Below are 119,090 nucleotides of genomic sequence, written 5' to 3'. Positions count from 1 at the left end.
AAAAAAAACAACCAAATGATGACCCATCCTTATTTGAAGTCGGTTAATTTTTTTTATGATACTAAACGATAAAATTTCTCTTTAAGGATTTAAGGTAGTTTCCCCCCAGGGCCCGACTTATTTTTCCACACTGTATATTTAACTTTTGAGCGTACCTACTATATCCACGTAGGAGCTACATTAAAGCTCTGCCATTCTGAGAAGAAGCCAGTGCCCTACAGGACGTATAGGATGTATAGGTTAGAGATGAGAGATGCATTAAAGGCAACTTGCATAGACCGTTGGGTAAAAAATTAAATCGTCAAACCTGGGTTATGACAGGTCACAGGAATCTATTACGACACTACTTAACCTTGGGTTAGTAGGGGAGACCAAAGAGAGTTTGGACAGAGGAGAGTAGTGACAACGTTGATTTTTCGGAGCTTATTAATTGCTAGCGAGCTCGAAATAGCGCGCGTTTTTACCCGACTGCCCGAAGGAGGGTTATGTATTTCGAGCGTATGTATGTATGTATGTGGGTATGCATGTCCATTTCTTTGGTCCTCGCTGCAGCCTAAACGGCTAGACAGATTTTAACATATGAGGTATCATTGGATTTGTCATAACTGTTGGAGTGACATAGGCTATATAATATTTCAATATGGCGTCTGCGAACAAAAATATGGCGGAGGAATAAAAAAATATATTTTGTATTGTAACAATAGGGGTATCAAATGAAAGCTAATTAATTAGCCTATTCTAAATATATATGGGTTATAATGCTTTTAATCTACCGTTTTCACATAAATATCAAAAAAATGTAAATAAAACATTAAATTTAAAAAAAAAGAAACAAAAAAACCCGATTGTATTGTATTGAATTGTAAAACTCTTTATTGTACATAACACATAAAATAAATAACACGGTAATAAGATGTACAAAGGCGAACTTATCCCTTAAAGGAATCTCTTCCAGTTAACCTTTGAACGATTGCCAAAACTAAAAGGAAGAAAATAAGCCTAGTGGTCTAGAACTCTGTTAAGCAGCTAATTTAAAGTTCAACAGTCGGGACCCGTTTAAATTGACGCTCAAAAACTCTTAGTAATGGGTCCCGACTGTTGAATTTTAAATTAGCTGCTTAACAGAGTTCTAGACCACTATGCTTATTTTCTTCCTTTTAGTTTTGGCAGTCAGGTTTTTTTTTATTTTTTGATTTAGTTCAAGTCTCGAACGCGTGCTGTTGCGAGATCGCTAGCAGTTAATATACTCGTAAGTTTCCAAATATCGACGTTGTCACTACTCTCCTCGGTCTCCCCTACTTAACTCGGGGTCGCATAGTGCAAAAGATGAAAAAATAATGAAATATAGAAGTCGCGTATACAAAGAGATTTCACCCAGATACCCCATTATTCAAGGCATCTGTCTGGTCTTGTATTATTCTTATTAGACTATTCATTATGGTGGCATTTAGAAAATATTTACGGCGTCGTGTCGGCATGACGGGAATGTAGTCGAGATAGGCGTTCGCGGCTGGAAGCATTTTGCATTAACTAGAAACTTATACGCAAATTGTTTAAAAATGCCTTTGTTATATTGTCACAATTTTTTACCAGATGTAATACTTAACACCTTGAAGAGAGTCGCCGTATTGTTATTTTAGATGTTTTTTCATCATATATATTATTTATTCAGTAAACAATTTGTTCTATAACAAGAAGGTAGATTCGGTAGTTATTCTTACTGTTAATTTGTTCTTTATCATAACTTTATAACGTGAGAATTTAGGAAGACAAAGCGCAATCTTATAAAAAAAATCAGAGGAAGTGCCAGAATAGCTAACTGCCGCAATTAGGGACGTCTTTTAATATATTAATATAATAAATAATACGCAAATAAGCGAATACGCTTCTTTAAAAGTTTAAGAATGGAATTTGTAAGATATTCATTGTCGTTACTTGACTTATCTGAGTACGGCAGATCGTGGTTTTATGTAAACACCAACCTTAAAATATAATTTGCAACAATAAATCGCCACCTTCCAATATTATTGGTCGAGGGGGGAGGAACTACACAATGATTATTTATAAGTGGTACAATACTCGTACCCAGTCATATTCTAAAGTCATTCTGTGGTTAATGCTTACCTGGTCCCAGCAACAGGTTGCCACACAGCGTCTAAGGCAGAGTGCGCGGGCGGCGGTGGGTCCACGCCGTCTGCGCCGGTCTCTGTCCTGCCTTCCCAGCCCTGCAGTAAAAAAAAAAGAAATCATGTTTTGTTTTCAAAGTTGCATCCTTGTAAAGGGAACAGCCGTGTGAAGGGAGGTTGACTGTAACATTCGTTTATTAGGTAACTAAGCAATTCATATCCAAATTATATTTTAACTGATTGTCACACATTACTGATGAAATTAAGTACCTAATTACATATTACCTGTCAGCACCACCGTCTTAATTTCCTTCATATAAAATTAATATGTAAGTATTTTGTACTATGCACAGAAAAACCAGAAACAGAGACCAGCACTAGGAATCGAACCCAGGTCCTCAGCACTCCGTGCTGCGTGCTATAACCCCTACACCACTGCTGGACAGGAATCTAGACACGATTTTTCCTATGCATACATATCTCAGGTTGCTTATTTCTACTTTGCTACTTGAGCAGCAGCACTAGCGACATCTATGTTGCGTCGACAGACGTCACACTCCCATCCCAGTCCCAGTGGGTTCGATTCCCAGTGCTGGTCTCTTTTTCTGGTTTTTCTGTGCATCCATGTCTCAGTTTGTATTTTCGATATGGTTTCACGGGATACCCGTAAAAGTAACAAATTTGGAGTTGAAATAAAAAATACAAAAAGACTCCAAAAAATCAATTATAATTTGATTGCTTAGTAGCGACATTTCTTGTCTGGGTGAGCGGTTGGTTCCGAAAGAGTGTGACGTCTGTCGACGCAACATAAATGTCGCTAGTGCTGCTGCAGAAATAAGCAACCTGAGATATGTATGCATAGGAAAAAATTGTGTCTAGATTCCTGTCCAGCAGTGGTGTAGGGGTTATAGCACGCAGCATGGAATGCTGAGGACCTGGGTTCGATTCTCTGTGCTGATCTCTTTTTCTGGTTTTTCTATGCATCCATGTCTCAGTTTGTATTTTCGATAGTATTTTGTACCAGATCCATGATTCAGTAAAGCTCAGTCTATACCAGTATTAAAGATTATTATCGTTGTATTCTGATTCCGATAGCAGTGATTGCCGACCTTGTGGCAGTGATATGAGTTCCAATATTGACTCAGTAGGTTGATTAATGTGTACCTAGTACGGTTTATTATGTTTAGTTTACATTTTTGTCCCTCTATTACATTAATGTCACTAATAGCTTTCTGTTTCAATGCAATCATGCCCTATAGAAATTTTTCATCTTAAGTTGCAATCTTATAGCGAATGTCGGCCATCATTAGGGCATTTATAGTCTTACCGAAAACTTTTACAATCTTAGATTTCAGCGGTAGCAGAATAACTAAGTATATATTTTAAAGCACAACGTCTACTAGGGTCATCTACTTACTTCTATTAATATAAAGTTAACACTTCATTTTGAAAGGCAAGGTATTTCAACGGTCTTGGACAGTGTCCTCTATTTTTCTTTAAAGTTAAAATATTTTAGAGTTATAACCGTTACAATAATGACTGCTACATTAACAAAATTAAAGTCTCACGGGACATCTAGATACCATAACTAGTTATACAACGATTATCAGGGCGTGGCAAACATATTAAGTTAGTAAGTACCGAGTATAGTGCATTAAAAGAAACAAGCCATTGTGAATCAACGGTCCCACATGATATATACCTAAATATGGCTTTATAACAATAAATAAATAAATAAATAATAAATATCATGGGACACTTGACACCAATTGACCTAGTCCCAAACTTAGCAAAGCTTGTACTATGGATACTAGGCAACGGATAAACATACTTATACAGATAAAGACATAAATAGATTCACACAAATATCTGCCCCGGCCGGGAATCGAACCCGGGACCTCAAGCTTGGTAGCCAGGTTCTCCAACCACTTGGCCATCCGGTCGTCAATATATTATATACAATATTTATTGTAGCCAAGGTTGAAAGCATAAACTTAATGGAAACAGAGTCTAGTTTCATCCCTTTTGATAGAAAGGATGAACGCGAGGAATTTTTATTTGTTCCCGAGGCTTAGGGGCATGGCACTGGAATCCGCTCGCTTATTCGCGCCCCTGTCAGCTCCACGGCTTACGGCCAACTCGCCTATATTTTATTCCCGGGCAGGCCAACTGAATAACATCCCCTATTAAAACTAACATGCCCAATCGCACACAAATTGGGTTATTCCGTTTTAAACGAGTTTCTCAGGGTCTGGGGCTCTGATTTATACAAGTGCAACAGTGCCCGCTAACATTCCTGTGAAGTGTGCGTTTCATTATGCGATATAAAAATTACAAAACACAAGTTCAAAATATACTGAGCGGCCAAAAAATTTGGCCCTCAAATGTATGCAGAATCAGTAATTTTGTATAAAGAGTGGGCCAAATGTGCCGCTGAGTAATGTATAAAAGGTTTGATTCAACACAACATAGAATCATTTAGTTAAAAGCATACGAGTAGATATAGTATAGAAAGAACTATCTTAAGACTAAGCCGGTCTTGAAGTTAGCGTTACCTGTTACACGGTATCTTACTTTGTATAGGTATTTTAGATAAACGGTTAAAAATTATAAATCAAAAACTTACTATGTAAATACGATAATAAATGCTCCAAGGCATGGTTTATCTATTATTTTGTACGTTGGCAGTAAGTAATAGTATTAAGGCTATGGCGTGAGTGATAAACGATCAGGCAGGAAATATCTTCTAGAACGGACAAAAAGTCCTTAATGTTTTACTACCGACAATGACATTTATTGATACTTGCCTCTGCGCTGTTCTGTTTGGGGCGAAAATAAACTTGATAACGATTATGCGGAGAGTTATTAATGTTATTTTATTACAGTAGTTTAGCGATCTATAACACAATCCCCGCCTTTTATATTTAGCCCTGGTAACAACAATATAAGTCTATGAACTATACTTGAATTAAGTTACAGAGTTAAAACCAGCAAAATTTCCGTCACTCCGTAAGCTAGGTAGCCAATTTATTATTTTGGCTACGGCCAGCTCCCGCAAGATAAACAAATTGAGAAAAAAAGTACCTAATGCAATAATATATCATATAAGTAAGACCTAACGAACAAATTTTCTGAATATCTGCTAGAGTAGCAGCAAGTAGTTGTTAATAATAATTTCCATACCATTTGCTGAATGCTAACTATTACTAAGGTTCAATTAATCCCAAACTGTAACATGGCCGTTGACAGGTTTCGAGATGGTACTTACTGGCAATATCTTTGGAGTGTTGCCCTAAATTCCTTGACCCGGACAGCCTCAATTTGCATGCTTACAAACTTAACCTCTTGAAATACATTGAAGTACTTACTCGGAATCAGAAAGGTATTTTAAGTTTTTCACTGTTAGAAATTATTATAGCTGATAACTAAATTATTTAAAAATATTGGAGACCCTAATAATATTAGATTGTTATAATGGTAAATAAGAGTGAGTGAGAAATATTTGACTTAAGGTAAAGGTACACTATAACGGGATAGCACGTGAAACCAGGGTTTTTGATTTAAACTTCAAAATAAGAAAACCTTAAAATGTTGTATTTTTATACCATACTATTGTAGACTACATCTACTCTGAACTCTAATATAATATTCTCAACTCTTCTAAGGCCGTTTTTGACCTTTCCAAAGTTAGGGTGTCGTCGCTTGTGCTCTTGTTCGTAACGTGATGTCGACGAGGAGCGCCACTTGCTTGGAATAAATTAAGTACTTTAATAATACTAAAATTTATAAAATTGTTGATAGATAAGAGTATGTTTTAAAGCCAAAATTTAGAAAAATAAGAAAATTACATAGATAATTTCATTTAATAATTAACAAGCTATGAAATATTAATCTTAACAAAACTTGATTTAATAATAGTAAAATCATAAGTGTGTAGCAGGTAGACAGCAGTAAATAAAATAATTTACATGTGAAATGTATGCAAAAATCAAATGAAATAATGTCATAATTCAAGCACAATGACAATGATCAAACCAAAATATTATACGAGGTATACATTAAGTATAAATAATGTTTTTTTTTCTATTTTTACATGCTCCTGATTTTTGGTATGAAAATGATGTTTTAATCCACTATAATAATTATAACAAATAAACATTTACGAACAAAAGATATAAGTACCTACAAAAATGAAATCATTTTTTTTCTTATGTATTGCATAAGAACGCGGAATGGAGTGCACTAGTTCATTCCCGGAACCATAGAGCGACCGAATTTTTACTACGGATTGATGGATAAACGGATCTTTCGGAAATAGTGGGGCACCATAAAAATCTAACCAAAGCGGCGAAAAACAGTGTATTATAGTCAGAAATGGACAAAATGCAATTAACGATTAAAATGACGATAGATTAATCTCAGTCGTAAGACTTACGATTAATTTTAGTCAGGATTAAATTGATTGTCAATTATTACCGGCGACTACATTTTTAAGCAATTAATTAATTAGATTAATTTTCTCTCGATTAATAAGTATTAGAAATAAATATTTTTTTGTACTAAATATCACACAGTATTCATACTAGAATGATTTTCCAAGTGCACAACACATGACAAGACATATTTAATTTTTGTAACGTGCGTATTTCTTAATCGAGATTTTAATCGTGAAATTTAATCGATTAAAATAATGATTGATCAATCGTTATTCGAATACTCCGTTCATTGATTTAATCGCGACTAAATTAATCGCGATTAATTTTGTGACGATTGATTGTTCAGTCGATTGATTAGTTCATAAAAAAATTAATAGATTAATGCCCATCTCTGAATATATTTAGTAAGTGGAGGTTTTCATTTGTGGGAAATATTAGCTTTTATGATAATAAATATGCCCTCCAAATGAAATATTGCGTCATATATCGGAACAGTGTACGTTTACCTTATCTATAAACATTTTAAATCATCGACGGCGATTAACGGAAGTACATTTAAACTTATTTAATAGGCAGCAATTAACTACCTGTAGTTAAAGGTTATACAGCCACGATTGTAATGTAAACATTGAACACTTTTTAGCGATTTAATGACAAGATAAAACATTTCATATAGTTGAACCATTATAATGAATCAATTTGAGTTATTAAAAGCTTTTACATTTAACTTGTTAAAACTATCTTTAGCATTGGCAAACAACGTTTAACTGCTGGCATGCGCGTTACTTCGAAAATAAAATAATAATGTGCGTGAATTTCTTTCTTAACCTACTGGAAGGCAAAATAGAAGGAAAACGAGATAGAGGAAGACCAAGATTGACCTATTTTAGCCAGGTAAAGGGCAGGGTGGGTGTCGTGTCGTATCAGGAAGACAAACAGCTGGCCAAAGACCGTGCGGAGTGGGACTACTCTACCGACAAGAGCATAATAGATTTTAAATTTAAGAAGAAGGAGATGATAAAAGCAACTTCTTAAGAGAAGATTTCTTAACAGTGACGTAGATGTGGAATTGGAATTGCATACACTATTTTGTTCAATTATATTAACATCCTTAGTAAATGATCTCTAGACAAGTTTCTTAACTTGTTTTCCTTAATTCCAGCCGACAGCTGTAGGTAGGGGAAACCAAAAATATCCTAAATATTTATCATAGTGATCCGTACTCATTTACGAGACCAAGTCTTTCGTCTGTTTTCCTAAATAAAGTTATCGTAAAAGCTCTCGAACGCCAGCCAGAAGGAAATGCTCAAAGTTTGTTGCCCTTGAGAAATATTAGATTTGGTTTTATCCCCAACAGTCACGGTTAGTTTCTCATTTCTCTTAAAGCAAATTTATTGCTTTGATATCTTATTTAAGGATACCGTGTGCCGTGTAGTAGGTACTTACTCGTATGCTGGATGGCGGCCGGAGAGATTACCAATGTTTCATTTGCCTTGAATGATGTAGCTAAACTGGTGTTAAACTGCTTTTGTTAGGGTTTCGTACCCAGAATGGCAAGAATTGTGTCTGTCCGTCCGCGGCTTTGCTCAGAGACTATCAGTGCTAGAAAGCTGTAATTTTGCACGGATGTACTCGTATGTAGCAACCAAGCAACCATATCGACAAAATGGTACAAAAAATTGAAAAAGCAATTTTTGAAAGTATCTCCCATTGACGTAAAGTGGGGGTATTTTTTTCCCATCCAATCCTATAGTGTGGGGTATCGTTGAATATAGATCTTTTAAATTCATTGAGGGTTGTCAATACGATCCGATTCAGTGATCTGTTTGCGAAATATTCAAATCGTGCGTCCCCCCAAGGTCACCCCCCTCCCCTCCTGAAAAATGTGAAAAAAATCATGATGGTATGGTAGTAAAATATATCATTATTTACAAGAAAAACTATAAAAGCTAAGTTTGCTTGAAAATATAAATTTGACCATTACCGACGCGTAGTGGCGCTCTCTCGTTTACCTACCTATTCAAAACAAGCTAACTTTTTTACCTATTTAGAGACAAGATGTGAAAATGTGACGATATCGAAAAAGACGTAAAATGAAAATGTAAACAAAATTCCGAGACATTTCATACCTACATCAGACATAAGCACATGCATGTATCTCACAGGTGAATGACCTCAGCTAGTGTTGTTGCTAAATGTTTAATTTTCAGACCACAACTAAGTATTATGTATACTTACAATAAAATTAAGGTACTAAAATTGAGCAACGTGAAAACATACATTACTTTACTGTGTTCATGTTAATATCCATCCATTACTTTGCCTATGACGAAAATAAAAAGTTAGTGTCAAATCAAAACAAAGATATTGTGCAGGCACCTACCTATTTTTAAAAATCAATAGTAAGTCTTCTTCGCTGCCTGCCGCGCCACAATAATTTGAATAAACGAAGACCCACTGTCTCGACAGCATAACTATTTCCTTGGTGAGAGTTGATAGGTGGAATACTTATTATGTCGCTAGATAGCAGTGGCGAAGCGTCCATAGAACTCTATTCCCACCGGCTTGCCCAATATTTACAAAATAGCACAACAAGACTTACAGAATTTATGAAAGATGTAAGCGATCTTTGCTACGGCTTTACCACGAATATATCTGACGCCACGCCACTGCTAGATAGCGTAAGTATCGTGAGATCTGGTTGACATTACTTACAGCTTTGCTTGCGATGGGCTCATTTAGTTATAAACTACTTGGGAACGGCAACTAGCCTGTCAAACCCACAATAAAGTACTGTGATCTCAATAAAGTATTGTGTATCTGTGAGTCAAAACTCAATTTATCTAATGTTTGTTACCTACATCGTAGATCTTCTCCTAATCGTATCTGAAGATTTCCGACACCACACAACAGACCCTATACTACGAGTAAGAAGTGCGAAATTCGAACTTTCGTATCTGCGGGCTACTACGAAACTCGAAACTCGATCTATTGATCTCCATAGTCTAAGGCGATAGCCCTCATTTATATGTTGTTAGTCTGTGCCTTTGGTCTGTGCCATGTCTGTGCCAGTTTAAAAAAATATATATTTTTCATTCATTCCATTCAGTAGTCAGCAATGCTACTACGAAACTCGAAGTTCGTGTCGTGCGGTCCCTCTGACACTTATACTATACGCGAGCGAGAGGGACGGTACGATACGAATTTCGAGTTTCGAGTTTCGTAGTAGCCCTGCTGCTGGCCGTCCCGCTTATATTATTTTATACGGTACGATACGAACTTCGATTTCCGAATTTTGTAGTCCCAGTTTGTGTCCCAGTCTTTATTGTATCGCTCCACGTTATTGATTTAGGAGTATAGGAAAGTTTTTTAAAAATTATTTTCGTTTGACATGAAATTGATCAAAAAGCGGGAAATAAATGTATACAAAATAAATTTGGTTAATTAAGATCATTAATTTCATGTTGATAATTGTGATACAACTATACATAAAATCTAAATTTAATCTGTTTCGTCTCTTTTCCACCCACTCGGTATAGGTGGTGTTATTATTATTTGTAATATTATAATGGTAGAATTACTTCTCTTAATTTACTAAAATCAATGTTCACCTTCGATCAAGGCTTGTCCTCGACCTGATTACCTACTTTCCACAAACAAAACTTTAATTTGATTCAGAGATATTCTACGCACGTGCCCCTTCATTCCCGGCCATTGAAAAGATTAATCAGTTTCGAAAACTTTGATATTCAACCACACGTAAATGAGAGTGAATGTTTGTTTTCAACCCCATTAGACTTCTAAAGCGATTATATTTTAAAATTAATTAACTTTTATAACAGAGAAAATATAACAAATTTTACATGTAATTAAATTAAATGAAATGCAAGTAAAACACTGACGGGTCTTGACAGATGGACAACGATGTGATCCTATATTCTATTCTATGAGGGTACCGTTTAAAGGTCTCTCTACCCACTACACCATATCATGCTATAAGTAACTAACCGTAATAGGAACGTGTCAGGAACGGAATCACAAGCACATAGGTACATACACGCGACGGCGACGGTTGGTTAGGAAACGTAGTAGTGGGCATAGTCTCATAGTTTTGAATACAAAAAATATATATTTCTCTGACAACCTTAAAAAAAGAGGAAGCTACTCAATTAAGGTGTACGTGTGATCAACGCTGCCCATTGATACCCGCAACATAAGATTCTTAATTCTGCATACATTCAGAGCCCTCAGTGTGCGAATCCAACAAAAATGTGTCCGGTTAGATATTCCTCTTGATTGTAAAATATCATTTTTTTACTTTTCGGTTTAAAAAAACGTTTTCGGTTGTATTCCATCGTTCAGTTCATCATCATCATCATCAGCCGGAAGACGTCCACTGCTGGACAAAGGCCTCCCCCTTAGAATGCCACAATGAACGTCAGCTCGCCACTTGCATCCACCGGTTTCCCGCAACTCCCACGATGTCATCAGTCCACCTGGTGGGAGGCCTGCCAACGCTTCGTCTTCCGGTCCGTGGTCGCCACTCGAGGACTTTTCTCCACGGTTATCTGTTCTTCGAGCGATGTGGCCTGCCCATTGCCACTTCAATTTGCATATCGTTCAGTTGCTAGCACTAATATCTGACACTACAACGCGTGCATAAATATCTGATAATGACTCTATTAAATTATATTGTAACGGATAACTCACGTCTTAAACCGAGTTTACGACGTGAGTCGACCTACGAAATAGCCCGAAACATGTCGAGCTAAAGCGTTACAATATCATTTAATATGAGTGAGTCTCACAGTAGTTTCATGTTCAAAATGACTATTTCTAGAACCGATAGGACGTGCCAGATATTTTTGCACACTCTACTAGAGTGTAGAGTGACTGTACTAGAAAATAAAATAGGTAAATACCTATACACGGTACTTGACGCCGAGACCGTAACGTCAACATTGTTCAAACGTGTTAGCCCAGTTAACCATGAACACCGACTTAAGTGCTTCTGTTTTGAGCGAATTTTCTCCTGTAACTTAATTTACATACAGATAACTGCACCGTCGTATAGATGCTGAATCGATAAAATTCATCATCTAATTCAGTAGCCGAAACTAAATTCGTGATTAATATTGAAAAGTTCTAGTCGTAGTGGACCTTCAGTCCATTCAAAATAATTTCATCAAGGGGATATCACTTTAGTTAGCGCGTCGTATCTCACTCAAGTGGCATTAGCACCAACAATTATAATAATCAGTACTTGGGCGACCGAGCTTAGCTCCGAGTTCTTTTTAGGTTTTCGCACCTCAGTTAGCAAAACGGAACCCGAACGGAGGACCACTTTGTTGCTCGTCTGTCTATCTGTCTGTCTGTCTGTCCGGCCGTCATCCAAGACCTCTTTCTCAGAAACGCGAGGAGGTATCAATTTAAAATGAATAACAAATACTTAGGTCTACTCCACGTGGAGCAGTGAAAAACCTCAAACTCCTAAGTCAACGTAATCAATAGATGGTCATCATCATTTAACACGCTTAAAAATATGATTATAAGCGTTCGAACTAACGATCATGATGCTCGGTGCTACGCGACGAAGATACGGGATAAAACCCAACTACTTAAGTGTCGGATATTAAAACAAAATGTAGTTTCAACGGTAACTTTGTAACATAAGAAGCTATTCCAATTGCTTATTTTTATTTAAGAAAGCGCCGATGACAAATAAAAACGACATACTAATCAACGGATCCGGAATTTTTGCGGTATTTTTCATCTGTTATCATAGTGACTTCTCACTTATCGACTCTACCTAAAGATATCGATAGTGATAATAATATTCACAAACCCATCTATCATCAAACCAGTGGCTAGGAGGTACTGTGCACCAGGGCCCCGGACCCAGGGGGCCCTCTAACCTAAGCTTTGAAAAGAGAGAAGCATAAAAGAAAAGAGAAAAAAAATGTTGTGAGCAGGCTCTAGCCATTTTTTTAGGTACTTAAATGTTTTTGAAGGCCAATAAAAGTTCAAGCTACATGGAAAGAAGGATGATGGCCCGATTCTTTCTCTATGCACCGGGGCCCTTATCCACCTAGTTACGCCACTGCATCAAACTTGCATAAACGTAGCTATCATAAGGTCGCGGGTGAGCAGTCATTATTTTAGTTAATTTGACACTAAGTATTAAAGTTCCATATATAATTTATGATTGAGATCCGACATTTCCCGGTGCACGGTGGAAATACATTATTCACTATATCTGTGGCAATTAATAGGTGTTAACTTCTTTTTAGTCTGTCTCAAACATAGAGCTTTTGTTACCAGAATTTTTCGATGTGCAAATAGAAAACGTGCCAGACAAAGACAAACCATTCAAGTGGAAACCTTTCGTTTAAGCTTTCAGGATATATTGGTGGTTGTTGTTTGTTCAAAGCTCATATTTACACACTACGTACTCGTACAAGGGCTGCTACTTATGAATCTGGAATCGGAAAAATTAACTCATTTATAAGCTGTATGTAACCCTGAATGTAAATTTACGCATGGTAAATACGAAGAGATATCCAGAAACGAAGAATCTTTCATCATGACATGACAATGCCAGCTCTCATACATCAGGCGAAACAAGTTGGTTTTTGGAACCTCAGAAGATCGAATTAAGGGCCCTGATCCCAGCCCTGATCTGGCACCCTAAGTCATGACGTGACACGCACACGCACCGTTGTAATTTATGAAACTTTATAGAAAGATGCCAGACCAGATGCGTGGCGTGCGTACTAGCATCTTTCTATACAATTTCGTATATTACAACTGATTACTGGTGCGTGTGCGTGACACGCACACGCATCTGGTGTGCAGCGGCCATTTTTTATTTCCAAGCGTGAAGAATAAATTACGTTGTCAATGATTTCGATACGAGAAGAAGCAGTCGCTGCGTTCAAACAGCACGTTTTGGAAATATCTCAGTCGGACTGGAAAAAGTGCTACAAAAGTTGGTTTTAACGCGTGAAAAAGTATATCGAACATCACAGAGAGTATTTTGAAAATCAATGAAACCATTATTTTATTCTAATATATAAAATTTTCGTGTCAGTGCTTGTGACCAAGCTCCTCCGAAACGACTTGTTATGGTTCCGGAGCCAAAATGGCAAAAACGGAACCCTTATAGTTTCGCCATGCCTGTCTGTCTGTCTGTCTATCCGTCCGTCCGGGTTTTTGGGCGTGTCCGACACGCTCTTGGCCGGTTTTTCGGTTGTATTCGGTAGGTCTGAGAATAGGACGTAAACTATTTTTCATACTTCTACGCGGACGGAGTCGCGGTCAACAGCTAGTTTATTTACATAAGTATAGTATAAGTAGTATTCCGGATTGATAAGTAGCAGCCCTCGTACCATTTACTAAGATGAGAACCAACGGAGAATAACGATCCTTGTCTGGAAAGTTATTTTATTAAAGTTTGGTATTGGAACCTGGACAATTCTCCCTTTAAAAGTTGAAGTATCTTTGCTTAGTATTCCTAGGCTAGATACTATTATTTAGTATAAATGCGAAAGTTTGTATGTGTGTGTGTGTGTGTGTGTGTGTGTGTGTGTGTGTGTGTGTGTGTGTGTGTATGTGTTTGGTGCTCTTTCACGCTAAAACGGTTGGACCGATTTCTATGGAATTTAGTATGTAGATAACTGGAGACCTGGAAAAACGGGATTTCCACGGGACATGGATAAAATCTCGAATTAACAACCACTGGGCTTAGAGTCATTTAATTTGACATGGTTATTTTTAATCCAACGGCAATGAAAATCACGATGTAACTTTCGGGAATCCTCATGGGAAGTTTCGTTTTTCGAAAATACAAACTGAGACATGGATGCACAGAAAAACCAGAAAAATAGACCAGCGCTGGGAATCAAACCTAGGTCCTCAGCAATCCGTGCTGCGTGCTATAACCCCTACACGACCGCTGGACAGGAATCTAGACACGAATTTTTCTTATGCACACATATCTCAGGTTGCTTATTTCTATTACGCTACTTATGCAGCAGCACTAGCGACATCTATGTACCGCTCTCATCGAGAGACGTCACACTTTTTCGGAACCAACACACTCTTTCTTTCTTTTTCTATTTTCGATATGGTTTCACGGGATACCTGTAAAAGTAACAAATTTGGAGTTGAAAATAAAAAATACAAAAAGACTCCAAAAAACCAATCATAGTTTTGTTTTTACTTCTACACCCGGCTGAACGGATTTGGTATCTAGCTGACAGCTAAAAATATCGAAAATAACGCATAGGCTACTTTTTATCCCGATATTCCCACGCGATACATACGCGGGTCATGTCATGAAATTCGGCATGGTTATTTTGACATTGGAAATGTCTTTTCGTTCGCTCCAGTGTAGGCTCCGATTACACAAAAAAGTGAGATCCCCTTATATATCGGAGAGTTGTGAAGATATGATATTCAAAAAAGACTCAAAAGACGCGTACTCACGAGAGCTGTAAGGTGCAAAAAGAATTATTCGAGAAAGTCTAAAAGGAAAAGAGTAATGGCCGAAATAGTGTAAAAAAAACCCCGAATTTTTGATTTTGGCACTCGATATTTTGGAAACGAAGAATGATTTCAAAAATTTGAGAAAAATCTCTGAACAGTTTAGTCAGCTACAATTTGAGCCTAAAAAAAACGATCGGGCCTAACCTGTTTGAAAAAAGTCAGAACGACAATAAAATACTTAATTATCATTCAATGCTGTAGTTTTATTTTGTAATCTTTTCCTTATTCCGACTTTCACGTCGCTCAGCGATAATATTTTTTCGAATTCCGTAGATTGCGACCGTGCAGCACGAAATCTGTGAATTTTTCAAATACGTTGCTACGAAAAATCATTTATATTGTAATATAAATGGAGTAATAGATACAAAAGTTCTCATTATCGTATCTTAATGTAGGTACTTATTCCATTAAATAATATAGAACGTCTCTGAGAGTGTCAGTAAAAATTTGTTCTTATCATAAATCCGTTGACAAAATAAATGCCGCATTTCTCTACGTAGCATTTGAATAATAATACCTATTTTTATCTTAGCTCTATTGATCTTAGTAATCTAGCCAGAGAGTACCTACCTATTCCTTAACAAAGCAAAGCTCTTTTGTGTTTAAGATATGCTTAGTTTCCTGTTTACCTTACGAAATATTAATTCATAATCCCTGGGTAATACCAAATTAATGACTGATTGAGATGTAACAAACGGCTAAATTAACTGCTCTTTTTAAATCAAAAGAGTCTTCAATTAATAAGAGATTTAGTAGTGTATTGATCGTGTTTAAATAACACAAGATTTTTTTAAACAACTTCCAAACGAAAGGAGTGTATTTTTTGCTGTAGAGATATTATGAAAACAGTAAGCAACAAAGCTTTTTCTATTGCTTACAATTTGTTTACATATTTTCCAGAAGTAGAGTCGTCGCTGGAAGATAGTGCGTCACGTTTGTTCGTTTTTTCATTAGCTTTGTTGCAAAGAGAGCTTTGTTTGATTGGCGCAGCGCGCTCTTGCCGCGCAGTAGGTGGGTATACCGGAACGAGATAAGAATAAATTTATTTACAGAACACATATCACCCAAACAATGGTTCGAGTGAAGTGGATTGTCGGTACATTACACAGGCTTCATCATAATTAAACATCAAAGCTCTTTGCTCAAAATATCTAACACGCAAAAACGTTATACAATAGGTAGGTGTACAGATGTCGTGAATAATGTTTTGTCATCGTATTTTCTCGCAAAAGTTCGTATATATCTTGCTTTCTCAACTAGCTTACTAAAGTTTACTAAAGCAAATTGAGAAAGCAATATAAATTCGAAGTTATCTGAAAAAATACGACGACAAAACATTATTCAATAGATCGACCATGTTCAGATCTATTTGAGTACCTAGACAGCTACAATTATTACGAAAGCGACTACATGGAATGTTATCGAATATTCTAAAGTAAACATGGATCAAATATGTAAGATCTAGACGAATGACTAGAAATTTACATAGATTATAAAAGTTTTAATTAAGAAAGCTTAAATTTATTTTTTTATTCAATAAAAGTGTTTATTTATTAAGAATTGAAGTAAGAACTTTTATTGTCCTGAGCCCAGATTCCTCGTAATTCATTCAAACACAAGTATCAAACTTTGTATCACCATTGACATTCTCAAAATCCTATATTGACTAAAGTGTTAGGTATGTACAAAGTCACAAATGTTATTTATGTAGGAATAGCAGGTAAATAATAACAGACTCAAAATTTAACAAACGAGTATAAACATTTCCAAACAAACTCCGTGATTACAGTAATCGTCATAAAAAACTCACATCCGATTTACGGGAAAACCGCGCGTATCAAAATTTGTAAACATCTGTGATCCGTAAATTTGATTGCTAACCTGCAGGGCATCACTGTAGCGGGACCTTGCGGAGTTGACAGGAGGCCTCTCCAGAAGCAGGAGCTCAGTGAGAATGATCACTCCGAAGACAGCGAAGAACATGATGAAGATAAAGAAGCTGATGTTGGCGCGCTCTTTGGCGCGGGTGGGCGCCGCGCGGGGACGCCAGCGCATCCTGATGGCAGGATGTTTTGGGTACTCTCATGGGGTGGTTGGTCGGCGTACGTTCCCGGCAATCACTATCATCGCCGTACAATCGCGTCACGTTGGCCACGTGCGACTCTCCGCACTGGCGCGCAGTGAATGACAGGACTTTGTTGGTGCCGCGGGTTGCAAGCGATAACTCCAATTTTGGGAAAACTAGCACATGTAAATACTAATTCTAGCATGTAAGTGTACTGTAATACTAACAAATTATGGGTTTTTATGCCTGAAATAAATGACTTGAATTAACGGTATCTCGTATTGATGTCTCCTAAGAGATAAAACAATATGAAGACCTACCTACCTGTCGCCCGTGACTTCGCCTGCGAATAATTCGTTTATAAGTTTTCCAGAAAAAGTGTTCTTAGTATTAATCGATATCATTAACTATGTGCTAAATTTCATTTAAATTCATTCAGCTCTTTAAACGCGAAAGACACACATGTCTTATACATAATAGTATAGCTTCACGAACTTTCGCATTTAAGTGTATAATATAATTAAGAAGAAAGATTTTTGTGGCAAAACATAGGTACATACCTACCTAATTTTCGGTCTCTTTTAGAATTGGTCTGGTCATTTCATTTTAACATGGTTAGCTGATAGAGTATACCCACGTTCTATCGGCTGGAGACACTTTTTTTCTCTTACTTTAAAATCCTATTCACCTAAAGCTTCTTTTTAGGGTTCCGTAGCCAAAATGGCAAAAACGGAACCCTTATAGTTTCGCCATGTCTGTCTGTCTGTCTGTCTGTCCGTCCGCGGCTTTGCTCAGGGACTATCAATGCTAGAGAGCTGTAATTTTGCACGAATATATGTAAACTATGCCGATAAAACGTTACAATAAAAATTCAGAAAAAATATATTTTTAGAGTACCTACCTACCTCCCACTCACTCATCCAATCTTGTAGTGTGAGGTATCGTTGGATAGGTCTTTTAAAACCATTAGGGGGTTGCTAAAACGATTTTTCGATTTAGTGATTTGTTTGCACTAAACTATAAGGGTTAAGTTTTCTTGAGAATTATTACTTAGTAGTTTAAGAGTAAATAGCAGCTTAAAGTATAAAATATACCTAAACTTGGAATATTTTGTACAAAATACGAAATCCTTAGAAAAATATTACCTACTTATTTTTTTCTTAATGGCTACGGAACCCTATTTCGGGCGTGTCTGACACTTCTTCAGCTTTCTTCTTAGGAGAAGAAAATAAAATAATCGAAATATTCTTCTAAGCTGCATTCCAAAACCGAAATGTTTCCCGTTTCATTGAACTCCAGCAACCCCATAGAGTGACGCCGCCGCGCACGCATGCGCCGCCCGTCCCCGCTCAATGCCTCGCCGCCGAGCTTTCCGCGTGAACTTCACGGCTACAATATGCGGAATGCCATTATTATTATGACTAGGTAATGCGGTCAGAACAAACGTAAGTAGCTACTCAAAGCAAGTGAAGATCTTACGACATCAATAAGCCCTTATGGGTATTTAGTACATACCTAACTATTTTATTTTATTATATTATTATCTATCACACAGGTAGCATAGATAAGATGCCAAAGGGTAAGTTACCGTGCATAACCTTTGAGCAGATAAGGATGCAAAGTGGTTATAAACGTTATCGCTGGAAGCGTAATTAGTCTAAGAATTTATTCGCATCGGCGCACGAATCTATATTATAATAGGACCGGTAATGATATTAGAGATGTGACAAATTAGCTCACGTTCTGTTTGATTGTGGTCGCGATAAGTGGATTTTTTTTATTTAAACGAGTAATCAGGTACTTCAAGGAATGATGTAAACAACATAAAGTTGATTTATGATTTTGATGAAATTAAAGCTTTTGGTCGGGGCGTTTAGGATAATGTAGCATCCATTGATAGATATAATGTCTTACACAAGAACCTTTATTATAACGGAGGAAATAAATGAGACGAGCATAGATTTTAGGAGTTATGGTTTTAAAAGGAGCCTGTCAGATTTTTGAATACATTGTCTGCACATTTTTTTTTAAATATATATAATTACGTCAGCCGAATTACTCATATTGTTCACTAAATATTTTCTCTTCTGGTTATCTGACCAGTTAAGGCAAATGCAACTTTGATAATAAGTCTGAGTTCGAACGTAATGTTTATAATACTTACACAATTAAATACAGCTGAGGCCTTACATGAATGTTTCGATGTTCTTAAAACGATAAAAATAAGTAGATACGTATATAAACAGCTAAGTAGGTGATTGTTTGATCTCTTAAGCATGTCAGAAGAATGAATAGATAAAATCCTTTATTGAAGAATTTTTGTAAACTCTCATAATCCAAAAGTAAGAGGAAAACTGGCGGCATTCAGGAATGCTCCTGGGAACAGGCAAGAGTATTAGCCAGTGATTGAAGTACGCCCTTAGGGCCACGCCGCTGAGGAAAAATATAATTACTTTATTGTAGACATAAATAACAAATGTTTTCTTAAACTATTGTGTGTGTTGTTACCTAAATCTTTGTCTGGTAGAGACAGCTTTTTTCAAGCTTTTGTTTAATTTAATTTATTTATTAATTAGTAAGACGTGGCCACAAAATTTACAAACCATTTTTGACCACTTCCAGATATCCGACTTAGCAGAAATTCTGTAAATTCTGTGACACACCACCAGGATCATCTCCGTAGGACGAAATTCTTCAACGGTTAATATCATCGACTTGAAACATGGTGCGAATATTAGTTTGGAACGCCAATGCAAGTAGGTACAGTCAGGCCTCTCAGAATGAAAAGGCTTGGGTGTAACGGCGTGCATTGACGGTAGGCAGCCCTAATGCTACCTAACCTGCTGTTCGAGATATTGTGCAACTGCGCATGCTACTGAAGCGCTGGTTAGCAACTGCCTGCCCCGGAGTTGATACACTGCACGCTTACTACCCACAATAAATTCCCCGACGAGCCCAGTACAGACAGATTGGGAAAATCACAAGCAACAACACCGTAAAGCCCTGCCTTTCTATTAGATAGGTATGATTAATTTATCTAGTGCCCTATAGTGACTTTATATCATATAGGTAGCATGAGGGCACCAGTCGTGGACAGGAACCAATAATAGAATATTTTTTTCGCTAACCCAATATTAAGAAACGTACCTACGCTACTTTTTCTAAAACTAATAACACTTATGTGCAGATAACTGATGATCATAACTGGTAAAGTTCATGAATGGTGAGCTATAAAACATTGAATCCTTGCTGTCCATTACTGGATACTACTGTGCTTAACATGTCCATGATTGGTGCCGTCACCTTACCATTTTATATTTACCTAGTTCAAATATTTATGGAGCTAAAGGTAACTATTTAATCTTGTGGATGGTTATTGCACAGTAAAAAGTTAGCTATAATTGTTAGCTGGAGAACTTGGATGATTTTAATTTTAAGTATTAAAATAATAGTAGGTAGGTACATTAAATAATAGATAATTGTTTTTTTTTACTCACCGTAACCACTTGTACTATTATTTAAACTCGTCAAAGCTTATTCATTTGTGCGAATAAATATTCTTGTTATTCTTGAACTTTATTGTAGTGGTGAGGTAACGACCACATCAACTGGCAAATTATGAAATTAACATACCTACTTGGACAGACAATTACTTGAGCTAGCCTAAATTAGTTAATTTGTTAAACAAAATACAGCTCTGTCCATTGAGGATCAATTTTTATCCTGTGCTTAAATTATCGAAAAATTTGTAAATATCATGATGATGGGTGTAAACTGTCTGTCAGACAAATATAGCGTATCATCGGCGTATGAACCAATGAAATTTCAATATTAAAAGAGGTTGATAATATCAAGTAGGTTTTTTCAAGGCGGCACCCGTCACCCGTTCACGATAACGATCGAATTTCTAACTCTTTCCAGCCAAGAGGATAAAAAGCGACTTTCCATTCAGATTTCAAGGGATAAAGAAAGCTTTTTCGAGCTAGTGAGGTGAAAATGACAGTTTGTGTATGCGAAAATGCGACATTTGTAATTTCGACGACCGCCGCGAACAAACGTGCAATGGCTTTTACACACTTTTTTATTTTTTACATTTACTAGTTAATTCACAAAATTAAAATTTAATTCCAAGCATATAATTGTTGGGTTATTCATGTTCTTTATTTCCTTTACACATTGTTTCAAACTTAATCCATCAAATGAAGAACTATTACAGTTTTCCGTTTTTTATTTTTCCTGTAAAGTTGATGTTTTGATATTACACGGTTATTTGCGGGGACCGTCGATTTGATTGCGATCGCGAGCGCCGAAACGTTATATTTTCACAACGGGAGCAAAAAAGGGCATAAAGGTCATTTGGCGCTATCATCGTTCATTCACCATTAGGCTCTCTCTCATATTTCATTTTCTAGTTTTTTTTTTACCGTGCGACGGCAAAACCTACTAGACACTGGCAAAATTTGTCCCGCATTGGACGGAGACATATTTAAAAAAAAACAACATCAACAAAGGCATAAGGCGTGGAAAATGTTCGGATGTTTTGTAAGCTTAAGTGGTAGTGGTATCTAGCTATCCATCCATCCCAGCCTATATACGTCTCACTGCTGGGCACGGGCCTCCTCTCATAACGAGGGCTTGGGCCGAAGTTCCCAAGCGGTCCCAGTGCGGATTGGGAACTTCATAGGCACCATTGAATTGCTTGGCAGGTTTGTGCAGGTTTCCTCACGATGTTTTCCTTCACCGTAAAGCTCGTGGTAAATTTAAAATGTACTTAATTCCACACATGAATTTCGAAAAACTCAGAGGTGCGAGCCGGGGTTTGAACCCACGATCCCCTGCTTGAGAGGCGATAGGTCAAACCACTAGGCCATCACGGTATGTATACTTTATCTTTACTTATATTATAAACTCATTGGGTGAGAACGATGAAAGTGGACAGTAGGATGCGTACCTAACCTCCTCATGTGACCAAGACCGGACCAAGAGTGCTGGTTCCCTTTTGAATCCGTAGGGGAGAAAGAGCCTGACCCGGTGCAACCGGGCATCGGTTTATGATTTCCTGACCAATTTTTTTTAAGTAGCCTGTATAGTGTCCCGCTGCTGGGCAAAGGTCTCCCGTCTTGATCTCCTGACCAATTATAGAATAAATATTCATTGGCTGACGGTTAATAACACGATATGAATGGGAGGTAGAATTATACTGAACAACGTCAGACAAAATTTACTCGTAAAACTGGCTTTCAAGTGACATTAGCAAAATCGTCCTCCGGTCGAAAGAAATAGTAGTCGGATAGGTAAAGTAGTCTATATCTTGTCCATCAGTGGGTGGAACCTTTGTAGAGGCACAATTGTAAAGGAAAATAATAGACGTATTACTTACTGTAGTGTAGGGTTGACTTGATTGTGTCGGGGAAACCTTGCATCTGTTATTACTTGTATCGATTGATTAGCGGTTCATTTAATTCAAGCCGTCAGCCAAGAGCTGATCATACTCGCAAAAGAAGGGCTCCGTTCGTATTATAAAGTTGCCGTTATTACTGACCTTAAACTTTAGTGAAGGTAAAGATTAAATAGTAGGGCAGTAGGTACTCGTATATACATATTACTCTATTCTTGACCTGTGTCGGTCAAGAACTGAGTTTTCTGTGTTTTTAGGGTTTCGGAGCCGAAATGGCAAAAACGGAACCCTTATAGTTTCGCCATGTCTGTCTGTCCGTCTGTTCGCGGCTTTGCTCAGGGACTATCAATGCTAGAAAGCTGTAATTTTGCACGAATTTATATGTAAACTATGCCGACAAAAAGGTACAAAAAACTAAAAAAAAAATTTTTTTTAGGGTACCTTCCATAGACGTAAAGTGGAGGTGATTTTTTTTCTCATCCAATCCTATAGTGTGGGGTATCGTTGGATAGGTATTTTCAAACCATCAGGGATTTGCTAAGATGATTTTTCTATTCATTGATTTTTTTGCGAAACATTCAACTTCAAAGTGCAAATGTTCATTAAAATCGAGCGCGGGGGGGCGCTCCCTCTAAAATCTAAACCGGTGGAAAAAATTAGAAAAAATTCAGGATGGTAGTAAGTATATCAAACTTACATGAAAAACTATAACGGCTAAGTTTGCTTGAGAATTATAGTAGTTTTACTCTTAAATAGCAGCCTAAGGTATAAAATATACCTTAACTTGAAAGAAAATTTTGATTTTAAATCACATAGATGTGAGTTTAGGTATGTTATTCCAGCATTTAGTTGCGCGGTAGGTACCTAAAACTACCCCTAAATGCAGCAGATATGCGGGGAGGCATTGCTAATAAAATGGCACGAAAGGTCCTAAGCCCATGAAGTCTATTTGAACCTGACCATGTTTACTTTTAGAAAAGATGCAACTTGCACGATTTTTCTTGCTTGTCTAAACTCGGCTTAAGAATAGGCTTTTTCGTCGCCCAAAGACTGAGCCTCGCAGTGCAGCTTCTTGGGTTGGGTACAATGCCCCGCGCTGCGCTACCTTTGGAAGAGGAAGCCCGTTTTAGTTAACTTTATGTGTAATTGTTTTTTTTTATGTAAATACGCCAATTAGAAGAAATTAAGCAGTGCAAATAATTAATTGTTTAATCACTACCTATTATTTCTCATGCACTGCTTTTTCTATATAACTTTTTAAAACTGTTTCGATACCTATTCAAATTATAATAGAAGTATGAAAACTATGAAAATGGCAATGTGCTGTAATATATCGAAACACGTTCTAACGCTCTTGACAATAGCGACGTGTTACTTAGTAGTTTTCTAGGTGCTCATAAATATCTGAATACGACCATTTGTCTATCACTGAAGACTACATCTCCGATATATTTATGATAGTGAAATCGTAGGTAGGTACTATTACAAAATGACTAACAAAAACTTATTCTTAACTTTCTTTTATTTGTTGTTTACATAAAAGAAACCGAGACACGAAGTGCTTGACTGACACTCAAACTAACTAAGCTTAAAGTTTAAGCCTTAAACTATCTTTAAATGAAGGGCATATTCTACGGACCAAACGATTTAACGCGAGCCAGGTGATGTCTCAGTTTTACATCAGCTTCAGAAGCAGGACAACTCTTGGCGACTTGTTGTTTCTCCGCTGTGACGCGCGGCACGAGCTCCTTGGTCCAACGGTGTGCTGTGCGGTCAACCGTCGACTGCACAGACTCTAGGTAAAGCGCCTGAAATACAAGAATCAAACAGAGTATTGGAGCCCACACGTGGTGTTTTTTGCGAATTGTTATATTATACCAATGATGCGTAGGTTTCGCTTTATAACAACGTAGGTATAGTATAGGCGGGTTAGTATCATTTCGTCTAAGGAAGCAACTGGTCTAAAAAGTAACTGGTCCTAACCTGTTTTTGTCGAAAACTTGAAAAAACATAGGTAGGTTAGGTTACGTTAGAGTGAGCGAAGTGCCTCAGCCACATGGAATAGGAGATCCGTGAAGCCGAGCTCCGTCGACTTTGAGTCAAAGAATTTTAGACCACTTGATACTTAGACAAGTTGCTACTTAGACCAGTTGCTTCTTAGACCACTTGCTACTAAGATCAGCTGCTTTTTTAGACGAAATGATACTAACCCCCTAGGTACCTACACACTAATAGGTACATAACAACCTACCTACCTACTGTCTACATTATAGTCCAAGTTGAGAACCTAAAAACTATCCATTGGTCAGTTTAATCGGAATTGCCTGGCTTTTACCCGGTAGTGATGCAGCAACGCGCGATCGATGGGTACGGCGGCTTCAATGGCGCCCGGCGTGAACTCCCACACGAAATGGTTGCCCAGCTCAACGACATCTGTCGGCCGCAGCGCGTACTTCGTGCGGTTCTTGTTCGGGTGCGGTACGGTCCAGCGACGCGTCTTGCGCGCTGTCAACAGCGGCGCCGGCGCTTCCGCGTCGTCCTGAATCACAAGATAATTATTATGTACTACCTACTTTCAATTTTTTTATACAATATTATACATATATCCCGCCGCTGGGCAATGACGTCATGCCACGACGTTACGAATAATGGGATAGCTAAGTTCAAAAAATAAAATCTACTTAGGTATGCCCACCGTAATTCACAGCTTCGTCTTGTTTCACTCATGTCATTGAGGTTCTATAAAATTAAGAATTGAAATAAAAATAATGGTGATTCAGTAAACCAACTCACCTCCCATTTTAAATAGAAATAAGCATTTCTGAACAAAAACGCTGAAGGAGGCACGTAGGAAGACTCTCTGAGCGCGGATAGCAGAGCAGGCAGTGTGCGCTCTCGCTGAGGGATAACCACTTCGTCCACGTCAATGATAAGAAGCCAACCAGCTGACGGCATAGATCGGTACAGGCAGTCACTGAACGCTGCATATTGGCCTCCTGTCCTAGATGTTCAAAACTGCTCATATCACATTGTAGGGTGTTGATTATTATTACAATTCACATGCCTGTCTCACTTCAGAAGTCTAGTATGTAGATAAAGATTCTGTACTTAATGTACTCTGATCGATCAGTCAAAGGCCTAGCCTAATTTTGCAAAATTGACATGTTGAATAAATGAAAGCAAAGTTGAAGTAGATATGGAAAATTTAATCATTATTATCATTAAGTTTATTCTCATCTCGAATACTGGTGTCCGGATTCGGAACAGGAATTAAATTGAACCACTTTATGAATTTTTTTTTAAACCATGAGGTCACCTTTTCCTAGTCTATTTTCTCATTTTAATTTTGTTGCTAGTAGCTAAATGTACCTATGTCTCAAAAGTATAAATCCCTACTGGAGCCTACCTTATCTCTAGCCTGGAGATAAATGGCAGGTTCCACGGCAGCAGCGTGACGAGTCCCTCCCGGCGGTAGCGCTCCAGCACGCAGGCCACTGGCGCTCTGAGCGACTCGTTGTACATATAGAAATGGCTCACGCCCAACAGCCGATTCAACTCAAACCATTCGACCAGCCAGTCCTCGCTGGAGTTTCCGTTGTAAAATGGCTTCACGCACACGTGAAGAGTGTCCTGAAAACTCGAAGTTTGATGTTTTTTCTCATTAAATAAGTACCTACTCTACTGTGTAATAATATTTTTGACGTCAACATGGTTATTAAAGGTTGTAATTATTAATTATTATGACAAACTATTTACCTATTTGGGAAATGTAGCCTGACCAGTTGGTCAGCGACGTTCATTCAATTTTGGTAGTTTACTATAATAACTACTCGTACATACTATGTCTTATTGACCCGCTACTTAACTAAGAGACATAATCTGAGAGCTGAGAGTAAGAACCACCTCTATCTCGGGCTTAGGCCGCGTATCGAGCACTGGCAGCAGATTGGTGGGGGCGAGGTGAGCAACGGCCTCGGCCAGCACGGCCACGACGGCACCTGCTGTCTCCAGCGCGCGCACGCCCGTGTTGCGCAGATTGCATAGCACGTACGATGCGCTGTATTGCAGGTGCCAGTGCTCATTAATAGGCTGAAGAAGATTGAAAGACAACAAAAGAAATAAAAATTAACAACACTGATCAGCTTTTTTTTCATTGTAAGATTAGTAAAAAAATTGTGTGTCTGCCTTCTAACCATAATGGTACCAAAAGCAAAATTAGCGCTGCGTTAGTATCAACAAATGTAGAAAAATCGCATCTATTCCTAAGCGGCGTTGGACTTAAGTTTGGTGTGGGCAAGATGATTTTTTTGAGGCCATGTTATGATGGAATGGCACACCACACAATAAATGACGGATTTCTAAATTAGCAAAAAAACGAGAAACATTCGTGGCGCGAGGCCCCTTAGGCCGCGAGGCTGTGGTTTGTGGCCAACGTCGGCCATGCCTATCGCCGCCTCTGCCTTACACTCTTCAAAACATTAGACCATGTTTGAATTCATCAGACTGTAAAGAATCCATCAACTTTCACCAATTGTAAGTTGTGAAACCCACCGTGACTCTAGCTTTAACAGTAATGATTCGTTTGTTTGGCAACCACAGCCGACAGACGACGGCGTCTGCGCCGTGCGTCTTCGCCGCCGCAATCACGCGTACAGCATCGATAGTACGACTCTCCACGTACGCCGAGTATACGAAGAATTTAGATCTGAAAGTAGAAGTATAATAATATATAAATATATGCATATCTAAATATATGCATCCTACTAATATTATAAATGTGAAATTTTCTAAAGATGTTTGGATGTTTGTAACTCAATCCCGCAATAACGGCTGAACGGATTTACATGAAATTTGATATACAGAGAGTTTGTGCCCCGGGGAAGGGCATAGAATAGTTTTTATCCCGCAAAATTGCATAGTTCTCGCGGGATAGCGATAAACGAATTTTACGCGGACGGAGTCGCGGGCAACAGTTAGTATTTACATACTAACCTAGCTAGCTGTTGCCCGCGACTCGGCAATTTTCACGCCAGGTTTGTAGTGTGTGTGTTATAAAGTGACAAGTCAATTTATTTAACTATTTTAGTTAAGTTTGAGGAAGGAAAGATACGAAAAGAAAGAAAAGGAAAGGCAAGATAGGTACGTCCAGTATGCCTGGATTAAAAAAAAAGCGCCAGTGGAGTAAAGCTATACCCTGCAAAGTAGAAATCAATTTTAAGAATAAGTAACTGCGGAATGTAATACGTGACTGAGAACAAATTTTTCAATGAAATGAGGACTTTAATTTTATAATTTCCAAAATCATAAAACTTAGAACTCTCGGCTCGGTCTGTAGAACTGTGTATGGCAAAAAATCGTGACTTACGAAGCTAAAAGGTGCTCTATAATATTTTTAAGGTATTAAGAAACCTGATTAAGGCTATAGGTTACCTGGTCCCAGCAACAGGTTGCCAGAGAGCGTCGATTGCTCCGTGCACGGGCGGCGGCGTCTTTATCCCTTCCTGTCGTAAATGTTAATATACTACTAAGCGTACTGAGCAGGCAGGTATCTATATTATTTACATTATCATGAAATAAAGCCCGGTTTAACTGACCTGACGAAAGATGTTCGTCACTGATCAATACGATAGTAATAGGATAATATAATCAAGTCAATAATTATGAACATGCAACAGCTGATTTCGGCTAAAAGATAAATAAGTGGTCATTGCGACATGTTGACCTTGTTCACTGAAGATAACGTTCACTAAATTTAATTTCTCTTCATACCGGGTGGGCTCTGTAACAGGAGCAAAATATTAAAACCCAGGTTCTGCTACTCAAATGGAACTACTTTAGTTCTGCAACTTTCAAAAATTAAGTAATTTTATCATTAATTCATTATGTTTATTCCGAACAAATTAAATGGTATTTTTTTTTTTTGTTTTTTTTTTTTTTTTTTTTGGCGACAGCGCGTCCACATTACAGTTGTCGCTCGATTTGACAAATTCGATATCAAAATCGTAAGCGGCTAATTTGGTAGCATATCGCTGTAGTCGACTAGCGGCAGTTTGTGGTAAACCCGTTTTAGGTCCGAATATGAATGTGAGAGGTTTATGATCGGTCTTAATGATAAAATGCCGCCCGTAAAGGTACTGGTGATGTTTGGTTACCCCTGCAATGATCGCTAAAGCTTCCTTGTCAAGTTGACTGTAAGCGCGCTCGGCTGCTGTTAGGGTTCGCGACGCAAAACAAATAGGGCGTTCCTCGCCGCTCGGGTAACGGTGCGACAGTACACTACCCAAACCGTAACTACTGCTGTCGACTGCTAACACTAACGGAAGCTCAGGATCATAATGCACTAGTACTTTTTTACTAGCCACAGTTTTCTTGACACTATCAAAGGCTCTTTCACAGTCCGGGGACCACACCCAAGTGACCTCTTTTCGTAATAAACGGTGCAAACAGTAAATTACTGAGCTCAGATTTGGTATAAATTTTGCATAATAGTTTATTAAACCCAGAAACGATCGCAACTGTGTAACGTCCTTGGGGGCGGGCGCCTCCAAAATAGCTTTGATTTTATCGGGATCGGGTGTAACCCCTGTCTGTCGATAATAAAACCCACGTAATTGATGCTATCCTGCATAAAAGAACATTTCTGTAGTTTGACTCTAAGGCCCGAGTCGCGCAGCCGCGCGCATACGGCGCGGAGATTGGCCTCATGCTCGCGACGGTCGCGGCCCGTCACGGCGATATCGTCCAGGAATACCGCCACGCCGCGCAGCCCCCGGAGCGTCTCCTCCATAAACCTCTGAAATTTTTCGGGGATACAGCTCAATCCGAACGGAGTGCGTCTATAAACAAATGTACCTATATGTGTGCTAATGGCTGTACACGCTTGTGATTGTTCTTCTAATAACAACTGTTGGTATGCGTTAGTCAAGTCAATTTTACTATACTGCTCCCCCCCACTCAGTGCAGCAAATAACTCCTCGATTCGTGGCAGAGGATACGGCTCTTGGACTAGTTTGGGGTTAATGGTGACTTTATAATCTCCACAAATTCGCAAGTCACCTGATTTTTTAACCACCGGTACAATAGGTGTACCATACTTTGAATGTTCCACCTTATAGATGGTACCCTCCGCCACGAGTCGTTCGAGTTCCCGCTCGACAGGCTTACGTAATGCTAAAGGCAACGGCCTCGCTTTTATAAACACTGGATCTGAATCTTTCAAAATAAGTGAAATTTTTTCTGTACATGTACCGAGCCCAGACATGAATACGGATGGAAACTCTTCTGTAAATTTTCAACAATATTTTTTCGGTCATGTGCAAAAATAAATCGCTTATTTGCACACTGTTAATTTTTAGCTTTCGTAACCACGATCTACCTAATAAAGGAGGCCCACCCTTCTTAATAATAAACAACTTTAAGTCTGTCGCACTGTGTTCGCCTAAGGTAGCATTCACAGTTATATAACCAACGGGTTCAATTATTGTTCCCGTGTAAGAACGTAAACAAACATCATTTGACTGCAGTGTAATGTTTTTGAAAAATCTGACATAACAATCATAATTAATAGTAGATAACTTACTTCCAGTGTCCAGTTCGAAGGTTAATATCTCACCGTTTACCGACACTTTCACTGAATATGGCTTGTCATCTTTACCGCATACATTAAGATTGTAAAGTTCACACTCTGACTCGTCCTCGCTATCCAGGTAGTTATGGCCCCGGGCTCGCGCTCCTCGTTCCGCCGCTCTGCCACTCGTGGCCAGGTTGCTCTGCTTACAGACCAATTTGAGATGGCCCTTTTGGCCACATTCATCGCAAGTATAATTTTTAAAACGACACAAATCCGGTCGATGAGTGCGCCCGCATCGCCAACAAGCGCGACCCGCGTTCGAGGCTGCCGGCGCGCCGCCGCCGCCGCTACCGCCGCCGCCGCGGCCGCCGGTCGGCGCGCGCCGGCCGCGAGCCTCGACGCGGTGCACGGCTCGCCCGCGGCGCCGGCGCCCGGCGCGCAGCCCGAGCCGCTCGCCTGCGCGCTCCGCTCCGCCGCCTCCAGCGACAGCGCCAACTCCACCGCATTACTATACGTGACCGTTTTCTTCGCAAACAATCGCGATCGCATTTCGTCACTAATCAGGCCGGACACAAATTGATCACGGAGATTCTCTTCAAGATTGCTCTTAAAATTGCAGGTGCTTGCGAGGTGTTTTAAGGCTTGCAAGTATTCGTTAAGAGATTCGCCTGTTTCTGTCGCCGCTGACGAAACAAATGTCGCTCCGCAATTTCGGAACGCTTCGGTTCGAGATGGTCGTTGACCGTCTTGACGAGATCCTCAAATGATTTTGTCTCTGGATCATTCGGCGCACATAAGTCACACATCAAATTGTATGTCGCCTCGCCCACTACGGTCACCAAAGTTGCCACTTGTAACTCCGTTTTGATTTCATTTAAGGTTATGAATTGTTTCACGCGTCTAATATATGCCGACCACTTTTACTTGCCAAATCGAACGGTTCAATTTTTCCGATCGGCATTTTATTGATTAGGTACCTAACCACTGTAACTTTACGATTTTAATATTAAAAATAGGATTAACTCGTCGCCAGTAATATATTTTGGTTTTTGGAGTGGGAAGATTAAAGCAAACTCCCAGGTCAACGACACAACTGGTTTATTGAGAAACTACCCGACACATAAGAAATAACAGATATACCCACAATTGATGCTATAGGTATAACACACAATGTACGGCATCCAATAGCCTAAATCGACGGTTAAGAACCAATACCGTCTATCTACCATCTTTTAGCATGATAGTTAGGTGTTATTGATTCTTAACTTAACCTTCGAAATGACATCGCCTGTCACGTAACAAAATGACGGATTTCGCAAGACATTGCTTTTCCAATTAAACTTTAAACTATAATAAAAATCATAATACAAGTTATTTTCAAAAGTTGTAGAACTAAATTAGCTCAAGATGAAGAGTGGAAGCTGTGGTTAAATTTTTTGCTTCTACAAGACTCACCTTGTATTTATACGAAGAACAACTCAAGCTTTTATTTATCTTGCAACGTTCGTACAGGTCGATTCACAAGAGCGCACGAATTTTGTGAATAGACCTGTATGTAGGTAAGGTTTATTTTTAAATTGTGGCTTCAAAATTTGATAACCATTTTCGACCACTTCTTGGTATCCGCATAGAGCTGAAAATTGGCGTACATAATAATATCACAGGATGTAACATTGATATTGGTCAGTATGGGAAAGTCTGAAACTATAAGACATACGAAGATCTGTTCTTAGGAACCATGTCATCGATTTTAATAAGAAGAAAAACTGCATTCATACATTTACAAAAAAAAACTTACTCAGTTCGGAAATCGAACCCGGTCGTTTTGAAAAATAAAACATTATTTCTATTTCGATAGTGACGGTCATAAGCAATAAATGTTACTATGAACCACGATATCTAGAGTGAATAACATGCATTGTATTTCATATTCTTTAATAATGTAAGTTTTATCTTCAAAACATCCGGGTTCGATTCCCGAGCTGGGTACAAGTTTTTAAAAATGTATGGTTGCAGTTTTTCTTGTTATTAAAATCAATGATATGGTTCCTAAGAACGGATGTATGTATTATAGTTTCGTTCAGACTTTCCCATTCTGAACAATATTAATGTTACATCCTGTACTTATAGGTATAATACAATATAAGTCCGGTGCCAATACAATAATTTTGTAGTGAAATTCTGTTCGTCTGTCCAGGTTCATCTCTCTCTGCAGAGCGGAACTCTTAAACGGTTAATGGCATCAACTTGAAAATTAGTACGGATATATATTATACAGTTTGAATGACAATGAAAGTACAGTTAACAAAAAGTGCAGTCAGCAAATTACCTCGTAGGTACCTATTGAAAATATATTTTTTACAGATATATATTAGGTAGGTAGGTATTTTAATGTATGACAAAATACAGCTTTAGTGTGGCAGTTATATTTTATAGTGAAACTGACTACCTGCAACACTTCACTGAAGCGGGACCTTGTGGTGGTGACCAAAGATGTTTGCAACAGCAGGTTAGAGAGAAAAATTACTCCGAATACAACGAAGAATACGATGATGGTGAAGAAGTTGACGTGGAAGCGCTCTCTAACGTGGGAGAGCGCCACAAGGGGTTGCCAGCGCATCTTGAGGGCACGGCAGGTTACGACTTGCAGAAGGTTAAACTGAATAAAAAAAATGATACCACCGTGAGCAAAAATAGCTAAACTGATGAACAAATCGAAAACGTGGGTAAGGCTGGGTTCACACGGCGCAGTCCTGCATGATTTTTTATCGTACAGTTTTATAAACGACCTACACAAAGTTATAGGTATGCCACTACTTATTCGATAAAACGTGTACGATAAAAAATCGGCGCTAGTATTATTTCACGAACGACTTTATCACGAAAAACTTACACATATTTCGGGGATCTCGGAAACGGCTCCAATATGATTTCGATAAAATTTGTTATTTGGGATTTTCGGAGATGAAAAATCGATCTAGCTTGGACTTATCTCTGGGAAAACGCTGGTTACCGAGTTTTAGCCCGAGTGGAGCTCGGTTGCCCAGGTAGGTACTATAGTAATAGTAATATGTATTAAGTATATCTAAATTATTTTTAAAGCAAAAATAATGCCCTTTAAGTAAATAATTAAATATCTTCGTAAAGAAAGGTTCAGAAACGTAATACTTAGGCAAGATGAGCGAGGAATTTCCACGAATACCTACCTACCTGTCCACGTTTCATCAATGAGTGAAAAATCGCTTTTCATTACTTACTTATTATTTTAATAGGTAGGTATGCGTAGTAGGCTAAAACACAAAATACCTACAGTGAATATGTAGCTTTTAGCTACTTTTGTGTAACTAGCAGCTAATTGTACCTACCTACTAGTGTGTTGTAGCCTTGGAGCAACGTAGGCCTAGGAAGCCCGCGTTGCTCTAAGGTAGTACCTAGCAGTTGTTGATATTGAAGAATTCAAACCAAATTTGTTATGAATAAACCCAAATAATGTATAGTATTTAACTAAGTAGGTACAAATAAGTAGAGAAGCACCAGCGTGGGGCATAATTCCTAGGACGTTCGCCGCATTACCTCTCTGCACAGCTTGCACCGCTTGCACAGCGAAACTCTGCCCTTAAATGACTTAAGAATCGCCAGACGCTTCCCTGACACTTCTTTATTTATTTTATTAGTGTTGAATGACTACGGCTCATAGGTAATATTTTCACCACATCAATTCAAAACATAATGTGGTTACGTACTATTTATAGGTATGGTATGGTATGGGCCATAAATAATTGTATGTGTCCTAATAATGTTTTTATATGTGTAGCGCTACATAAATTCGTTTTTTTGTTTGTAAACTGTACCTGCTTTACTGTATGAACCAGTCCAGTAATAATAATAAAATACTCGTAAAGTAAATTATTTTGGCTTGGCTTGACACTATACGGTTTTTTTGTTGATATGGCGATATGGCGTTTGCTGCGAAACACTACGGTTAAGACCTAAGCTTCAGACGTTCAGACCTTTGCAAAGAGTATTAGTACCTATAGAGAAATCAAAGATCTTTGGTCTATATGTACTAATACTCTTTGATCCATCTTTGATCTTTGGCAAATCTTTTGATTGTTATGATTATTCTCTATAGGTCTTTTATAGGTACTCTTTGGATCAAATACTATAGGTAAGTACTCTTTACATTGAGCAGTCAACATAAATAAGAAATAAATACTCAACAGAAAACGCTCCTTACATAGGCAAACTATCTTTAAAAAATTTCACATAATTAAGGTGTAAAAAAGCCTTAAATGTTGCCGTATGGGTAAACGTACCTTTGCTTTTTTTCAGAAAAAAAAATAATGTCAATGAAAGAAATGTCAACAACGTCAAAGTAAAGTAGTCCGATTCTCAATCATTCGATCGTACTTTGTAGAATTGGATTCATTTAGTTTGATTTTATAAAAATAAACTGAAAATGGGTGCCGGTGACCCACCAGTTCCAGGCCAGGATAATGTGTTCAAAGCGTTTATAAGCGCCCTTTACAGAACGGTGGATAGACCTGTAACGTGGTTCAGAGGTAATTTTGAATGATACGCAGACGCGTTAGTTATGTAAGTTTCGGGATGATGATTCTGTTATTGTTTAGAGTCGGTGGTGGAGCCCAACCAGAAGCAGTATCCTTGGTACCACCAGACCTTCCGCCGCGTACCAACGATCGACCAGTGCTACGAAGACGACGTAGTTTGTGACTTTGAGGCAAACTCGCAGTTCAAACGCGATAGGTTAGTTTTAGAATATATAGAAATATTAGTATTCGATGTTTTTTTTATTGCAACTATTAACTACCATGTTGAACCATCAATTGATTAACAATCCAGGTTTTCTCGGATCTGGACTCAAATGCCTGAACAGAACAACAATAACTGTATTTCTATACTGTCACAGTATTACTGTTTTGTAACAAAATAAGGCACTCATTTTATTTTATGTGACAAGTAATTTAATTTTCTCCAATTTTTTTTTCTTCAGAACACATGAATGAATGGAGTAATGTTTTACATACTCAATATATTTTCCAATCGGAACTTTCCTGTGAAGTTTTTGAATGTTTCTTTTACTGTAAACAGGTGTGGTGTTTATGTTATATAATACATCTACTAGTCTGTACTAAATATCAATTGGTTCATTCATTAATTTCATTATCATCAAAACATTAATTATGAGTTCATATAGCTCATTTTTACTTACCTACATGCAAAAAAGTTTACCTCTATATTATATTAGAGTAGAATTGATGTAGATTCATTTCCTAATGCAATCAAATTCAAAGATGTTTATATTTTCCCAATGTTACACTTTGTCTTAACTTTATGAACACAACACTTTTATCCTAGATGAATACTTTAAAAAAAAATACCGCATAATGACATATGTATTCCAAATAAATTATTAATAGCTTTGACAATAAAATTACTTATGTGTCTGTTTAATTCTGTAATTTTATAAATCATGTCTCACAAGAATTTAACCTCTTCACTGCCACAAAACAAATGAAGTAGTGTTCTGTATGCCACAAAAAACCAGCAACAAATCAATTTGATTCTTAATTCCATTGCAGAAAGATTAATTTCGAGTTGAATTTTGGTCATTGTCTAGATGACCGTGGCGTGTGAGGCATTCCATTGGCTATCACTAGTTGACTGGGGCGGTGAAGAGGTTAAATAGCAATGAAAATGTCTTACAGGGCTGTAGACTCTGAAATCCTGACGATCCTGCGTCAGCGCTTTGAGGACTGCATGTTGTATGAAGCGCCAGACCACCTAACTGTTTGCAAACCTCTCTGGGAAAAGTACAAGGATGCTGAGGAAGCTTGGTTCATCAAATGTAAGTATGATTGAAGCCATCAGTGAACTTGACTGGCCTACATTGCTAGATTTTGTTGTTGACATAAAGCATATATCCCCAGGATTGAACCCAAGGTATAATGAGAGGAGCAAAAGCTATAGGCGTGAGTTTTCAAAGGGAGTAAAAAGCAAATTTTGTTTACAATTTTGCTTGCTCTTCCTACTTAAAGGTTTAGTTAGGGCCAGTGCTGCAGCAATATCCTGTACTAACTTGTAGGCGTATCTTTGTGCGTTTTTATGGGTCATGTGCATGTATGTATATGTGTGGATAGGCAGCCCTACAGCATTGTACCCATCAATCCGAAGAGTGACAAATGGAACCTTATTAATGTTGCTTTACACACTATCCCACTATCCATCTGTCTGTGTGTCGCAGGGCTACTAATAATAGCCCATAATAGATAAACAGCTGAAATTTGTACATAATGTGTATTTCTATTGCCACTAGGACAATAAATAATTTAAATTCAAGGGGAATCCCAACCAACCACTATAAAATCATCCCATTTTGTCTAAGTGTAGGATGCTACTAACACTGGTTTCTAATGTTTCGGCAAATGATGTTTGACTACCTGTTTAATTTCACAACTTTTCATTTCTCAACTGTTGAATAATTCTGAAATTGTAAATATTTCAGGATTTTTATATAGCTAACCTAACCTAATCTACATGATGACCCTGAAAAATAAATCCTGAAGTATTAGTTTTAGAGTTTGCGAAATGAGACATGTTGCTAAACGGTATGTTACGAAAAGGCAGTATCTGCCTAACACTGGATTGTTATAGAACAAATTACAAACGTACACCTGTTATTGATGCAATTACTTCTTGTGATTACAGATGGTGATCTCGGCGCGTACGGCGATGCTAGGAAAGCTTACATGAAACAGAAACACCGCATGCTTTGGGAGAGACGTCACGGCCCTCTGTCTAACCAGACTAAAGAGTAACCGAGCTTCCCGCTGCTGGATAGGTCCCTGTACACGTTATTATAATATAGGCATTGTTTGCGATTGAAATAAATCAATTTTAGTATTTACCAACAGGGTTATTATTTTAGGTTTTTTTTAGTTTACTTACCAAGGCCTTACTTAATTCATTGATTGACCCAACTTAATTATTCGATTGCCGTAATTAATTTCTTCTCTGTCATACATAAACCATGACTACTAAGGATTGTTTTAAATAAATCCTAACCAAATGGCTTCATACAAAATTAAGTGCTCAAATATTGCACTAGGCGAAACGATATGCTAACAGATAGTTTTATACAATGATGTTGGAGATTTCTACCACTCTACCCGTGACTTTTTTTTTATTTGACTGGATGGCAAACAAGCAAGTGGGTCTCCTGATGGTAAGAGATTACCGCCGCCTATTGGATATTGCAGATGCGTTGCCAACCTAGAGGCCTAAGATGGGATACCTCAAGTGCCAGTAATTTCACCAGCTGTCTTACTCTCCACGCCGAAACACAACAGTGCAAGCACTGCTGCTTCACGGCAGGATTAGCGAGCAAGATGGTGGTAGCAATCCGGGCGGACCTTGCACAAGGTCCTACGACCTGATACTTCATCACTTAGAAGACAGACATTTTTAGAAGTATTTGGCAAAAGTTTTTGAACCTTGATCTATATTACCTTGCTTCTCCACTACAAACTACCACGGCTATGTCCGGTGTATGTGTGTTCGTTTGTTTGGTAACCTAACCACTAACAAATTGTTACGTGATGTAGACCAGATTGATTGGATAACCTCTAATGAGCTCCCAACATTATAATAATGAATATTGAAATATCGGAAGCTCATTAAAAGTAATCATGGTCTTTACCCCGTAACAAATAATAGGTATATCTAGTTTAAATAACCGATAATCATCAGCTAAAACTTTTATATAAATAAAATAATGATAATTTATTTATTTATTTTTGATGTATTGTTTAGGTAAATTTAAATTTTTCGATCCTTTTATCTTTCCATTGTAGTGTCTGCTCTTGTTTCTGTTGTCCTTTCAATCATTCAAAGGTCAACTGGAAGAGATCCCTTTAAGGGATAAACTTTCGCCTTGGTACATCTCTTTGTCTTTCATGTGTTTTATGTACAACAATAAAGAGTTACAATACCAATACCATTAATGATCGGTTACTATGTGGGACATTCACAAAAGGACACAGCCAATAAACACATTGTTCTAGTTATTATAAAAATATCGTTTATTTTCCAACACTACATCCATTTTTTCATGCATTACTAACAACATATACTACTTTCAAACATTGATTTGTCACAGTTTTGTAGTGGCAAATCAATGCAAGGGCAACACAAATTAGTGTTCACTACACAAAGAAAATAAAGATCACAGAATTATGAAGACATAGATAATTATATACCTTATTTATTACCCTCTTACTGTACTTTCAAATACTTAAACCTACTTACTGTTATAATTGTAAAACTTTGATATTGGTCACATAAAGTAAAAACAACATTATCTTAAAAAGTACTTAAAGTATCCGCTACAGTCTTAGTAAATTCAAAATAAAAACATCTATGAAACAATATTTCAAGATTTATAATCATTAATTAATACAGGGACAGGATACAATTTCTCTTAAAATGCTGACTGGCAGTGGTGGAAACAAATATATACCCACAATATTGCAATTCAATTACACATAACATTGCATCGCAAGGCCTGCCTGCCGACACAAGCGCTCAGCCCCGCTGGTTTCCACATTAATACTAAGAGGTACAGGCCACCACAATTACGTTCTAAACAAGTTAATGCTACACTTTGTACCAATTTTTGTGCGCGTGATTAAAATATGTACACTATATACATAAATAAACAGAGTGGACTTAACAATATGCAGCTTGATTCTTAATCAATGATATTTACGTATGTGCTAACCTGACAGGAATAATTTTGATACCAGTTGTGTCCCTAGGCATATCAGTAATGAATATCACAGTAGAAAGTCTTGCACAACTTGTTTATACTATTTACAAAACTAACACTAGGTACATACATACATGATTATATAAACATAACATCGTTTAAGTACTTAAGCAGTTAGATTCGCCCTGCAAACCATTTCAATAAATCATAGTTCATAAAAAAACAATAATAAATGCATCGTGCCTCGGCAAGACCTTTTTAGCAAATACCGGACTGCCGCGGTCATAATCATAAATTAAGTTAGCCCGACGAATCTAATAATGCACGGTACAACTCTGCACTACCTATTATTTACGGACTTAGTATTAATGTGGACCTAAGACTAGCCGATCGGGACATAATAAAATAAATATCTGCATTACAGACACAAGCACCTAAATATTCTACCAAGTCGGAAAAGACGCATAAAACCGTTATTTGAGTAAGTTTCTGATACTGTAAGTAAACTCTTATTTCATTTGTTTGTCTCATTTGTCTCGTTTATTTCATTTGTATATTTGCGGTGTCACAAATTCATCCCAACAAGTCCTTTTAAACTTTATAAACTTTGATTCCAAAGTTGTAATAAGTTCTTGTATATTATTCGTTTCACACAGTAAATAAAATACTCTCCAATAAAATAAAAAAAATTAAGTAGCAATTTCGAGAACCCGATCCAAAACATGCCAGTGGTAAGTCACTCACTTGTTTGATTTATTTTCTAACATTAAAATATAGAAAAATCTTAAAAATTTGAACATCTATAATTGACTCTAAACTTGCGGCTAAAACGACTATAAAGCGGGTAATGGGCCCTCTTAATGTAAACATTGCTGGCATCGTAATAAAAATTTACCCTCCAGAGAATTCAATAAATTCGTTATCTAAAATTACAGGAATTTGAAACAGTGATATTTTCTATAACCGACGAAGTAAAACAATTAAGACTGTACAGTAACAATTATCAAAAACATTTCAACAAAACGAGTAAGGCCTATAATACAGCGATTTGGTGGAGATCATTGATAAAGGATAAAATTCTTACGACGAAACAAATATACATTATGAATATTGTACTTTATTTAAACATTCGGAAAATGTTATTAGTTTTGTATAACATAGTTAAACAACTAATACTTCAATATTACGATAGGTACTAATATTTGAGCTTGAAATCTCTAAGACATCCAATATTGATATTCCAAGAAATTTAATGAATAATTTCTTCATGTTTAATATTAATTTGTAAACTTATTAGTCCCGTTGATTAAGTATAAAAATTAAATGACGTTTCCATAATATTAAAATCCGTGAAATATCAATAAAAAAGTTCATGTTCCAGTCTTCATTGCAAGTACAGTCTGTGAGATCTCAGAAAGTCATTCGTGCTTCATCGGCAACCTTTGGATAATGTGATATAGATATTTTCCGACGAAAAACGAAGGCCTTTGTAAGATGTCAATGCTGTACATACACATATCTATAATAAAAATACAAGTAAATGTCAAATGATAAAAAAGAGGTTAATAATACTTCACATAAAATGACGGTTAACCATGATAAGTATGGGTGTGGCCTGTAATATGAGCAAATAATTAAAACATAGATCATACTCGTCAAAATAAACAACATTAGTTCAGCGACTTTTAAAAATAATTAGTTTTTTATTTTTTATTACACTTTAAAGTTTATTCGAAGAAGCAATGTAAAGCAAAAATGCTGGATGTTTGTAGCGTGACAGGCCACGTCAGTTGTATTTTAGGATGGCATACATTGTATGAAAATTTGTATGAAAAAAGGAAAATCCAAAGACTCCATTATTTTTAAAAGCTACTAATGTTGTTCAGTTTGACGAGTATGATCTATGTTTTAATTATTTGCTCGTATTACAGGCCACACCCGGTATAAGATATAAGTTAACCAAACCTCGTGCATTAACACGGCACTCAGCAGGGAAGAACTAGCCCAATGAATAGAAAAGATTCCCGAAAATTCTTAAAACATAAATGAGAAATACTTTCTGTCAATAAAGTAAAATAAGCGTGTAATTAATATAGACTACACAATTATATATAACATTTTAAACATAGCATTCGAGATAGCGCTCAAACTTCACTATTCACCAGAATCATACTGAATTTACGATCATGTCAATAACATTTTCCGAATGCGCGAGCAATTCTTAATCTAAATAAACACACAAAAATATACAATCTAGAACATTATTGTTATAGACATCACATTTGATAGGACACTTGTATTAGTCTAGCTGATAAAATTCGTTGCGACCCTGGATACAATCCTCGAATACTCCGGTTGCCATTGGAACACGTGCAATTTTTACTTTCAATATAAATAAAAATTGGAAGGAATGTATCGTCTCGATGTAGGTGGGATGCAGTTTACTGTAATGCGTCGAACTGCGCGGCCAGGCGAATGCGGCCTGGGAATAACAGAATCTTCTTAGAACTACGTAACTTGATAAACAGGGATGAAAATACTAACAAATAATACGCTGATTCAAACTTAAACAATTATATTATAAGGTAAAAGTAATGAAAGGTATAGTTATTCGTATACGTACGTTTACTTTCCTGCACGAGCAGAGCCGTGGGCGCGGGGAGGGCGCTCGCCGGAGGAGAACACCAAATACTGGTTTTCGGAGATTCAAATACGCGTGAACCCTGAAAAGATAGTCATAGAATCTTAGCATAAACAGATTTTACAAGCTTTTATTTACGAATGAGTTTCGTGAATGACATTATTTAACTGTATTAAAAATGTTCAAAATTCGATTGTTTTATAAAATTAGAGTTTGTCAAAGGTAACCGGCAGCATGAAAAAATAAATATATATTTGTTTTTGAGACTGAGCAGTTGTTGGCGAAATGGAAATAGGCCTGAAAATTTATAATATTGTGTTGGGACTTTTTTCTTGGTCGTTACATCTGATTTGTCGTTACTGGTGTCTATAAACGATTTTGACTGTAAGATAGGATGACATTGCAAGTAAGACAAAAAGGTTGTCCTAAAAATTTAGAAACTGAATGTTTAAAAATTTCACCATCCCCATACAAAATGATTAGACATAGTAACACGTCCGAGTGTGCTTCCACTTTGGGAACATTTTGAATAAGCACGGACACATTTTGGGGGCACCCGGACGGGGAAGGGGTTAAGTTTTATCGATCAGCTGTACCTTTTGTCCGGGCGGCGTGTCGTGCAGCGAGTAATCCTCGCGCGGCGGCAGGTCGCGGCAGCGCGGCACCGCCACGCCGGGGCCCAGCGCCCAGCGCGCGCCCGCCTCCAGGAACACCTCGCGGTAGTGCCGGAGGAACTCCACCACGCTCTCGAAACCTGAGAAACATCATTATTAACACTTAAGTAGGTCGGACTAAAATTTACACTGTAGAAAGAAATCAGGTGCGTTACTCGCGTAGTTTATTAAACATGAAAAAAAAACCATGGATCTTTAAGGTTTTACTGTAATTTATAGGTGCTGTACTATTTCTGTATTTTTTGTATCGCCTATAATGTGGGTAGTTTAGATTCAAAATAGCAATTGCAGCTGACAGTAAAATGTTTGAGAGGCAAACGATCGTGATATTTATTTCTTATCGGCTGTTTCCCGCGGCTTCACCCCCGTTCGTCTTTTTTTTTAATTTTGTAATGCACAAACCTTGTCCTAACAATAACGAACACAACAAAAATATAATTATCCAATTGTGCCGTCGTTCGGAAGTTATGCGGTTACATACATTTCGGCGATTTAAAAAAAAATAGATATAGATAGATATATAAGATAACATAAGAAAGATAATAATAAGATAAGATAGAATTTTAAAAATAAATTAGCTGTTACTAGATGCGAGCAGAAGGCCAACCATACATTAGTTAATTTAAAAAAATCGGCTGTGTCCAAAAACTTCTTTAGTAAATTTATTCCGTAAAAAAAAGACCATCAAATTAAATCATACGAAAGTCATATGCCGCACAGACGTAATGTCTGGCGCGCGTGTTTCACTTATTTTAAAACATGTAGTAAAGGGTATCTCACCTAAATCCGCGCACGGGAACATGGGCTCGAATCGGTTAGTGTATTCAACAAACACGGCCATAGCAAGCATTGGCTCCGCCTTATCCGCCAGTATCTGCGCCACGCGCCACACGAGCCGCCACGCCGGCGTCAGCTGCAGCCGCCGGTTCGCGCACGTCACCACCCCCGCCGCCATCAAATTGCGCAAATCAGGATCACAGTTGCGAATTTTCCGGAAAGCGCACGAAAAGTACTCTTCGGTGGAACCGCGCGCTACGCTCCGGTCAGCAGATAACACGGCACAAGCGGCGAGGCAAGATATCACCCATTGCGGGGCCTCGCCCGGCGCACGGACGAAGCCAGATTCTATACAACCGCCGGTCGCGTAAACTAATTCTTCCAAGGTCGAGGTATTGAGGACGTCGGGTTGAGGGATCGCTCCGAATTGGGCTGCGTAGGCACTGGGGAGCGTTTCTATGGTAACCGGGCCTAGGGCTTTCAGTCTCTGCGCCATGACGGCACGAGCGGTTCTATAGGCGAGACGGACACCCCGCTCGCCGCTGGCTTCGGTGTAAACGGTGACTGCGTCAGGGATTACTTCCAAGAGATCGACGAGTTTCACGCAGCCATAGTGTGCAACGCGCAGCTGAGAGCCGAAGTGAGCGTGGTATGCGGGCACGAAGCGGGAGAATTCCATCTATGAACAAATAATGCATGTCGTGAGTTGTGAAAGGTGTTCAAATGTAATTCAGTCACAAACAACTTAAGTTCCCGTATCGAAAATACAAACTGAGACATGGATGCACAGAAAAACCAGAAAGAGACCAGCGCTGGGAATCGAACCCAGGGCCTCAGCATTCCGTGTTGCGTGCTATAACCCCTACACCACCGCTGGACACAACCGTAAAAGTAACAAATTTGGAGTTGAAATAAAAAATACAAAAAGACTCCAAAAAACCAATCAACGTATAGTTGTAAAACATCACCACTCGATCTGCTGCTCTATAAATTACAAAACTAACAGCAACAAATATAAATTAGGTGTTGAGATCATCTAAAATAAAAAACTTTGCTTGCTTTTCACCAACCATAACTGTTCAATGTTTGTAATAAAACGTGCATTGACTGTACTCTTTCTCCAGTGTCACTGGACTCACAATTGGTAAAAAACAACTATATAAGAAAGTTGACTTACTCTCAAATTAGGCGTATAGCACAGCAACTCGACAGCTTGCACCGCGAATTGCACCGAACGTCCCTTCTCCTCCGGCGTGGGCGTACGTCGCGGCAGGGCGACCGTACCATCGGGAGACACTACAACAGTCCCTGGCGTCACCCGCTGCATCAGTTCACCTAGCGTGCACACTCCGTAGTCCGCGGGAGAGAACGCTTTGCCAAAAGTCTCTTGGTACAGAGTTGGTATGTCGGTGGGACGGACAGCGCGGCCAGGCACGGCTTTGAGCAGTTTAAGTAGATCTACGGTCCACCGGCGACCCTGGGCCGCTGCTGATATGGTAATAATTCGATATGACCCCGAGCCTAGGACCTGTGGACAAAAATAGGATTATTGTCTACGCGTTCGCCTTGGAAATTTCACTTCTCTCATTTCTCTTCTTTAATTGGTCGTTTGTTAAAGGACCGTCGCATTGATCGAACCGTCGGTTTAGTCGTTACTGTCTTAAAGTATCCAACGTTCCGAAAAAAACATTTTATTCGTTGAAAAACTGGATTTTAAGGCCTGTCCGTGTCGTAAAAGGACCATGACCGCATGGGTTTAATTTACTCATTTTTTACCAGATTGGCTGATAATGATAATAAAAAAGCTAGTTACGTTCTTTTAGCTTATCATTGACCATATGACCATATACAAAAGAGCAGTTGGAATTAGATTACTTTTCATTAATAAATACGCTAGGTAAACATACCACTATGGTGCTGCTAAGAGCGGAGAGCAATTCCGGCAGTTTGGTGAATCCGTAGTCGGCGACGCGGCACTGCCGACCGAAATGATGGTGGAAAGCGGGGATAAGTCTGTGGACAAACATAGTATATTAGGATCATTATTCGTGCGTTCGTTGCTAATCATTTTCGTGAACACTTTTCTGTAAAAATGCAAACATTTGAACGTAGAACCACCTCCTTTTTTGAAGTCGATTAAAATAGTATAATATTCTGATTCAGTTTTTCAGTTATCTACTCTGGGGTAGAGGTACAGGAACTCTTTAACAAATAATCGAAAACGACATCAAATTTACAATTAATTTGTAATAATGTGACCACGAAATTGAGGCGGTTGAAACGCTCATTAATAATAACCTTTTAATGAAATTTAAACATGGTCCATTCTCCATTTTACCAATTAGTAAATAAAATAACTTAAATTAATGAATGAAAAATTCTAAAGTACAGCTTTGCTTTTAATCACATGGAACAAAATGAACTTTCAAATCTACCGATGCATATTGATGCCGAAATTGTTGGCTTTGGAAAGAAAACATTTATTCATGACATGGGAAAAATAAATAAAGTAAACAATGCGCATGTCACGAACCATATCAACGCATATCTTGACCATCAAGTCATCCATCAACATCATACATTAAAAAAAAAACATTAAAATAAGGTACTAATCAGTACCACACCCGCAAAGTTTTTTTTTAGCTTTCACTCTAAAATAACTGTTTTGGTTTATACTTATGGTTAGGTTAAGAAGAAACGACTTCATGTTATTTGCTACTCTAAATTATGTTAAGTACTTTTGAAGTGCCTTTAGAAGATTTGATCTAGTGTTTTTTTTTTACCAAAGCAAATAAATACTAACAATACTAAGCTCGCGTGGGAACTACGGCCGAAGCCCTCTCATTCTGAAAGGTCTGTCCCTAGCGTTGGGACGAATATATGTCGGGATGATGATGACGATGATGATGATGATGATGATGAATACTCACTTGCTGAACGGTATGCAACAACGCGGCGCGGCGCGCAACAAGTCGATCAACTCTCGCTCGAACAGCGCCAGCATCGGCTCTAGAGCGGGCGCGGTGCGCGGCCGCTCGCGCTCGCTCGATCGGGAACTCTCGCCTGAGAACAACGTAGTATTGGTTAAACTTTTCAACGACATACAGATGTAGTGAATAATGTTTTGCCATCGTATTTTGCCGGATAAGTTCGTATTTATATTGCTTTCTCATTGCTTGGAAGTTAAGCCACTAGCGTCTTTGAGAAATTAACTTCATTTGAACTGTCGAATGCTCTCTAAAAGTTACCAGATATCAAAAATAACACAGAGTCAATACAGTCAGTCGTGTTGTTAATACAGATTTGGCCTTCTGGAATATCACATACCTATCACGTGATCGGGATATACACAAGTAAAATCTAGCTGTACTCACTGGGGGGTGCGGGTGCGTCGGGGCGCACGAGGTGGCGCGAGGGGCTGTCGCGCAGCTCCACGCCGGCCGCCGCGTGCAGCAGTAATTCCAGCGGGACGCCGCGCCGCGCGTCGTACGCGAATGCGCTGAACTGCGCCTCATAACACTCCACGAAGCTAAAAGGAACGGTATGTCAGTTGCAAGCCATTAAAAACTACTTAAACAATGCTGGAGACAGAATTTCATTTTATTCATACTAAACTTGTTTATAATTGAGAATAGCCAGATATTAAGCTATCGACGGCGCCAGCTAGATCAAAACGAAAGCCACAAACCTTAACAACGGCAATTTTCCCCCATGGCTATCAAGCAGCGCCAAAGTATTCTTTGCCAGCACCGATATCTCCATAAACACGGGCTGCAGGATACGGCTCCCGTCCTCATGGCCGGTACTCAATCCGCCGTGAATGTGGCACTTCCAAGGCGCTTCCTCCATGTCCAGCTCCGTAACAGGCGTGAGATCAGTCAGCTGAACCAACCTTCCATAACCCTCGTGAATGATCACGGTATCTTTCAGTCGAGCAATATCAGACGTAGTGAGCGCGCAGCAATGGCGACTAGCATATGCGTCTCTCAATCTTAATAAAGGCAGGGCGTGATTGGTTTGATCCAAGAGTATGGCTCTCAGTCTCGCGCGAAGTACCTCCTGATTCGGTGCTGGGGATGGCCTTCCCAAAGCTAACTCTAATCGGCGTCCAGTCCACTGGTTATCTAAGCGCCGTTTGTGCACACGAGCGATGGCAAGCCTGGCGTCCCACTCCGAACGGAGTACAACAGTAGCTATTGGCCCATCATTATAGACCCACACCAGTACTTTGATCACTGGAACGTACTGGCTAAAGAGTTTGGTTAACATGTTTTGTATGACGGCGGGATCGAAAGGCGGGAGGTTGGTGACAGTTAGTTCGGCGGTGGTGTCATCACATTCGCTGTTTTGATCGCTGAAGGAGGCAGAAGAGTTCCACGGCGAGACCGCGCGGCTCTGGCTGTTGTCGCGGTGCCGGCTGTCGTCGCCGCTATTGCTGGACGAACAACCTGAACGGTCCAAGTTCGCGGAGCCTGCCAGAAAAAAGATATCAATTCACGTAGCTATACTTTTTTAAAGTGCAGTTTCAAGGTGATGCAGGCAGCTTCCAATAGAAACAACTGGAGGTCTATGAGAGGTGTTCAACAGTGGACGTCGCTGATGTCATGATGATGATGAGCCCTGTGTATATGTGTACGTACCGTGCATCCCACGGATACGGCGGGGGCGCGGCGCGGGCGGCGGGCAGAAGTCAAGCGGCGGTGGCGTCGGCGCCGGCAGCTGCTGCAGCGCCAGCGCCCACTCCGGCGCCACCGACGGAGGCCGCGGCTGAGCGCCCTCTGCCGCCGTCTAAAGATAAACACTAACATTACGCCTTTTGTCTACACTCACCCACAAAACAAAAAGCACAAAATAACTTCATAACAAACTTGATTTGCTCCTCCCCGCAGTACCTAGTGCGGTCAAGCTTTGAGAATTAACGCGCACACGTTTTTTGACGTGAAAAATCACGGTTGATTCGCCGTCTGTAGTCACGGTCGTCATTGTTATAAAAGATTACTGTAGAAGCTTGTATACAGACGCGGTGGCGCTACGGCACGTTTTATATTTACTGTGTCGTGTACAAGCTCGCAAGCGTATTCTACAGCGTGGTTAACGGCAAGACATGTTTTTTACGCAGAAAACCCCGAAAACAGTGTTGTTAACTGTCCCATTCACTTTGAAATTCAAATGTGATAATTAAAAAGTATATTTTATCCTGGACATTTGTCATCATCACGGTCACAGGTGTGTAGTGATGCTACTTTCACACGACAGCAGGATACTACTACTTTTTGAACGTACACTTCTCTCTTGACACTGATCTATCTATCTCGGCGTCCCACTCACTGCCGAGTGCCAGATTACGTACTTTGCCGCGATGCCGACGCTTCTGTGACATACGCCCATCGGCGTCCGCGGCATCCGAGATGAAATGGAAGTAAAAAAACAGTGTTTGCTATCCTAAAACCGACAACAGCTGGACATTCTAAAAGTTAAATGTAGGCTTATACATTTACCACAGGACTTTCTGCTCCGAATATACCATGAAAAATCTTCATTAGAAATTGGACGCCCATCGGCGTCTGCGGCATTATATTAGTGTCCACTAAGACGCCGATGGGCGTTAATGGCGCTGAATGGGGTAAACATTAGCAGTACTATGCTGTCTATTGTTAGTAGCTTAACTAACCTGTATGACGGGCGGCGGCAGAAAAGGCAGCGACGGCTCGGACGCCGAAGGCAACGAGCCGGTACTGTAGCCCTCGTCGCTCGAGTACGCGTGGAAAGAAGGCGGCAGCCCGCGCGAGTACCGCGTGCTGATCTTGAGACCGAACACGTCCTCGCCGTCCATGCGTTTCAAGGCCCTGAAGAATACAAATAATCCATAGTAATATAATCCATACCAGGGGTTTCCAATCCCTTCCATACTACGTTCCCTTTACAAGTTGTAATTGCTTTGCGACGCCCTTATAAAAGAAAACAGACGTAAACTAGATACGCGTGCCAGGCCCTTATAATAATTAGCTTTTGCCCGCGGCTTCGGCCGCGTGGAATTCGGTTATCGCGCGCTGTTCCCTCGGGAACTGTGCATTTTCCCGGGATAAAAAGTAGCCTATGTCACTCTCTGGCCCATAAACTATCTCTATGACAAAAATTACGTCAATCCGTCGCTCCGTTTCGACGTAAAAGACTGACAAACATACACACAAACACACACACTTTCGCATTTATAATATTAAGTATGGATAAAAGTTGCTCACATTTCAATTTTATATTACATGGTACCAAAGGCCTCTTCATGTTGGCTTCGGCCCCATAAACCCTTTTCCAGGCATAGTGCATACAGCGACCATATAAATGTACACAAATATTGGACCTTGCTAAATTTACAATATGGTACAGTCTAGTTCATAAACTTGTGAACAACATTTTGATCAAAAATATCTGAACACGACTCTATTGTTAACGCCGTAGAAACGTGTTCAGATATTTTTGATCACAGATTTGCTCACAAGTTTGTGAACTCGACTGTACAAAATCTATCGAAGTCATTAAAAATATACAGAGAGAGGAAGAGAGAGGAAGAGAGAGGAAGAGAGAGGGAGGGAGGGAGGGAGGGAGAGAGAGAAAGAGAGAGGGAGAGAGTGAAAGAGAGTGAGAGAGGGGGGGGAGGGAGGGAGAGAGAGAGAAATATAGCCAGCTTATCTAAATTCGCGGGTCCTGGGGGTTAATATCTTTAAAATGACCGGGTCCCCAAGGGCCAAGGGCCCATGATCAGAAATCCGTACCAACAATAATAATAATATTAAGCATTTATTTCAGAAAACATGTTTTCATAAAAATAAGTTTCCTTAAACTTATTACAACTAGTACGAGAACGCCAGACGCCTCGAGGCGTTACGATGCAGTTTGGGAACCTCCGCTTTATACTAGCTGTTGTCCGCGTCCGCGACTTTTGCGATGAATTCATTAATCGCGCAACCTTCAACACCTACAATAATCTGTCCGCGCAATTGCAGACTTTTGTAAGTAAACTCCTGATACAATCTTACGTAAGATTAAACCGTTAAAATCTTGTCGGAAGTACGATCTTTATCTGTTCGGACAACAATGGTTGTTGGGGCCGAAAGGTTCTCGAGAGGAGACCGCGGATCGGCAACCGCAGCGTGGGACGTCTACCAACGAGATGGCCGGATGACCTGGTTAAAGTCGCAGGTTCTCGGTGGATGCAAGCCGCTTCCAACCGAGGCAACTGGAGGTCTATGGGGGAGGCCTATGTCCAGCATTGGACATCATGATGATGATTGATGCTGATGAATGACGACCCTTCTTAGGTTATTAAACTATTTTCATATTCATTTCATTCCGCTCGGTTGAGTACCTACTTTACGTACTTTTGTACGAAAGCGTAACAAACGAACAAACTATTATATTTAATTTACTTAGGTATCTAATTATTTATGTATTAAATAATCGAGTCTTAACCTTTTCACGCTTAAACCGCTGAACAGATTTAGATGAAATTTGGTATCGAGATAGTTTGAAACTCTGGGTAATACTTAGGATAGTTTTTATCTCAGATAAATGCGTTCAGGATAGCGATAAATAAAACCGTCCCAGACAAAGTTGCGGGCAACAGCTAGTCAGTTTTTACGATTCAGGTTAGGCCAGCATCCTAAAAACATTAATTAATGCGCCATGTCAAAAAATATTGGTCTCTGTTTTTTTCTTTTGTCAAAAAACAAAAAAATATACAGAAACCATATAACCAATTAAAGTTCCGTGTGACATAACACCGTGCAACGTCACACTCCCGAACTTTGACGTGCTTCTTTGTTATTTTTTGATGAGTTTATTTAAATATCTAACATTGCCAAAGAAAAACACGATTCAACAAAAAAAAGTAACTCCAAGATTCGCTCGGTCGCCCAAGTAGGTACCTACTGGTAATTAAGAGCGATTAAATCCCTGAGAAACCGCCAACATTGCAACGGTTACAAGGTCAACAACCTTGGATTATTTTAAATTCATTTGGTAAGTCATCTACCCTCAATAACCCCCGATCAGCTGTGCAGGGGCCATCTTGGATTCAGACCGTTATGAATGGATATTTGAAGCAGACATTATTTGTAATTATATATGAAAAAAATATTTCACTTAAAATACAACAATAATTCAATATTTGGTGAGAATATCAGACCTATCGAGACACACTAGTTTATTCTCTATTTTAATAGTAATATCATACTATTATAATCGAAATTGTGAATTTTCATACAGACAACGACACAAATGAGTCTACTTTTCCGTAGAATAAGATAAAAAAATACGTCTTTATAGCTGCTTTTGCCGATAAGTGTACGCATACTTCACGAGACAAAACGAGCACAAAAACTGTTAATATCCGCATTAACAGCGATTCTGTAGGACCGAATAAAACTTAATTCCGATGAAATTAAATACGAAACAAACCTAACATAAAATGTCTCTTAAGCTAAGTTTAGACGAAGCCAGCGCTGGCTTGTTATTGGCCTCGCATAAACAGTATTTCAAGACCGAAAGCGCTAGCTGCCGGCACTGGCAGGAATAGAGGGCCAGCCTATTTTTCGAGCCAGTTACCTCCTCCCGCGTACCCCACAACCCCCATGCACCACACCACAAGAATAATCCAGGAAGCCAGTTGGAGCCATCTAAACAACACGGGTCAGGCCAGCACTGGCTTATCTGAGGACTGGCACCAGCGTTACAGGCGTCGTCTAAACTTTGCTTTATAGCAATTAATCCATGCATGACAAAAACTGTACCTAATTCTTAATCGGTTCTAATCAACAGTTAAGCGATAACAAACAGCTTAAGCTGGATTATACAAGAACTAGCGGAAAAACGGTTATTACAAACCTACAAAAAATACGTGTAAAAAGTGTGTAAATCCTTACCCTGAGACTAGCATAATTCACTTATTTATAATCAATAAATAGTAGGCGTTCAACGCCTATAACATTAAACTATGAATAGACACGATGAATGGTTACTGAAGGCCGTTATTTCTTAAAATTTTCAATGTATAGTAAAAAATCACTGTTTCTGGCTTGTGTCTGACGATGCAATGGCCGTTTAGATGCAGAACTGGCGACTGTGTAACTCTACCCTAAAAATGAGGGTGGATACACATCGCTCCAAGTGAATGACTGCCAACGGCACAGTGCCGATAACCGCATTAGACGGAATAAAAGGATACGATCAGAATTACGAAACTAAGGCCGCCCACTAATGTCATTTTTTTCACTATAACTTATTTACTATTTTTTTAGGGATGATATTCAATATTGCAATGATTTGATAATGCAATGTTTGGCTGAACAAAATCTTGATTTGGTTGTATCAAAGCCTATCGGTCGCGTTGCTTAAACAAGGTATAGGCATGTTTCAAAGAAATATGAATTTACAACTTAGCAACAGGTGTTTTATTGTAGCTCTTAGGTTTTAGTAATCTATCGTTTCCAATAAAAATGGTAGGTATACGCACTAACAGCTCACCGGTAACTGAACGAAAATAAAGCACATTTTAAGAAAACAACAAGTACTTAAACGTTAATCACGTCAATTTAGAGCTTTGAACTTGAAGAGGAAATAAAAAGGAAGACATTTTTATAATTTACGACATTCATTCATTATTTAGATATTGACTGTCTTTTTTTTTTATTCGACTGGATGGCAAACGAGCAGGTGAGTCTCCTGATGGTAAGAGATCTCCACCGCCCATAGACACCTGCAACACCAGGGGGATTGCAGATGCGTTGCCAGCCTAGAGGCCTAAGATGGGATACCTCAAGTGCCAGTAATTTCACCGGCTGTCTTGCTCTCCACGCCGAAACACACCAGTGCAAGCACTTCTGCTTCACGGCAGGCACAAAGATGAAGCGTGTCAAAGTTCGGGAGTGGGGAACTGTGACGTCACTCTTTAGTAAAAAGTATGCGTATGGGTGACGGACGTCCAACTAAACTTTAACCGGCTATAATATGTCCATAATTTTTTGTTTAATTTACAAAAGAAAAAACAAGTCTGATATTTTTGAAAATATAACTAACTGACCTAAGTCCTAAGTATATATTTTTGGGAATCTAACCTAATCAATGGTGTCTTAAATCCTCTAGCCGGTTTAGGCACGCGTGGGAAGCATTATGGTGATGTTAAAAACATACCTAGCAGCATGGTCCGGTGTAGGGAACCGTAGCATGGCCGTTGAAGCCATGACTCGTAGTACTTTCCCGCCGCAATTATCCGCGAGGCGACGCAGCCGCCTGGACACCCTATCCGGCGTCTGATCCACGGGCAGATTCACTACTTCGATCTCGCATATCGGGGCTTCCTCGTCTTCGGTTTGGCTAAGGGTCTGTGGGATAAAGGCACTCCATCATCACGTTTTCGGTATGATTTTTCATATGACCATGAGACCGCGCTGAAGCTACGTGGGAAACGGTGCAAAAAATAAATACTGCATTTCATGTACGCACTTAATACAGGGTGACTCCTTACTTATAACAAAAACTTAATATTTTTTTACATACAAGTTTTTACCTAATCTAAATGAACAGAGTAATAATAAAATATTTCTGTTCTCCACTTAAAGAGTCAGTCACCCGTATTTGACCACCAATCAAGCGACTCCCCCTATATTATTTCGTATGGCAATACCGAGCTGTAACGTCATGTTTGCCGATCCGAACTATTCATATATTTATTTATTTGAAAAGCAACTAAATATAAAAATTTACAGTTAATTGAACATGAATCTGGTATTCAGAGCTAAAATAAAGTTTTTTATTATTATTAAAGTTATATACTCACAAATCAAATCCTGGAATTTGACTATTTACCTTTGGATTTCTAGGCAGATGCGCAGTCAAGTCATTATAAGAGTAATGGGACGAAGCACAAGTTATAAGGGCGGAGGACGTGTTTTGCTTATGCACCAGTATCACTTCCATATTTTTCCTGGCGGAAAAACATACCAATTAACATTACACTTAATTATACAAAATCTAAGCTAAAAACTTAAATCATTCTAATATCTTACTGATCTATACAAGGTTTTATGAAACTAACTACAGACCCCCCCCCCCCGGCTTCGCACGCATGAAACATAACGGTTTATAATAAAAGATGATCAAGAATTAATCAAACTTGCGCAACAATCTGATGAGATATTAAAAACATCTCTTTAAAAAAGAGGTATAAAAAGTAAAAGCAGTGAACAAGTCGAGTCACAAAAACTTTAACTGTTACTTGTGAAACAACCAAGACCAGGCTCAGGCCTGAAATGTCTGTTTTCCTAAAATGTACAATTCCCAAAACGTTTGCGTTTTCACAATGTTAGCACTTCTATTTTGTCAGCTTTCTCAGAATGTCTGCTATTTAAAATGTGTACAATCTCAGGAAGTCGTCTATTCCTAATGTTTACATTCCTATAATATTAGCATTACTATAATTTCTGCTTTCCCGTTACGTTCACTTTTTTAAATACTAATAAAACTATAGACTTGTAATTCTAAACTGTCATTCTTGGAGACGGGCAATTTTAAATAGCTGACATTTTGAGAAGCTGACATTATGGAAAAGACGTGTTGACATTCTGAAAAGTAGACATTTTGCGAAAAATACATTTTAGGAAAACGGATATTTCAGGCCTGAGCCCAAGACCATTTTACATACATTAATTGAATTCCACAATGTCTAATGTACTTGGCAAATTCAATGAACTATAAACAACTACTTTGCTCACCCGCGACCTAACGATAGCTACGTCTATGTAACATATGTGTTCATGTTCATGTAGTTTCCCCACCTCCACGCTGTAAACACGCGCGTATGACCATCATCAAATTATGCTGACGCGTTTCGAACGCAACCAATCTCTCTGGTGATGAACTCTGGTTGAGTTCGAAACGCGTCAGCATAATGTAATGGTGATGACAGTTGGGTTTGTGCGATTTGTGTGTGTTCTTACAGTGTGGAGGCGGAGGATCTGCATGAACACATTTGTATCATAGACGTAGCTATCGATCGAAAGGTCGCGAGTGAGCAAAATAGTTGTTTATAGTTCATTAAATATGGAACTTCGCAAAGTGATCCCAGATTCAATAAATTATTGTAAATTTTACACGCTTTCTGTACTCATACCTATGTCTAAAATCACTTAAGTCAGCAGCAAAGTTAATGTCTCCTGATATTAGGAGCAATGAGGCAGGGGCAGAATGGAGCTCCCCGAACCGTCTCATACACTGCCTCAACTTCTCGTCGGCCGCATTCTTTTGCGTGCCACATACATGAATTAAGCTTACCTGTGAGAGGATAAATAAATATTAAAATAGTATGCAAGGTTTTTGTTTTCAATTCTCATTATAACTCTTTGAAAGTGAGTAATAGTTATTTGAGTCACAAGAGAGCAAAATGATGTATTTACGGCGAGAGCGGTACATTGAATCCAGAATGCAGCGAAGGATTCTAAAGTAGAATCCTGAGCGTAATGAGGGATTCAAGCGTTAACACCCAAGATGAAAATAATTTTGCTCGTGAGTGACTCATACAACTTTTCACACTGAGTATGACGAAAATTTAAATAAAACAATTCTAAATATAATTAAAGAGCAACCAGCATAGAAAATGGCGTGGTTTTACAATTATCAACTTCAAAAAATTGCATTTGCAAAAAAACACTTAGAAAAGCTTTGAATAGAAAAGTTGCACTTCAATCCCTCTCGTCAGGGAGGAAAAGTTACTTTTCTGAATGAAAGAAGTGAAAAAGTTAAATTTCTTCTATGCTTTTCAAGGAACATTAAGTGGGGTTTACTGACAACTTTACTGACTCACTCAGTCACGCATTTTACCGAAATAAGAACAATATGATAAATTTTGTCTTGAATTTTTTAACAGACATCACAAAAAGTGTCTTTAATCTGGTTATTTTTATTCCAATTCCAAAAATGCATGGCCCACTCATTCTTTTCATTCAATGGATTTCATGCATGAGATATTATTATTACAAAATAATTATTTTGAAATGTTCAATATGTAAAAAAAAAGTTACAAAAATGTTACAAACTGGCAACATTTCTGACTGGTGGCAGGCAAGTGAAGTCAGCAAATTCAATCCTAATATTCAGTGAAACACAAATAGTCCAAAATTAATTGCACATCAAATAAATAATTGCCTATCAATTTATTCTCATCATTTATTTAACTTTGTACATCAATTGATTTATTTAAATACAAATAAACTTAACTGCAGATAATTCGAAAATATACATCTACACTAACTACACAAAAATACTACAATCATATCAAAAATACTGACTCCACAGCAAATTAACTACAGCGTGCGTACTCGTAGATGATACTCATTCTCATAGCAAAATAACTTTTACTGTCAATTTGGCACCGGAAAATTAGGTACGACGACGAGCGGAGCGAAAAGGAGCGTTAGGTATGGTGAGCAAAGCGAGTGCGCCGCGGCAGCGGCCTGCGAAGCGCCAGAACCTTATTTATTTAGGAAATAATTTGGTCCCTACTAGTGCTGGTTATGTAAAAAGTATATACATGCTGAAAATAAATTGATATGTAATTAATAGGGCTCGGAATTTTGCGTGCGACTATTGACAGGTTGTAGGGAGATGTTATCGACAAATCGATATATTTTTTTAAATTAAATAAAACCTCAAACTTTACGATGATACTCGTACGTACGTTTTTCAGCGTTCAATAATGAAAAAACTTCCAAATATTGGAAAGTTTAATCCGTTTAATCCACTCAAATTACTTTATTGGAATCACTATAATTACGAATACCTACCTTTATATTTTATTACTTGAGAAAAGCTCCCTCTGGGACTACTTAACGTTAGGTAGCTTGTTTGCCTACCCTTTGATAAAATAAAAGAGAAATTATTTTTTTGTATTTCTTCAGTTCTTACCATAGCCAATATAAAGTATTTTATAATAATAATATTCCAAGCGAAAATATATTTACAATTATGTATTAAAGTTACAAAAAAACTATCGATTTGTCGATAACATCGATAAAAAGTGGTGCTCTCTCCCTACAATCTGTCAATAGCCGCACGCAAAATTCCGGGCCCTAGTAATTAATTATATATTTGTTGTGCAAAAACAGAAGCTATATTTAAAAAAAAAGAGTTACAAGGTGTGATGTGCGTTAGTCATTATTAGCTGTGCAATAATAAGTGCTTAACTTTAAGATAAATAGCGGTACGACACGAATATAATTTGCAGTTTATTATGTAATATTTTGAGTGGAGTATTTTGCTGTGCAATCAGTAATTTTGATGTGAATTGGGCACAGACCTTATATCGAGATAGACGAAAAGAGCGCTTCAAACTGTATGAGAACTAGCGTGCGTTAGTCAAATTAAGCTGTTAAGTAGGCTCGACTTTTTTAGTAATAAATACCGCGGTACGAAACGAATGTAATTTGCAGTTTTAGGTACTTTATGGATCAAATTTATACACGCAAGTTAAAGACTCGAATTTCAAAGCGCATTAGGTGACAAAACTTTGACCGTGGATCAAACTTTCACCGTAATTTTGCATAGGTGACAAAATTGACCGTGGCGCAGTTAAACTCGATCAAAGCGCATTTTGGTATAGACGTAAAAGAGCGCTTCAAAATAGGTTTTGAGATGTAGCGTGTCGCTTTTAAAAAGAGTTACAAGGTGTGATGTGCGTTAGTCATTATTAGCTGTGCAATAATAAGTGCTTAACTTTAAGATAAATAGCGGTACGAAACGAATATAATTTGCAGTTTATTATGTAATATTTTGAGTGGAGTATTTTGCTGTGCAATCAGTAATTTTGATGTGAATTGGGCACAGACCTTATATCGAGATAGACGAAAAGAGCGCTTCAAACTGTATGAGCTAGCGTGTCGAATTTTTCGTACCTACGATGACGTCACGACCGAGATTTAGTGATGGGAAATCAAGACCGCACGGTACTGATTCAATGGCGCGCGGAACCGCTTCAAAGGCGTGCCGCCGCGACTCGAGCGGCGGCTTTTTCAAAGCGCATCGCGGTTTTAGGTCGGACAAAACTTTGACCGTGGATCAAACTTTCTTTATACACGCAAAGTTGTTAAACCCTTAAGGTCTATCGCGATAATAAGGTCTGTGGAATTCGTTTTTTTTTTGGATAAAAAAAGACGTTTTTTGATGTGCGTTTAAATACTACCCTTTATTGAATGAATGAAAAACTAACTAAGTATGGAAAAAGGAGTATAGTATTTAATTTGAGTAATTTTTTACTTTATACATAATATCTCATGGAATAATACCTGTAATCAATTCATAAATGTTATATTGTTCCAAAATTATTGCAAATTAACACTTTAAATCATACAATAATTTGTGTTTAAACATATTTCCACATTTTTTGCTTGTCTAATTATTCTTTATTGCATTTAATACATATAATAATTAGTCTACAACAAATAGAAGCAATATATTATTATTTGCAATCTTTTGAAAACATCTACTTAGGAGTGGCATAAACACTTGTTGTGGTCTATAAACTATCTTTAAAGTTTATATTATAACCTCTTGGGGTTCAAAATGATAATGATAATACTAGTACATATTATTAGCAATAGATAAATTATATCTTTTGAAAATGGAATAAAGTTAAGATTGGTTTTGGAATCTCTTTGTATTTTTTATTTCAATTCCAAATTTTTGTTAAGTACTTTTTTGTTTTTTTTTTCGATATGGTATAAAGTGTCGTTTTCTCTGTATCATTCAAATTAACAAAAAAAAAACAACTATCTATGAGACATTAAGATTTAAATTTCAATGTCAATTTTTGTTGTATGGTGGGTCGCAGGAGGATAATTATAATTAGCAAGCAATCGGCAGCACATTGAATGCAATTTTCATTTACATAATATCTGTGCAGTAGACTCAACTAAGTTAATTATTTGTCTATTATATTATAGTAAAAGTTCCAAAGTTATTATTTACTAGCTGTTACCCGCGAGTCCGTCCGCATAGAATTTGGTTTTCGCTATCCTGGGGGAACTATGCAATTTACCGGGATAAAAACTATCCTATGTCCTTCCCTGGGACGCAAACTATCTATATACGGAATTTCATCTAACTTGGTTCAGCAGTTTAGATGTGATGAAGTAACAAACAAACAAATAGACTTACAACTTTGTATATATGTTACAACCAATCAACAAGATTTGATGTGTGTATATTGAATGTGCATATGAGCATTTCAAGAGACACTGGTTTTGGTACAAAATAGGACTTATGAATTGTTTTTTTTTTAATTCTATCAATAAAGTAATGTATCTACTCTTACTCCAAAATAGTATAAATAAACATTACACAAAATCCACAGGATGTAGTAGAGAAAAAAATGAATTACAACAAGGGTGAAACTTTTGGGCTACTAATTTCTTGTTGACATCCCATAAGTCTGCCAAGGAAATTATAGCAAAATAAATTATAAAAGGTTCCATCCTTGTGTGTTTCCTCAACTGTACAGTCATGATCTTCAATTTGTGACCCATTTTCAAAACCTTTGAATTGTCATACAAGATGATGGATTTCTTAAGTGAATCACAAAAATTAACATATTCCCTGTCCCATGAGGCAAATATACCTCATGTGTGACTTTTCTGGTACATCCAAGAGACACATGTAGCCAAGTCATTAAGTAATTATGCTTATAAAAAGTATGTCTTTTGAACTGGTAAACTAAGTAAGTACATACAAACATTTTGACTGTATTTAAAATAAGAGTAGCAGAACAATGAAAAAAGAATACTTACTTGAGCATCATTGAGTTCCTGGAGCCTCTGAGGCGATTCCTTTCTCACATCACAGACCACCACAAAGTCTGCTTCTCTTCTTCCCGTTAAAAATTTGGCACGGATTGCTGCTACCACGTCTATGGCAGAGCAACCTCTAGGCACCTGAAGAAAACATAACCTATTTCATCAATTTGTCAATGAAAATTGAAGCCACATGTTCTTGCGCTACATTATTCAAGAAAAATAAGCTTAACAGATTAAATTACTTAACTAAAGGTGATTTATGGCAAGAACAGAAAATTGTACTGACAAGTGTATTGATCATTGCAATGACTTTAAATAAATTATTGCAATCAATGATATATATACACAGTCATATTTTAACCTCGAAAGTCCAGACTTTTTTATCATACCTACATAGTTCTACAGACCGAGCATTATTACCTTATGGAAATTTATATCTTTATACCTTATGGAAAATGCTAGTTACGCTATATTGCAGTATCACTGCTGATTTGGCAGTAATTCTTACAGTTGATTTAGCATTACGTCGGCCTAATTAGGTAACCTTCTAAGTCCATTTGGACTAAATTTACAGGTCATTCAGAAAACTGCATAAAATCTTCAATCGTCACGTAATCAAAATTTTGAAAATCCCGTTTGTAGCTATGACTAAACTTGATATTTTAAAGATATAATAAACAGCATATCTTACACAAATCACAGGAAATGAATAAAAATGGGTATTTTGCAGGTTTTCGAGTTGAATGTTTGTTAACCTTAATTAGGCCAACATTAGCATTAGCATTAGCATTAGTTCAGCAGGTTAAGCATGATGCAAATAGTTAGCAAATTGGGTTCCATTAATTATAGCAAGACTTATGGTATTTACTTTTAATTAAATAAAAGTAACAAATCAGTCACCTGGCAATTTTCAATGTCCCAAAATATTCCCAGAGGCACATTCAAATTAGACCTCTGCTTGTGATGCCGAAACCTGGATCTCACACGGGTTCGATCCACACTGAACACTCCCTCATCTTTCATTACACAACTTTCTTCATCCGAAGACTCGTCATCAGATACATCTACAAATAAAATTAATGCTTGAGTAAATAATCTTAACAGTTTTTCTAGGTGCAGTTTTGAAAAAGTAGGACCGGTCATGTTGGTGATACTGTACTACACTAATAAGTAATATAATAAGAATAGGTGACACTTTATATCTCACTAGAATCTTAAGTATGGTAAACAAGGCTATCTCGTTTCATTATACGGAAGTTGTTGTAAATGACACTAGTTCAAACCACAAAACTGAGACATGCACTTATTTGGACATATTTCTTCAAAGTCGCGGTAAATACAATAATTTGTAACATCCAATTTAAGCAGAATAATCACCATTGTATCCCCACGTAACGTATCGACTGTTACCTAACTAAAAAATACCTTTGTATCGAACGCACCTGTTATCCAAAGACGGGGAGGCAGAGGTATTTTCATGGCTGGACTAGATGTACAATTGCTAGCCAGACCTTGGGCAGAATGACTTCTCGTTCCCTTATTGCTACAACCTTCGTTATTCTTCGTCAAATTCATCATGCGTAATAATTGGCTATACGTGACGAATACAAAACTTATCTCTCACTCAGCATATGCTAAACAAAGCAAAATTAGACCATCAATGTAATACACAAACGATTACAAACATGTCATACATTTAATGTACAAATACATTGCTATCTACGCAAGATTCATTAAATCACGGGCTTTGCGTCTTAACATTTAAAACAAATATATACAAAACGTAAAAATAAGATCGACGATCTCTACGCCATAATCGTTTCGAATCGTATCTCTACCACAGACTTGACAGACTGAACTAACCACAGACAGAGTACATTTTTATATAGGGTAAACTGACAACACTCAACATTCATTGTACCATTTTGTCGGGATAGTTTTCATATATATCCGTGCAAAGTTACAGCTTTCTAGCATTGATAGTCCCTGAGCAAAGCCGCGGACAGACAGACAGACAGACAGACATGGCTAAACTATAAGGGTTCCGTTTTTGCCATTTTGGCTACGGAACCCTAAAAACCGTATTCATGCGCAGTAACTAGTTCATTTTGGCGAGAATAAAATCTAAGTATTTTATTTTTTTAATTAATTGGTACTTACTACAGAAAAATCTGATATTTTTTTCCATTGACTAGTAGGTATAAGAAGGCTTATTCCTGTCGATAAAAAAAAATCAGCCACTTTTAAAAATTTCATCCATCGGCCATCATTACATAAATTGGATTTAATTAAATAAGTAAATAAAGTTTGACCTTGGTTCGCAAGCGCGTTTGTCGTTTTCCACATATATCTCGCGGCACTGTATAATTCTGTGTCGAGTTTACAAAAATGTCGTATCTATTATTGGTTCTAGAACTGTTTAAATTTGTACTCCAAAAGTCGCCAGATAAACCATTTTATTCGTCAAAACTTTTTTGCGGTCGCTAAACGTCGTCACTTCTAGGGACTAAGTCACTAAACTGGCAACATTGATAGCCGCTGCGGGCCCGTCGCGGGTCCGACCCGCTCTCTATGTGAAGAATACAACGAACTTATACCAGGGCTTGTTAACGTTACCAAATTCACACTATAACTACAAATTTACCGGTAAAAAAATATAACGTTAAATGATAACTTAACATTATAGTAACGTTACTTAATTAACGTTATTTTTACCGGTTTTTACTTTACATTGTAGGGCTAGTTAACGTTAACCCAATTCACATTATTATAACGATACCCAAGTAACACTATCGGTAATATTTGCTATGCTACCGAGTGTTGCCAATTTAGCGACTGTCGCTAGAACTAGCGACTTTTGGTCTTATACTCTGCGCGCGGCTCACGCGGCGGACACGACCCGACCCGCGCAGCGCACGCTTTCTGTGTGTGTTGCCCTTTAAAACAGCAGCAGGGCTACTACGAAATTCAAAAACAAAGTTCGCGTCGTGCGGTCCCACTCGCTCTCGTATTAAATAGTGTAAGGGGCTGTTTCACCATCCATTGATTAAGTAGTGTTAACTGACGGTTAAATGTGATGCCGTCTCCATTTCAATTTTTTGTACAATATTGTACTGAGAATGCAATACACCAACGCCAACACACCCATTTGAGGAGACCTTTAAAGCATCTATGTAAATATGATGGACATCCCGAGCTTCTGATCCAATAAAACCCAAAAACTGATGATTATGTTCTACATCATTTTTAGAAATACCTATATTTAGGGCGACAGATGGAATAAGAAATAATGATTCATATTCATGCTGATAAATGGGAAGTGTATAGGAATTAATAGTGGGTGCAGAAATAGATTGATATAAATAAATAAATAATAAATATCATGGGACACTTGACACCAAGTCACCTAGTCCCAAACTAAGCAAAGCTTGTACTTGTATATTTATCAAAGCTTTTGATTAAACAAGAAGGCTTCTTACGTTTCCAATATTTTGAGGAGGCTATTTGCAGATAGACGAGGCAGAATAGACCAGAGCTGATGATTGGATAGCTGAGTACAACGGAAGAGATAGGTATCTATCGCCGAGGAATTGACGCCGTAAATATAGTTGAGGATCAACGCATTCTACTTGAAGTGCATTAATAGGACTAGATTTCATGGCCCCACAGACAATTCTAAGAGCTTTAGACTGGATACCTTTCAATTTCTTGAAGCCAGCAACACTTCCAGGGTCTAGTAAAAAAGTACCATAATCTAAAATGCTTCTTATCAAAGCATTGTACAATAATTTCAAGCATGAAGGATGTGCACCCCACCAAACCCCTGAGACACACCTCAGAATATTAATGCTTTTTTCATATTTTGCAGCTATGTTATCACAATGGGCTAGACCAGTTAATTTGCTATCTAAAATAACACCTAAAAATTTTGTTTGATTTTTCACCAAAATTACTTGACTACTAAATTTAACACTAATAGGGGGAGGGAGTTGCTTTCTGGTAAACAATACCACCACACTTTTGGACACAGAAAGCTCCAAACCATTGGAGTCTAACCATGTCTTTAACAGCCCTAAAGAAGAAGTGAGACTATTGCTAGCCTTTTCAATGGAGCCATTAATTGAGTATATCATCAGCATATTGTAAAACTCTGACAGATCCATTTAAAGATGATTCCAAGTCATATGTATAAATATTATATAGCAATGGGCTTAATACAGAACCCTGTGGAAGTCCTCGCCACACTGTACGCGTGATTCGGTTATTGTCATCTAAGAGTATACTAATTTACTTTGGTTCGCGTGAACCAAAAACAGGTTCAAAGAAGCAAGCAAGCAAGAATGCAAGCAAACATGCAAGTGAGCATGCTTCGCTCGCGTGAACCATAAACATTTCAAATAAGCAAGTAATCAAGCAAGCATGCAAGTGAGCATGTAGGCAAGCATGCATGCAAGCAAGCATCTAAGCAAGCTCGCAAGCAAGCATGCATTCAAGCATGCAAGCAACCATATAGGCAAACATGCATTCAAGCAAGCATATAGGCATACATGCATGCAAGCATGCAAGCCAGAATGCAAGCAAACATGCAAACAACAAATCAAGCATGCATAGTCTCAAAATGTGCAAAAAATAGTGCAAGCATGCATTCAAGCATGCAAGCAAGCATGCAAACCAATCATGCAAACAAAAGATCAAGCAAGTATACTTCCAAAGGTGCAAGCAATAATGCAAGCAAAGCAAGCATGCAAGTCATTTATTTTAATAAATATTGATCACTTCGCTCGTGTAAATCATTAGCTACAGCGGTTTAATTGATTTCTGGGATTTTATTTATTTATTTAGAAAGTACATCCACATCATGTGTATTACAATTTGGGCCATATTATAAACTATTTAAAGGTGCTTTATTCCGATATACCTACATGACAATTACGGAGCACATTTCATTGACCATAAATGCGAGATGTCCATTACAATGTTAAAAATTTGGTAAATAAAATAAAATAGTCACAGATTAAAATAAAATTTGATAAAAAAATAAGAATACATTGGAACACAATTCAATCAAAAATAAAATAAAACAAAAATAACAAAAAAAAGATTATACATATCAAGTCAAAATCGAAATCGCTTATAAATACAGACATAAAAATAACAATGTCACTATTCATTAAAAAAAACCATTCCGAAGCCATGAAGGCACAAAAACTACAAAGCACAAAGACTGACAAAACAACAAAAATTGGATTCAAACTAACTAAAATGCTATTGGTTTACCTAATGCAGGCAATATTTACGATTCAGAGGTTGTATATATTTATATTTATATGGCCTGAAGCTTAATTTTAAATTGCCTCAACTAGTCATGAGAGATATCCAGCTGGTCATTGCCACCCACAGCCGCGTTAAACTCATTACAAATGCGCACCATGGGTGCCTGGAGACCTAGGTTTGTTCTGGTCAGAGGAGTGAAAATATTTTTGAAATTGGTCGTCTCGGATAGTTGTGTGGTACGGAAAAGCGCAAACCCCTCAGAATATCGCCACACAACACCTGCCCATTGACAACCTTATGCAGAAAAGACAAATCTAGTATTCTTCGCCGATCTCATGCATTAATGTAGATACTTAGTCCTGCTTTTTTGACATTCTAATATAAGCGTTCTTCATTCTTGTTTCTATCTCCATAATAATACTCAGTTGACTTGAATACGGGCGTATTGCATAGTTCAATACCGCTGCATACACGAGTCCCGGCACCTGCAATAGCATTTATTTATTAATTAATCATCATCATCTCAGCCGTAGGATTTCCACTGTTGGACATAGGTAGGCCTCCCCCATAGACCTCCAGTTGCTTCGGTTGGAAGCGGCTTGCATCCACCGTGAACCTAACTAACTTTAACTAGGTCATCCGTCCATCTCGTTGGTGGACGTCTTACGCTGCGCTTGCCGATCCGTGGTCTCCATTCCAGCCGATCTTCGTGCTGTGCTCTTGGCCATGTTGCATCATCGCGTAAGTACTTACTCCTTAACTTTATAGGTAGTAAGCTTTCTTCCGGAGTGCACTCGATCTTTATGTATTCTTTAAAAGAGTTGTGTGGCAGTTTCCACGCTTCTACAGAAACTTTATTGTAAAATCTAACTCAGTTTCCCCACAAAAGATTTGCTTACTTTCCGTATTTGATATCATGACGTCTACTGTCAAATTTCATTCCCGGAATTGCCGGGAAACGTAATTCGCTTCATTTATTATTATTTCATTTCATACCGTGTTGAATGTGTCAGATGTGTGAAGAAATGGAAGTCTTTAGCCTGATGAAGAATATTTAAAAGTATTGTATACAAGGTTGCATAAGTTGGTCTTTAAAACGCCTGCACTCATATCGCTACCTACGCCAACTCGCGTTTTAATACCTCACTTATACCTACAACAGTTGCATAAAATACTATAATATTTTCATAAATTAATGATCAACCGTATAACGTTGCTAACCGAAGCAACTGGAGATTTTTGGAGGAGGCCTATGTCCAACAGTGGACGTCCTACGGCTGAGATGATGATGATGACGCATCTTATATAGAAATAGTTAGGTTAGGCCATTACTTTCTTAGATAAATTAACTTCCTTTGACCTGTTGAGTGGCCCATTAAAGTCAACGGAAGTTAAAAATAGCAGTGTGTTAGGAAGTAGGATGATAAAATCGACATGTAGGTAAAACTCAACCTTGTCGCAATTGGCATTGTTCACTTTTTTTTACTACTCTTATTTATCTTATTTTCCTAAAATATAGATAACTAGCTTTTACCCGCGGCTTCGCACGCGTAAACTATTCGGTCTGGTAGTTGCAATTGAAATTTTCGGGATTTTACAAAATTCCCCTGGAAATTTCCAAAATTTATATCGTGGTCTTCATTGAGGTTGTGTTGTGAATGTACGAAATTCAAGACTAAACCCAGTGCTGAAATTTCAAAAATTTTCCCTATCTAAATTCAAATTCAAATAATTTATTCAGTAAATAGGCCGCAATGGGCACTTTTACACGTCATTTTTTAAACTACCAGCGCTTTCGGAAAGACCATCATTGCCAAGAAGAATGCGCCGCAAGAAACTTGGCAGAAAGTCATTTTTTAAAAATAAAATAATTACAAATAAAATACTTTAAAACTACAGTGTACAATTAAAGAAAAAAATTACAAAATAATAATAATAATACAGAAATGTATGGGGTCCCTTAGTTATAAAACTATCCCGTGGGAATATCGGGATAAAAAGTAGCGTACTTATGTGTTATTCCAGATATCCGGCTACCTACATACCAAATTTAATGCCTCTAAGCTCAGCGGTTATTATTTCAAGATTTTATCCCTATCCCGTGGGAATATCGGGGTAAAAAATAGCCTATGTGTTATTCCAGAGGTCCAGCTACCTACATACCAAATTTCATAGCTCTAAGCCCAATGGTTGTTATTTCGAAATTTTATCCCTAGGTATCCTGTAGGAATATCGGGTAAAAAGTCGCTTATGTGTAATTCCAGACGTTCAGCTACATACATACTAAATTTATTGGCTCTAAGCCCAGCGGTTGTTATTTCAAGATTTTATCCCTAGGTATCCCGTGGGAATATCGGGTCAAAAAGTTGCCTATGTGTTATTTCAGACGTCTAACTACCGACATACCAAATTTCATGACTCTAAGCCCAGCGGTTGGTTTTTCGAGATTTTATCCCTATCCCGTGGGAATATCGAGATAAAAAGTAGCCTATGTGTTATTCCAGATGTCCAGCTACCTACATACCAAATTTCATGGCTCTAAGCCCAGCGGTTGTTATTTCAAGATTTTATCCCTATCTCGTGGGAATATCGGGATAAAAAGTATCCCATGTTTTAATCCAGGTTATAAACTAACTTTTCGCCAAATTTCATCCAAATCCGTAAAGCCGTTTCAGCGTGATAAAGTAACAAACATACTCACTCACTCACTCACAAACTTTCACATTTATAATATTAGTAGGATTTCAAGATATTAATTGGAATAACTCCCCATAAAATGGCATAGTTAAATTTAAATTATTTTTTGAATATATCAGATACGACGCCAAGTGAACGGCCAAGTAAAATAATATTTTAAAAAACGAGCTAGTTGTCAATGTCAATAGATGCTAACTATCCGTGTCACAATTAATCGGATATTGATTTGAGAAAGTGTAAAGATTTAATAAACAGATCGGTTAGTCTGAAAAGAATCATATTATTATGCCTATTGAATAACTACCTCTCTGCGAATTGTATTCAAACTATGATACAATTTTATTTTAACTCATGTAGGGGGTATTTCAATAATAATAATAATAAAATCATTGATTGCCACAGAAAATAAGAGAGGACTACATAAATAAAAACTAAAAACTATCTTTACTCAAGACAAACGATAAAAATAACATTAAAAATTACCTGCAGTAAATTTAGTAGTTAACGCGATTTTCAGAATAAACTATTAATATTTTTTCTATATTTGGAACAGTTAAGCTACGGCGTCTTTCTGTAAACATTCAACTAACTGAACGATCTTTCTACGTCGGTAGTTGTAATAGGCGCGAGTAGGGACTTAAATCTCTTACATATATATAATAATATTATGTTTTAATGCTTTTTTTTTTCAATTAATTACTCATTAGGCAGAAACCTGCTAGAGTACATTCTGTTTTTTATGTCAATCTCTTTGGCTAATAATTATGTCAAACATGTATGTGACAACTGGAGGGCTACTACGAAACTCGAAACTCGAAGTTCGTGTCGTGCGGACACTTATACTATTTAATACGAGAGCGAGAGGGACGGTACGATACGAACTTCGAGTTTCGAGTTACGTAGTAGCCCTGCTGACTGACATCAATATCTGCCTGCGACCTGTGGGGGTACCTACTACGAAATTCGAAAGTCGAAGTTCGTGTCGTTCCGTCCCTCTCACTCTCGTATTAAATAATAATATAAGCGGCAAGATAAGAAATTCGAATTTTGCACTTCGTAATAATACGTACGGGCCCTGCTTGACAATACCATAGATTAACCTAGATACTTATGGATTTACTTTTCAGGTAAAGGGAAGATCAGACATATTTTTTGCCAATATATTCGTAACCCTTTTTAAGTATTTTTAAATCAGAATAGGACCAAATTGTTCAAACACCCTATCCTCGAAATGGTTTTCGAATCAGGGTTCATTGGTAAATTACGAGTATGAACAATGCCAATTAGTTAAAAGTTAACACATTCAATAAAACACATTCAATGTACCTACACAAGTTACAATCAATAAAATTAGTTACACTGAGCAGCAACAAATCGGGCCCTAGGTAATTTTGTATGTACAGTGGGCCAAATTTTATGCCGCTCAGTAAGTATTTAATTCGATAAAAATCTATTAGGTAATAACTAAAACCTTTTAATAAAAAAATCATGATTTTGATATCAAACAGTCTTACCAAAAAAACTAAATAAAGTATGTTTGCCTCGAAACGGTACACATAGCTATCATGTGTTGCGCGTATATCCTTTGGTGGCATGTAAATACGTGGGCGATCTCCGTACTCTAGGTAATAAAAATCCTCAAACCAACCTGTACAGAAAAATTAATGTTAAAATGACTTCAAAGGCAAAAATTGGTTAGATAATATAGCGCGACAAAGATGTATTTACGGGGGCGCTTTATATTATTAAATTATTATTTGGTAAGTACAGTTGTTTTATCTCATGAAAGCGTGTGATCTATACTTGTAGTTGTAATGCGTATAAGACACGCGCTAATAACATCATCGTTAATGAACAAAATAATATAAGTTAGTTGTTTTTAAGTCTTTTTCGTAGGCATATAAAATGGCAGCTTTCGTCAACATCAAATCAAAAGAGAGAACCTTCTGTACTTGTACTATTACTTATTCTGTGGTTGTGCTACTAGCTGTAACTACATCTATAACTACCGCTCGGCCCGCGCGCTGTTTTCCAAATTTTTAAAGGAACCCGTACACTTGATACCTATGTAATGGAATTTCATACTTACTTACTGGACAGTACGAGGTTACTTCCCGGACACTAGCCTAGTCTCCAGGATGCGTTACTTTTTGCGACGTTTTTGATGATGTAATGGCAACATTTCATGTATTTTTTGAGAAATAGTACATTACATTACTGTAGAGACCAGTAAGTAAGCCATCCTGGACGAGTAGAGGTTTGATGGCCGAACCGTTAGGTGAGTCATATAGGTAGAGTCATTCACGATGACGCGTGCCGTAGTTCTTATTACAATGTCATTAATGTCTAATTTTGACAAAATCACGCGTCTTCGTGGATGGCACTAGGAATACGATGCGTTGGATTTCGAATTTCAATTACTGTTCCTTACATTACTAAATACTCACTGGGATAATAACATTGTTTTGGTACAAAGTTTTTCTTTTTATAAGCATTAAAAGAATCCCACATGACTACCATACCGTACTTAGTATCGTTCATATATCGGGTGTACATCTAAAACAAAAATAACAACAAAATAATGACGAATTGTCGATACTTAAAGCCAATAAAATAGTGGTACACCCTTCGCTCGAATGCTTCAAGTTTACTCGCAAGAGTCGCAAGCTCGTTAATAGTTTTTTTATGTAGCCTGTATTATGTCCTACTCCCCTTTCCTCCGCCACTCTTTCCTATCCTGGGCATCGTGTGCACCTGCCAATCGAGCTGAAAAGCGCTCAGGTTGTCCCGCCATCCCCTCTTAGGTCTGCCTCCGCTCCTCCCTCGGATCCCATTCGGCAACGAGCGTGCCCATTGGTCTGGTCCAGTCCTACTTCAGCTTGGCGGTCTTGTAACCCACATCTGTAATACGAGTTTTGGAGCGCAGTGCCGCGTGTTTCTGATTCGATCGGTTCTTCGAACATCCAGAATACTGCGCTCCATTGCTCGTTGGTAAACCTTGAGGCTGGACTTTTGAGCTTCAGTCAATGACCAAATCTGTGCGCCATATGTTAAAATAATAGAAGAATACAGATGTCGACGAGTTTGCGTTTCATTAGCGTCTGCATGGACCAGAAGCTCTTCCAGGCATTTTTAATACGTCTATCGATTTCTCTTGACTGCCTGTTCTCGAAGGATGCTATCTGGCCCAAGTAAATATACCTACTCGTCGACGTACTGTATATCTTGCCCATCTTCCGTACCGTAACTCTACGTTACACGCTGTTGTCATTGCCTGTGTCTTCGCTCTGTTCATTGTGAGTCCAACCTCAAAGCTCGCCGTGCTCAGATCTTGGAGCATTTGCTGTAGTTATTGCGGTGTTTGGAAAATTAAAAAAATTTCGTTGAAGAAGCGCAGATTGATAATCTTTTGCCTTCGATATCGTTAATACATGTATACCTACTTAAAATAGAAAAGTGGAACTGAATGAAACGTCTATTAACAGCGTCAAAAATTCATATCTAAGTATCTGCCGATAGAGCTGTCTCGCAGCCTTGCAGGTAGATACGACTTGGGACTCGCATGGTGATAATTAAAGCAGCTTTAATAAAATTACTAATCTAAATAATATATTTTTTTTATTTCAGATAAAAACCCATAGCAGCAGCATTGCAGTGGTAGGGCCTTGTGCAAATTGCTAACCATCTTGCTCGCTAATAAGCAGCAGTGCTTGCATGTTTTTTGAATTTGGCACTTGATATCTTAAAAATCTGCAATAGATCTCAAATTAGCAAATTAAAAAAAAAAACAATCAGAAAAAGTAGGTACAAATAATATAATTACTTACGCACCTTTAAAATAAAACAGATAGGTATAATTCAAAATTTTCTCATTTTAAAATTCCACCAGATTGTGTTTTATTTAAAGTTTATTTTGGAACTGTGATTAATATTTCGAATTGAGAGATATGTACGAGTATACATATATTAGAACATCACTTGAAAGGTGTGTTGCCGCATAATTTGCTTTCACTTTTAGGGTCCGTTTCCATCAGAGATGTGCGATGATAATAATATTATGTTGTGAGGAATGTGGTTATCGTCAACCAATGGGTACGATTAGAAACGCTTCATACCCATCCTCACATAGCATATCTCTGGTGGAAACAGCTGAGCGGAGCGAGGCCAGGTAAATGAAGCGTTCCTATTGGTTCATGACACATTCCTCGCAACGCAACACATCCTCGCATATCTCTGGTTGAAATGTAGCCTAATACACCAGAAACACTTTATGAACACTTTATTATATTTCAGCAGATCTTATGAGACGCTTTATTCGCATTACAATATCAGTCAATCATTGATGTGGTTGACATACCTACTCCATACAAACCCTCCTCTTGCTCTGTGTCTATGTCCCACTTCAGGGCACAGACCCCTACCATCATTGTCACCACTACCATAAATGACTACCTACTTATCATCCTAACCGGATAAATGTAATAGTTATTTAGTCTCAACACATAATAAACAATTTATACTAAGTACTTAGTTAGGTAACTGAATAAACTTACAAGTGTTACGTCAACTAGATGTTGAGAATAGAATAAATAGTGTTTCATACTTCCATGAAACCTTATGTATGTTTTCCTTGTTGCTATTTTTGTAGTTCGTGTCAATGTAAGCGCCTGTAACAGAATAGAAAACATTATTTTTTTTAAGGTGGCATTCCAGTGGCGTAGCTACCGGAGGGCTGGACGGGGCAGTGCCCCGGAGCCCCCAAGCTCAGGGGCCCCTTGGACTCTGACTTACAAACTATAAATGACTAATCTGGAGTACGTCGAATTCGGAACACGACTGATATGGAACTAACGATTTTCAATAGTTTAGTTGGGGCCCTAGTTTATTATTTCCCCAGGGCCTTTGGTTACCTAGCTACGCCAAAATGAATGAAGCTAGTAAGTATACCGAGCGTAGCTGGGAAGGTAGGTATTGTGGAGGGAAATGTAGCGAGTATGCGTAGCGTATCTGCTTTGGCGTATGTATCACCTATCCCTACTATGTCTTTGAAGACAAAGTAAAGGTGAGTAGAGCGAGTATTCGTAACGTCTGCGAAGCTACGTATTTAGTGTCAATGGAGAGAGTAGTTATGTGTAGATCAGCTGGGAAGCTATGTGGTTGTGAGTGGAGTGAGTATGCGTAGCATAGCTAGGAAGCTATATATGCTACCAGGCAGGCCATTATCTACGATCGAGTACGACTGGCACGACACGAAAAGCCACAAGCGGTATTGGAAAGCACCAAATTATCCGATCTTTGATCATAGCACCGTGACTAACGTTAGCGGGGATGGTAAAGAACGCCAAACCCTGGAGGATTGGCGTCCACACGCCAAGACCCGTGCCCAGCAGTAGTGGACGCCGCCGACACTGCACAAACATGCGCGCCTCGTATCTGACAAAAGAAAAAAAATTGCTAATAGCTTTATAGGATACTGAAAACATCATATGTTTAGATTTTAACTCCACATCAATTTTTATGCCACCCAAAAACAACTTGTAAAAAAGAACGTCTCGCAAGTCAGTTCTTCTACCGTAAAAAGTCGTGAGATCCATGTAATACCAAGTCGGTTAATTTATTCAGGTCGAAAATGGCCTGAACTGCTTCGAGAAAAGGATGGCAGGTACGGCCGTACCGCTTTTTTGCTCGACTTGGCGGGGTACTCCCGTGCCCCCTGATACAAATGCCAGATCTAATGGTTATGGCAAGGTTATGGCCAAGAGGAAGTAGTAGTATTCATGCATACCTTATGTCACAGAAGTTGCGGATCAGTATTAACAATGGCGCAAAGGGGAATGCCGCTCCTACTAGCGTCACTAAAGCAAACTGCATCACTGGGATCAAAAGGACAAATTTCGTCAAAATCGTTAGAACCGTTTCCGAGATACTTATGTCTCCTAATTAAGAGCGTTTATACTTGCTGAGCTGGCAACGTTGCATTTTTGTTAGTTTTTAGGGTTCCGGAGCCGACCGTAGTTACTTACATTTGAACGCATCCCGATCATATTCACATCTCAATGAACCCACCACTGTTTTTAACAATCATTGTATCATTAAATAATTCTGTAAATATGTTTATTTTATAAAACTAATTGGAAGACGAAAATTCGTTATATTTGTGAAATTGACATGATCATTTTTTAGGGTTCCGTGGCCAAAGTGGCAAAAACGGAACCCTTATAGTTTCGCCATGTCTGTCTGTCTGTCTGTCCGTTCACGGCTTTGCTCAGGGACTATCAATGCTAGAAAGCTGAAATTTTGCACGAGTATATATATGTAAACTATGCTGATAAAATAGTACAATGAAAAAGTAAAAAAAATTTTTTTTGGGGTACCTCCCGTAGGCGTAATGTGGGGGTGATTTTTTCTTCTCATCAAACCTTGTAGTGTGGGGTGTCCTTAGATACATTTTTTAATTTGTCAGTTACTTTTTTTAATTTGTCAGATACTTTTTTTTAATTTGTTCAATGCCATTTTGCTAAGTTTTGACCACATCCACCGTCTTTTTTGTTGGAGTCACTATATGTGCGTTGTTTATGTGCAGATTTCCTCGTGATTTTTGCCTACACCGAAAAGCTTGTGGTAAAAATTGGTTTAATTATTAATAACAAATAATTTATCTCAGTACATATAATCCTCTTCATCGGTTACGACGACGGCGACCCTAAAATAATTATGACGCCTATCATCTCGATATAACAAGCAACTAACATGTCTCAATTGATTAAGTAAGATTATGATCCAATGTATTACTATAACTCACAACGTAACACACGCAACGCACAGCGTAACACACAACGCACAACATAACACACGTAATGCACAAACCGTAACACACTAAATGAAAAAAATATAAATCCCTCTACAGCCGACATTTTTGAAGCTACTGCCGTGAGTCTTCATAATAAATAAGAAAAATAATCCATACTTCGAATAGAATAACAATTACGCTTAGTTTCAATACATATCTCGCGAAAAAGTTCCACTAAATATTCAATCGTTCCAAATTTCATATTTCATTGTTGCAAAAACCTTGAATTGTGTAGACAAGTGATACGTTACCTGATTCAAAAGCTCTACCAGCATACTAATAGTGTTGCCCGTCTTAAAAAACTTAAAACATTGTTGCTAAAATAAGAAACAACAATTTCCCATGCATATAAAAAGTGTGCGTTACGTTTGGAACCATTTTCGCGAACACGTACTTAAACATGTTTAATATCCAGAAATATTCAGATAATAGATTGTTAGCTTAACTAGTTTAAGGGCGATTTCTTACCAAGTTTGCTGAGCCTGGTTTTATTTGTATACTTATTTCCGTTAAAAAATTGTAGGTGTTCAAGTTCTGCAAGGTGACACTAAAATTCATGTTTTTTGCCAACTTTTTAACGTTTCATCAGGTTTTTGGTGCTTAATCAATACTATTTTGTAATATTTAATTATTTTGTCGTATGGGAAAAACGTTTTAGAACATAATGTCCTAAGTTGTTTGTCATTATACCTTTGTATTATTTTTTTACGAGGTTAAAGTGCGAGCTTCAAACAAAAAGTACAACTTTTCGCGGCCATACCCATTTGTCATTAATCAATAGGTTCATATCATAGCAAATTGGCTTTCTCTATGCGGTGTGGTGTATACCGCATACATCCGCCATCCTGACATTCAGGACGGCTGGTGTACCTCCCCATGTATACTTCATGTACGGTCTGCTACGATTATTTTTAAAGTAGGAACTAAATAGTACATTTTGAGTATTTTTTTCGTAATTTTTTATTTATTTTTATAATGGTACACCCGCCATTCTGACTCTTTGCCCCATTGGACAGAACTCCGAAGCTATTTAAGTATTTAAAAAATGAAATGAAGCGATTATATGTAAATAAACTTGTATGTTCTTTCGCTACTACTTTATCATAAATATAAACATACAAAATAATAAATACTTAAATAATGAAATATGAATAAATTTAAAATAATTATTCACTTCTGACTGAAGTATCTTAAAGTGCATTCACATCACTAGGGCATTCGAAAATAGACACATTAACTTATAATACTCGTATGTATATTAAGAAGTGTTATATCAGACCACATTTTCATTCAATTTTTATGGAATAATCGAGAAAAACTAACAAAAATGCAACGTTGCCAGCTCAGCAGGTATAAACGCTGTTAACCTACAAAAATACTTACAGTCAGTTACTTAGTACTCACTTAGAACGTTTTGTTTTCTGGCCATCATTGCTTCTGTGACCGGCTCTAGCCTGTATTCCCGTTCCCATGATGGTACATTTTTAGTGACACGTGCACCTTGATTGTAGTCAGTCATAGTGTTGTAAATTAATCTATGAAAAAAGTAAGTATGTTATTTACACGACCGTTTACGAGTAAACTAATATCACACCAGAATCAAGGTATAGGTACCTACACAGTGTTTGTTTGTGATTTCCGACAACTTCGACAGACGGTTCAGTTCGTTGATAGAAACCTATCGGGTTATTAACTTTTCCACCAAACCTATTTTTTTTTCTACGTAAAGTATATAGGTGGGTTAATCAACTTTTTAGTGTAGCTTGTAGCCAAAAAACAAATCACGCATCTTCGTGGATGGCACTAGGTATAACGTGTTATTTTTTTTTTATTTGACTGGTTGGCAAACGAGCAAGTGGGTCTCCTGATAGTAAGAGATGATCACCGCCCATAGACACCTGCAATACCAGAGGGATTCCAGACGCGTTGCCAACCTAAAGGCCTAAGATGGGATACCTCAAGTGCCAGTAATTTCACCGGCTGTCTTACTCTCCACACCGAAATACAATAGTGCAAGCACTGCTGCTTCACGGCAGGATTAGCGAGCAAGATGGTGGTAGCAATCCGGGCGGACCATGCACAAGGTCCTACCACCTGCAAAAAAATACTGAATGAAATAAACCCTAAGCTTAGGTATTTGGAGCACTTACCCTTTGAAGAACACTAAAAATGGGATCGCTATATGCCTAATCAATACCGTCGCCAACAGTACAAAAAACACCTCGTCCAAGCAAGTGAAAGGCCCGCAATGTGTAAAGCTGTAACGGCCGCGAAATTGTGCGTATAACCGCAATTTATGCTTGTTCTCTGGTCTCACTGGCGTATAGAATTCTGCGCCCTGAAAAAAAAACATGATTTCGAAATGTCATAAAACTTAGGATTCCATTACAGACCCGAGGCCGTATTGCCTAACGTTTCTGGCACTCGCGATCGCAATCAAATGACAGATTTCCCATACAAAAACTGACATCCATCCTTCCTCCAACTGACTGCCATCTCATAACAGCATTAGTGATCAATGGCTGGCCTTACCACCGTATACACTACAGGGTGTCACTGACCATAATAGGAGCACTCTTTCCCGGCACAGATAACACTGACATGGAAATACCGGCCCTGTTTTTCGTGTACACGCCCATAGAAGCTCCTGTCATTTTCTATGGGCGTGTACACAAAAAACGGGGCCGGTATTTCCATGTCGGTGTTATCCGGGCCGGGAAAGAGCGTCACCCCCTTAAATTCATGGTTGGATTCAAGGATGTATTGCATAAGCAGCTCAGTTATGCGAGTGGAATTAAACCTTGAATTTAAAGCCTTATCCTCAGTGATATCCTGTATTTACGTGGAACGGTCACGTTCTTGTTTTTAAGTTTCCGTAGCAAAAATGGCAAAAACGGAACCCTTATTGTTTCGCCATATCTGTCTGTCTGTCTGTCCGCCCGCGGCTTTGCTCAGGGACTATCAATGCTAGAAAGCTGTAATTTTGCACGAATATATATGTAAACTATGCCGACAAAATGGTAATATAATAAATTAAAATTAATATTTTTTTAGAGTACCTCCCGTAGACGTAAAGTGGGGGTAATTTTTTTTCTAATGAAACCTTGTAGTGAGGGGTATCGTTGGATAGGTTTTTTAAAACTATTAGGGGGTTTTTAACCCAACCCAACCATTAGGGTATAACGATTTTTCGATTCAGTGATTTGTTTGCAAAATATTCATTAAAATCGAGCGGCCCCCCCCCTCTAAAATTCAAACCGGTGGGTGGAAAAATTTGAAAAAATTCAGGATGGTAGAAAGCGGGTAAGTATATCAAACTTACAAGGAAAACTATAACGGTTAAGTTTTCTTGAGAATTAGTAGTTTAAGAGTAAATAGCAGCTTAAGATATAAAATATACCTAAACTTGGAATATTCCGTACAAAATACGAAATCCTTAGAAAAATATTAGGTAGTCAAAATACCATATACGGGACTTATCACGCTATTTTTACACAAGTAATATTTAGTTATATTTATGAGTGAGAATCACGAAAGTTTAAAACGTTATAAATATTAGGTACTTAATTTTTTCGTAATGGCTACGGAACCCTATTCCCGGCGTGTCCGACACGCTCTTGCCCGGTTTTTTTGACGATCGTTAGGTACTGCAGAAGAATAATTACCGGCCCACATCCCACATCTTACACGACGAAAAGAAAAGGTAAGAACACTAATCTAATTACTGCTATGAAACGTTTTCATCTTAGTAAATAGTTTTCGTAACCCTTAAGTATTTTTGGATCAGTATAGGACAAATCCTATACCTCGAAATGGTTTTTGAATCAGGGTACATTGGTAAAATATGAACAATGCCAATTGTTAATTCACGTCTGTAAAAATGCGTTTAGTTAAATGGGAAAAAATATAGCAGTGTTTTTCAATCTGTGGGTCGCGACTTGCATCGATCACATGCGTTACTTTGGAATTTTAACCTTATTGCTTTTACAATACGTCATAATATCCATTTGTAATTGTTGAAAATACGACTAGCTTTAAAAATTTACTACTTTTTTCCAGGTACGTATTCGATTGCTGCTTTTGATTATGATTATGTGGTCAGTATGCTCCAATAAATGGGGCCTTATTAAGGGTTAAAATCTTTCACCGTTATTGTGTATGATTATTCAGTGCTTGTATTATCAACGTAAAATATTCCAACTAACTGTAAGTAGAGGTAATCAGGGGGTCGCCGAATGTTTATCAAGTCGCGACATGAAAGTTTGGATAACTTTTTACCCTTTTAAAGTGTCCCACCGGGAGATTTGCAGAGAGACAGTCTCTTATTCATAAATGGAAATGTACGATTTAAATATTTACCTTTATCCATGCGTAGTAAAACATTGTTGGAAATGTCCACAGAAAGGACGCTGCGAAGGTTTTGAACATCAAGGAGCGTGCCTGGGATTCATAAGTTAAGTGATTTTCCAAATATTTGGTTATATAATAAATTGGTGCTCTGTAAATCTGTGAAAATCGATAAAAAATGCAATTTATTTGATTCTTATTGATATCTTTTTTTCTCGGACTTCAATGCAATTTGGTGAATGGGGAATGGATAAAAATTTTAGAAACGCCTGAAACTTTTTTTATCCACAGGAATAACCTTTTTTATTAACAGAAAAAAATATTACATTTTTAAGTAGCATCAATTAATTTAAAAAAATGAAAGAGCTTTCTTTACCGTCAAATTACGATAGTCCGGTCGGTTACGTGTTGTTCCATAGCCCAGAACAAAAAACTTTAAAAATAATTTATGTGTCTTTAACTCGTTCGTTTTGACAGGTGACACTCTTTACCGGCCCGGATAGTAGCGACATTGAAATACCAACCCTGTTTTTCATGTACACACCCATAAAAGCTCATGTCAGTTTCTATGGGCGTGTACATGAAAAATAGAGTCGGTATTTCCATGTTAGTATTATCCGGACCAGTAAAGAGTGTCACCTGTCAAAACGAACGAGTCAGACACATTTTTAATTTTTTGTGCTGGGCTATGGAACAACCCGTAACCACCCGGACTAACGTAATTTGGTGGTAAAGAAAACTTTTTCATTTCTTAAAATTAATTGATGCTACTTAAAAATCTGATATATTTACTGTTAATTAGTAAGGTCGTTCCTATCGATAAAAAAAGTTTCAAGCGTTTCTAAAATTTTCATCCATTCCCCATTGGTAAAAAGTCGTTGCTTATTCTGACTATGGTAAGCTCAATTTCACACTATGTCCTACAAATTTTTCCATTGAGTTACACAAAATGTATGGAAATTTCGTAACTAAACTAAAAATTTAGAGTAAAATGAGTATGATTGGTCATCCCGTAAAACCTAAAATGAAATGACAATACAAACTGAAATATAGATGCACAGAAAAAACAGAAAAATAAGACCATCACTGGGAATCGAACCCAGGTCCTCGGTAATCCGTACCGCGTGCTATACCGCTACACCACTGATGGTCAAACGGTACCGACACGAATTTCCTATGCACCTCATATCTCAGCTTGTGTTTCTTACTTAGTCACTTAAGCAGCGACGCTAGCGACATCTATGCCGTAGCCCTCATCGAGAAACTTTTTCGGCATTCCATTGGAACTAACCGCTCACCCGGACAAGAGATATCGTTACTATGCAATCAAATTAAGATTGGTTTTTTGAAATCTTTTTTTGTATTTTTTATTTCAATTCCAAATTTTTACTTTTACGGTCATCCCGTAAAACCTACGTAGGTCCTTAGGTTTTACGGGATGACCGTAAAAGTAAAAATTTGGAATTGAAATAAAAAATACAATCTAACATATATACATATATTACTGACCCCCCCGACCCAGTCACATCAAAAGTCAGTCACGTCCAGCGACCACAGCCCTTTTAAAGGCTGCGCCGCCCCAGCATCCTTGGGCTTGCGTCCTCCGCCCGATGAGGCTCACCCTTACTTAATACCCATCATTTAAGACAGGCAAAAGCAACGGCTCGCCTCCGTCTGTAAGGCGTCGGCCCGAATGCCGGACGCCGCCCTCTTATGGGCTCAAAGGCCCGTTGGTTGGTAAGGTTTGCCCGGTGGCCTTCCTGCCTTTGGGCTCGATCCCCTCGCCAAACCAAAACCCCCCCACCCCAATCACGTCGAATAAGTCAGTCGTCACGTCCGGCGACCAACAGCCCTTAAATGGGCTTTACAGGTTACGTTAGAACTGCGACCTCTCCAGAATCAAAAAGCTGTCAGTAATATATGTTAGATTAGGTTTGAAATGTAGGTCTTATGCAAAATTTCCACCTTAGTTATGCAAAACTTCCACCTTAGTTTTGGCGGTAGGTATTGGTGCGAATTGAGCGAAAAATCGGAACTTGAGTGCGAACTACGACTTGCTTACATTTCCCGGACTTGCTTCTGCTTTAACTCGCGACTTTGGCTTTTTATTTTGGTTTTTAGATTTTTCAAATTGATGCAGGATTTGTCGTAATTTTGGCCGAAAATTGAAAATTTGTAACTTGAATAGCAGCTATACCCGTTCTACTACCCCCTCCAAATTTTGATGGTGGGTAGCACTGGGGCAGCCCATTTTTTGTTTACATTTTTCAAATTTTTCGGACGGGGGGTTTTAAAGTGCTTAAACTTTGAAAATTTGTCTGCGCCTGATGAAAAAATAATTCGGTGCCTATAGTGTTTTTAAAAGCAATCTATAAATTGTTCAATAACTCTTTATAGGTTGCTCTAATTATTCAGCCGTCGAAAGCGCCCTATTTCTGACCTAAGTTATAGGGTCGTATCTCCTATAGTTTAGCAGGTACGAATTATTGAAAAAAAGTTGTGTTTTACAGATCGGCGTCATTTCGGAGAGGGTGGGTGTGGGATATCACCTGATAATAATTTTGGTTTTATGGCCGTAAAATATTTGATTTTCGGCCAATAAATCTGAAATTGGGGTCAAAAGATCGGGCTCGCTTAGCTCTTTAATCCTGCCCTGAGTTTTAGGGGACTATCTCTTAAGGTTCTCGAGCCAGGATTTATTGAAGTCTTGGCTTAGAGATTTTTGGGGAAGTTTTGTTAAAAATTTTGGTTTTTTGGCTCTAGAATTTTAAATTTTGGATCTAAAAATCCAGTCCTTGGAAATTATAGTAAGGTAAAAACGCCTCTATCGATGGTCTTAATATTGCGGAGCTATCTCTTTCAGTTCTAGGGATAGAAATTGTTCAAAATCACGTTTTTGTCGGTGTCAAACTTAAACAGGCAAGTAAAGAAAGTAAAGAGGCCCCTAAAGGAGCACAAACTAGGGCAAAGCCGGCTAAGCGCTCCGCAAGCCAGCCGGAAACAGCCCAACGAGGGCAAACAGCGGCCATCTTCAAAATAACCATCTTAAAAATAACCATCTCCACATATCGTCTATGATACTGCAAACTGCAATGCCGCATTACCAACAATTGACATTGTTCATATACAAAGATATTCAAATTAGTGTCCTGAAATTATCTATATTTTAAGAAAATAAGATATGAAGGAGTAGTAAAAAAGTTCAAGAGAGCATTAAAATTAAAATGATTCTTGTCGTATTCTTCTCAACATTCATAGTGCGGTACTTACGAGTTCACCCAGTATTTGCACAAAAACGAGTTTAATAGCAAATATCACAACAAGTGCAATTTCTTCGTTTTGGAGTGATATAACCTTATCCTTAATTAAGTTTATGTCCGTATATTGTTTGTACAAGAACAGGTACACCACCATTATGATTGGCACTGTGAACTGTACAATAAATTATACATTATATAAAAAATATCAAAGAGAGAAAAATTTAAGATTTAAGTAAGTAGTAAAGTTTTTTGTGAATTGTGTCTGTATACATGCGTGCACGCCCGCGCCCGTGTATGTGTGTGCGTGCGTGCGTGCGTGCGTGCGAGTGCGAGTGCGAGTGCGAGTGCGAGTGCGAGTGCGAGTGCGAGTGCGAGTGTGAGTGTGAGAGTGTGAGTGTGAGTGTGAGTGTGTGTGAGTGTGTGTGTGTGTGGATGTGTGTGTGTGTGTGTGTGTGTGTGTGTGTGTGTGTGTGTCATGTTAATTTTAATTAATTTGTTACTTATTAGGTTTTCAGTGTCGGTCTCAGTTTTTGTTTGTAGCCATTTGGTTATATTAGCGTTACACTCATACATACATTATAGAGCCTACAACCGATAACTCAAAACTACCACGTCGTTGAGCCACTCACCAGCACTATCCACAGCACGACTATTAGGAATGTCCGTACTTCCTTCTCAGCACCGTGCACGTAATTCTGTAGTAAACCCGTGAGCTTCGATCGGGGTTTGACTTGGCAATCAAAATCATATTCAGGCCTGACAGAGACAGACAAAATCATATTATAAGTTAGTACAGTCAACCGATTTGATTCCCTACGCCACTAATCTTATCACAATTCCCAATCAAATGTCTGGACGCAGTGATCTTTTTTTTACGTAAAATATACTTCATCTTTGTAGTTTAGGACTTACTTATATGTTTCCTTGGTTCGATCCGTATTTAGTTCCCACAGCCATATCCAAAAATTTTCTTTACGTCTCCAAAATACGTAGAATGCAGGAGCTAAAAATTTAACAAAGTGTCCAAATTATCGAGTTAGATTTTTAGTCCATTTCATTTTAATCACGTGTTTCCACATATCTCCACTATTCGTCCACGCACTGAAAAATTAAATCCCTCTGGGGTCGCGAATTGTCACAGACGAAGTTGGGAAACCGGTTGAGTTGGGAAAATACTAAAATAGACGAGACAAGTAAGTGGACGAATATATACGGTATTTGACAACTATTGAATTTGCCATATCCTGTAACTAGTTAGGTATATTATTTTACTATAAAAATATAAATACAACCTAAATACACAGACAACGTTTAGCGAAGAGAAAAAATAATTCGGTTTAAAATTGGATTTATATGTAGTCTTTTTTTTAATGTTTTAATCTGTCTTTTTCTAAAACGCTTTTCCCTGTGCAGCAATTATATGGCGCGGCGCTACTTGCGTGTGACGTCACATGCAAGTAAGTCTTTCTCTGCTTAATCTTGAATTTCAAACCTTGATTTGGTAACTCGTAATATTTAAAGGTAGCTTAAAAATTGCTTTTCTGTTCGATAACAAAATAAATAAAAAATTGTCAAATAACGTATTGAGAAAGTGGACGATTGAAATCTATAGGAGGTCGGCAGGTGGCTACGTTACAGTTGAAACAGTTCGTCTGTAACGCCCCTAAAACATTATCATGTCAACTTACCCCACACAGTCAAACATATCATATAATACAAAATGGCAGGGCTGTCCAACACTTTGTGAAGCTTGGCTGACTTGCACAGGTCGGTGAGCTTTATAAAGCGGCATGCTTCAAACTGATTGCACCTCGGGCAAATGTACGAGTTATTCTTATTTTTGCAAACGTCGTCCCTGTTGTAAAATCGTCAAAGTTAGAACAGTCCTTTAAGTACTACATTCCATCTGGAAGTGCGTAACTGCGATACTGCCGACTGTCCATACATTTCAAACACAACTAGCGTGCAGTTGTAAAATGATTGGACAGTGCAGTTGGTATACATAAGAAGAAGAGCTACTTAATTAGGTAACAGGTCGTTTCTATCAATGAGTGCTTTCTTTTAAAGTAAACGAAAATCATGAAAAATATTATCTACGAAAAAACTTGGCTTAGGCTCGTAATCCCAATTTCTCGAAATACTTATAATGTGCTTTGTGGGCAAATGTGGGCAAATGCACTTATTGGACAGGTCCTACATACCTACTCGTAGGTTCTGTAAAGCGTAAATTTCGAGAAAGTGGTTTAATTGGGATGCACCAAAAAAAAACCTATAGTTTTTATTTTATTTTTGGAAAGAATAGGATATTTTAATTTTCATTGATTTTGAATTTGGATGAGTATTTGATTTTTTAATTTTTTTTTGCGAAATACGCAGGATGACGTCACAGTGAGACAGCCACGTACCATTGCCTAGAAAAATTCAGGTCGTACATAACATAATCTGTGGCATTACAATTTGACAATACCTAATTCAAGCACAGTGTAGGGTCCTAAACGAACCATGACAAATAGTTTTATTTATTTTTCTTCTTTTAGCTTCGATTATTCCTATGTTCGTTTAATGGTGTGATAGTTAATAGATATTTTTTATTAAAATCTGAAATTTTCATTATTTTGTATTTACTTGTAACAACGTAATTTAATAAATTAATTTTCACCTCAGCACCTCAAACAGGCAGGTTTTGCTATGAGAAATCAGTGAGCAAAATATTTTGCTCACTCCGTGAGACAAAGTAACTTTTTAATTTTTTTTTTTAAATGCTGAGTACAGTGTTGGGTCTTCTCTCTAAATTCCAAATATTTGAACTTTACTTTGATCTGTCATTTCACTTTAACACGAAAAAAGCGAGAGATAGGATCAAATGTGTTGATTACAATCTTAAATTGAATTTTTGGTATTAGAAATATATTGATACCTAATAAATTACATGACAACGAAATATTTCCAAAATGTAAATTTTCCCGATCTTTTAATAAAGTACCTATGCAACCTCGTTGCACGAAAGCCGCTTCTCTTGTTTTTTTTTTATAAAAGAATTCCGTATACCTACTGCCTCTACAGTTGGAATAAATATTTGTTAAATTGTATGAATTTTTAACAAATCTATGTATGTTTATGTAATATAAATCTTAATAAAATTCATATTTAAAGGTTTAATAGCATTTATAATAAATTATACGTTTATTGTCCAACCTTTTTAATGACCCCAAGATGAGGCTTTTTGCAGTATTAAAAAATAAGTGTGACATTAGTACAAGATCAAATTACAATGCATGTTATGAGTATGAGATTTGTATTGTATCTACTGGACACGTTGTTATGGTTTAAAATGTGATTATTCTGTTTGTTTCTATTAAGAAACAAACATAATAATCACATTTTAAAATAGAATCCGATTATTAAATCGGATTCTATTTAAAAAAAAATTTGTTTGTTTTGTAAACAGGTAGGTATATGTGGTTTTATTCTTATGTTACATTTAAATTATGTTCTCGCTGCTGAGGTGAAAAATTGTATGTGTCACACGACACGGGACTAAAGTTTTTTTGCCTCTCGTGTATACTTAATTATGAATCCCTTGCTGTTCTCAGGATTCTAACCTAGAATATGTCAGTACTATTATATATTCTGTGCCTAGAATCACTCGCTGACGCTCGTGATTCAATTATAGAATCCTTCGCTTACTCGGGATTCAAAATCAACACTTGCAACAAAAAACAACTTTGCTCTCTTGTTGCACAAATAACTATTGTAAGTTGGAAATACTCGTACTTATACATTTCAGACTTTATTGACGACGAGATGGCCTAGTGGTTAGAGAACCTTACTACGAAGCTTGAGGTCCCGGGTTCGATTCCCGTGTCGGGGCAGATATTTGTATGAAAAATACGAATGTTTGTTCTCGGGTCTTGGGTGTTTACTATGTATTTAAGTATGTATCTATCTATATAATTATAGGTCAATTGGTGTGAATTGTCCCGTGATATTTATTTATTTTATTTATTTATTGACAACTGTTTAAAGCCGGGTGCGCATCATGTGATTAAAGTTCTATCTTTGTCACTCTTTGTTATTATAAGCAGGACAGCAACATTTTAAACTGTCAATTTGCTTAAGAGTGTACACCTGCTTTATAACTGCTTTTGTGACGAGACACTGCAGGGGTCAAATGAGGGTCATTACTTAAATTTTGTTTATTTAATTAAGTTTATCACATTTTTGGAATCTGATTTCGGGAAACGCTTCATAAAGCCTATTTCTCCAAATGGTTTTCGATTTATTATATGTTGTCAAAAATTGGGACATCCCAATTACAAAATTGTACATTTTGTTAATGTACATTTTATGTAAAAAAAAGAAACACTTACACGATGTATTTGTCTGTAGTATCATTCACGGCTAGATAGTACCAAATTACACCGAATATGGCAGGTATGATCAACGCATGATTAAAAAACTCATAGAACGCGAAAAACATGCCAATCTGAAGTTTAAAAATAATATGTTAGTGAAAAAAAATTAAAAGAAGTCTTAAATTATAGTCTTAAACTCTGTTAAAATTAGATACGTTTTTTTTGTTATATAAAAATGATTTTCGTAAAAAATAAAAAATATTCCTTACTGCCGTCGATATACCAAACGTCTACAATTAACAAAACATTGTACTTCGTTTACATTTTGTTACATAAAATATGAGTAATCATAGCTATTTATTACCCTTTCCCCAAAATATTCACGTATCAGGTTAAGAGGATGCACTTTATACGCATTTATTTTTCCAACCCAGTTGTAGAACAAAAACTGAAAGCGAAAACAATACAATACATGATTTAGAGAAAAAAAAATGTTTGCAATATTAAGTTTTTAACAGGGTGCAGTGGCATGGCAGTGTCTGTATCTGTCCATCGACTCATAATGGTACAAACCTGTCTAGCGCTGATGGTCTTCCAATCTTGATTAGGAAATATATAGTGGGGTCCATCGTGCAGAGCGAACACATCCAAGAATATTCGGCGGGAGAGCAATCTGGAATAGCGCACCGAATCATTTTATTTAATTAATGGTTAAAATTAGGTAAATGAAAAGCAAGTCTCCTAATAATTAGTTTGATAAAAAAAGTTTGTTACTCCTGAAAGAACTTTTGGCAACTGCCAGAATTCCGTCGAATTAAAAATAAGTATAATAACCCTTTATAAGGCCCCATTTATTGGAGCATACTACCACAGAATCAAAAGCAGCTATCGAATACATACCTGACTAAGGATATTTTTAAAGCTAGTAGTATTTTTTTATAATTACAATAAATATTGTAACCTATTACTAAAGCAATAAGGTTTAATTTCAAAGTCAATGCATGGGGTCGCTTAATTGCCTCTGCCCTATTAAGGGATAATATTATGTCTTACCTATCAATTCCGAAAGTGCCGAAACAGTTACCATAAGGCAGTTCAAGCAATATTTTGTACACAATTAGACTTCTTTCTGCGTTTGAAAGGCGCAATGGTTCTTCGTACTGGTCCCTGAAATTATGTAACTTAAGAGCTAGGCTCAGTACCGACCGTTCGACTTGGACTTGTTAAGTTTTTTTTACAGTAGGTATTTCGTTTATTCGTAGGTATTTCGCTACGAACAAATAATAAGTCAGGAAGCGTAACTCAAAACAAACTCCAAACAAAAAGTGGCCGCACCTAAAACCAAAACGACTTATGATTCAACTAGCTTTTGCCCGCGGCTTCGCTCGCGCGCGCTTAATTTGGAGTAACATATACATTTACTTTCTGCGATCCTTTTTTCGTGTCTTGATTCATTTTTCGGAGGATTATATCGAAATACAAATACAGACAGATTTTCTTATAGACAGATGGTGCAAATTTTGTAATACAAAAATCGACCTACATACGTAATTAATTATGATTCTAACCAACTTTGAAACCCTGCTTCGCTGATTCAGGGTTGGAATTTTAGAAAACGTTAAAGTACATGCTACGCGTTTCTTTTGCCCGCGACTTCATACACGATATAGGATTATATTCCGAGAAATTGTAAAGTTCCCGCGGGACATGAATTACTGTTATGATCTATTTTAATATTCTTAATTGTCGATTAGAGACACATTGTAGCTTTCTATTATTGAAATAATTTTGAAAATCTGCCTCAAAATTGAAACTTATTTTTATTCTGCTGAAAGTTTGCAATTTCTTTTTAAAGTAAGTAGTCTAACGCCAATCAGGGATAGTGTATCTTTCTTTTGATAAAAGAATTATTTAAATCAGCTCAATAGTTTCAGAGATGAACAAACAAAGAAACAAACAAAGTTGAGATATTTTCCTATTCTTTCTATTTCTCTAATCTTTGGCCTAGTGCACCTCTGCATTACTTTAGGTCCATCTATGCCAAATTTCACACTGTAGCATGCTGAATAGTTGTGTTGCTCTAGATGAGCTCTGGTTGAGTTCAAAACGCGTCAGTGTAAAGTGGTGTTGGTGATAGATGGATTTGTGTGTTCTTACAGTGTGGAGGTGGAGGAACTGCATGAACAAACATTGCATGGGCACAAAAGTAGCTATCATAAAGGTCGCGGGTGGGCAAAGTAATTGTGTCGGCTCGTTGAACGCACATGTAAAATTTCGTATCTATGCTATCAGCCCTTGAGGAGTTCCGTCATCAGCAGACGACCCTGGCTGCAGCATCAGGCGGTGTATATCATATAAACGCATTGTCATTGAAATTTAACAATCATGTAAAGTCTTTTGCGTGTGCCATCAACTTTTGAGGAGTTCCCTTCTACGGAGACGATCCTCGCCAGGATGAGCAGGATGTCACTGCTAAATAATTGTTATCAGATTTACATCAGTTTGCCAAATCTCCAGTCGCCAGTTTTACTCGTTTTGGTTTAGCTTATGCGTTTTCTGATTCAGTTGGTAAGTATATAAAATCCTCTAATGTATTTGAACATTTTTGAATATAAATCTAATTTTACGACTACTTACTTACTAGTGGAAAGTGATCCCTGGGCATTTTAATTTTGCATTGTTCCTGCAGCTCTTTATAACACACGTTTGCATGATAATTTAGAGCTGTTCACAATCAAAAATGCGAATATTTGACGTGAGCTCACTAAACTTGCAAAATAAATGTCAGTCAAAATTAAATGACGCGCATGCGCACTTTAGCGCAGGACACACTTAGGACACAGTTTCCATTTTTTATAACACAGACGCTTCCTGACCTTATTTATGTGTAGTTATTTTGATATAATTTCGGCTAAAAACTGGACTGTTCTGGGATTTTATATGACTCGATCGTTGTTTATTAAGTACTATAAATTGATCGTTATTTTCCGTTCGTTATCGTTATACCTTGATGCTGCATTTCGACCAGAGATGTGAGAGGATGCGTTGCGAGGAATGTGTTTTTCATGAACCTGCAGGGCTACTACGAAATACGAAAATCGAAGTTCGTGTCGTTCTGTCCCTTCGACACTTAATATGAAAGCGAGAGGGACGGTACGATACGAACTTCGATTTTCAAGCTTCGGAGTAGGCCCTCTAGTTGCAGTCGCCATCGCCAATATCAACATCGGATGTTACCTACCTACACCTACCATTGGTTTCAAGCCCCGTTCGCCCCCTTGGATCACTACAGCCCCAAGGAGGCACCCCTACTAATTGGTAACCTCAACCAACCTGACTAGCGAGATCAGCTCCCGTTCGTGGGTGACTCTGGTGCAGGGTAGCAGTCGAGCATAGTTCGTGAGACTAGGGTTAACGAACCGGAGATGGTCATCTCTGAAATACTTTTTCGTGCCGAACGCGTGATTATATTCGTCCAAAACCGAATTCGGAGCATGTATTTTGATAAAAACCAGATTTCTGTTCATAGACATCTGTAAGGAAAAAAAACGTGGTTAAAATCTACGAATATATCTAACCTAACCAACAAAAAGTTGGAAAACCCCCAACTTTGTAACTTCAAAGCTCAATATCTCAAAAACGGCTAAACCGATTTTTGATGAAACATGTCTGAAGAACCATCGCTAGAAAACCTAATTTCAAATAAAAACCGCATTCAAATCGGTCCACCCGTTTAAGAGTTTTACACACACACACACACACACACACACACACACACAACGCGCGCAAACCAATCCCTGCTTTGTTTCTGAATTTTAACCAATCAGCAAGCACGTCTATTTGCTTGCAGCCTCGAAAATAATTTCGTATTTGAATCATAAGTCGTTTTGGTTTAAAGTATGGCCACTTTTGTGTGGAATTTCTTCTGAGTTACGCTTCCCCTGACTTATTATCTTATGAATAAATTCCTTCCAGATCTTCTATAACAAAACGACTACCTACTGTAACAAAATATCCACTATATTATTATAACGTCCACTATGGGTATCGAAACACCGTGAAACACGTCTATTATCTACCTATGTCAAAACTTCCACCCTAGGTACACAAATGTGTCACTGGCGTTGCAATTGCAACCGATAAAGATTTTCGGTTTTACTATTATCTACTTAATCTGCGTTCTCGGCTAATTGGTTGGATACCCCAGTGATCTAGGTAATAAGACTGGTGCATAAAGCCACAACACAACCCTTTCCACAACCTGACAAATCCCATCCAATGACCTAACTCTTTTTGTTTAAAAAAATCATAGATTTCATTCAGCAAACGTATTAACTAACTAACTAATTTGGCCCAGGGACCCAAAGAGGGTCTTGGCCTCCGAAACGAGAGCATGCCATCTGTCCCGATCGTGCGCAGCCTCTTGCCAGTCGTCGACTTGGAGACTTCGCAGATCCGCCTGGACACTGTCCTCCCAGCGGTACCTGGGTCGGGGTCGCCCAACCGGGCGGCGACCAGCCGGTCCTCCCACGACCGAAAAGAGCGTACGTAGCAAACGTATTAGCAAATAAAAAACAAATGATAGGTAGTACGAGATTAAGCCTCAGAATTTGTATCCTTGTCTCTTGGTAGAACCCACGGAACAGATTTTCTGTTTCTTGGTTTGGTGATAGGTACTCACGACGCCGGGAGAAGTCTCTATCTCCAGACCCGCCTTAAGAACATTAGTCAGGTATCTATTCCTCTCCTCAGTCACAAGGAATTCGCCATCGTCCACTGCCACAAGCACTATGTCGATGCGCCGGACCCCATCCCGGAACTTGTCTTGCGCATACGACTCCGTCATATCCTAAGGATGATAAATTATCATTGAGCTTGGAATTTGCGGACAACTCATTCCCTGTAACGTGTTTAACTTGTCTTTCATACATAAGTTGGATGTGTTGACGACGCAGGAATTTTAATAAATAAAAACCGGTCAAGTGCGAGTCCGGCTCGCGCACCGAGGGTTCCATACAAATTTGTATATAAATAGATTGTTGATGGAGTCTCGAGCGATGCGAAATGCATGAAAAATAAGGCTCAAATGGCCGTAGGTATGTTTTGATTGCGTTAATGTAGAAGCTTTATTTTTTACAAGCAGCTTCAAGGGGCCGCAGGCATAAGTCATCAACATCATAATCATCCCAGCCTATATACGTCCCGCTAATTGGCACAGACCTCCTCTCAGAACTTCACACACACACACACACCATTAAATTACTTCCCCGGGATTGTGCAGGTTTGCTCAAGTTGTTTTCCTTCACCGTAAAGGTCGTGGTAAATTTCAAATGCAATTTCTCACATGAATTTAGAAAAACTCAGAGGTGCTCAGGTGATTGATGGTCGCTTGAACTTCTAGTCTAGATGGAAGAACGGCTAGACGGCCTCTTTGCACCCAATCCCAATCACCAACCCCTTATACTTATAAACGTATGGACATAAAAAATTATATATTTTTTTAAAAAAACCGACTGCGCAAAAAAACTTTTAATAAATAATTACGTTATAGCCCCATAGTTTCAGAATAGTAGTTAAAGAGTGTATGGAAGCCACGTACTTTTTCTCCATCTTCAGGTGTGGTCTCTTGTACCGGTTCTTCGACTGCGGGAACGGGCTCTGGTTTTGGCTCTTCAACTGGAGCAGGGGGCTTGGTGTCTGGGACATCTTCTGCGACCTTCTTTTTTCTTTTTTTTTCCAAGTCTTTTTTGTAATTAAACTGAGTGTCCTTACTCGGCAGGTTCTCGCTGAACACGAGCATTTTGTGATACTCCAACACTCCCTCTTTATCTGGGTCTATGTCCTCAATCTTCGGCTTTCTCTTCTTGCCTTTACGAACTTTGCGCTATAACAAACAATAGATAATATTTTAAAAAAGAATGAATTATAAACATTTTACTTTGTTTAGCCGCGACCTTTTGTCCCTTTGACCCTTTGGTCGCGGGTGAGCACAGTAATTATTTATAGATCACTGATATGGACCTCGCCGCAAAGTAACGCCTGATTCAATAAATTATTAGAAAAACAAATTAAACGTCCCAAGTCACGATTATGAGACCCTGTTGCCTTCGCGTGGGTGTACCGCGACGCGCTTCGTGAGGCAACACGCGGGGTGCTGGTGCTGCCATCGTGAAAGCACTCCCCTTTATAAAGGGGTTCCGAAAATACTAAATGTTTTCTAAAATCTTTTATCTTCTATTTACCAATGGACGTCCAGATGTGACTTTACTGACAATGTTCCATTGTTCCAGTGGCTCGTATCGTGTCTTCGGACTTGTAAACTTTAGGTATTTTAAACTGTCAGCAAAAAATACTTTCGGTATTTTGAACTTTCGCATCATAATACGTAACCGTTTACCTTAGTGGGCTTTTCCTCAGAGAGCTCCTCCTTATTGGGCTCTCCCTTAGAATGCTCTTCCTTAGGGATCTCTCTCTTTGAGGGTTCTCCCTTATAGGGCTTTTCCTTTGAGGGATCTTCCTTTGAGGGCTCTTCCTTTGAGGGCTCTTTCTTTGAGGGCTCTTCCTTTGAGGGTTCTTCCTTTGAGGGCTCTTCCTTAGAGGGCTCTTCCTTTGAGGGCTCTTTCTTAGAGGGCTCTCCCTTAGAGAGCTCTCCCTTTGAGGGCTCTTTCTTAGAGGGCTTCCTCTTAGAGGGCTTTCTCTTAGATGGCTCTCCCTTCGATTTATCCTTCGGTTCTCCATCGTAATCTTCATCTTTCAAGAGTTTGAAAACGTTGCATCCTCTTGAACTGTCAGGGGACTGTGATCCTTTCCGCAAATTACTTAGAGCCTAGAAAACGTTAATTATTATTTTATATAATAGTAAACCAAAAGCAAAATGAATATACCTACTACATGGTCCTACCACAAAAAAAATGAGACACCTAAGTGTTAAATTTGTGTTTAACGTTGTCTTTGTGGTAATATAGAATTGTCATTTTCATCATTCCGGTCTTAAAATTAAATAAGCCAATCCGCCACCAAAAATTATCTTCAAAGACGATCAGGTTAGTTAGTGGCTACCGCCAAGTCGGTTCCCGCGATCTTGTTTGTTTGTTTGTTGGTTTATACTCTTTATTGTACAAAAAGGAAATACAAAAAGGTTACAAAAAAAAGTGTTAAGTACAAAGGCGGACGTATCCCTGAAGGGATCTCTGCCAGTCATAACCTTTGAATGCTAGAGAAGAGTAATCAAAAAACAAGAATCGATCTTCACCCGATTGACAAAATACCTACTACGATAACTTATCCGATATGAATTTGAAATGACTTGTAAAATTCAAAAATGTTACCTCATCGTACTTTTTCAACATATTTAGCTACAATTATACCTATCAAATAGGTGTAGATATTTCTGTTATTATTATACCACTGATGATAATCTTGTGAACACGTCAACAAGACAAAAATGTAGTTTTAGACTACATAACAAGAAAAAAATCAAAATCTGTGAACATGGCATTGACCATAGAGTAGGTACTTTTGACTGGCAGCACTGGCAGTCTAGCGTAAGCGTCAAAGAGAATAGAGCAAACAGTATTAGTACCTATATGGTACCTATAGAGAATAGAAGAAATGCCAGTAGCTTAGCTTCCTCTAAATCGCAGAATTCTCATCCCATGGAAATATCTCAAAATACATCCACGTTCTTGTCTCCATAAAAAAGAGGGAATTTCGAAGTCCAACTATAAGTTCAGCTTTCTAGATCCAAGGTTTGGGTTGGACGTTGATAAGTGAGTTAACCAGTACTTTTTACATTTAACTATGCAAGTAGCTAAACCTACTTCAAGTTAAAATAATTATTACTAGAATTGTTAATATTGACGGCGCTAGTATTATATCACGAAAAACTTTTTCACGAACGACTTTATCACGAAAACTTTTTCACGAACGACTTTATCACGAAAAGACCATATCACGAAAACTATTTCACGAAAACTTTTTCACGAACGACTTTATCACGAAAACTAAATCACGAATAGACTATATCACGAATAGACTTTATCACGAAAAAACTTTATCACGAAAACTATATCACGAATAGACTTTATCACGAATAGACTTTATCACGAAAAATGTTTGAAACTTCTTCACGCTGAAACGGCTAGAGGATTTGGATGAAATTTGGCAAAAAGTTAGTTTATAATCTGGATTAAAACATAGGATACTTTTTATCCCCACATTCCCACGGGATAGGGATAAAATTTTGAAATAACAACCGCTAGGCTTAGATACATGAAATTTGGTATGTAGATAGTTGGACGTCTGGAATAACACGTAGATAACTTTTGACCCGATATTCGTGATATAGTCTGTTCGTGGTAAAGTCTTTTCGTGATATAGTCTGTTCGTGATTAAGTTTTCGTGATAAAGTCTTTAGTGGTAAAGTTTTCGTGAAAAGTCTTTAGTGGTAAAGTCTATTCGTGATAAAGTTTTTCGTGATAAAGTTTTCGTGATAAAGTCGTTCGTGAAAAAGTTTTTCGTGATATAATACTAGCGCCAAATAAATGTTATCTAGTTTTTTTTGGTATTATATGTTAAATAATTTGGTAAGTATTATTATAATAAATAACAACAATAATTACAAGAATGAAAACACTAACGCATTTATATTAATGAAATAATTTATGACAAACCACGTTTCAGAACGTGTAATTTTTTTTTCGGGTGTGCTTCCGAATCTCTTTTCATCATTTGATATCCTATTTTATTTTTGTTTGTTCTGATTTTTTGTAATTATAGGCGCATTGGGAATAATTTCAGAAAAGTCAGAAAACTGAAATGAGCTTTATTAAATATTACCAAATAAATGTTTAATAAAAATAATAAAATAACTAATTAACAGATTTAAATATTACTTCAACAATGTACGACGAACTTTCTTTGTGAACACGCTGAACACGTCAATATTCAACGCTTATATCCTCAACCTAGTATCTACCCGAATTATACAACAAATCAACACTCTATCGTTCTTACCATAAAGATGATTCTAAAGCAATAATTATTATGTGGCCAGATACGATGTTGTGAAAGTACGCGGTCGATATGTATTTTCAAGGGGGCACCCGTTCACGATAACGTTCAAATTTCAAAAACTCTTTCCAGCCAAGAAGATAAAAAGCGACTGTTCACGCAGATTTCGAAGGATAAAGAAAGCTTTTTCGAGCTAGTGAGGTGAAATAGTACATTACTGTAGAGGCCGGGAAGTAGGGGGTTGCCGGCCGAGGCTTGTATAGTGCTTTTCTCAAACATTACATTAAATAAAATGAAAAAAAAAAAAACAAGAAATGAAGCTGGCGGGACGCTAGTCTGTTCGCCTTGTTGTGTACGCGCATGTCGCGGTCCCTGCTGGCGGTGCTGCTGTGCGTGCTGTGGTGTTGCTGAGCGTGCGCCGTGTCGCAGAGCGCGCGTTTAAACAAAAGACGGTCGCATTGCCGGCCAGCGGCCTGAAAGGTTGTATGAAATCTCTTTGCAGGCCGCTAGAGTGACCGCGCGCACGCAGCCACAGCACCTGCAGCGCGATACTTCTCGGCTTATTATTTGTAACACAACGTCAATATTTATGTAATGTTTGAGAAAAGCACTATACAAGCCTCGGCCGGAACCTGGGGTTGCCGGCCTCTACAGTAATGTACTATTTCTTTATTCATCGAAAGAATGCGACCAGCTCGGGCTGATGCCCGTTATTCGGGTCGCATTGGTGTACCTAGTCTAATCGATAGTCTGACCGGTGGAATATCACTAGATGGTGTTAGGCGCTCGGTTCTTTTATGCGATAAACGCCGCGTTTGACTTGACGCATATCAATTTTGCATCAGGTAATCTAATTTAATTATTTTATTACCAAACATTGTCTTACGCGGTGAGGTAGGTAAGTAAGGAGGTATCTGATACAAAATTGATGTGCGTCAAATGCATCAATGCTCGCAGCGTTTATTGCAAAAAACGACCGAGCGCTTTTTAGTGTCGAGGACCGTTTATTGGTGTTCCCTTCTTTCTCAGACAGAAATTTCACGGAATTTCGTTTCGCAGAAAATGTTTCATTAAAATATATTTAGTCCTTGCATTTTTACTTCGAATATTATTGTTTCAATTACTTACTATTTACTTGAATGAAACATATTTAATAGAAAAATAATTCAATGAATTTTATAGTAAAATTGTTTTATTTAACAATTGTGTCAAACCATAGAATTATTTTTTAAAGAATATTTTTTATCTGGTGTATGGTTCTATATTTTGTTTGAAAATGTAAAAATAGACATTATGTTGTCCATAATTTAATAAAAATTAACACATTTTAATACAGTAATTCTAATTTTATGTAGGTTAGATTTGGTTAGATTAGAGCTGTGACTTGTGACCTCACCACAAAACGAATCGCTACCAGAAAAGTAGGTTAGGTAAGAACTGTGACCACACTCCTGAAAGTGAATCGCTACGGCCGTTATGGGAGCGTATGCATTTTGTCGCAGGTATGAATTAAAACGATTAGAAACTACCACCACATGAAATGTTTTTCTTTGTAATAAGTTTTATATCAACTAAATAATCCCTACTAATCCTTCCTACTAATATTATAAATGTGAAAGTTTGTGAGTGAGTGAGTATGTTTGTTACTTTTTCACGCTTAAACGGCTGGACGGATTTGGATGAAATTTGGCGGAAAGTTAGTTTATAACCTGGATTAAAACATAGGATACTTTTTATCCCGATATTCCCACGGGATAGGGATAAAATCTCGAAATAACAACCGCTAGGCTTAGAGTCATGAAATTTGGTATTTAGGTAGTTGGACGTCTGGAATAAAACATAGGTGACTTTTTGACCCGATATTCCCACGGGATACCTAGGGATAAAATCTTAAAATAACAACCGCTGGGCTGTGAGCCATGAAATTTAGTATGTAGGTAGCTGCACCTCTGCAATAACACATAGGCTACTTTTTATTCCGATATTCCCACGGGATAGGGATAAAATCTTGAAATAACAACCGCTGGGTTTAGAGTCATGAAATTTGGTATGTAGGTAGTTGGATGTCTGAAATAACACATAGGCAACTTTTTGACTCGATATTCCTACGGGATACCTAGGGATAAATAACCGCTGGGCTTAGAGTCATGAAATTTGGTATGTAGGTAACTGAACATCTGAAATAACACTTAAGTGACTTTTTGACCCGATATTCCCACGGGATAACTAGGGATAAAATCTCGAAATAACAACCACTGGGCTTAGAGCCATGAAATTTGGTATGTAGGTAGCTGGACCTCTGGAATAACACATAGGCTACTTTTTATTCCGATATTCCCACGGGATAGGGATAAAATCTCGAAATAACAACCGCTGGGCTTAGAGGCATGAAATTTGGTATGTAGGTAGCCGGACGTCTGGAATAACACATACGCTTCTTTTTATCCCGATATTTCCACGGGATAGTTTTGTAACTAAGGGACCCCACACATCCGTGTATTATTGTCATTATTATTTTGTAATTTTTTCTTTAATTGTATACTTACTGTAGTTTTTAAGTATTTTATTTGTACTAGATTATTTTGAAAAAATGACTTTCTGCCAAGCTTCTTGCGGCGCATTCTTCTTGGCTATGATGGTCTTTCCAAAAGTGCTGATATTTAAAAAAATTACGTGTAAAAGTGCCCATTGCGGCCTATTCACTGAATAAATGATATGAATTTGAATTTGTATAGGGAAAATTTTTGAAATTTTAGCACTGGGTTTAGAGTCTTGAATTTTGTACAGTTATTCACAACACAACCTCAATGAAGACCACGATATAAATTTTGGAAATTTCCAGGGGAATTTTGTAAAATCCCGAAAATTTCAATTGCAACTACCAGACCGAATAGTTTACGCGTGCGAAGCCGCGGGTAAAAGCTAGTAATATTATAAATGCGAAAGTAACTCTGTCTGTATGTCTGTCTGTTACGCTTTCACGTCGAAACCACTGAACCGATTTTGATGAAATTTGGTATATAGGTATTTTGAACCCCAAGGATCAACATAGGATACCTTTTATTCCGGTAGAGGGCGCCACCGCGCGATAACCTAGATCCGCGCAGACGAAGTCGCGGGCTTAAGCTAGTATAAGAATAAAGAATATAAATAAATAAAAAATAAATACCTATTTGATTTGTTATTCTATGAAATGAATACCTAAATAATGAATTTTATTTGTAACAAAAATCAATGATACAAATTTCTTCAAAGTAAGTATTTCATGTATTTAAACAATAATATGAAAAAAAAACTGTTAAACGAAATTCTATTAAAATGTGGTCTAAGAAACAACGTAGAACCTCGTTTAATGTGATAACAAATATAATTTATTTACACATATTCTATAAACTATACATAGAAAGATACATTAGAAAGTAATAACAAATAAAAAAGGAAGACTAATAAATTGATTACTTAACTAAGAAAAAAAAATGGTCAAGTCAGTCTGTCAGTCGGAGTGTGGTAGGGCAGCACCATCATCAAAGCCAAACAGCTTCGCTGCTGGCTTCCATTTGTGACGGATGCCTCGAATGCACATGCTAGTCGCTCTAATTATGGAACTTATTATACGAGCTCTCAGCCAGCCCATGACGCAAGACAAAGATCGGTCCCAGCGAGATGAAAGTGCTTCCCCGAGGTGTTTCACAAAGGTGGCCATTTGTGGTGCAAATGGCAACCTCGTTTAATGTTACGGTTTTGCTTGAATTGCTCATTTCACTAATGCTCTTTCTGCTTCTTGCTCAAAATGTGACACAAATGTCAAACGGACCTCATTGTTAAGGACAAGGACCCACGATATTTATTAGGGTAACTGGCCTGTCACAAAAACACTCATTGCATTTAACTTGCATCCTAGATCCCGATCAACCAAGAGATGCGGGGTTCAAATCTCGGTAAACACAATCCATGATTTTTAAGCTTTTGAATATTTTAGATTTCATCAAGTACCTAGGTAAACTTCTTGCTGTTAAAAACAAACAAAATAAATAATAATGTATAAAGATCCGTTCGTAAAATCTTTATTGTGAGCTTTTACATAAAATCATAAAATATCTAATAATTGGTAGTCATACGATAAAAATAATAACTGTAAAAGTCGAGTCAATACTAATTACATTTCATTTACAAATTACAAAAAATACTTTCAACTAAAAACCATTGACTTATTGTAAGTATATAGGTAGGTACCATAAGCTTAAAAGCGCTTCCATACCTAAATCTGAGCTAGCAGAGCGCGACACGTGTAGAATTCGACATTTTCAAATCTCGGCCTATCTTATGTTATGATGTTACCTACATAATACATATATAATGATATCCATCACGACGTATCCGTCGACAACGGATACATAAGTTCGAACCGTGTAAATACCTAATAATAGCAGGAATGCCTCTAAAAGTTAATTTTTGAAAGCTTGTGAAAACACAATTTAAAGATGGAGAAATTACTGCCGAAATATTATTCACAACTAATTCAATCCGAAAGATAGTTTTGTAAGTAGCAATGCACAGATTAGCACCATGTTCCAATTGTATTTTACACATTATTATACTATAGGCACCTATAGGTATATATAGATATAGGTAATAACAAAAATCGACCCCCATAGCCCCAGAGCATAAGCTGTTCTCAAAACTCAGGTGGTAAACTCAAGATGATGTTTAAAGGCAGAGATGCGATTTTTTTTTAATTATGCCACTCAAAAGAAAAACAGAAGCCGTTTGAATGTCATACGTAAAATGATAATATCAGTAAGTGTATGTTTCTAGTTTCTATCATATTTTATTCAAAATAAAGATGGGTAAATGTAGAAACATACACTATCTTTTAAATATCAGGTCGCTTTTTCTTTTGTGTGGTATATACACACAGATGATCATTTCACATGGGCATAGGTACTACGCAAATCGTCAACTAGTCTTAAGTATTCACATTTTAAAAAAATTGGTCGATTTTGCACGGCGCCGCGTCTTCTGTTCTACAGAACCTATACCACTTTCTACGTGTAATTAGTTCCATAATGCTCCTCTTTGATGAAGTCGGCCGCCCTCTCGGCGATCATTACGACAGGCGCGTTCGTGTTTCCTCGGATGATCTTCGGCATGACGCTCGCGTCGGCCACGCGAAGGTGCGCCACGCCGCGCACGCGCAACCGCGCGTCCAGCACCGCGCCCAGCGCCGCCGTGCCCGTCGCGTGCCACGCTGACGTCGCCATCGCCCGAGCATCGCACTTCACCTTTTCTAACTCACTACTATCAGCGCAGACGTCAACCTCAAGCTCAACGACGCGAGCGTTCTTCATTCGGAAGTAAGAAGTGTTTGCCACTGACCAGGCCACATTCAAAGCGTCGGGAAACGCGGTCAAGTCTGACGTATCGTTAAAAGTGCCTGAATATATCAAAGGCGCTGCTGAAGGGTCCTTCGATTGCAATCTCAATCGACCTCTAGATTTTGGTTTCAATAACACGACCGCCAACGGCAATACTTCGTAATTTTCTAACTCCGATTGAAGTTTCGCACAAATTTTTTCTTTGAATCCCAGAAGTTCTACGCATTGTTGGTAAAACTGCGTGTTAACCGGCATGCAGCTGGGATAGATCGCGAACAGCGGTCCGTCGACGCTCGGGTCTTTGATGTAAGCTCCCATACTGTTCGTCATTGACAATGATCCGGTACGATCGTAAAGGTACCTTATCACGTCCATGTGAGATTCTGATTTGGGCGAATAGCATGTACCGTTATCAGCTGCCAAGAAAGTCAGCACCATGATGTGATCGTGAAGATTTTCTCCAACGGGCAAGTCCTTTATGACTGCGATGTCTAAATTTTCTAATTGATCTTTCGGCCCTAGCCCAGAGAGCATCAAGAGCTTCGGAGTGTTAAACGTCCCGGCTGTCACGACCACTTCTTTGTTAGCAAAGAAGGTAAACTGATCTCCGTTCAGAAGCACTTCAACGCCGTAAGCCGTGTTATTCTGAATCAAAATTTTCGTAACAAACGCCTGTTTGACCACCTTCAAATTATTCCTATCGTTTTCGACCTTGTTCAGCATCGCTGTTAGCGTGCTATCTCTGCGGCCGTCTCTAATCGTATGAGAAAATCGACCGGCTCCAATAAGTTTCGGATACGTCATGTCCTTCACCATCGCGAAACCTAGCTCTTTAAATGCTTCAAGGAATCTGTCAGTCACGTTTGTGGACTCACGTAGACCGGTTACCTCAATATCCCCGCTCCGACCATGATATTTCATAAGTTCCGGGTCGTCGATTATCCTTTCGTCCGTGAGGTATTCCGTCTTTTTGAAGTACTCCAGTACTGTCGTCCAGTTCCAAATGTCGCCGACGATGGTGGCCCACTCGTCGTAGTCTGCGGGGTAGCCTCTGGCGTACACCATGTCATTGAGAGAGCCGCTGCCGCCGAGCATGTGGCCGCGGGGCTGCCGCTGCCCACCGCGGAGCGCCTGGCTACTCCACGAGTCGTCTACGCTCGTGAAATTCCAGTCGTACTGACTACCTTTCAACGAGTAACGGAATCCAGGTATCTGAAGGCAGAAAACAAACATATCTATATACCTACCCGTTTTTTATATATTTTTACTTCGATTAAACTCGACATGCTGCTTGAAAAATTGTTTTATTGTAAAAAAAATCAAAATTGTACTTATGCATTACACACTCCTAATTTTGTATACCTACTCTATTCTATTTTCAATTTCATGGCAAGTATTTTTTATGATTACAAAAATAGGTCCCCTGAATTCGAAATACGAAGAAGAGTAAGAGCAGCTGATAAAATACTTGAAAAAAATAATTTGAGCTGTATGTTGTATACAACTGACAACAGAGAAATGAAAAATAAACGTTTTAATAATATTCGTCGATTCGATGTGAATAACAAAACCAGAAGGACTTAACTGATGCCAGAATGAGCGTATAATTGATGTCTATATGTAGCGGGCCCAAAGAAGCCGCGCTCCTGTGCCGCTGCCCACCACCACGGAGTTAACAAATATAAATTAGAACCATCTACTAACAATGGACGCACGCCACGTGGGTCAGAGCCGGCCTCAAGCAGCAGCACGGAGCCTAGGAGCCGCGCCAGCCACGCCGCCAGCGCTGCGCCCGCCGTACCGCCGCCCACCACCGTGGAATTACTACAGAACCATGTACTAACGATGGACTTCACCGGTGGATCGGAGCCGGCCTCGAGCAGCAGCACGGAGCCTAGGAGCCGCGCCAGCCACGCCGCCAGCGCTGCGCCCGCCGTACTGCCGCCCACTACCATGATGCTCGCTAGCCGCACCCTCGTGCCGCCGCCCACCACCATGGAATTACTACAGAACCATGTACTAACGATGGACTTCACCGGTGGATCGGAGCCGGCCTCGAGCAGCAGCACGGAGCCTAGGAGCCGCGCCAGCCGCGCCGCCAGCGCTGCGCCCGCCGTACTGCCGCCCACTACCATGATGCTCGCTAGCCGCACCCTCGTGCCGCCGCCCACCACCATGGAATTACTACAGAACCATGTACTAACGATGGACTTCACCGGTGGATCGGAGCCGGCCTCGAGCAGCAGCACGGAGCCTAGGAGCCGCGCCAGCCACGCCGCCAGCGCTGCGCCCGCCGTACTGCCGCCCACTACCATGATGCTCGCTAGCCGCACCCTCGTGCCGCCGCCCACCACCATGGAATTACTACAGAACCATGTACTAACGATGGACTCCACCGGTGGATCGAGCCGGCCTCGAGCAGCAGCACGGAGCCTAGGAGCCGCGCCAGCCACGCCGCCAGCGCTGCGCCCGCCGTACTGCCGCCCACTACCATGATGCTCGCTAGCCGCACCCTCGTGCCGCCGCCCACCACCATGGAATTACTACAGAACCATGTACTAACGATGGACTCCACCGGTGGATCGGAGCCGGCCTCGAGCAGCAGCACGGAGCCTAGGAGCCGCGCCAGCCACGCCGCCAGCGCTGCGCCCGCCGTACTGCCGCCCACTACCATGATGCTCGCTAGCCGCACCTTGTGCCCCCCCACCACCATGGAATTACTACAGAACCATGTACTAACGATGGACTCCACCGGTGGATCGGAGCCGGCCTCGAGCAGCAGCACGGAGCCTGGGAGCCGCGCCAGCCGCGCCGCCAGCGCTGCACCCGCCGTTCCGCCGCCCACCACCACAAAGTCCCAGCTCGACCTGTCTGAATTCACGCACTAGAGTTAACTAGACTAGACTATTGGTGTTAAGAAAGTTCTATAGGTACGATAATTTAACTCTCATAAGGCTACTGATTACTATACGAGTAGGATACAAGTGGAAAAAATGTGAGTGGAGATAAAGTCATCTTGTGTCTCAACAACCCAATTTTTTTTTCGAATAACATTATTTTTGTAGTGTATTATTTATTATAAATGGTATTAAACCTTTAAATATGATTTTATTAAGATTTAGATTCCTATTATTTAAACATAAATAGATTTGTTACAAATTCATTCAATTTGACAAATATTTATTCCAACTGTAGAGGCAGTCTCCGATCAACGATTAGTACAAAATACGAAATTCTTTTATAAAAAAAAAACAAGAGAAGCGTCTTTCGTGCAACGAGGTTGCATACTTTATAAAAGATCGGGAAAATTTACATTTTGGAAATATTTCGTTGTCATGTATTTTTTAGGTAACGATATATTTTTAATACCATACATTTAATTTAAGATTGTAATCAACACATTTGATCCTATCTCTCGCTTTTTTCGTGTTGAAGTGAAAGTGACAGATCAAAGTAAAGTTCAAATATTTGGAATTCAGTGAGTAGACCCAATCCTGTACTCAGTATTTAAAAAAAAAAACTTATTTTGTCTCACGGAGTGAGCAAAATGCGACTTTGCTCACTGAATTCTCATAGCAAAACCTGCCTGTTTGAGGTGCTGAGGTGAAAATAGCATATATTATATATTTTTGCAACCGTTTAATTGGTATCGCGGGATAAACGGCGTATCCATATTACTCCTTCTACTTGACATCCGAAACTATGGCATCAAAATCCCAGATCACTATACAATACAAGTTGATTATACGTTTATTGTTCATCCTTTTTAATGACCCAAAGATGAGGCTTGTTGCGGTATTAAAAAATAAGTATGACATATTTTACAAGAAGTTCTACAATGCATGTTATGAGTACCTATGAGTATTGCTCTTAACTTTCTGGTGACTTTTAAAGATGTAATCGCAACTGTATACGTATCATTTTTGAGTAAGGGTTTTAAATGTGATTATTATTACTTGTTTCTTAATACTCGGATTGTATTTAAAAAATTGTGTTTGTTTTATTCGTATGTTACATTTAAATTATGTTCTCGCTGCTGAGGTGAAAAATTGTATGTGTCACACGAGACCAAAGTTTTTTTGCATCTCGTGTGTTTGAATCCCTTGCTGCTCTCAGGATTCTAACCTAGAATCACTCCCTAACGCTCGTGATTCAATTGTGGAATCCTTCGCTTACTCGGCATTCAAATTCAACACTCGCATCAAAAAACAAACTTTGCTCTCTTGTTGCACAAAATAACTATTCCGTGTTGGTATTATGTTAATAAAATGCCAATAAAAACAAAATTTGTAAAAAGAACAAGTCTCGTAACTCAGTTCTCCTACCGTAAAAAGTTGTGAGATCCATGTAATACCAAGTCGGTTAATCCTTCCTCCTTCTGTCTTAAGTTATTTATTACGTAATTAGCTAACCTAACAACATCTTATAGTGACCATATAGCACCTTAAATAGCATCATATAGCTTAGCTTATTATATAGCTAGCATCTTATAGTGCGGGGACACACAACATTGTATATATTGTATTTAATGTTTTCATGTGTTTTTCTGTAATTTTTTATTTTATTTGTGTTAATTTTGCTGTATATGTGTGTCTTCTGTGTAAGTGAATATGTCTTCTTTCTTTCTTCGTCTTCTTTCTTATATCAATGTTTAAATATTTTATGTTTTAAATAAATAGATTGACTTGGCCATCGCATGACACGATGTAACTCACAAGTAATACATATTAAATTGGACTGTTTAGTGCGATGGCCAAGACAATCTGGATTTGTTCACAGCTGATTGCTGGCAGATTGATGTTATCAGAGCATACGCCGAACAAATATCTCACGAATCGGCATCAGATGAAATTTCTATGTACAAATTGGCCGCGTTAACGTCTATTGAAGTAGAGAGATCAATTTTGGCTTAAAAATGGGTTTTAGATGTGAAACGCAATAGATTAACACTAGAAAACATTGAAAAAATAATGGATTGTTGTTTTAATTTCATAGTTCCCGCGGGATAGCTATACACGAATTCTGTGCGGACACGAAGTTGCGGGTAACGGCTATATATATAGTTACTTATAATAGTTGAAGTCTCCGTTTCGCTTTGACGGAAACGCGTCTTAGTGTAATATCTCACTCACTGTCCACTGCGGCGTTAATTGGCCAGTCCTCGCGGACCAGGCATTGGGAAGCAGCAAAGAACTGCAAAGCCGCAGCCACCGCCGCACCTGCCGCGCTGGTCGCGCCCGCGCCGCATTCACTGGACAACATGTCTGCACATGCATGAAAATCAAGACTGTAGGTGAGTTAGAACCCATTGAGCGCCGTTCACAAGACCGGCAGACTGCTGATTTGGGACCATTTCGTGCATGGGTGACGTGGGTTCCGTACCCAAAGGGTAAAAAGGAAACCCTATTATTAAACTTCGCTGTCCGTCCGTCTGGCCGTCTGTCAGTCAGTCTGTCACCAGGCTGTATCTCATGGACCGTGATAGCTAAACAGTTGAAATTTTTACAGATTATGTAGGTATTTCTGTTGCCGCTATAACAACAAATACTAAAAACAGAATAAAATAAATATTTAAGGGGGCTCCCATACTACAAACTTGTTTGTTTTTGCTAATGTCTAATATTGTAAGTACTTATAGATAATGGTACGGAATCCTTCGTGTGCGAGTCCAACTCGCACTTGTTTAAAAAATTGCACATTATACAGCTGGCACCTCTAAAAATAACAGGTTGCGAGCAAAGTTGTCAGTCAGCAAATGTAAGAAACCTAATGTTAATGAAAGAGGAACTAACAAACATTTCCATAGGAATTTCCACTATCACCTACTAAATTCAAATCAATAGAAATTATACCGCCAATGTCGAGGTTGAAGAAGACTTTGTCGAGGTTTTAATCAACAGTTTCAATATACTCGTGAGACAAGGTAGGTTAGGTACCTATTATCCGAAATGTATAACCTAACCAACAGAATGTTGGAAAACCACCGAATTTGTCATTTCAAAGTTCAATATCTCAAAAACGGCTGAACCGATTTTGATAAAACATGTCTAAGAACCATCAAATAAAAACCTGCATTCAAATCGGTCCACCCGTTTAAGAGCTACGGTGCCACAGACAGACAGACAGACAGACACACAGGCACACATAGCGGTCAAACTTATAAGTCCCCTCTTGGTGCGTCGGGGGTTAAATAGCGGTAAAACTTATAACACTCCTCTTTTTGCGTCGGGGGTTAACAAAGAGAGTGGTTTGATCTCTTCAGTATGACCTTGGACAAATTAGCAGTGCGTTTGTCGGTGCGTATCGGCATGACGTCTTCGCTAACGTAGGTACTTAAGTATCAATAACTCGGTTGCGGCTATTATGTAGGTACGCCTTTGTTAATTTTACTACGATAGAATGCACACTCTGCTTACCTTGGTCGTGAATCTTCACCGCAGCATTATCAATGTCAATGCTAGCTCAATGTAAACACCACTGATTGTCGAGTGTCTCCTGACGACTGCCTACCGGCTACTCCCGAGTTTCCAAAGTCACATTTCTAACAACCCACTTAACGTAAAAAAAATATACTCCAACTACCTACTCCATCAAACACGGTGCTATTGAAATATCAATCAAAAGTCGTCTGGATATGATAGAAAACGGGGTATCTTAAAGTTTGAGCTTACTTTTTGAAAATTGTGCGTACGTTAAAGCCAGCAATTTTTCAGTCTTGCGAATGACGACCTATTCGATCTTGTTGGTAATAACATAGGGATTTATTGTAAGCATTGCTTTCGTGGCATTTTTTCAACTGTGGGATAGTCACGCAAAAAGTACTTACTTTATGCTCATTTGAAGTGAGAATTAGTCACAAAAACTGCGGGGACATCGAACAATGCAAATTTAAATGATAATGATTCGAATCCGGTTTTGGCAAAAACATAAGTGCCTGTTCGGCTGGAAGTAGATTATAGTCCAAAACGTACCTTGGAAAATAAAGTGTACCTATTATTAGGTTGAGCATCAAGAAATGTGCTAGACCAGTAGCTGCTAGGAGGCAAAGCAATAAACCGCCATTTTTGAAATCACATCACTCGAAAAAAGGCGAAAAATTGTACCTACTGAATTATAATTCAACTGAACGTACCTACCCACATGCAAAGTTTCGAATCAGTGCCATCACCTTTGAGGAGTTCCCTCATTAGTAGACGATCCTGGCTGCGGTATCGGGTTGTGTTTACAATTTTCGTGCTTGAATCATTAACTATCCGACTATCCCCTCGGCGGAGACAATCCTGACTGGACCACCAAGATGTGACTGCTAAATTATTATAATTATCACGAGATTTACATATAAATCCCAAATTTTAAGTCAGTGCGACCAATGGCAGTGGGTTGTAAGACTTGGCCCGAATCCATACCAATATTAGGTATAAATGCGAAAGTGTGTGTGTTTGTATGTTTGCGTGTTTGTCTGTCTTTCACGTCGAAACGGAGCGACGGATCGACGTGATTTTTGGCATAGAGATAGTTGACATAGGCTACTTTTTATCCCGGAAAAAAGCACAGTTCCCGAGGGAACAGCGCGCGATTACCGAATTCCACGCGATCGAAGCCAAAGCTAGGTATTTACATTGTATTTACATATAAGTATTACAAGATTGCAAGTTGTGGTAGGTAACTGACTGTGTATAGGTTTCCCAGAGACCAAGGTGGTCTGGAATGCCATTAGCAATAAGTATCGGCTCATCCGATACCTCGAAGCAGTCTGTAAGCGTTACTGTTTCACTGAATCCTACCCCCTCCACTTGTACGTAATTAAGACTAGTATATAAGCTCTCGATATTAAATACATCAATATTCCATAACCAAGAGCCGTCGTACAGTCATTGCCCACACGGGCGCAGCCCCACACCACATGGCGACCCTGCCAGTCCCGCCGCGCCGCTGCTGAGAAGAAGTACTCCGTCGTGATGAAAATCATGGTCCAGACTACATCAGAAAAATTAGAAGAAGTCGAAGAAAAACTATGTGAGTTCACTAAATATTTTTTTATTTGCCTGATTGTGCTGTTCCTGATTCTATACCCGGCGTGTAAAATCAAAAAAATAATCGAACGAAGAAGGAATTATTAAGTAGTATGGGATCACCTGTATCAAAATCGCAAGACGTGATAATTGCCCAAAATACAGCAGGCGGAAACAACGGCGCGGTGGTACAACAATTGGCAACACATACAGAGCGAACCAATGTCATACTGCTCATTATTTTAATATTCATTTGCATTATCGGTATCTATTTTGCTGGCGCATGCTGTTATCGTTGTTACAAGAAAGCCATCAAAAAAGAAGTAGTCAGCCAAATTTCACGACAACACGCTTCCGTGTAATATATGTAAATGGAAACACTGTATAAAAATTTATTGACGTTGGAAAAAGAATTAGTTAAGCTAAAGACTAGAAGCCGAAAGGAAGAATTAGCAGATAAATTAGTGGAGCTGAGCCTACTGCACAAAATCTTCAAAGAAAAGGAAAATAGTGAAAGTGAAAGTGATTTTTGTGTTCAATTCAAAATTAAATATTCAGAATTAATAAGACTGTACACTAACGAATCTGATAGCGATAACGAAATTAGTGACGTAAGTTTTCAGAGCTGTGAAAAAATGGAAAAATTTGATTTAAGGACGGCTGTGTCCTTGCTGCCTGTTATGACAGGAGACGAGGAGGTAACTAAAAAATTAATCGACAGTATCGAATTATACAGATCCATGATCTCCGATAACACCGAATCACAATTAATTAATTTTATTTTAAAAACTCGTTTAAGCGAAAATGCAAAACTAAGACTAAAAGACAGTTACGAGTCCTGTAAATTACTGACCGAAGACATGCGTTTAAATTTGTTAACCAAAAAAGCCGCGAGCACAATACACGCGAATTTGATGCGCGCAAAACAACACTCTTTGACTATTGAAGATTTCGGTAAGAAAATTGAAGAGCTTTTCGTTGATCTCACAATATCCGAATCCGACGGGGATATCGCAGCGTACAAAATATTAAAACCTGTTAACGAAAAATTAGCAATAAAAAGATTTGCGGACGGTCTCAGAAATCCAAATTTGTCAGTAATAATTTCATCTAAAAACATAACTTCATTAAAAGACGCGATAAGAACGGCAAAAGATGAGGAAATCATTCCATCCTCAGAAAATACTATATTTAACTATCAAAGAAACTTTTATCATTCCCGTGGTACAAATTATCGTGGTAGAACTAGAGGCTACGCTGGAAATCGCGGAAGGGTTATCAGGGACCCCCCTGGTCGTTGACAAATGCATCGCGAGGAAATTTTAGACGCAGTAACGATGGCCGTACATATTACATTCCAAAAACTACTGCATCGTCTTATCAGCCATCATTTAATCGAGGAAATTCGCGAGGTAGAATACATATGTCTAGAGGTCGAAATTTCGTAAACACTATGCGCACAAATGAAAACGAAAGCAACGAAACAGTCGAAAATCCAATTACAAACAACCATTTTTTTCGTTCCTAATAACGATCATACAATATGCTCATGTAACAATATGAATACAAACTCAATAAAACTAAATGTCTTTGGTGCATCGTATTCGTGGTTAATTGACACCGGAGCAACTTTGTCAGTAATAAAACACGAGCAGCTGATCCGTAATGACATCCAATATCAAGTAGAGCGTATTAAAATAAATGGCATCGGTGGTGAAGTGTTCTCGGAAGGTTTTATTTATCTGGATTTGGAATATAACAATTATATATTTAATCACAAGTTTTATATAGTTAAAAATTTGCCATGCCAGACTGATGGAATATTAGGTCAAGATTTTCTTAATGAATATAAGTGTATTTTAAACTTTGAGATAAATACAATAACTTTGTCAAATTATAACAAGGAAGTAACATTACAGCTAAACATGGGAAATACAGGTTATAATAATTACATGACATTACCGCCAAGATGTGAATCGGTGCACTATATCGATATTAATTTTTCAGGTGATTGTGTCATAAATTCAAGTCAATTATGTGAGGGAGTATTTATAGCAAGTCTTATAGTAACGCCTAGAAATGGAAAAATTCCAGTCAAAATTTTGAATACTAGAGATACCCAGGTTCAATTAAGTTATTTTTATCCTGAAATACATGCATTAAATAATTACAACATATGTCAATTTGATAAATCATCCAAAGCGAACTCAGATCGGGTCAAAAAACTTTTTTCAAAGTTAAGTTTAAGTCATTTAAATTTAGAAGAGCAAGTTTCTATTGAAAACATATGTGCAAAATATCCAGACGTATTTTATTTGGAAGGAGACAAATTGGGGATCACTAATGTTTATGAACAGTCCATACAACTTAAAGAAAACGTATCACCAGTGTATGTAAAGCCATATCGTTTACCTAAATCACAAAAATCTGAAATTAATAAACAAATAGAAAAAATGCTGAAAGATGACATTATTGAAGAAACTCAGAGTGAATGGTCTAGCCCTTTGCTTATTGTTCCAAAAAAAGTTGATAGTTCAGGTGAGAAAAAGTGGAGAATTGTAATAGATTACCGAAAATTAAATGATAGGATAAAAGATGATAAATTTCCTTTGCCTAATATAACAGACATTCTAGACTCATTATCAGGATCAATTTACTTTACTCATTTAGACTTAAATCAGTCATATTATCAAGTAAATCTTAAACCTGAAAGTAGAAAATATACTGCCTTTACAACCGATAAACAATACCAAATGAAAAGGCTCCCTATGGGCTTAAAAATAAGTCCAAGTGCATTTAGTCGTGTTATGACTGTAGCTATGTCCGGTTTAAATTATGAAAAATGTTTAATTTACTTAGACGATTTAATTTGTTTTGGCCGTAACTTAGATCAACACAACAAAAATTTAATAAACATATTTGAAAGACTTAGAAAAGTAAACTTAAAGCTTAATCCAAGTAAATGTCAATTTTTGAAAAAAGAAATATTATATTTAGGACATGTCATTTCATCTGATGGTATTCGCCCTGATCCAGAAAAAACAAAAATTGTGCAAAATTATCCAACTCCGAAAAATAGCGATGAAGTAAAGAGATTTGTAGCATTTGCTAACTATTATAGAAAATTCATTCCAAATTTTGCTCATATTACTATACCACTTAATAAACTCAGTCGTAAAGGAACTATATTTCAATGGACTGAAGAATGTGATGAGTCATTTAACCAACTGAAAAAATCTTTGGTAGAACCTCCAATACTTCAATACCCAGACTTTTCAGAGGAAAATGAATTTATTTTACGAACTGATGCATCAGGATTGGCAATAGGATCTTTGTTATGCAATAAAAATGACTTACCAATAGCGTATGCGAGTAGAGCATTAAATAAAGCTGAGTTAAATTATCCCACTATCGAGAAAGAATTACTTTCCATAGTGTGGTCAGTACGCTATTTTAGACCTTATTTATTTGGAAAAACATTTGTAATTAAAACCGACCATAAGCCATTAGTATACTTGTTTAATATCAATAGTCCATCGAGTAGATTATTAAAGTTTAGACTTAGTTTAGAGGAGTACGATTACAGAATTGAGTACGTAAAAGGTTCGAGTAACGTAGCTGCAGACGCGTTATCTCGTATCGTCGTAACATCAGAAGAACTTAGAGATATGAATAGGCACGTTGTAAACATAATGACGCGAAGTATGAAAAGAAAAATAATAGAAACAGAAAATAGTAATGAGCATGTCAATAATTCTGACAGTTGTAGGATTGATCACCCTAAAATTGCGGAAAATATTGAAAAACCAAAAAAGTGCGTAGAATTAGTATTATTATCGAAAAAACAATTTGAAAAATATAAATCAAGTTATTGCTTTGTCATAGATAAGCAAAAAGAAATAATGTATACCTGTCTAGATTTATTATCGTATACGACGCGAGACGTCTATATGAGTAAACTGGAGCAGTTTTGTAAAGAGAAAGATATTAAAGAGATTTATATAATTAAAAATAAAAATAATGAAGAATATATTGAATGGTTAACCAAGTTAATAAATATGAATAAAATGTGGTCCGGGCCACGAATTTATTTACTAAAAGGTATAGAAAAGATAGAATCGAATGATGATAAACGAGTTTTATTGAATGATTTCCATATTTTACCAACAAGTGGTCATGCCGGCATAAGGCGAATGGTAAATAATTTAAAGAAGTATTATTTTTGGTCAGGAATGGAGAAAGATGTAAAAGAGTACGTGCAAAAATGCAATAAATGTCAAAAGCAAAAACATACGAGTTATGTCAAAGAACCAATGGTTGTAACTACTACAGCCACAACGGCTTTTGATAAAGTATATTTAGATATAGTAGGGCCCTTAGGTAAGGATTATTTTAATAAGAATTATATACTTACAATTCAATGCGAACTTACTAAATATGTTGAAGCTTATGCGTTAGAAAATAAGGATACTATTAGTGTAGCAAAAGTTTTTGTAGAAAATTTTATTTTAAGATATGGAATCCCACGTGAAATTGCCACAGATAGGGGATCAGAATTTATATCATCAACTATGAGAGATGTTTGTAAATTATTAAATGTTACCCAATTATCTTCAACGGCATATCATCATCAATCAATAGGTTCTTTAGAGAACACACATCTATATTAATAATTTCGTCCAGGGGTACGGTAGACTCGAACGAAATGCACATCAAATTGAAGAGCGTAAAAATTAGTCGATCCGAGTCGACAACATATATCCGCAAAATTCGGATTATGGAGAATTTCGTTAAATTCTAATGGCACTGACAAACAAACCGCAGTCGCCATCTTGGGTAGTTAATAAACGTTCCGTTTCATACTAGCTAGCTCTTAGATACGGCTCGCCTTCAACACACCGCGTGCGTCACGCCAAAAGTATCCATTACAAAGAACTGTGACTCATGTGACTGTGTAAAACGAAACGTCTTGCCGGAAAACTTGAATGGATCTTATCAAACCTCAAAACTATCACCAACTACCTTCAACTATAACTATCTTCAGTTGTTGACGTTTGTTCCGAGTCGACAACTTGTAGGTAGAAAATTCGGATTTAGCGAGTATTTTCAATAAAAAATGGAATAAATTACTGAGTATATATAATGGCGTTGCGAAGTAAACATGTCAAAGTCATCACATCAAAGTGGCGTGAGTGTCACGTCATCACGTGTCACAGGTTTGCATTTCGTTCTCCATTGTGACCTTTTAAGGGCCCACACACGGTACGATTCGTCGATTTTCATCAGATCGATCGTACAGACGGATCGTACCTTATATGGGGCCTTTAGGTCTAATTTCTTTGATTATGAGACAGACATACGTAGTCGGTCCCAAAGTTCTGTCACTGGCACATTATTTTTAAATTTAAAACATGATTTTAAGAAAATTTGATTGAATTCCATTTTTGAATGTTTGTCAATTATTTTAAAACAATAAACAGTCATTCGCTGCAATTTCTCACGATGGAGTGGACGTTGAAAGAAAACCGAATAGCTGTTTTAGCATTGCACCGCTGTAGGCACTCGCCAAGTACCATTTTCAAGTTGCCCAAAAATGTAAATATAACGCTTAGGTTTGTGTACCGTACGATTGACAGGTACAATGAAGTCTCCAGTGTTGAGGACAAGAAAAGAATTGGCCGGCCTCGCTCCGTACAAACACCAGCAGTGATCAAAGCGATCAAGGCACGCATAGCAAGAAATCCTGTCCGAAAACAGAAGTTGATGGCTTTGCAGATGGGTGTCAGTAGAAAAACCGTCAAAAAGGTTTTAAACGAAGATCTTAGTCTGCGAGCATACAAAAAATAGAGTGGGCACTTACTTAATGCCCGTCTAAAAACAATAAGGTTTAAAAGATCCCGGAAGTTGTTAAAGCGGTACGCGAAAAATCGACACCGTGATATCCTCTTTACAGACGAAAAGATTTTCGATATTGAAGAGAAGTACAATAAACATAATGATAGAGTGTACGCTAGGAGCTCTGAAGAGTATTCTCTGATCTTATTACGGGCCAACTGAGGTTCATTTTTGCGAAAAAGGGGTCAAAATCAGTGCGAAAGTGTACCAAGAGACGGTTTTGGATAAGCATGTCAAAGATCTGCCCAACACGCTATTTTCAGGTCATAATTTTGTGTTCCAGCAGGATTCTGCGCCAGCACACAAAGCCAAGACCACTCAAGCCTGGTTTGGCCGTCAAAAAATCAACTTTATAAGACACGAAGATTGGCCTTCCTCCAGTCCGAACCTTAATCCTCTGGACTTTAAAATTTGGCAGGTCTTAGAGGGGAAGGTCTGTGCTAAACCCATAAAAATTGGAGAGCCTGAAGTCATCTTTAAGAAAAGCAGTCGCTGAAATAGACATGAAAATGGTGCGTGCTGCGATAGACGACTGGCTGCGCCGATTAAGGGCCTGTATTAAAAACACAGGAAGTCATTTTGAATAATTTTAAGTACTTAAATTTATTTTTTTATTAAATGTACTTTAAATTGGTATATAATTTAATAAAAACTGATTGGTACTTTTGTTTTATCATTATTTTCATTTGTGACAGAACTTTGGGACTGACTACGTAGTTATTTGGGCAAATAAGATTTAGGAGAAATATCTACTGGTGAAATACCTACTACATACGTAAGTTAGCCGTTAAAGTGTTTGTGATAATAATTAAGGCTGGGAATATACGTCAGATTTTTCGATAAGTACGACAGTCTTTACTGGCAAAAAATTTTTCAAACATATTATTATGAGTCTACATTTTACCCGAGCGAAGCCGGGTTTTCATCTAGTAAACATTTAAATGCATACTTAAGAATACAAACAAATAACGAAGCTACTTCATGGAGCAATTGGGTACCATTTTGGTGTTTTGCTTATAATACAAGTGTACATAGTTCTACGAAATTTACCCCTTACTAGATGAAACCCGGCTTCGCTCGGGTAAAATGTAGACTCATAATAATATGTTTGAAAAAATTTTTTGCCAGTAAAGACTGTCGTACTTATCGAAAAATCTGACGTATATTCCCAGCCTTAATTATTATCACAAACGCTTTAACGGCTAACCTACGTATCGGTATTTCACCAGTAGATATTTCTCCTAAATCTTATTTGCCCAAATAACTACGTAGTCAGTCCCAAAGTTCTGTCACAAATGAAAATAATGATAAAAACAAAAGTACCAATCAGTTTTTAATAAATTATATACCAATTTAAAGTACATTTAATAAAAAAATAAATTTAAGTACTTAAAATTATTCAAAATGACTTCCTTTGTTTTTAATACAGGCCCTTAATCGGCGCAGCCAGTCGTCTATCGCAGCACGCACCATTTTCATGTCTATTTCAGCGACTGCTTTTCTTAAAGATGACTTCAGGCTCTCCAAATTTTTATGGGGTTTAGCACAGACCTTCCCCTCTAAGACCTGCCAAATTTTAAAGTCCAGAGGATTAAGGTTCGGACTGGAGGAAGGCCAATCTTCGTGTCTTATAAAGTCGATTTTTTGACGGCCAAACCAGGCTTGAGTGGTCTTGGCTTTGTGTGCTGGCGCAGAATCCTGCTGGAACACAAAATTATGACCTGAAAATAGCGTGTTGGGCAGATCTTTGACATGCTTATCCAAAACCGTCTCTTGGTACACTTTCGCACTGATTTTGACCTGTAATAAGATCAGAGAATACTCTTCAGAGCTCCTAGCGTACACTCTATCATTATGTTTATTGTACTTCTCTTCAATATCGAAAATCTTTTCGTCTGTAAAGAGGATATCACGGTGTCGATTTTTCGCGTACCGCTTTAACAACTTCCGGGATCTTTTAAACCTTATTGTTTTTAGACGGGCATTAAGTAAGTGCCCACTCTATTTTTTGTATGCTCGCAGACTAAGATCTTCGTTTAAAACCTTTTTGACGGTTTTTCTACTGACACCCATCTGCAAAGCCATCAACTGTTTTCGGACAGGATTTCTTGCTATGCGTGCCTTGATCGCTTTGATCACTGCTGGTGTTTGTACGGAGCGAGGCCGGCCAATTCTTTTCTTGTCCTCAACACTGGAGACTTCATTGTACCTGTCAATCGTACGGTACACAAACCTAAGCGTTATATTTACATTTTTGAGCAACTTGAAAATGGTACTTGGCGAGTGCCCACAGCGGTGCAATGCTAAAACAGCTATTCGGTTTTCTTTCAACGTCCACTCCATCGTGAGAAATTGCAGCGAATGACTGTTTATTGTTTTAAAATAATTGACAAACATTCAAAAATGGAATTCAATCAAATTTTCTTAAAATCATGTTTTAAATTTAAAAATAATGTGCCAGTGACAGAACTTTGGGACCGACTACGTATGTCTGTCTCATAATCAAAGAAATTAGACCTAAAGGGCCCCATATAAGGTACGATCCGTCTGTACGATCGATCTGATGAAAATCGACGAATCGTACCGTGTGTGGGGCCCTTAAAAGGTCACAATGGAGAACGAAATGCAAACCTGTGACACGTGATGACGTGACACTCACGCCACTTTGATGTGATGACTTTGACATGTTTACTTCGCAACGCCATTATATATACTCAGTAATTTATTCCATTTTTTATTGAAAATACTCGCTAAATCCGAATTTTCTACCTACAAGTTGTCGACTCGGAACAAACGTCAACAACTGAAGATAGTTATAGTTGAAGGTAGTCGGTGATAGTTTTGAGTTTTGATAAGATCCATTCAAGTTTTCCGGCAAGACGTTTCGTTTTACACAGTCACATGAGTCACAGTTCTTTGTAATGGATACTTTTTTGGCGTGACGCACGCGATGTGTTGAAGGCGAGCCGTATCTAAGAGCTAGCTAGTATGAAACGGAACGTTTATTAACTACCCAAGATGGCGACTGCGGTTTGTTTGTCAGTGCCATTAGAATTTAACGAAATTCTCCATAATCCGAATTTTGCGGATATATGTTGTCGACTCGGATCGACTAATTTTTTACGCTCTTCAATTTGATGTGCATTTCGTTCGAGTCTACCGTACCCCTGGACGAAATTATTAATATAGATGAATTAGTTTTTGGTAAGATTTGTAGGCTACCTAGTAACTTAGTTAGGAATATAGATCCATTATATAACTCTGATGATTATCCCTTAAATTTAAAATATAAATTACAAAAATCACAAGAAGAAGCTAGAAAAAACTTAGTATTATCAAAAGAGATGCGAAAATGTAATTACGACAAAAATATGAAACCTTTTATTTACAGTCCAAATGACTTGATTTTGTTAAAAAACGAATCAGCATCAAAATTAGAATCTGTGTATAATGGTCCGTACAAGGTTGTCCAAGATTTGTCACCAAATGTAGAAATTATAAAAGATGGTAAAGTAGAATTAGTTCACAAGAATAGAACAAAAATATTTAGAGAATAAGTAACATAAGTTTTGTATTTTAGAAATAAGTGATATTAGAAAAAAAAAATATTTTTATATAAAAAAAAAATGATTTTCCAGGTAACATCATTTTTTTTCTTTTAGGAAGGGCGTGTGGTAGGTAACTGACTGTGTATAGGTTTCCCAGAGACCAAGGTGGTCTGGAATGCCATTAGCAATAAGTATCGGCTCATCCGATACCTCGAAGCAGTCTGTAAGCGTTACTGTTTCACTGAATCCTACCCCCTCCACTTGTACGTAATTAAGACTAGTATATAAGCTCTCCATATTAAATACATCAATATTCCATAACAAGAGCCGTCGTACAGTCATTGCCCACACGGGCGCAGCCCACACCACAAAGTTCGTCAATAATAGGCTTTTAAAATTAGACTATACCCTGAGCTGCGTCACGGATATGCTCGAATACCTTCATCGTTTTCTTATGCAACCTAGACAGCTGCTTGCATGCTTGAACTTGGTATACCTATTCGAGCAACCTACTTATAGGTATAATTCGCGTCAAATGAGATTTTAAGGTTTAGATCGCGTTATGATTAAACTTCTTCAGAGGACCCTAAAATTACCTTCTTTTTTTT

The 119,090-nt window shown here is 38.0% G+C and overlaps 6 protein-coding genes across 9 annotated transcripts in view; 1 reads left to right on the top strand and 5 right to left on the bottom strand.

Moving 5' to 3' along the window:
* LOC141429005 (uncharacterized) overlaps positions 1–17,384 on the bottom strand; it is a 69,109-nt gene extending 51,725 nt beyond the window's left edge. Inside the window, exons 1-2 of the mRNA XM_074089140.1 lie at positions 16,991–17,384; positions 2,125–2,225 (exon numbers count right to left, since the gene is read on the bottom strand). Coding sequence (XP_073945241.1) covers positions 2,125–2,225; positions 16,991–17,164 — 275 coding nt within the window. The 5' untranslated portion in view covers positions 17,165–17,384. The remainder of the gene's footprint in view (positions 1–2,124; positions 2,226–16,990) is intronic.
* Positions 17,385–24,111: 6,727 nt separating this feature from the next.
* Positions 24,112–34,118, bottom strand: LOC141429004 (uncharacterized). The gene is made up of 9 exons (XM_074089139.1): positions 33,994–34,118; positions 32,592–32,801; positions 28,003–28,073; positions 27,124–27,277; positions 26,476–26,661; positions 25,979–26,202; positions 25,366–25,573; positions 24,908–25,111; positions 24,112–24,380 (listed from the first exon to the last, which is right to left on the bottom strand). Exons 2-9 carry the CDS (start codon positions 32,760–32,762, stop codon positions 24,204–24,206), a joined length of 1,395 nt encoding a protein of 464 aa, XP_073945240.1. The 5' UTR covers positions 32,763–32,801; positions 33,994–34,118; the 3' UTR covers positions 24,112–24,203.
* Positions 34,119–34,511: 393 nt separating this feature from the next.
* On the top strand, positions 34,512–37,070 carry ND-PDSW (NADH dehydrogenase (ubiquinone) PDSW subunit). The gene is made up of 4 exons (XM_074089142.1): positions 34,512–34,704; positions 34,774–34,909; positions 35,872–36,011; positions 36,872–37,070. Exons 1-4 carry the CDS (start codon positions 34,602–34,604, stop codon positions 36,979–36,981), a joined length of 489 nt encoding a protein of 162 aa, XP_073945243.1. The 5' UTR covers positions 34,512–34,601; the 3' UTR covers positions 36,982–37,070.
* Positions 37,071–38,516: 1,446 nt separating this feature from the next.
* Positions 38,517–61,704, bottom strand: Marf1 (meiosis regulator and mRNA stability factor 1-like protein). Its single transcript, XM_074089133.1, has 17 exons — positions 61,300–61,704; positions 60,758–60,921; positions 59,852–59,995; positions 55,186–55,346; positions 53,883–54,000; positions 53,208–53,398; positions 48,694–48,868; positions 47,663–47,810; positions 46,711–47,494; positions 46,397–46,551; positions 45,953–46,085; positions 44,930–45,035; positions 44,200–44,550; positions 43,026–43,701; positions 42,168–42,325; positions 41,554–41,653; positions 38,517–41,412 (listed from the first exon to the last, which is right to left on the bottom strand). The coding sequence occupies exons 1-17, from the start codon at positions 61,433–61,435 to the stop codon at positions 41,372–41,374; spliced, it is 3,741 nt and encodes a 1,246-aa protein (XP_073945234.1). The 5' UTR covers positions 61,436–61,704; the 3' UTR covers positions 38,517–41,371.
* A 3,230-nt stretch (positions 61,705–64,934) lies between these two features.
* On the bottom strand, positions 64,935–94,101 carry LOC141429003 (anoctamin-6-like). 4 transcript variants are annotated; one of them, XM_074089134.1, is made up of 22 exons: positions 93,969–94,101; positions 93,038–93,466; positions 92,240–92,524; positions 91,322–91,489; positions 89,974–90,173; positions 87,694–87,807; positions 87,214–87,313; positions 87,005–87,088; positions 86,656–86,771; positions 83,974–84,140; positions 83,198–83,288; positions 82,915–83,041; positions 82,296–82,457; positions 79,038–79,184; positions 76,829–77,016; positions 76,083–76,213; positions 73,614–73,701; positions 73,147–73,261; positions 72,382–72,495; positions 70,276–70,384; positions 69,343–69,476; positions 64,935–65,616 (listed from the first exon to the last, which is right to left on the bottom strand). In XM_074089134.1, exons 1-22 carry the CDS (start codon positions 93,987–93,989, stop codon positions 65,485–65,487), a joined length of 3,222 nt encoding a protein of 1,073 aa, XP_073945235.1. In that variant the 5' UTR covers positions 93,990–94,101; the 3' UTR covers positions 64,935–65,484. The 4 variants fall into 4 exon arrangements, with proteins under 4 accessions (XP_073945235.1, XP_073945236.1, XP_073945238.1 ...); XM_074089135.1 differs by lacking the exon at positions 82,296–82,457; XM_074089137.1 differs by lacking the exons at positions 64,935–65,616; positions 69,343–69,476; positions 73,147–73,261; positions 73,614–73,701 and having other exon boundaries at positions 70,294–70,384.
* Positions 94,102–99,700: 5,599 nt separating this feature from the next.
* On the bottom strand, positions 99,701–107,569 carry LOC141429001 (ecdysone oxidase-like). The gene is made up of 4 exons (XM_074089132.1): positions 107,444–107,569; positions 106,160–106,291; positions 103,768–103,898; positions 99,701–102,239 (listed from the first exon to the last, which is right to left on the bottom strand). The coding sequence occupies exons 2-4, from the start codon at positions 106,287–106,289 to the stop codon at positions 100,698–100,700; spliced, it is 1,803 nt and encodes a 600-aa protein (XP_073945233.1). The 5' UTR covers positions 106,290–106,291; positions 107,444–107,569; the 3' UTR covers positions 99,701–100,697.
* Between the last annotated feature and the right edge of the window lie 11,521 nt (positions 107,570–119,090).

Source organism: Choristoneura fumiferana, chromosome 6 (assembly GCF_025370935.1).
Source record: "Choristoneura fumiferana chromosome 6, NRCan_CFum_1, whole genome shotgun sequence".
Classification (NCBI taxonomy): Eukaryota; Metazoa; Arthropoda; class Insecta; order Lepidoptera; family Tortricidae; genus Choristoneura; species Choristoneura fumiferana.
Note: the sequence above shows the minus strand (reverse complement) of the source record. Positions and strands in the feature narration are given on the sequence as shown.

Bases quoted from the DNA above. Each gene is read 5' to 3' on its own strand.
- LOC141429003 (XM_074089134.1), bottom strand. From the start codon at position 93,989: ATGTTGAAAAAGTACGATGAG. The intron at 76,214-76,828 runs GTAAGTGCTCCA...CTTTTTTCATAG, and splicing joins TTTTTAGTGTTCTTCAAAGG to ATTAATTTACAACACTATGA. The intron at 65,617-69,342 runs GTAAGACTGTTT...ATGCTATTGCAG, and splicing joins TACTTTATTTAGTTTTTTTG to GTGCCGGGACTCGTGTATGC.
- ND-PDSW (XM_074089142.1), top strand. From the start codon at position 34,602: ATGGGTGCCGGTGACCCACCAGTTCCAGGCCAGGATAATGTGTTCAAA. The intron at 34,910-35,871 runs GTTAGTTTTAGA...AATGTCTTACAG, and splicing joins TCGCAGTTCAAACGCGATAG to GGCTGTAGACTCTGAAATCC. The intron at 36,012-36,871 runs GTAAGTATGATT...TTGTGATTACAG, and splicing joins GGAAGCTTGGTTCATCAAAT to ATGGTGATCTCGGCGCGTAC.
- Marf1 (XM_074089133.1), bottom strand. From the start codon at position 61,435: ATGATGAATTTGACGAAGAATAACGAAGGTTGTAGCAATAAGGGAACG. The intron at 60,922-61,299 runs GTGCGTTCGATA...TTTTATTTGTAG, and splicing joins TCCCCGTCTTTGGATAACAG to ATGTATCTGATGACGAGTCT. The intron at 55,347-59,851 runs GTAAGTATTCTT...ATCCTCTCACAG, and splicing joins AGGAACTCAATGATGCTCAA to GTAAGCTTAATTCATGTATG.
- LOC141429004 (XM_074089139.1), bottom strand. From the start codon at position 32,762: ATGCGCTGGCAACCCCTTGTGGCGCTCTCCCACGTTAGAGAGCGCTTC. The intron at 28,074-32,591 runs GTAGTCAGTTTC...CATTTACGACAG, and splicing joins GCTTCAGTGAAGTGTTGCAG to GAAGGGATAAAGACGCCGCC. The intron at 24,381-24,907 runs GTAAAAGCCAGG...CTTGTATTTCAG, and splicing joins CGTTGCTGCATCACTACCGG to GCGCTTTACCTAGAGTCTGT.
- LOC141429001 (XM_074089132.1), bottom strand. From the start codon at position 106,289: ATGTTGTCCAGTGAATGCGGCGCGGGCGCGACCAGCGCGGCAGGTGCG. The intron at 103,899-106,159 runs GTGAGTGAGATA...GCGTGAATTCAG, and splicing joins AATTAACGCCGCAGTGGACA to ACAGGTCGAGCTGGGACTTT. The intron at 102,240-103,767 runs GTTAGTACATGG...TTCTGCCTTCAG, and splicing joins ATCCACCGGTGGAGTCCATC to ATACCTGGATTCCGTTACTC.